This window comes from Gossypium arboreum, chromosome 13 (assembly GCF_025698485.1).
Source record: "Gossypium arboreum isolate Shixiya-1 chromosome 13, ASM2569848v2, whole genome shotgun sequence".
NCBI lineage: Eukaryota > Viridiplantae > Streptophyta > Magnoliopsida > Malvales > Malvaceae > Gossypium > Gossypium arboreum.
The window spans coordinates 8,645,244-8,757,619 of record NC_069082.1 but is presented as its reverse complement, the minus strand read 5'-3'; the positions used below and the strand labels follow the sequence as shown (position 1 = coordinate 8,757,619).

At 31.5% G+C, this 112,376-nt stretch overlaps 9 protein-coding genes, 1 non-coding gene and 1 pseudogene across 14 annotated transcripts; 7 read left to right on the top strand and 4 right to left on the bottom strand.

Moving 5' to 3' along the window:
* The first annotated feature begins 10,744 nt into the window (after positions 1-10,744).
* On the top strand, positions 10,745-16,783 carry LOC108464049 (transmembrane 9 superfamily member 1). The gene is made up of 12 exons (XM_017764129.2): positions 10,745-11,075; positions 12,385-12,577; positions 12,698-12,802; positions 13,540-13,557; positions 13,647-13,744; positions 13,827-13,979; positions 14,124-14,258; positions 14,357-14,523; positions 14,821-14,915; positions 15,011-15,384; positions 15,527-15,800; positions 16,226-16,783. Exons 1-12 carry the CDS (start codon positions 10,974-10,976, stop codon positions 16,291-16,293), a joined length of 1,782 nt encoding a protein of 593 aa, XP_017619618.1. The 5' UTR covers positions 10,745-10,973; the 3' UTR covers positions 16,294-16,783.
* Positions 16,784-18,662: 1,879 nt separating this feature from the next.
* On the top strand, positions 18,663-19,340 carry LOC108461957 (ferredoxin-A-like). Its single transcript, XM_017761954.2, has one exon. The coding sequence runs from the start codon at positions 18,744-18,746 to the stop codon at positions 19,179-19,181; it is 438 nt and encodes a 145-aa protein (XP_017617443.1). The 5' UTR covers positions 18,663-18,743; the 3' UTR covers positions 19,182-19,340.
* A 4,421-nt stretch (positions 19,341-23,761) lies between these two features.
* On the top strand, positions 23,762-23,835 carry TRNAR-UCG (transfer RNA arginine (anticodon UCG)). The gene has a single exon. It is a non-coding gene; the product is annotated as a tRNA-Arg (tRNA).
* Positions 23,836-25,394: 1,559 nt separating this feature from the next.
* Positions 25,395-28,792, top strand: LOC108464316 (cleavage and polyadenylation specificity factor subunit 3-I). The gene is made up of 5 exons (XM_017764557.2): positions 25,395-25,817; positions 25,917-26,014; positions 26,117-26,162; positions 26,581-26,730; positions 26,858-28,792. Exons 1-5 carry the CDS (start codon positions 25,668-25,670, stop codon positions 28,496-28,498), a joined length of 2,085 nt encoding a protein of 694 aa, XP_017620046.1. The 5' UTR covers positions 25,395-25,667; the 3' UTR covers positions 28,499-28,792.
* Positions 28,793-29,477: 685 nt separating this feature from the next.
* Positions 29,478-31,127, top strand: LOC108462237 (magnesium transporter MRS2-4-like; annotated as a pseudogene).
* Positions 31,128-33,473: 2,346 nt separating this feature from the next.
* LOC108464173 (uncharacterized protein At4g06598-like) lies at positions 33,474-38,984 on the top strand. Of its 2 annotated transcripts, XM_053024112.1 has the most exons (6): positions 33,474-33,829; positions 34,326-34,383; positions 35,188-35,932; positions 36,588-36,663; positions 36,789-36,915; positions 37,660-38,984. In XM_053024112.1, the coding sequence occupies exons 3-6, from the start codon at positions 35,208-35,210 to the stop codon at positions 37,875-37,877; spliced, it is 1,146 nt and encodes a 381-aa protein (XP_052880072.1). In that variant the 5' UTR covers positions 33,474-33,829; positions 34,326-34,383; positions 35,188-35,207; the 3' UTR covers positions 37,878-38,984. The 2 variants fall into 2 exon arrangements, with proteins under 2 accessions (XP_052880072.1, XP_017619807.1); XM_017764318.2 differs by lacking the exon at positions 34,326-34,383 and having other exon boundaries at positions 33,482-33,829.
* Positions 38,985-39,261: 277 nt separating this feature from the next.
* On the bottom strand, positions 39,262-43,151 carry LOC108464172 (COBRA-like protein 6). Its single transcript, XM_017764317.2, has 6 exons — positions 42,888-43,151; positions 42,707-42,786; positions 40,916-41,366; positions 40,594-40,747; positions 40,058-40,335; positions 39,262-39,638 (listed from the first exon to the last, which is right to left on the bottom strand). The coding sequence occupies exons 1-6, from the start codon at positions 42,991-42,993 to the stop codon at positions 39,352-39,354; spliced, it is 1,356 nt and encodes a 451-aa protein (XP_017619806.1). The 5' UTR covers positions 42,994-43,151; the 3' UTR covers positions 39,262-39,351.
* A 17,338-nt stretch (positions 43,152-60,489) lies between these two features.
* On the bottom strand, positions 60,490-63,455 carry LOC108461581 (B3 domain-containing transcription factor VRN1-like). 2 transcript variants are annotated; one of them, XM_017761459.2, is made up of 5 exons: positions 63,177-63,455; positions 61,695-62,304; positions 61,409-61,617; positions 61,015-61,321; positions 60,490-60,731 (listed from the first exon to the last, which is right to left on the bottom strand). In XM_017761459.2, exons 1-4 carry the CDS (start codon positions 63,267-63,269, stop codon positions 61,058-61,060), a joined length of 1,176 nt encoding a protein of 391 aa, XP_017616948.1. In that variant the 5' UTR covers positions 63,270-63,455; the 3' UTR covers positions 60,490-60,731; positions 61,015-61,057. The 2 variants fall into 2 exon arrangements, with proteins under 2 accessions (XP_017616948.1, XP_017616949.1); XM_017761460.2 differs by having other exon boundaries at positions 61,409-61,611.
* A 1,176-nt stretch (positions 63,456-64,631) lies between these two features.
* LOC108464189 (B3 domain-containing protein REM19-like) lies at positions 64,632-71,752 on the bottom strand. Its single transcript, XM_017764338.2, has 6 exons — positions 71,041-71,752; positions 65,971-66,083; positions 65,725-65,879; positions 65,596-65,655; positions 65,311-65,510; positions 64,632-65,215 (listed from the first exon to the last, which is right to left on the bottom strand). Exons 2-6 carry the CDS (start codon positions 65,991-65,993, stop codon positions 64,943-64,945), a joined length of 711 nt encoding a protein of 236 aa, XP_017619827.1. The 5' UTR covers positions 65,994-66,083; positions 71,041-71,752; the 3' UTR covers positions 64,632-64,942.
* Positions 71,753-83,602: 11,850 nt separating this feature from the next.
* Positions 83,603-87,565, bottom strand: LOC108464308 (B3 domain-containing transcription factor VRN1-like). Of its 2 annotated transcripts, none has more exons than XM_017764538.2 (5): positions 87,004-87,565; positions 84,790-85,234; positions 84,659-84,736; positions 84,365-84,564; positions 83,603-84,275 (listed from the first exon to the last, which is right to left on the bottom strand). In XM_017764538.2, exons 1-5 carry the CDS (start codon positions 87,061-87,063, stop codon positions 84,003-84,005), a joined length of 1,056 nt encoding a protein of 351 aa, XP_017620027.1. In that variant the 5' UTR covers positions 87,064-87,565; the 3' UTR covers positions 83,603-84,002. The 2 variants fall into 2 exon arrangements, with proteins under 2 accessions (XP_017620027.1, XP_017620028.1); XM_017764539.2 differs by having other exon boundaries at positions 84,659-84,718.
* Positions 87,566-109,888: 22,323 nt separating this feature from the next.
* On the top strand, positions 109,889-112,051 carry LOC108463393 (uncharacterized). 2 transcript variants are annotated; one of them, XM_017763339.2, is made up of 4 exons: positions 109,889-110,038; positions 110,223-110,560; positions 110,958-111,065; positions 111,627-112,051. In XM_017763339.2, exons 2-4 carry the CDS (start codon positions 110,273-110,275, stop codon positions 111,900-111,902), a joined length of 672 nt encoding a protein of 223 aa, XP_017618828.1. In that variant the 5' UTR covers positions 109,889-110,038; positions 110,223-110,272; the 3' UTR covers positions 111,903-112,051. The 2 variants fall into 2 exon arrangements, with proteins under 2 accessions (XP_017618828.1, XP_017618827.1); XM_017763338.2 differs by having other exon boundaries at positions 109,889-110,560.
* The last annotated feature ends 325 nt before the right edge of the window (positions 112,052-112,376 follow it).

Here is a 112,376-nt window from a genome sequence, read left to right as displayed (position 1 = left end):
TAAACCTTCTCATACTTGTTGGGTCAACCTATAAATAAAAGGATAATACGTTTTAGTATATTCAAACTCATATCATCTTTCATTGATAACAATACTCATACCAATAAACTATCTGCTACTTAATTCTAAAATTAATACAATAAATTGGTGTGATTCACAAGTTGACACTTAAGGAAAATTTTTATTGTATGGTATCTTGGCTAATTTTAGTAACCGTACTCACTTCCAAAATTATAATAATAAAAATAAAATTAATTCGGTGCTTGTCTTGAAAAATATTATAAAAAACACTATTGTTAATAGAATTTCTTTTTATAAACAATAGAAATTTATTTAATATATTAGTGACAGTTTTTTTAAATTAAGATATCTTAAATATTTTTTTATAGTTAAAATTAATCTATTATATTATAAGTCGATAATGGTAGTAAGATGAATGCAAAGTAATAAGAAATAAAAATAAGAACACGTAAATTTTACGTGGAAAACCTTTATTGAAAAAACTACGAGAAGATGGAGAGAAATTTACAAATGTTGAAAAATAATAATACAATAAGTTTTTAAAAACGTTTAATATACAGATTCAACTTCTGCAAAGAAAGTTCAATTATCGACCTTCGCCTCCGCATATTCTCAATTTTGTCTATTACTTAACTCAAAATTTAGTTTTGTAAAAAATTATTAAGAAAATGGAAAAAATTATTAAGAAAAAACTTTAAAGTTGATAAAATATTAATATTTTGTTTAATTGATTGAGTAATATTACTACATTTATCATGCAAAACTAGAATCAAATTAAAAGGCTGTAGGACCAAACACAATAAAAGTCAAATTAAATAAACTGTGAAAGAAGGATCATATTCTTGTTTAGAAAAAGAAAGAAAGAATGATCATATTCTTAAATATTTATTATATGGGCCAAAATGAAATTTAAAATAATTTAGAGTGGGTCCTGCCTGCCCCTAACTTTATTCGTGCTTTCCAAGAATAATATAGTGTATCATGTATAATTGATAAATAATTAAAATAGTTATTTTTGTTTATATCAAGTTACATGTTAGTTATTTATGTTTGAAATATTAAGTTTTAGTAACTTAAGTTATTACATTGTAATATTTTAGTTATTAAGCTGTTAATTGCCGTTAATGGTGTAATGGTAAACTAACGTAGCACGTTAAATCATCATTTCAAACAAAAATTTTAGGTTAATTTTTATAATCGGTCCCTGTATTTTTTTTGTTTTGAGCATTTTTTTCTTTATGTTTTTTAAATTTATTTCTTTTTATTTATTTTTCCATTCTCTTTTGATTTTCTCTTTGTTTTCTTCCCTTCTCTATTTCTTTTAACGTAATTCTTCTATATTTTTCATTTGTTTAAACCAGTCCCTATATTTTTATTTTCTTTGAATAATTTAACTTTTTCGAGTGAGGCAAACTTTTGGACTAATTTTAACAAATGAAAATATAAAAAATTATGTTAAAAAAGCGAAAAAAAAATAGAGGAAAAAACAAAAAAAGAACAGAAAACAAAAATTTATTAACATCCAAATAATCTGCTTGCTTTAGTGTATATATATGGGAAGAGAGATTTTTAAGTTTTGAAATGATAATACTAAAATTCTTTTGACATGTAGCAATAGAAAAAGGAAAACATTTGTGGAGGAACTTTTTTGTATAATTTTAACAATCATAATAAGTATTTCTAATTTACTTATATTTAATAAATTAACTTACAATTTTATATGCATTTTAAATTTTAAAATTGTTTAAATTTTTTTAAGTTTATTACTATTTTTACAGATTAAATATACTATTAAAATTGAAATAGATATTTTAAATATATAAATAATGTTATAATAAATTATTTAGTGGTGAAAAATTTTAATTAAAATCTACATCCACTAATTAATAATTAAAATTAAGTTAGAAACTATATATAAAAATATAATTTGACACAATTTATTAATATAATATTTAAATTTTAAAATGCTATTTATTTAAATTAAATTTAATGTAAATTATCATATTTTAATGAAATATTACAAAATTTATGACAAAATTTAAGAAAAATTAAATTAAATTAAATTAATTTAATTAATAATGCAATCAACGTGTACTTAGCACGGGTAAAGAAAACTAGTTAATATATATTAGATTAGTGTAAAACTAAAGTACCTTTATAATTTTATAATTAATGTTTTAATATTATAATTGTCATATTTAATGTTTTATCTAGGTAAATTACGCATGTCCAGGGGCGAAGCTAGAACAAATTTTTAGGGAAAGTCGAATAAAATTTAAATTTTTTATAGTCTATCTCTTTATAATTTTTTAAGGATTAAAATACATTTTTATAATTTTAGGGAGGGCTAAAGTGTAATTTTACCTTTAATAATTTAAAATTTTTTTAAAAAAATTAAGGGCTTAAATTGAAATTTTTCATTTTAAGAGGGGCCAAGGCCCATGCCAACCCCCTGTATCCGCCTCAGCTCATGCCAAATTTAGGTACAAATCACAAAATTACACATGAATTTTGATCAATGCATAATTTCGTACATGAGCTTTGATTTTATGCAGCTATATATATGAAACTTTGGAATAAATTTTCTATTTTGAATGTGTATAATTTATATTTTAATAATGATTATATTTATAAAATAAAATAAAATTAAATTCCTCCAAAACAATTATAAAATTTTACATGCAAATTTGTTATAAGAAATGTTGATTGGAATAAATTTAAGTGCTAATTTGTTTGGTATTTCATGGATTGTGAAAAGAAAATTTCAATTCTCATACGTTTCTTTTTTTGTCCTTTTTACCTGATTTGATCAACTTCGCCATCATATGAAAATATATGTAAATCACTCAAAGGTCCGCACCATTACTATGGGCCCAGAGCCTACTTGATTATGACTTCCTCTAGAGAGTGATACCAACGTCCAAATCTGCGCGTGGGTCACCTGCACTTTGCGTCCTTAAGCCATTGTTCCCTATTTTCGCTAATAAAACCATTTTAGGAATGGAACTTGAGCTCATGACTTGACCTTTGGCTTCTAACTTGTAACTTTTAAACTCTCTTCCGTTTCTTTCAGTAACGTTTTTGCAATAAATATATATCTTATTCATAAATATTTTTATCAATATTTATTAAATTATTATTTTATATATTTCATAAGTGATGAATGAGGTGTTCATGGGTCGGGCTGGGTCGAGTTTGAGTTGGATTTAAACATGACATTAACATATTATATGTTTGTCCAAACTTGATATTGCCCAAAATATGAACTTAAAATTTTGCTTAAACTCATTTATATCTGCAAAAAATTAATTCAAGCTTATTTTAGGTTCATATTATTTTTTTTAAAATATTTATATTATATTATATTAATATTTAATAATTTTATACTTTTTTATTAATTTTTTTATATAATCATCTTAATATTATTTTAATATTTACATTAGAGTAGTATTATATATTTAGTATATATTTATTTTTTAATGTGTTCTAAATTACATAATATAAAGTATTATAAACTTAAAATGAGTCAAATTGAACCTTTAATATTTAAAACAAAATTCGCCCACATTTTAAAAGAGTCTAATTTATTGTCTAAGCCCATTTTTAGGCTTAATATTTTACTCAAACTCTTCTAAGTCTTGGATGGCCGTTTGAGCTTGAGTAGATAACCCTACCTATAGACAGTCTAATAATGAGTGAGCTTTAAAAGACATATTACACTTCCAACAAAAGTACAAAATTCAAAATTTAAAAATAACATTGTTAATAGGGACAATCATAAATTTTAAAATAATTTTTTTCAATGTTCCATTTTATTTTTAAAATATCAATAAGTATGCATGTCCATTTTTTAACTCCATCTAAATATTCAGGTTAATATAATATCAAATACTTGATTTTGATTTGAATGTTCAATGTTACTTAAGTTCTTTAATCCTAAATAAATATTTGAGTTTAATTTTAATGTTCAATTTAGCACCTAATTTTAGCTCTAGAATTGAGGGTTGTTACTAATTGATTCTTTTAATGCAAACTCGAGACTGATGGACTGTCACCTCAGTTCCCAATTGGTGTTGGTTCTCTTGCACCTGCTCAACCAGCTAATGTCACTACCAATGTTGAATAAGCAAGTTACCTATCGGTTATATTGTTGGTCAGCTAACTGCATCTCACGATGATGAAGATAGGAGTATATATGTGCTTGCTGCAATGGTGTCTTACAGAATTACAGCACCAGTCTATACACATGGTATGGTCGCAATAAGAAAAGCAAGTGCGTGCAAACCAAAAGCATATTGTGTAGAAGTCGATGAAGTTCCACCTGACAGACATCTAGCACTATAGTCTAAGAAGTGGAAGGAAACGATGATAGCTGAATATAAAGCACTGGTGAACAATGAGACACGGTCCTCGATGAAGATTCCACCAATAGATTTCCCATTGAGTGCAAATGGTTGTAAAAAAGTAAAGAAACATGCAGATGGAACAGTTGAACATTACAAGAAAATACCTGTAGGCAAAGGATTCTCTCAAGTCCTTGGACAAGTTTTCAAGGAGATTTATAGCCTAGTTGTGAAGTCACCCACTGTGCACATGCTACTCTCTATTCTTTAGCCAATCAAATGTCAACCAGGCAAGTTGATGTCAACAAGGCCGTTGCGAATTACGATCTTTTAGAGGAGGTGTACATGGTACAGCCTCCAGGTTTTGAACAATATGCACCAAATGCCATTGTATTGCGACAAGCCCTAAGTCGGTTCTCTAAGCTCAAAGAGTACGTGAAAGACATCCCAATACGACATTGCAAGGTTTATTATTCCTTGTTTGTTTGCAAAGACAATGATGTCATTGTGTACCTCATAGTGTATATAAATGATATCTTAATCACTGGTAGTTCGAATGAAGTGATTGTTGATCTGGTTGACAAACTTCATACTAAGTTCTCACTTAAGGACCTTGGAATATTTCGTGGGGATAAAGGTGAAAAAAGGCTGGGAATGGATTTGTGCTACGCCAATAACCATCTCATGCAAATTGTTGAAGGATGCGGTAGAGTTGTTTGCAGATCCATAGCTCTATCGTAGCATTATTAGACTTCTTTTCTACGTGTGTCACACAAGGCCAAACATCTCATCTAGTGTCAACAAAGTAGCAAAGTAATTGCAGTCTCCTGGAGATGAGCACGAGGTTGTTGTTAAAAGAATCTCGTGTTATATATGAGAAGAACACTTGATTATGGGTTGGTCTTTTCGCCGGGATGCATAGAAATGACTATTGTGGCCTTCTTTGATGTAGATCCGGGAAGTACTTTTTTGTATAATTTTAACAATCATAATAAGTATTTCTAATTTACTTATATTTAATAAATTAACTTACAATTTTATATGCATTTTAAATTTTAAAATTGTTTAAATTTTTTTAAGTTTATTACTATTTTTACAGATTAAATATACTATTAAAATTGAAATAGATATTTTAAATATATAAATAATGTTATAATAAATTATTTAGTGGTGAAAAATTTTAATTAAAATCTACATCCACTAATTAATAATTAAAATTAAGTTAGAAACTATATATAAAAATATAATTTGACACAATTTATTAATATAATATTTAAATTTTAAAATGCTATTTATTTAAATTAAATTTAATGTAAATTATCATATTTTAATGAAATATTACAAAATTTATGACAAAATTTAAGAAAAATTAAATTAAATTAAATTAATTTAATTAATAATGCAATCAACGTGTACTTAGCACGGGTAAAGAAAACTAGTTAATATATATTAGATTAGTGTAAAACTAAAGTACCTTTATAATTTTATAATTAATGTTTTAATATTATAATTGTCATATTTAATGTTTTATCTAGGTAAATTACGCATGTCCAGGGTGAAGCTAGAACAAATTTTAGGAAAGTCGAATAAAATTTAAATTTTTATAGTCTATCTCTTTATAATTTTTAAGGATTAAAATACATTTTTATAATTTTAGGGAGGGCTAAAGTGTAATTTTACCTTTAATAATTTAAAATTTTTTAAAAAATTAAGGGCTTAAATTGAAATTTTTCATTTTAAGAGGGCCAAGGCCCATGCCAACCCCATATCCGCCTCAGCTCATGCCAAATTTAGGTACAAATCACAAAATTACACATGAATTTTGATCAATGCATAATTTAAATACATGAGCTTTGATTTTATGCACTATATATATGAAACTTTGGAATAAATTTTCTATTTTGAATGTGTATAATTTATATTTTAATAATGATTATATTTATAAAATAAAATAAAATTAAATTCCTCCAAAACAATTATAAAATTTTACATGCAAATTTGTTATAAGAAATGTTGATTGGAATAAATTTAAGTGCTAATTTGTTTGGTATTTCATGGATTGTGAAAAGAAAATTTCAATTCTCATACGTTTCTTTTTTGTCCTTTTACCTGATTTGATCAACTTCGCCATCATATGAAAATATATGTAAATCACTCAAAGGTCCGCACCATTACTATGGGCCCAGAGCCTACTTGATTATGACTTCCTCTAGAGAGTGATACCAACGTCCAAATCTGCGCGTGGGTCACCTGCACTTTGCGTCCTTAAGCCATTGTTCCCTATTTTCGCTAATAAAACCATTTTAGGAATGGAACTTGAGCTCATGACTTGACCTTTGGCTTCTAACTTGTAACTTTTAAACTCTCTTCCGTTTCTTTCAGTAACGTTTTTGCAATAAATATATATCTTATTCATAAATATTTTTATCAATATTTATTAAATTATTATTTTATATATTTCATAAGTGATGAATGAGGTGTTCATGGGTCGAAATTTGAATCGAGTTTGAGTTGGATTTAAACATAGCATTAACATATTATATGTTTGTCCAAACTTGATATTGCCCAAAATATGAACTTAAAATTTTGCTTAAACTCATTTATATCTGCAAAAAATTAATTCAAGCTTATTTTAGGTTCATATTATTTTTTTAAAATATTTATATTATATTATATTAATATTTAATAATTTTATACTTTTTTATTAATTTTTTTATATAATCATCTTAATATTATTTTAATATTTACATTAGAGTAGTATTATATATTTAGTATATATTTATTTTTTAATGTGTTCTAAATTACATAATATAAAGTATTATAAACTTAAAATGAGTCAAATTGAACCTTTAATATTTAAAACAAAATTCGCCCACATTTTAAAAGAGTCTAATTTATTGTCTAAGCCCATTTTTAGGCTTAATATTTTACTCAAACTCTTCTAAGTCTTGGATGGCCGTTTGAGCTTGAGTAGATAACCCTACCTATAGACAGGTCTAATAATGAGTGAGCTTTAAAAGACATATTACACTTCCAACAAAAGTACAAAAATTCAAAATTTAAAAATAACATTGTTAATAGGGACAATCATAAATTTTAAAATAATTTTTTTCAATGTTCCATTTTATTTTTTAAAATATCAATAAGTATGCATGTCCATTTTTTTAACTCCATCTAAATATTCAGGTTAATATAATATCAAATACTTGATTTTGATTTGAATGTTCAATGTTACTTAAGTTCTTTAATCCTAAATAAATATTTGAGTTTAATTTTAATGTTCAATTTAGCACCTAATTTTAGCTCTAGAATTGAGGGTTGTTACTAATTGATTCTTTTAATGCAAACTCGAGACTGATGGACTGTCACCTCAGTTCCCAATTGGTGTTGGTTCTCTTGCACCTGCTCAACCAGCTAATGTCACTACCAATGTTGAATAAGCAAGTTACCTATCGGTTATATTGTTGGTCAGCTAACTGCATCTCACGATGATGAAGATAGGAGTATATATGTGCTTGCTGCAATGGTGTCTTACAGAATTACAGCACCAGTCTATACACATGGTATGGTCGCAATAAGAAAAGCAAGTGCGTGCAAACCAAAAGCATATTGTGTAGAAGTCGATGAAGTTCCACCTGACAGACATCTAGCACTATAGTCTAAGAAGTGGAAGGAAACGATGATAGCTGAATATAAAGCACTGGTGAACAATGAGACACGGTCCTCGATGAAGATTCCACCAATAGATTTCCCATTGAGTGCAAATGGTTGTAAAAAAGTAAAGAAACATGCAGATGGAACAGTTGAACATTACAAGAAAATACCTGTAGGCAAAGGATTCTCTCAAGTCCTTGGACAAGTTTTCAAGGAGATTTATAGCCTAGTTGTGAAGTCACCCACTGTGCACATGCTACTCTCTATTCTTTAGCCAATCAAATGTCAACCAGGCAAGTTGATGTCAACAAGGCCGTTGCGAATTACGATCTTTTAGAGGAGGTGTACATGGTACAGCCTCCAGGTTTTGAACAATATGCACCAAATGCCATTGTATTGCGACAAGCCCTAAGTCGGTTCTCTAAGCTCAAAGAGTACGTGAAAGACATCCCAATACGACATTGCAAGGTTTATTATTCCTTGTTTGTTTGCAAAGACAATGATGTCATTGTGTACCTCATAGTGTATATAAATGATATCTTAATCACTGGTAGTTCGAATGAAGTGATTGTTGATCTGGTTGACAAACTTCATACTAAGTTCTCACTTAAGGACCTTGGAATATTTCGTGGGGATAAAGGTGAAAAAAGGCTGGGAATGGATTTGTGCTACGCCAATAACCATCTCATGCAAATTGTTGAAGGATGCGGTAGAGTTGTTTGCAGATCCATAGCTCTATCGTAGCATTATTAGACTTCTTTTTCTACGTGTGTCACACAAGGCCAAACATCTCATCTAGTGTCAACAAAGTAGCAAAGTAATTGCAGTCTCCTGGAGATGAGCACGAGGTTGTTGTTAAAAGAATCTCGTGTTATATATGAGAAGAACACTTGATTATGGGTTGGTCTTTTCGCCGGGATGCATAGAAATGACTATTGTGGCCTTCTTTGATGTAGATCCGGGAAGTGACAAGGATGGCAACTGATCTATTTCAGGGATATTGCACAGATTTAAATGACAACTTGGTGGCTTCGAGCTCTAAAACAACAGAGATCTGTTTCAAGGTCCACAGCATGAGTAGAATATAACAACGTTGAAAAGGATGCTTATGAGTTACAGTGGCTACAGTAAGTCCTTGCTGATTTTGGTGTGGAGTTGAAAGGTGTCAAAACTATGGTGTGACAATACTAGCGCCCTCGCAATGGCTGTTAACCCTGTTTTGCCACACTAATACCAAGCATGTGGACTTAGACTTGCACTTTGTTCACGAGGAGGTAGTTGATAATCAGCTTAAGTCAATTATAAAAAAGTCACTTATAAGAAGTGTTGATGGTTCGGGTTGGATCTAAACATAATATTAACATATTTTATATTTGCCCAAATTTGGCCCAACTCGAAATATCGGTCTAAAATTTGCACAAGCCAGTTCTTATTTGTAAATGACTAACCCAAGCTTATTTTAGGCGTACCTATATTATTTTTTTAATTTTTAAAAATTATTATATATTTTTCAATTTATTGATTTTTTTATATAACTATCTTTACATTGTTTTAATATTTATATTAGAGTAATATTATACATTTAGTATAGGTTTTATTTTATTAATGTGTTATAAATTACATAATATAAAATATTATAAACTTAAAAATAATTTAGGTTAAATTAAGCTTTAAGGCTCGAGCCCAACCCAACCCAACCCATATTTTAAACGGGTCTATATTTTTTGCTCAAACCTATTTTTCGGATATAATATTTTTACTCAAATTCTCTAAATTTTGAACGAGCCTTGAGACCTGAACAGGTAACTCGATCCACGAACAGGTCTACAAACAAAATAGGTATGAGCATTTAATAAAGTAAAAAGACTTGAGTTAATTAAATTGATGACACTTATTTCATTAATCAAACTTAATTTGAAATTTTAATGAATCAAACTGAAATTACATTATAATTAATTGTTAAATTGTTTGAATTATTTAAATTATTCAAATTATATGATTCAACATTTAGATAAATTATTTAATTCGAATTATTTATTTAAATTAACTTAAAATCTTGAATTACTTAAAACATTTAATTGATATCTTCAAATCGAGACGAATTTAGTTCATCTTAGCGTATGCTTGGGTTGACAATAGGGCCAACTAACGTAAAAACAAAGCAAGATGGGCCGTGTAGAAGTTTAGAATTAGCGAGGAAATCTATGGGCCGAATACCAGATCCTTTAAACCTGCATATCACAAGGAGATCTTCACCTTTAATTCTCAGACAAGTCAACGTTAATAAAAAATAGGTTTATTAGATAAACTAGTATCTGAATTTGGTTTCAATATTCAATTTTGTACTTAAGATTTCTTTATCGTAATTTAGTACTTGATTTTGGCTTCAATGTTCACTTTAGTACCTGAAATTTTTCAATTTGATACTTAAACTTTTTGTCTTAATTAAGTACCCAAGTTTAATTTTAATATTGAATTTGGCACTTGAACAATTTTTTTATCTCAATTAAGTACATATGTCTTTTTTACTAGAGCACATATGTCAAACATTCATTAGGAAACATGATGCTATTTGGTATGGGTTCTAAATTGAACAGTGAAATCAAATTTAGGTATCAAATTAGAACAAAAATTTTCAGTTACCAAAATGAATATTGAAGTCAAGTTTAGGTTCCAAATTGTATATTAACCCTTAATAACAAGGGATCAAAATCATTATTATCTTAGAACGACACTTAAATTTCATCCAAAAAAAAAAAATCATTAGAAAAGAGCGCGTTACCCGAAGGTCACAAATCTTAGAAAGAAGACGAGAAAACAAGAGAGCTAAAAAAAAAAGGAAACAGAAAATTCTCTCCCAAATTTATAGTTCGAATTATAAAAGGGGAAGAGAACTCAGCAGCAGTGTAGTGTTTTGAATCGACCTCCGGTTTAGCTTCAGATCCGAGCACCGTCATGTCATCTTCCGTAGTCTCCACTGTTCGTTCAACCTTATCTCTTTTCGTTGTCGTTTTCATATTCTTTTCTCCGGTTTTCGCTTCTGAGTCAGATCACAAGGTAATCATTCTATTCTCCTCTTACCCTCTACTTTTAACCCTAACAGTGACATTTTAATTCTTTTTTTCTTAATTTTTCGTGTAATTTTATTATTTTAATTTGATTCAGATCTGGGCAGTTTTTTGTTGTTAGGTTAGGGATTGCCATTGACTTGTAGAAATTTATGACTTACGTTTATTTGTGGCATTTGTTATACAAAAATTGTTGTTACTGTGTTGCTATTATGAGGTGTAAGATGTGGATCTCTGATGTATGGTTTCGTAATGTAAATTTACGTATGAAATGTTGGAAACATGTTCGGTAAAGATTGTTTATGCACGCTTGAATTGTATCATTTTCACGTTGAGGTTAGGCAGTAAGCTACGGTTGAGGTAAATCAGATTGTAGTGAAGTTGGCATGGATTCCTTCATGTTTAAATATATAGTTCTAAGCGTTTTCTAGCTTCTTGTTTGTTGGATTTATTATTAATTTTTTTAATTGGTTTTCATTTGGATCCAGTTTGTTTGATTGGATCTGCTTGAAAGTGTTAGATGGGTTCATTGCAGAATACTCGTGGGAACTCTTCGATGTCTTTGCATTTGCATGGTTACTATCCTATTATATTGAGCTGTCTTAGTTACCTTTTATAATAGCCAGAGAAATGTCTCAGCTGGAATAGTGAGGAAGAATATTATCAATGTTTTAAGCCTTTTGTCCTTTACTAGGTATAAGCTCATGCTTTCCTTGAATACACTGGGAGAGTAGGTTGGAAATTTGTTTATGCGACTTCTTATGAATGATATTGAATCAATAAACATTCAGGACTTTGACCAAGGAATTTGATCAGTTGTCTTTTCCTGAATTATCAGTCTAAGCATTTTTGGCTTGGTTCAGATGCTCTTTGCAGACAAAGTTTGTTAGTTATCCCATGTTGAATTGAATTATCGGATGGAAATCACTTACCAGGCAAATAGCTCCCCAACTCTTTTTCATTCATATATTTTACAGTTGGTGACTGGTGAGCTGAGTATTTTAATTCATGGATTTGAGTTCTTGGGGTGCAGGCTTCACAGAATTTCACAAAGTATCATGCTGAATGCCAATCCTTGAGATCAATTTTGCATCATCCTGTCCTGTTCATTTCCTTGTGTTCAAATAACAGTTCTGTATAAAACCTTGCGATTATTATCTTTAACCCGAAGTGTGGTTGATATTTAGATATGCTTGTTGTTGTATGCTGTTAGATTTCTGTAATATCTTTATGTTGCGTTTTTCTACTTCAAAAGTTCTGTGTAAATTTACCAATTCTCCTCTTGGTATTCCTTGCAGTATCAACCTGATGATCCTGTTACTCTATGGGTAAATAAAGTTGGTCCATACAACAATCCACAAGAAACGTATAACTATTACAGCCTTCCTTTTTGTCATCTGGGCACCAATCCGGCTCACAAATGGGGTGGTCTTGGTGAGGTCCTTGGTGGAAATGAACTGATTGATAGCCAAATTGATATAAAGTTCCAAAGTACGCTTCTTTTTCTTTGTTCAACACTTAATTTGGTTGCCGTAATTTCTTTCATAACTTTTCTGCATGTGTTTGACTTTTTATTTTTCCTTCTGCTCCTTTTGTTTTGTTCTTCATCAGAGAATGTGGAAAAAAGTACCATTTGCCAACTTGAACTTGATGAAGCAAAGGTCAGGGAGTTCAAGGATGCAATTGAGAACAGTTATTGGTTTGAATTCTTCATGGGTATGTTTAGCTTTTCATTATTTTATACAAAAGTTGTAACTGTGCATGAATAGAGTTAGAAAGATATTGATACTTGACAGCTTAGATGAGTACTGAAAATCCGTGGATTTTAATGCTTTGGGAGGGTGTTGTTCTGTTTGGGGGTGTGAGTTTTGGTGGGCAGTGAAAAATCTGATGCCATGTATCCCTTCCCTAGAACACACCATTATGAAAATAAAATGTTCCAGGCGTGTTGGGAATTTCAAGGAAATTTATGGAGACGTGGATGTTGGGTGTGGATAAGTTACAGCCATATTACATGCATTGACACCTGTAATAGATGAAAATGATTTTTATGCAGACTTGTTTTTGGTAAAATTGTATACAAGGTTTTTCCTCCTCCTGATCTATTTTAAATAAATATTTCTATTGCCATCAGTCATCAAACTCTTATGTTTTCTTTTTTGCTTAATGCAAAGAAACAAAAGGTTTCTTATCTGCACAACAAAAATCTTATGGACCTTTATCGGTTGCATGGTGATGGATTGTTTCATAATGCAAGCTAGATCTACATTTGAAATCATTTAAGTGGGTCTGAAAAGTGAGGATGCACGGGTGCTTTCTCTTGGTATGACATGTCTACTTGCCGAGTTTAAGGGATATTGTCGATATGGGTTATTTTGTTCGAGCACTTACTCTATCTTCCTGGCCTTTTTTTTCATGCCATGTTTCTGCGCTTCGCAATGCTGAATGTTTAGATGACCTGCCTTTATGGGGTAAGCACTAATCCACTTTCTGTTTCTTTTCTTTAGTTTACTAATCCTTTTATAGCCTGTTACTGAAGAGTTTAATGTTAACTTTTTAGGCTTTGTTGGTGAGCTGCATCCTGATAGGAACAGTGATAATGGCAAGCATGTCCTCTACACACATAAGAATATTATTATTAAATACAATAAGGATCAGGTTTGTGATTCTAGACATAAGTATAATTCAGTTCCATGTTTTGGTATCTGCTGCTGATGTTGATCATAGTTCAATCTTGCAGATTATTCATGTCAATCTCACTCAGGAGAGTCCAAAACCACTGGAAGCAGGGAGAATATTTGATCTGACTTACTCTATCAAATGGATTCCAACTAATGTCACTTTTGCTCGTCGCTTTGATGTCTATTTAGACTATCCTTTCTTTGAGCACCAAGTAAGCACTGTTATTGGTGATCGTTCTCTTCATTTGACTTTTTTTTCTTTTTTGCAACAAAATTGTGTTCACACGTCTTGCATTGGGTTATTCTGTTTTCTTGTAAATTTTATGAGAGTTTTAAAAACATACATCAATATGCAGATCCACTGGTTCTCTGTCTTCAATTCATTCATGATGGTTATCTTCCTCACTGGTCTGGTGTCCATGATTTTGATGCGAACTCTGAGAAATGACTATGCGAAGTATGCTCGGGAAGATGATGATCTGGAAACTTTGGTGATAATACCTGGACCCTTTCTTTTTTCCTCTTATACAATCAAAGTTCTGTTATCTGATTATTCACGTTCTTCTTTCTATTTTACCTATGTTTTCAGGAAAGGGATGTGAGTGAGGAGTCTGGTTGGAAACTTGTCCATGGTGATGTTTTCCGGCCACCTTACAATTTGGTTCTGCTTTCTGCTGTTGTTGGCACAGGAGCTCAGCTAGCATTGCTTGTTCTCCTTGTCATCTTATTGGCAATTGTGGGAACGTTGTATGTCGGGTATGTGGCTAGTATGAACTGACAATTTGTGACAGTTGTTAACAGTTGAATGTACATATTTATTCCTCTGCCTCTCTTGGATACCACTTTTATGCATATATAAAGTCAAGCATAAATACATGGAGCTCTTGATGGGATCACCTTTATTTATGAGCCTTCTTTTTGTAGCATAGACCATGGTGTTTTATCTTGCCATTTTTAATTCAGAGTATGAATCTCTTTGCTGTTTGGTTTTCCCATTTCATCGTTCAGCCTTTTGACTATTAGTAATCCTGTAAACTGATTATGTTTGTTCAGGAGAGGAGCAATTGTCACTACTTTTATACTGTGTTATGCTTTTACATCATTCATTTCTGGTTATGTGAGTGGTGGCATGTACTCACGGAATGGGGGTATGTGCTTTATCCCTTAATGATTTTCACCTGCATACGTTCTCTCTACTTGCGGTTCTTTCAATTTAAAAGGTTGCGTTTGTTTCTATTTTCAGGTAAAAGTTGGATAAAGTCAATGATCCTTACAGCGTGTCTGTTCCCATTTATGTGCTTTGGCATTGGTTTCATCTTGAATACAGTCGCTATTTTCTATGGATCTCTAGCAGCTATTCCTTTTGGAACAATGGTGGTTGTTTTTGTAATTTGGGCTTTCATTTCATTCCCCCTGGCCCTTCTTGGTACAGTTGTTGGAAGAAACTGGAGTGGTGCTCCAAATAATCCTTGCCGTGTGAAGACCATTCCTCGCCCAATTCCAGAGAAGAAATGGTATTTGACACCCTCTGTGGTGTCTTTGATGGGAGGACTTCTGCCATTTGGCAGCATATTCATTGAAATGTATTTTATCTTCACATCCTTCTGGAATTACAAGGTGAGGTTCTTTTTCCTAGGTTTTAATCATTTGACGAGGGACAAAAATCACATTTGCAGTTCTTTTTACCTAATGTTTTTGGTTGATAATTTGCCTCATTTTGCGAGTCATAAGTTATTTGGATATATTATGTGTTTTGCAGGTTTATTATGTGTATGGCTTTATGCTGCTGGTCTTCCTGATTCTCATCATTGTAACTGTTTGTGTGACAATTGTGGGGACATATTTCTTGCTAAATGCTGAGAATTATCACTGGCAGTGGACATCGTTCTTCTCTGCTGCCTCCACAGCTGTCTATGTGTATTTGTACTCCGTATACTATTACCACGTTAAAACCAAGATGTCAGGCTTCTTTCAAACCAGCTTCTACTTTGGATACACTTTGATGTTTTGTCTTGGCTTGGGAATTCTTTGCGGTGAGTTTTGAAAAATATATAAAATAATCCATCATATTTATAAATAAGGCTGTCCACCCTTTTCACGCATGACATATTCAGTGGAAATGAGTTTATTCTTAATCTTCTATGTTTCTGTTGGCTTGAAAGCTTGAAATCTTGCCCAAAAATTTCTGGATTGTTTTCCTTGTTTGAAATTTTGGACAATTTTTGCGATCGATGTATTAAAATGTCTGTAGATCATACATGATTTTGCAAGACATTGAGCATTTCTCTCTCTCTCTCTCTCTTTTTTTATTAGTTCGAGCAGTGGTTTTGTCTTTTTTATTTTCTGTGTTGCTGTTTAGCACTCTTCATATTTTGCCAGAGAGTGTTAAGAGTTCATGGTATCCTCTGATTCCCTACTTCATGTCCAGTATTCTAATTATTTCCATTTCTATATTCAGGAGCTGTAGGTTATCTTGGTTCCAATTTATTCGTACGGAGGATCTATAGAAACATTAAGTGTGACTAGAACATCGCTGTCGGAAAGTAGAACCATCAGCACTTCTGCGAGAATTCTAGTTATCGACGCAATAAGTGCTGAGAGGAACCTCCTGATCAGGTACAGGGGAACCTAATGAAGCCTATAAGATTAAATCACGGCATTTGACGGTAACATGTATTCTTGGTACTATGGAACAGGGAAAGCCCTGAGATTTTGTTTTGCTTCTTTTATAATTATTATTATTATTATTTTATTCCTCTGGCTGTAACTTGAAGCCCTGGTTTGTTAGATTTCAGATATTGTTTTATAATTCAGAAACTAGCTAAAGTATAAGACTTGTGTCATTTTTACTTGTTATAGATGTGTCCTTGACCCCTCTGCTTATAGATGTTGTCGTGTCTGTAGGAACTGATACTTAAATTCCATTTGGACTTGGACTATTACTTTTTTTCCCTCTGATATATAGGAACCTTTTAAAGTAATTCAGTAAATGAGTGGTGTTTTTTTTCTTGGAAAATGTTTCTTATGTTTTTCCAGGACTAATATAGAGGAATTAGAAGGGTTCTGTATACTGGGTAGACTGAATGAAAACGGCATTAAATAGCGAAAATAATTATATGGTGTGATGGCAATCTAGCCTGTACTGTAATAGCAAAGGAGTTAGTAAAATCTTTTCCGATGCAATGTTAACGAAATATGGATGTTATGATATGAAAGCTGTGGTTGGCATAATTTAACCTTTTTTTTTTTTGTTTCCATATCTGTAATATTTGCTTCGTTATTTTTCCTTGCTCAAAAAGAAATTGTCTTTTTTATTGTATGGTTTTAGTTTTTTAGACTAATTTCTTTTCTAACTCTAATCTGAATTTTGTATCGCTATTTTATTTAGTTAATTAGATTCATCATATTTAACCGTCTGGCATACTTTTTCAACAGAAAAGGAATTGTTCTTAAAGTGGGTTTTTTAAAAGTATTTGATGTATATACCTGGAGGTGTGATGATTTAAGATGGTTGACTTAGAAGCTAAAGAGTTGTAGAAAAGCTAGAGAAGCTAGAGTAATCAGAATATGAGCGTTGGAATCAATGTTTTTTAAATATTTTTTAAATTGAGTCGGTGATTGAATTGATTAAATTATTGGTTTGATTAAAAATATTAAAATTAAAAAATAAAAAACTTATCATTCGGTTCAATCAGTTTTTTAATTGATTGAACTAGTTCTTTTAGTTTTTTGGGTAATTAGTTTAAAGTCATTTTTTGAATCAATATTTTAATTCAATTGATTCAACCGATTGATTTAAATAACATTGGTTAGAAGAAGATTGGGGAATAAAAAAGAGAAGAGAGTTGAGGCTTTTTGGAGAGGATTAATGTCTTTGTCTTTTTTCTTGGTTCCCATGAGCCTTTGAAAGGAGGTCCTCTTTGACAGTTTTTGAGGTGCCATGTGTTGTCCACGTATTGGTCTCGGACTTCATACAAGCTAGTCGGCCTATAGGTATTTTGCTATAGTAGGTTGTCCTAGATAGGCTTTCAATATGAACTGTCGATGTTTAGGAATAGGAATTGAATATATGTGACGGTAAACACTCTATCTATGTCAAGTGGCTTCGATGGTTCGGATTAGTAGGTTTCTTAGCTCACAAGGTTATCTTGGCAAAAAAATGTTGACCAATGAGGCATGAGCTCGCAAGATATAGGCATAATTATTGTCTTTATTGTCTTTCCACCAATTGAGGGGAGATTATAAAATGACCATCTTTAAGACATTGGGTTTCTACGACTTACCATTCGGGATAGTAAGGATTTCTAGAGTGTAGGTATCTAGATTTAAAAAGTATTTTGAGTATATTTAAGAAGTTTGAAAATATTTGAAACTTGAAATAAATGGCGATACGATGGGAGTGTAGTTTTAGGCAAAACGTTTGTTATAGTTGACTTAACTGACGTGAGAAGTGGCCGTTATTGAATGAGGTCACATGTCGCTCTTTTATTGGTTTAAGGGTTGACTTACTTAATAATGTGTTACCATACATTAGGACAATATTGCGTGTTTGTAAAACTTCCAAATCACTTTTTCTCTATAAGAGGGAATGTTGGTGTTGGGTTTCATACTTCAACAGTTTTACTATTACTTTCTTTAAAATCTTTTAATACTCTAAATTAAAATAACTCATGTGAATTATCAATACAGTTGGACTAAACCCATAATTATACCTTATCGTTTTCCTTCTCTTTCTTTTGAATAAAATGCCATAGGGTTAAGGATTGTGTTCAATTGGCAATTACACTCCACCAATTAAATTGATGGGAATAATGAAAGGATAATGAAAGCCACAAAATGTTACGCCACGTGGAAGATAAATCTCCATACAAACTACATCCTCCCGTTGCCTTGTTTTTATAAACACAGCTCCACTCCCATACTGACTATGGCCTGCCACAACAATACACAGGCATTCTTATTTCTAAAAACTGAAAATGGCTTCCACCGCCGCCCTCTCCACTTCCACGGTCAGCAGCACCTCATTCGTCCGCCGCCAGCCAGTGAGGAGTCTATCCTCCCTCCCAAACTTTAAGCAGGCTCTTTTCAGGCTAAAACCCCAAAGAGGTGGGCGTCTTACAATGACAGTATACAAAGTAACGCTGCTCACTCCGGAAGGACCTCAAGAGTTTGAGTGCCCAGATGATTTGAAGATCCTGGACGCGGCGGAGGAGAATGGGATTGATCTTCCGTACTCGTGCAGGGCTGGTGCTTGCTCTTCATGTGCTGGGAGAGTCAAAGAAGGCAGTGTGGACCAGTCTGAAAATAGCTTCCTTAGTGATGAACAAATAGAAGAAGGCTTTGTTCTCACTTGCGTTGCTCTCCCAACAAGTGATGTCGTCATTGAAACACACCGGGAGGAAGATCTCGTTTAAAGCAATTGGGTTTTCAGGGTTTTTTTTCTTTGGGGGGACTTTTAGTGTTGTTTAAGGGATGTGTTTATTGTTAATGTTCTTGAATGAATTCCATGTTCTTTTAAGGTTTTGTTGTTCATTTTTGTAATCACAAAAATGGAATCATTGTAGCCCTAATAATCTTTGCAATGGTTAAGAATCTCTTTGTTTTCTCCCTCTCCTATTCTTGAAGTTGTTCCACCGTGAATGTTATTGTGGAGTTGCAGGGAATTAGTTCTGGTTCACGACGAAAAGAGTCATTAATCCAACACCCCAAAGAAATGCAGGTGAAAGTAAAACTCACCCAACCCATTATATCCACGAAACAGTCGCGCAATTCATCTACTTTTCAATAACTTGATATCACATAAATATTTTTATTTTAAATTTAAATAAAAATTCTAAAATTCAAAATAAAAATATTAATATAATATTAAACTATTAAAAATAATAATATCTTTTTTTCCTACAAATTTTGCTGCCATATTAAACAGAATCCAAAATGATAAAAAGATGGTGATTTTACTCCTCTCATAATAATAGTATGCATTTTATATCTAAGTGGATCCGCGTTAGAGGTGTGCATGGCCTGGCAGCCCGGCCCGGCTTGAAGGCTTGCTCGAAAAATAGGAGGGTTTAGGTAAAAATATAGGCTCGAAAAATAGGTTTGGACAAAAAAGAGGCCTCGGGTAAGATTTTTTGGCCCGGGCCCGGCCCTGTCCGATTTTAATATTAAATTATTTTTAAAATTTTTTTATTTTTAATTTTAAGTAACTTTAGTATTTTGACTTTACTCTTTTGTTGTTTTTAATATTATTTTGGTGTTGTAAACTTTTGTTATTTATATAATTTGGTTCTTAATTTAGTTCTAATTTGTTTCAATTTTTCAATTTTAATATAATTACTTTTTATTATATTTTTATTTATGTATTATTTTAAGAATTATTTTAGTCTCATTTTTATTTGTTTTTTGTTTTAATATTTGTTTTAATATTTTTAGATGTATTTGATTTATTATATTTTAAATTTTTATTTAATAAAAAAGCAAAAAAAAGGTTTGGCAGGCTGACTCGGGCCTACTATTTTTCTCGGGCCGGGCTCTTGAAAACGAGCAAAAATTTTTATAGACCCAGCCCGGCCGGTCCATGCACACCTCTAATCCACATTCACTAATATTATAATGTTGTTATAATATCTAATATCATTATTATCGTTGTTTCTACACTAATTATAGATAAATATACCACCTATCTAAATAACATAAGTTGAGTATGATGGTTATGTATCATACCATTATTCACGCTTAATTCTTACTCACAACCAACCAAATATTTGGTTGAAGTGTGTAACCCATTAGTTTAAGTCCCTTCTATGGTTGAGGTCTTGAATACAATTCATTAATTCCTATCTGAATTGCTATTGAGTGTAATAAGGAATAAATAAATAAATATTTCATAACCAACCCAGCTGATTCAATTTCAGTGAACTAAAAGTTCTCTTTTTCAAAAAGCAAAGCAGCAATGGTGTCTCACCCTCTTTTTTTTTTTTTTTTCTATTTAGATTACACTCTTTGATTTGGTATTTTATTATTTTTGTAAGTTTTATTCTATTCTATTTTTATAGAAGAATATTTTATTACAACTCTATTTTATTACCGTGAATTAAATAAATTATTAGTATGTTCTAAATCGAATTAGATTGATTGGATCGAAAATTAATTAAGGTATTAGTCCAATGAAAGGTATAAAATTGATTAATTTGTAAATCAATACGTACAAAGTGATTGAATTGAGCTAAATCGATTCAATAAGTTAGATTTTTAATTTTTTAATAATTTTTTTTAAATTTTAATTTTATTTTAACCCTCAACACCAATCAACTCGAAAACATTGGCTAATCTTAGAGTGTTGATGACCATCAAGTTGTAAGCTTTTAGCTTACAAAAGGGTAAAATGTAGCAAGCCATCAGATGATTTTTCACTCCAAACTTTACACTAATATGTTATCAAATGCACTTTTCATCATGTTTGAGAATAGATTAAAGTAGCTAACGACTGAGTATGTTTGAGTATAGATGGATCTATTCAGAAAAACGTTGGGTTCGTGGCGGCAGGGAAAATTGTTTGTGATCGAGATGGAGCGTGGATTCTTGGTTATAATAGATTTGTGGGTAGTTGTCCTATTTTTGATGTAGAGTCGTGGGGTATTTTAGATAGATTGAGTCTTCTTATTGAGCAAAGATATGACAAGGTGATTATTCAATCTAATTGTCTCCAGGCGGTCATAGCTATCCAAGCGAATTTTCCAAAAGGGTCCAATTTTGCCTTGATCAAGAGGATCCATCAAATGCATTTGGTCAATTTTTAGAGAGGATAATAAAGAAGCTGATCGTTTGGTCAATTTGGTCCAATATAGAACATATAATTTACTTTTGTTTGAGACCTCCTTGTTGGAGTGGATCATTATGGTTTCTAATCTTTATTTTATTGATACAATGCCTAAAACTACTCATAACCCATCAACCCTTAAATAAGAGGAAAATGCACTTCAGCGCACTTAAATCCACGTCCTTTTGCACTGGCAACAATGTCAATGCCAATTGAACTAAAATTTAATCGATTAAATATTAAATTATTTAAAAAACAAAATTATGTAACAAATATATCTATAAAAAAATAATATAAACTAGAAATCCTATCACACATAGCATATTTAGAACATAAATGTATGTTTAAAAATAACGGCGAGAGGGTAATGTGACAATTAAAAAATCGGTATAATAACAAATTTACCATATCAACTTTCACATATTATATTGCTTTAGTCATAATTTTAAAAATTAACCCTCAAAACTTATAAATAATCTCAATTTGATACATCTTCAGCTAAAGAGTTTTGAACTTTGTGTTGTTAAAATAAATAAATAAATAAATAAAAAACCTATGACTTCTTCCACCTATGAACTTAAATGAACAATCACCCTAACCCCATATATAGCATATTTTCAACTCAAAAAGATTCATTATTTTACAATTTAATACACCCTGACTAACTCACAATTCCTCCATTGTCAAAATTAAGCTTTTTCTTTTACAGGAAAATTGATCTTTTGATGAAATGTCAAGCTGTTTGAACTAACAGTGCATAGAAAAGTGGTTCCAATTCCAGCTCACCAATTCATAGTGACACCTTTGAACATTATTGATGGAGTTGCGTGTATATCATGGTATAGATTACAGAAAATATAAAGAAATGAAATCCAAAATACTTTGTAGCCAACAAATACTGCTGAATGCTTCATACCAGTAATCAGGGGAAGCAAAGAGGATGCTATCAGCCACAAAAACCTCTGCCTGAAAGCCTCAACAACAGGCGGGTACTTCCCATCAACTTCGAGATCGGTGTTGAGCATAGGAATCGGTGAAATGCCTATGTAATCAATCTGAATCCCATCAATTTCTTCCTTAGTTAGCTCCATTGCTGAAACAAAAAACCCAAATCAATATTTTTCCCAGAAACTAAAAAAGAGCATTCCTTTAGACGTCAATAGTGTGAAGGGGTACAAAAAAAAAACCCAAAAGAGTATTTCCTAGAAACAAAAACAAAAACCCAAACAAGGTAAGCCTTTATCGTAAAAGCCATCCCTTAAAGACCCACAAAGAGCAGCCACTTTGATCACCGGTTTCGCTGCTGCTATGGCTTCCATTGCTCTCTAATTTTGAGCATCAAATTTAGTAAAATTTGAGAGTTAAATTTTAAAAATTATGACTAAATAGATATAAAATATAAAAATTGAAGGTTAAATTTGTTATTAGAATGTTGTCATCAATTGTGAGTTAGTGAATGCTTTATTGATGTTAATGGAATAGATGGTAAATGAGGCTTTGATAGATGGAAAAATACAAATGTTAAAAAATTATAGGGGTTTTAGTTCAAACCCTATTGTATTTGTGTGCGTGTCTCTTTCTCTATATATATTGGTCGATAATAGAGTTTCCAACATCGGTAACAGTGATTAATTTCTTTGTCGTGGATGCTTTCTAAAGAGGTAAATAATTGGCTATACATATATTTTCACAGATAAATTGCCCAAGACTAATTATTGTGTACGTTTTCTCACAATAATTATAATGATAATGATGATGGAAAAATACTAATTCAATTTGATTGCAATAAAAAAGATGTTACGGTATGAATTGAAATTATAAATTATTCCATTTTCAACAATTAAATAATAGTTACTTGAAAAGCCTGTTGCTCCATTCCTTAGAACATAGTCAAACTCCTAACCTTATAAGTAAAATTACTCTCAAAATAATATAATTTATTAAGCAAAATAAAGATGTTTTTATTATCCAATTATAAATTAATTTCCGATTAATTTATGTCACCAATTGAATGTAGTGTTTAATATATAGTGTAGATATATGTATGTTTAGACATAAAATAGAAATAGCATAACATCTTTTACGCATTTACAGATGTAGATGTTGTTGCAGGAGTGATAAATAATAGAACTTAAAAGTATAAAACTTTTTGTTCTTGCCTATCCTTTCAACCAAGACCGCATAGCGCAGTGGATTAGCGCGTCTGACTTCGGATCAGAAGGTCGTGGGTTCGACTCCCACTGTGGTCGTTTGATTGATTTTTTGTTTATTCTTATTTTACTGCCTCTATGATGCTAAAATTTGAGTTTCGAAGAAAAACAAGTTAAATTATGTGTAAAAAATTTAAGGCTCCATTTTAGAAAATATTTTCTATTTTTATTTTGGAATATAGTTTTCGTTTTTTTAAATTAAAAGAGACATTTGTTAAATGAAAATGAAAATTTAATTTTGAAATTAAAATATAAAAAATGTTTGATACGTTTTTTTCAAAACAAAAACTTAAGAAATAATTACTAAATAATAACTAAAATAAATTTTAAGATGAATAACAATATAACTTATATAATAAAATTAAATTAAATAAACATAAATAAATAAATAAATAAAATTTCATTACAATAAAAAGAGTAGGCTAAAAAAGTTTTTGTAGGTCTATATAGGCTCAAATTGTAATGAGCAATTTGACATTTAAAGGCAAATTGAAAAGAAAAAGGTTCGTGTATTAATCTCTTACAAGAAAGGTTCTTACGTTGACATGGATATGAACCAATAAAAGACCTTTGTTTTTAATTAAGATTGTTTAAATCGAATTAAATCGGTATAGTGTTCGATTTAGAAAAAAATATTGAATCGGTTGATTTGAAAATTAGTATATTGGACTAGGTTGGTTGGGCCAACGCAAAATATTAGACTGTTTTCTAAGTTCGAGTCCAATCTTGTTTGTCCGTATTAATTTTTTTATATTATTATTTTTATATAGAAATTAAATTTAAAAAATATAATACATCAATACACGGAAAACATTAAAATAAATGTTTTCTCACAAATTGCAAATATATTTAAAAAAGTCTTTATATTTAAATAACACTAATAGAATTGCAACTTGGCAAACAAATGTCTCTAAAATAATAGTACATTTAATAATAAAACAAGAGTTATACAATATACAAATAATAACGAAAAAATAATAGCAGTATAGTAGCAAAATTGCAACAAGACGACATCAAAATGGCAACAAACAACAGTAAACAACAATGGAAATGATTTAGACAAATTTAGGTCAAGCCGGGTCGAAAATATTACATGAGGCCCCACTTGTTTAGAAAAAAGGCTTTATTTTTTTGTCCAAGCTTATTTTTCGGGCTTATATTTTTACCAAAACCTTCTCACTTTTCAGGCGAGCTTTTAGGTCTCGGCAGGTGGTCTAGTCCATGTTCATGTCTATTACAGACTAGTTGAATTGGAAAAAAGAGATTAAATCAAAATTTTTGAATAATTTTTATTTTTAATGATTTATTCAATCGAATCAAATGAATCAATTAGGTTAACTAATCAATGACTTCATTTTTTTAGTGAAAATAATAAAAACAATTTTATTTTGTGTTAATTTTTTTAACATACCTTCATTTTTTAAAGCAACTTTTAAATTCTCAACTAAACATTTCATTATAAAAACACACGAAAATTCACATTTAAAATTTAAAACTAAACGCATCAAGAATCTCGAATATCATAAAAGTATAGGGACTAAAAAATAATTAGACCTATTGTTTTCTCTCGGTTTTAATCCAATGGCCCAAATCTAGTGCTTGAGCTTGGGCTTTAATTTCCAGTATTGTATGCAAACGTTATCTGGTTTTCACTTCCAGGGAATCGGATTTTAGGGTTTTAGAGATCTGAGAATTTGCAAGCTCTGCCATTTTTTTTTCCCTTTCGAGCTTTGTAATTAAACAAAGTGGTTCCCTTTGGTGTCGAATTATAGAAATTTTGCTTCTCCAATCTATCTAGGGTTTAGTTTTCAGCTAAAATTTCATACCGAAACCCTCTATTCGAGAGCAATTTCCATTTTATTGAGGAAAAAATGGCTTCAACAGGGCAGCCACCGTCACTTAAAAGAAGAGATGCGCCGTTAACAAAAGAAGGAGATCAGCTTACTATTACCCCTTTAGGCGCTGGCAATGAAGTTGGTCGTTCTTGCGTTTACATGACTTACAAAAGCAAAACTGTGCTGGTATGCTTACTAAATATTCCTTGTATTTATTGTTTTCTTTTACTACTGGATTTGTTTAGTTTCTAATTTGAGTTTTTTTTTTTCAATTTTAAATGATAGTTTGATTGTGGAATTCATCCTGCTTACACGGGTATGGCTGCCTTGCCGTATTTCGATGAGATTGATCCTTCAACTATTGATGTCCTTCTTATTACCCAGTATGGCCTTCTTTCCCTTTATTTTGTCTTCTTTAATCCTTCAAATTTGTTGCCGGGTAGTTTTAACTGTTATATTTCAAATTGCTTTTGGCAATTGTGCAGCTTTCACTTGGATCATGCTGCCTCCCTACCTTATTTTCTGGAAAAGGTTTGTTTCTTTCAGAGTGAATTATCGTCTAAGTACGGTAGTTGTTTAGGAGGATAGTTTGAAATCCGATAATTCTAATTATTATCCACAGCGACTTCGGAGTGAATGTGTGTATTAAGCCTTGGATATCCATTATTCGAATCTGTAGTTTTGCATATATACGAACCCTGTATCTGACGTTACTTTTCAAAATTTTTATTTGAACAAAAAAAAAAAATACTAAATCCAGATATTTAGCGGGTTTGAATATCCTCTGAATAATTAAATTAAATAGGTTTCAAATTCGATAGTTATGCTTAGGTTTAATATGGATGGATGATAAAGCATGTTCGAATTTGTAGAAATTATAGATATTTGTCCTACTGCCATCCTTAATTTGGTCTTGTTTAAGAACTAATGCGTTCATATTTTTTACCAGACCACATTCAGAGGTCGAGTTTTTATGACTCATGCAACAAAAGCTATCTATAAGCTCCTTTTGACTGATTATGTAAAAGTGAGCAAAGTTTCGGTTGAAGACATGTTATTTGATGAACAAGACATTGGTCGCTCCATGGATAAAATTGAGGTATATATATATTCTTGGTTTTCCGTTTCTTGTAATGTTTATTGTCCACCCGTTCTGGTGTAGTCAGATTTGCTTCTTCGAATTAACTGATTGGGAACAATGTGTTGTGTTTTGTGCTTGACTGCAGGTTATTGATTTCCACCAAACCGTGGAAGTAAATGGCATTAAGTTCTGGTGCTATACTGCTGGGCATGTTCTTGGTGCTGCTATGTTCATGGTTGACATTGCCGGTGTTCGAGTCCTCTACACTGGAGACTATTCTCGTGAAGAAGATCGTCATCTCCGTGCTGCTGAGCTGCCACAGTTCTCTCCTGATATATGTGTGATTGAATCCACTTATGGTGTCCAGCTTCATCAACCACGACACATTCGGGAGAAGCGGTTCACTGATGTTATCCATTCTACTGTTTCTCAAGGTGGTCGTGTTCTAATTCCAGCGTTTGCCCTTGGTCGTGCCCAGGAACTTCTGTTGATCCTTGATGAGTATTGGTCTAGCCACCCTGAGCTTCATAACGTTCCAATATATTATGCTTCCCCACTTGCAAAAAAGTGTATGGCTGTTTATCAAACGTACATACTTTCCATGAATGAGAGAATCCGTACCCAGTTTGCGAACTCAAACCCCTTCAAGTTCAAGCACATTTCTCCATTAAATAGCATTGAGGAATTTAGTGATGTAGGTCCATCTGTTGTAATGGCAAGTCCAGGTGGTCTTCAGAGCGGGCTGTCACGCCAACTCTTTGACAAGTGGTGTTCTGATAAGAAAAATTCTTGTGTTATTCCTGGTTATGTCGTTGAAGGGACGCCTGCAAAAACGATTATTAATGAACCGAAGGAAGTGACTCTCATGAATGGTCTCATGGCTCCTCTGAACATGCAGGTTCATTACATTTCATTCTCGGCCCATGCAGACTATGCACAAACGAGTACATTCTTGAAAGAGCTCATGCCTCCCAACATAATTCTTGTTCACGGAGAAGCAAACGAGATGGGAAGGCTTAAACAGAAGCTTATCACTGAGTTCACTGATGGCAACACCAAAATCATTACCCCTAAGAATTGTCAGTCTGTTGAGATGTATTTTAGCTCTGAGAAAATGGCTAAAACAATCGGAAGATTGGCTGAAAAGACCCCAGACGTAGGTGAAACTGTTAGTGGTGTTCTGGTAAAGAAAGGTTTCACCTATCAGATAATGGCTCCCGATGATCTCCACATCTTCTCACAGCTTTCAACCGCAAACATCACTCAGAGGATCACTATCCCATTCACCGGCGCCTTTGGTGTGATAAAGCATCGACTCGAGCAGATATACGAGAGTGTGGAATCATCAACAGATGAAGAGTCTGGGGTTCCAACATTGCAAGTGCATGATAGTGTGACTGTGAAGCAGGATTCAGATAGGCACATCTCATTGCATTGGACATCGGATCCCATAAGTGACATGGTGTCGGATTCCATCGTGGCATTGGTTCTGAACATCAGCCGGGAGATCCCTAAGGTAGTAGTGGAATCTGAGGCCATAAAAACAGAAGAAGAAAACGGGAAGAAGGCGGAAAAGGTTATTCATGCACTCCTGGTTTCACTGTTTGGGGATGTGAAATTAGGAGAAAATGGAAAGCTTATGGTAAGTGTTGATGGGAATGTGGCTCTTCTTGATAAACAGAGTGGGGATGTTGAGAGTGAAAATGAAGGTCTAAAGGAGAGAGTAAAAACAGCTTTTCGACGAATTCAAAGTGCAGTAAAACCAATCCCTCTCTCATCATCATAGTTCCTTTTCCCCCTGATTTACTTATTCATCTTTTAAATGTGCTCGACTTTGAGGATGAATTTTGGATTTGCCAATTGCATGATGAAGTTATGTTGGTTGCTTATTACCAAGCAGTAATTCCTTGTTTGTACAGCTTAGCAGTTAGCACTGAAGCATGTCGTCATCATCTTTTACTCTAATGTTTTGATATTGGTAAGATTCATTGATTTCTGCCATTAATGTGAAACAAAGGGTAAATTTTACAAGTGTAAAGCAACATTTTAATATTTAGTCTTTTAATTTCGACTCTTAAAATGTTTTTGTTTACGATGATCTCATATTTTGTGTTTTTTTTTTTAAATTTGGATTTCTTGAAAATTTAAAATTCTTATATAAAATCCTAAAATAAAAAATATTAAAATTTTATAAAGAAACTATATTTAAAATGGAATTTTTTAAGTAATGACTTAAACACAATTACAACTTGTTACGAAATCTAAATTAGTAAATTATCCGAATTTAAAGATTAAAATGAAAAAAAAAAACACTACAAAGTTTCTGATAAATGTTGAAAAATTCAAAGATCAAATTTGAGATTAAATGTTACTTTTATCTTTTATTGTTATACTTTTTATTTTTTCAGTTTTAAGCTGTTATAGGTCATAGCTTAGAATCTGTCTACATTTTGCTAGAGGTTAATTATTTGTTTGTATTAAATTATAAAATAAAATTTTAAAATTTAAAATATGCTCTATATTCTTATATGTTTTGTTTATTTGAAATTTAGTCCCTACTTTAATTTTTAATAATATAGTTTTTATTTTTAAATTTAAAAATAATTCAGGTGCAATTGTTACCAACATTATTTTTACATCTCATAGTTCCTACTTAAACTAATATAACACCTAAGCATATAAGATTTTCATAGTTTCCAATCTGTTTTTTTTTTTTTTTTTTACCTTGATCTATTTCATGATTTTGATATATGTATCAAACGATTATGAGTACCGGATGCTTTATTTAATCAGCATTATCTTGAAACAGTTAAGAAATTTTGTGAGATTCTTTTGCGTTTTTTCCAGCCAGGGAGAAAGCCATGGTTTTCAATTTAGAGTTCGTAAAGACTATAGTTACAGCTGAACAAGTACTTGTACTGGATCCTCTCCAACAGGAAGTTCTTCAATTTGTGGATTAACTAAGACTACAACTTCCTCGTTAAAGTGATTCTAAGATGCAAGGAGTGAGCACAGTGGATGTTAGTGATAGTGAACTGCATGTTTTAGCTAGTGAACAGTTGTTACCTATTCCCGAAGTGCTTCTATTTGAGTTTCAGGTTCTGGAGATAGCGTTAGAGGTTGTCTGCTGATTTCTGGACAAAAATGTCGCCGATCTTGAGAGGGATGCTTACCCTGCGTTGGATGAACTGGCAAGAAATGTCAGCACCAAGAATCTTGAGCATGTACGGAGTTTGAAAAGCAGTCTCACTCACCTGCTTGCACGTGTATAAAAGGTATTTCTTATGCCCATTGTTATTTTTTTCAAAATTCAACACCATAGTTGTTGCTCATAAGGACTAAGAAAAGTACTCCTTATCTCAACTCAGAGCATTTGTTTGTGTGTGTGTGTGAAGAGGGAAGGAATGATGAATATAACTTCTCAAGGCATCTGATGGAATCTCCAGCATTTGCTATATACAATTTCACAACGCAAACATATATATGATTCTTCAAAGATGTAACTTATTTATGCACATCATTCACACACGTGCCAGATTATTTTTTGCGAACAATTGATGAGGACCTGTTTAATGTCAGGTGAGGGATGAAATCGAACATCTTCTGAATGACAATGAAGATATGGCACATTTGTATTTGACAAGAAAGAGGATCCAAAATCAGCAATCAGAGGCTGTGTTGAGTGATGCATTTTCAAATAGCATCGCTATTAATCCGCCCCATCTACGTCAGCTTGGTTCAAATAGGAGCAGAAGTTTCAGCAGCCACTTTTTTGACGACCACAATGTCGAGGATTTGGATATGTACTGCTCGAGGCTTATTTCATGCAATTGGATGGAATTCGTAACAAGATATTATCGGTGAGTAATTCATCTTTACCATGTACGTTTCACCTCCTTTGACTTGGTTCCGAGTACCATTTCCTTCTTTCGATTTGCAGGTTCGCGAATATATTGACGATGCAGAAGACTATGTCAATATCCAACTCGACAGCCATCAGAATGGAACTCATTCAACTTCAATTGACATTGACCATAGCATCGTTTGCTATAAGTACTGAAACTTTGGTAGCAGGGTGGGTGGGTATGAACATCCCTTGTGCATTGTACCAAAAGAATGGGATATTTGAAATCTTTACTGGAGGTCATACACTGGGATGTTTGTTGATTTTCCTACTTGTCCTAGAATATGCCAGATGGACGAAGCTGATTGACGCTTGAAGTTATCCTCATCATCAAACTATCCAGGTCTATTAGCTTATACAAAATTTTATTTTATATTTTTGGTTCCTTTACTTCCTTTTAGATATGTAATTGTAAGATATCAATTTTGCTTCTTGACAGCTACCTTACATCAATTCTGATTTCCCACTGAAAGAGAAACCATGTTTTATGCATAAACAAAATAGTTTCCAACTGCTAAGCTTTCTTTTCCATTGTAGCTGTGATTTTGGGTTACCTGTTTTTTCCTCATAGCTAATGATGTTTGAAATGGATTGATTGGATCATGAACCGGACGGATTTTCAGTCTAAAGAATGACATTGAATTAGTTAGATTAAAAATCGATATGAATTAGTTGAATTGTTTTTTAAAAATAATTTTTAAATCGAAACGGTCAAACCGGTGAATCGAAAGCTTAATTTATTTATAGCATAGAGCTTAAGTTCTAATGTACGAAACTCAATATTGTTTTTTGGAATTTTATCCCAAAATAAAATCAGTATTCAACAATTTGATTGTAATGAGATATTTTAAGGTTAAAGTACTGTGTGCTTTTAAAGTTCATCAATAAACTTTGTAGGGTAAGCATATACCTATATGTTTTTTTAGTTTTTTTTTTTCTGTATTAGAAAATCATTGCATATGATTGCTCCCAACATTCTTGCTTTTATAGTTGTTTGATAGCTGTGGTCACTAATCACCCTCTCCCTGTTTGTTTGACAATTTATGTGAATTTTAATTGCTATAAAATTAATGTGAATCTCAGGGTTGTTGAACCAAAATTGTTTATTATTATTATTATTATTATTATAAACTTGATTTGAGGTTGTGTTAGATGCCTATAACGTGATCTCGTGAATTAAATAAAAATTTTAATTTTTTATTTGAAATTCTAATAACATTTTTAGTATTTTTTTTTGTAAAAAATTGCCATAAATATATTCATGTAATTATATTAAATTAATAAGAAAATTATTATAATCATGACTTGCGATATGGTGATTGCTCACTTCATCCTTTTATCATATGGTTAGGGGTTTGGTCCCGTTCATAGGAATGAAACACATTTTATAAACAATCGTTTATCTTTTCAAAAAACACTCGTGACAAGAAAATTAATCGTTGATGATGTCAATAATAAAACTATAAAAAAAAAATTTGTCGACAATTGAACTATAATTTAATTGTGTATGAATTAAATATCATTAGGCTTTATTAATTAAAATTATTATGTTTAGAGATACCCCATTTTGCATCAAGTTTTAAATCTACATAGCTTAGGTAGCTTTTCCAATTACATTAAAATATATAATGCATCTAGAAGAAGCTTGTTCAGATGTGATTATAAAGTATGGTAATCAATGACATCAATAAACATTTAGTCTTTAAATATTTTTAAATTATAAAAGAAATTGGTAACAAACATCTTAAAAGCATAATTAAGATTAATAAAATAAAAAAATTATGTTACAAATAACATGTGGGTGGAGGATATTGGTCACCAATATTTATATTTGTGTAATGTTGGATAATAAATAGAAAAGAAAAGTAACACCAAATTTTTGGAGAAGTCAGATCCCTTCTTATCTTCCTATATGAATAACATGCTGGCCTTGCAACTTGCAATTTGCAACTTGTTGTAATAAAATGGTCTTTATTTTGTACTTTTTATATATATATAATATTACATATGTTTGTGGAAATATCAATGAAAGGAACAAAAGAGAAAAACAAACTTTCATTGTCCAAATTAATTTTTTATGTATAATTTTAATTTGTTTATTGAATAATTTCATTATAAATTCGATTATATTTGTTCTTTTATGACACAATGTTTAGAACTACTCATAGTTTCTCTTCAACTTATAAATACGAGAATAAGCACAAGCAAACTCATATTCTCCTATATTGATTAAACTAAGAGTCAATAGATAATTTTATTTAAATTTTAGATTTAATTATTTTTATTGAAATAATTATACTTCCATGTATTACCTGTTATATGAATTATGGCTATAGTTGTAACTATAAACTTCTTCAAAACACAGAACATTGTACAATGCAATGAAATTGGACTAGTAATGGTAGGTAGGACCACATTAAAAGATAGTCCAAAATCTTTATGTTTTCACCCCTTTATTTTGCAATCAATGTTCAAAAACTTATAATTTTATAATTCAGGTGTTTATGGGTAGAGTTAGATTGGATTTAAGTTGAATCTATATAGAATGTAAATCGGGTCAAGCTCGGATCTTGAACGTCAAAATTCAAGCTCGGCTTATAATTTAAACAGTTTTAATTCTTTTATTCAAGCTCATTCTTTAAACTTTATATTTTTGTCTAAGTCCTAATCCCTCCCTGACCTTTATATGAAAAGATAATATACGTCAACACACTCGTTCTCCTACACTGACAATAATGCTAATGACAATCGATCTACATTCAATCGGTGAACTGAAATGAGCAAAATAATAGTTTCAATGCATAAAGAGCAATTACCATATCATCCTAATACTAAGTCTTAGAAACGGGGAGCAAGAGCAAAAAATCAGAAATAGCATGGGTAGATTACGATATTTGAAAATTAGAGGGTTGAAAGGCGAAATATATATTTCTAACTTCGCTCCTCCATATTTATTAAAATTGCTCAATCCAGTCCCTGATTCGTGATTCCCACTTCCAGCTTTCAACGCAGAGAGAGAGAGAGAGAAAGAGAAATATAAATACAATAGAAAGAGCAATAGAAAGAAAGAGGAAGGCAGAGGGTTCATAATAAGGGGAACCGAAAACGGGAAAAAGAAAACGAAAAAAGGCAAACCCTAGGAAATTCTTAGCTTCCGATTTTGATTCATTGAAGATTTACATTTCGAGATCTTAATTCTTCAGTAATCCAGAGGTAAGCTTTAATTTTTTTCTTTATAAACTTTAACAAAAAAAAAAAAAAAGGTTTGTTTTTGTTTTCAATCTGTTTTTAAATCTTTTGAATATATATGTATATATATCAAGTCAATTTGAATGCATTTTCATTTCTCACATTGTGTAACATTTCCTTTTTCATTTTTTTTTACACTGAATAAAGAATACCTAATCTTCAATGCTTAGTTTTTTATTTTTAAAATTTCCTGAGCTGCATTTTAGTTTCTATCTATTTTAGATTTTTTAGGCTCCTTTTTGTTGCTAAGGAAATGTGGAAAATAATAAGAACTCATGGTTTTAAGTATTCTATACTTTGTTTAGCTTAGGTGCTGTTTTATTTGTTAATTAATTCATTTATTATTATCCAGAACAAAATTTCAATAGGATTTTGAACCTTTTTTCCAGTTTGTGAAGAAATACTATAAATAATGCTAGAATCACTGTTATAAGTTAATTGAATCTGTTAATTTTGACAGATTTTGCTTTGCATTTTTTCTCTTTTTCGTTGGATGAAATTGAAGAGTGTCATTTAAGGTAATGAATTAGGTTATTTAGATGTCGTTGTGAGGATAGTCATAAACTGTTGATCTATTTCCTGTATGCATGATATGTGCTGCTATTTCATTCGGACTGACCACTTGCTTTACTAGTTGACATATGTCAAGTGAATGCTTTTCGAGCATGATATGAGCACGGTTACATTGGATAGGTTTTCTTGCTTGACAGAGATTGGGAAGCACTCTTTCGAGTCATTGTGTTTTGTATAGTATTTTATTTTTAGACATTCTTTTATTCACAGTTACGATTAAAATGATCGAAATACAGATCTTCATAAGAGATGTCGTGTAATGTCTTAATCTTCTAACTTCTACCTACAAAACCAAAGCAGAGTTCTTGTAACTGTAGGTTTTTTTTTTTCTTAATTCTTTGGTTTAACCTGTACCTGAAGATTTAGCAATTGGAACTAGGGATAAAATTGATGTTGATATAATGTGTGAAGTCATGTTCAAATACATGATTCCTGAGCTTTATTTTATCTTTTCTGTGATCTTTCCATTTGGATATGTATAATTCCCAGAATGTCTACTTGTTCTGTAATACTGTGTACCAGACAAACATTTTTATTATTAGATGACTGTCTGCTATGTGACAATAGGTTTGATGCATGATACAGTCTATTGTTTTTCTGATTTCCTTTGTTGAACGGAGGGCTTATTGTCTCTTGGTTTGTGAGCTGAAATCGACACCACAACTCTTTTTTCTAGCACTTTTGCTTTTACCTTTGTTCTTATCCTAATGTATCTATTTCATGATCTGTCTCTCCCATGCTTTATACAGGAACTGGTTGTTCTTGGCCAATGTCGAATTCCAAGGGGTCAACTAACATAAGAAATTTGATGTTTTCTGGCAAGCATGCCTTACTTCCTCCTAAAAGTCCATTTCCTACAGTGGCCTCAACATATAATGATAGTGCCCCCAACAGTGTAATTGGATCAAAAGCAATTCAAAAACCTAGAGAAGGAAGTACATACCACCAGCGCACTTCCTCTGAAAGCCTTCTGATAGAGGAACAACCTTCTTGGCTTGATGATCTCCTTAATGAGCCAGAGACTCCTGTGCGCAGAGGAGGTCATCGACGCTCATCAAGTGACTCTTTTGCATATATTGATGTATCTAATGGTCCTAACCTAGATTATGCAGCACAGGATGAGTATGGATATAAAAATATGATTTCTGGACTTTCTTGGGCGTCTCAGGACTTTGATCACCACAATTGCAAAGATGGTCGGCTTAACTCTTTCCGTGCTGATGTGAACTTAGTAAAGCAAAAGCATAGGGCATGGGATTCATCTTTGAATGTTGTGACTCATCCAAGTGGGCTTCCTTCTTTAAGAGAAAACACATTTGTTCAGAGTTTAGGATCATGTGCACCACAAGAACTAGAGCGAGCACAATCAACAGCAAATGGAAAACAAGATTCAGCTAAATCTGTCCCTATTGATGCAAAAGCTTCTTCTGAGAAAAAAGATAATTCTCATGCTAAGTCTTCTGCCTCTGACAGTGACACGAAAAGAGCCAAGCAGTGAGTAGCCCGTTTCTGTTGTTTCACAAAGGAGTGTAGTAATACTGTAGTAATATATTGTGCTCTCCTGGTTGTGAGGCCTGCTATGTTTTTAAAAAAAAAAAAAAATCCTTTTTGTTGCTTGTGCTTGCATAAAAATTTCACACTGTTGTCAATATCTTTTAAAAGTTACAGTTTATGACTTATGAGCTCAAGGAATACTGATAGTTACTTGTAATGCTGCTAATGTTGTTTGTGATTACTTTTGCCTATAATGATGAAATTAATAAGGAGCTAGTAAGTTAATTTCCAATGGGAGTTATAAATGATTCTAGGATATGGATCTGCAGGTTCCCTAGGAATGATTGTATGATTGGATGTTTTTTGCAGTTGCATTCACTTTGTAGTTGTTTTGCATTTTTGGCCTTGTACCTTGGGTTCTTTGGCTAGAATATGTTTTCTTTTTTTCTCAGTGGAATCATCTATCACATTCGTTCTATTCTTTTCTTTTTGTGCCTGGTGTTCAAGTTGATATATCTTTTATTAATAACTAGTGACTTTGATTTACTTTTGCTGTATGATTCTTGAAGCTTTTATCAAAATATTTGGTTAATATACTGATGCCTATGTTGGTAGAAATTGTTTAATTATGGTACTTTGTTATTGTCTATTGCAGGCAGTTTGCTCAACGCTCAAGAGTGCGTAAACTTCAGTACATAGCTGAGCTGGAAAGAAATGTACAAGCTTTGCAGGCAAGAGTTAGTCAAAACTGAAGTTATTACTATTATCATATACTTACATTTGAAATTGACTTGAAGTTATGAATCAGTATACGCCATATAATAATGAAGTGTTAATTGTGTTTCTTACTTTATAGGCTGAAGGATCTGAAGTTTCAGCTGAGCTTGAATTTCTTAACCAACAGAATCTTATTCTTAGCATGGAGAACAAAGCTCTTACTCAACGTTTAGAAAGTTTAGCTCAAGAGCAGGCTATCAAATACCGTAAGTGCCTAAAGCATGACCTCTAAGGCTCTGATTAAATGTTATTTTCCTGCAGTACATATTGCATTTCACCTTTTTTTTTTCTTTCCCCAACCTTCTAATTATTTGTATGAGCTGTACTAATTGGTATCTTGAGGGATGATAAACCAGATAGGTTTTTGTAGTCCACAAGCTGCTAATGAATATGCTTCAAAAGGAAACAACAATACAGGCAGTAGAAACTTTGACCGAAAGAATTACCGAATAGTTGGTCTGAGATAGTTTGGGCATGAGTGGCTTGATAAACTAAGATTTGCTACTAAATTCTAGAACGATTTGGGAGGAGGAGGAAGATATATGAAGAAATTTGTATTAGAGATCACAGGTTTCTTTGGTCGTGATTTAGTTTATTACACTATTAAGGGATATAAATGTCTTCTTGTGCTTTGAATGGGAGGAGTAAGATATGTCTTGACTCATGAGTGATTGACTTTCACTTGTTTTACCTATCATGTTAGGGGGGAAAATATAGGGGTCCGTGGTCCATGTCTTATTCTTTTTGTTTGGAAAAGTGATTTCCCCCTTTCTTGCGAGGCACAGGCTCCCTTGACAATGCATTGGATCTTCCAGAAGCATGAATTATTATGAGGGCCAATGTGTCTAAGAGGCCATCATTGATTTGTTTGTGATGAACATTAGTTATTTTATTTGTTTAAAACAATGTTTTATAGAAGGAAAACTAAACCGTGCAATCATTGTGCTCAGTTGAGCAGGAAGTATTGGAGAGGGAGATTGGTAGGCTACGAGTCTTGTACCAGCAGCAACAAAATCAACAGCAACAGCAACCGCAACAAAAGCAGCCATCATCTAGCCATCGACGCTCTAGCAGTAGAGATCTTGATTCCCAATTCGCAAACCTCTCTGTGAAGGAGAAAGATACTAGTTCAGGCCATGACACCGTCACCGGTCCACTCCGCATTTAAACATCTAATTTAGCCAGAGCTTTTTGTGCTAATACTTCAACCGTCGCTGCCATGCTGACCAAATTTGTTGTTTCCATTTGTGCTGGATAAAGCCAAGTTCATCTGGTCTTGGTGCCCTCCCTCTGCCTGATCTCCTCTTTATTTTCCGTCATATCTTACCCTTATTATTTTCCTTTCAGCCAATTAAATCTTCTTGTGCACCTGGTAGTCATTGCCGAAAATTCAATTTCTGGCCCATGATTCACCTGAGGTGGTAAACATGAAGAACAGGTTCCCCTTCCTATCTGTTCATCAGTGGTTATTGTGGTTCTGGAATTTTATCTGCTCCATTTTCCCTCCATTTTGAGTATCCACCCGGTGGATCCCACCTTATAGTGCAGAGATCTTTAGGCTGTTTAGTTGTGCATTATATATAAAATGCATAGTGGCAGGAAATTATTTCTTGTAAAATGTTTTAAATCAAATCTCTGTCATATTTCTGGGTTCTGTTGGTTATAATTATTTGCCTGGTATTGCCCCTCAGCTTGAAGATATTTGCTGTTTACAGGTTTGCAATCATGGAGCTGCCCTGGTAACATAACCCTAAGAGTAGTTTCAACTACTCTATTTGTTTTTTACTAACTTGAGCTTACTTTTAATATGATTGTCATTACCAACCTTACTAGAACGCAAATTCCTAGACAGACAGCTCATTTACGTTTCAGCTGACTCAATGTGACTAAGGCAGTTAATTCCGGACAGGGAGGACAGAATTGGATTGTTTAAGAAAAAGAGGAACAGCCAATGTTATTTGCTCAGTTACTTTTGGATGGTAGGGTGAATCATGTGAGTTGAAAGCGAAGCTTATGTGAAAGAAAGATGTTATTGCATTCCAGGCTGGTCAGTGGTCACCCTTGCCCTACAACCATTATTGAGCTGTAAGGATGTTAACCCACGATCAAGCCCTTCTGCAAATTGCATGCTAGTTGTCATTTATATACAAGAATCCGAGAAAGATGTTAGTTGTCTGTATGTTGCTCAGATTCTTCCTTTTCCTTGAACAGTCGTATCTGATGCACGGATATGGAGATATTTTCTTTAAGTACATGATTTTTTTAAAAAAAACAAGCTAATTTTACCCGTGTCGAATATATACTTATATTGGACACACTTGAATCCAATGCAAGCCAGGTTGGTTTTGCGTTCAAGTGTGTTTTTTTTTTTTGGATTAAGGTAATTTAGCCCGGTTTAAGGCTCGGGTTCCTTCAAGTCATTTGAATTCGATCTCGGGTTAGGTTTGTGTTAGCCTAGCCAAAATTTCAGATTCTGAATAAAATTTACAAGCCTGTACCACAATCTTTCTAGCATTCACAATCAAGAGACAGTTCCAAACCGGGTAGGAACGTTTTCAAGTTCTTTCACCTTTACTTTATAGCAATTCTCAATGGAACAAAGAAGAGTGGTTTTTGTACAATTAGAAACTTGAAAACTCTCACTACTCAGCACATAATATTAGCAGCCACAAAAGGAAAAGGATGGTAGAAAAGCTCAATTGGGCACCAAGTTGTGCAGTACTAGGCAGCCTGGGGTACTGATCAGGAGGGGGCATAACGCATTCATCGCCATTAAAAAGAATCCTTCTAGGGAAACCCCATCCTTCTCTGAAAGTGAACATATCTGGATCTTTGAGTAGCAACATTTCTGTTTGAACATTTCCACTTTCACCTTCCTGCAGCAGCATGTCATTGTAATACTCAATCCCCCAAAACATCCCTGTATCATCTGCAATTTAGATGCATCAAATGTTATGTATCCTCAAGCTATTAACATTTTGTCACGCTGGGACCAAAAAGCAAAAAAGTTAGTATTTAGTCAAGTTCATCTCAAGTTTTAGTTGTTCTGTTTGGATTATATGGATTTGAGGCTCAAGGTTTGGGAAATTTCAAGTTTGGGCTATCTTGGGTTAATTTTGGATTCAAATGGTTGACCATTTATAGTTAAAACAAATTTGGTCGAGCTTGGGTTCAAATTGGTCGAGCTAGATTTTTGAATTCGGGCCACAGATTACCAGTCTAAATACTAGCAATATAGGGCTAATTTATGCATTAACCCTACATTATTGTATTACTAAAATTTTCCAGCCCACAAATAAGTGGCATGGCATCAGCTGGATGACTGAATGGACCTTCTATATAACTTACTGATCTGGCCATATTGGTTAAGTGGTTCATAGTTGAAGCTGAAAACTTGTATCAAGCTTTTCAAGTTGGGGTGCAATGCCACCAAGTTCCACTGGCTGTAATTCTTCAAGATATTCAGATTATTCACAGTTATCTTCACCCTCCAATAGTGTGTGTAACTTTGTTTCACATGCCAATGAACTCGAATTGGGCACATATGCTGCGAGCACCTCACAAAAGATGGTGACTCCCGGTTCAAATCTTTTATTTGTCGCAACAACGACGGTGTTTCACCAAATCTGTTTAAAAGTAGTCAGAACCAATGCAATTGTAAGTATTCTTATGCAGCTTTAAGAAGAAATGTCCTCAAAGTTCAACAAAAATGCCAAGCCAAGTATCCGTGCATGTTTTGTATGTATGATTAAAGGAGGATTTACTTTAAACATTTTGCTCCAGCGAATCTTATGCAGCCAATGTACTCAAAGTTCAAATATCATGCAATGCCAAGCATGCATGTGTGTATGTACATATCCATGCATGATGAAAGGAGGATTTACTTTACACATTTTGCTCCAGGTAATCCTTGGCAGCTGCAGCTGCACTTCGGACAAGGAACAATGGTGCTATTGTAGAATGCAGATAAGGACACACAGCACTTTGGAGAAGTAGATGCCAAAAATTGTGAGTACATACATGTCACATTCCATGTCCCTGCAATATATATACACATACATATTTATAGCAAGTTCAGTTCAGTCCAAGGAAAAAAAAATAGAGCTAAAACAACCATATAAACGGTAATGATTAGTGTTAATGGTGAAAATATCAACATTGATTAAGCAATGCAAAAGGGTTACGTATAATCTGGGAAGAACATACCAAGAGCTTGTGTCCACCGACGACCTCCATCCGAACTATACTTACTCGGTGCAACCTGAACCGGTTTTGCACAGGTATATCCCGGAACTCCAATAGTGAAATTTTCGGGCATATGGAAGCCGGATTCATTGGTAGCGGCACTGGTACTCATCTGAAAGACGGCACCGAACTTAGATGGGTCTTGGATCATGGATGATAAGATGCCTCCTTTGCAACAATTAGTAGTTTGCATGTTATATGGGGCTCCAGGTAAAAGGTCAACAATGAAAGGCCTTTTTTCACAACAATGAGGCAATTGGCCACCTTTGAACCTTGAGCAGTTGCCTTGCTCAGTAGCTTCAGCTCCTTGCATGGCCCAAATCACCTCATCACGGGTCCAATCCCATCCCATTTTCCACCCAGGCTGCTCTATGTGGCGATATAGTTGGAAATTAAGTATTGATACCTTCACCTGCAAATTTAACACCAATTAATGGATGGTGATAACGTTAATCCTTTATCTCTAGTTCAATGTCTATGCTTGGAGATATATATATATATATATATATACACTTTGCAAAGTGCACTTTTTTATGTGATGTTTTAAGTTCAAATTAGTTGAAATGTATTGGTGAGTGAAGAAATCTTAGGAACCCAAAGAAAACAATTCTGGTTTGTGTTTCATGATCTAAATATATGCAAACACGCTTCTACCCTTTTTCCTTTTTTTTTTTTTTAATATTATTTTAAGTGAATAAAATTAATTAATATATTTTATATGATTTTTGAGAAAAAAGATAATTTTATGTGCTTTTTTTTAAATTCAATATTTTAAATACAAAATATTTGTTTGTTATTATAAAAAATAATTATATAAAAATTAGAATTCAATTATTTCAATAATTGCGATAGTAAAAACTTCTCCAGTCACTTTCAATTTCAATTTTGAAATTGATTAAATTGGTCCTCTAAAAATGTTAGAGCAATATAATCTCCATCAATTTCAAAAGTGAAAAACTAAGGACAATTAATCATGACATTAATGCTTTTCGTTAATTGTACATAATTTTGATTAGTATAATAATAGATTTAGCCTTCAATTTTAACATATTTTGCTATTTTAGCTTTAATTCTAAAAATTTCAATAACTTCATCCTCAAAATTTACATAAATGTTGTAATATAATTTTTAAAATTAGGACCAAAATGGCAAAATATGTAAACATCAAAACCAAATTTGTTACTATAGCAATTAAAATTATGTACAATTGATAGAACACATTAATGGTATGATTAATTGTCTTTAGTTACTCACTTTCGAAATTGACAGGGATTAAATTGCTCCAAAATGTTTTTTTAAGGACGGATTTGCTCAATTTTGAAATGGAGAGGGATTGGAGAGGTTTTTTACCTTCTTTTTTATAAAATGACAATATTACACCCTTTGAGTGATGACGTATAGGGCAACAATTGGACAAACAAGCCTTCAGTTTGTGGACCCAATTGTCCCCCGAAACTCAAGCCCTGACAAACAAATGTACATTCATCTTACAACTAAAAAAAAAAAAAAAAAGGGGAAAAAAGGACAGAGCGCAGTGAACACAAAACATGCATTGGACTGTAACATAACAGCTCTTCGAACTTCAAAGTTCAAACTTTAGAAGATATATATCATATTTTTTTCACTGTTAGATTCAAAACCCAAAAAAATAAAAAAATAAAAAACTGAAAATTCTTAATGGGAATTAAAAATGAAATCTGACATATATAGGAATATTGCAAAGAATTAATTGCTTAAGAATGAGAAACTTACATCATTAGAGCCAGGATTTGATTGCAACAGATCCCATTTGATTGTTATGTTTCCATGAGGATCCAAAGGATCATATCCATCTGCATTTTTAATCAAAAATATATAAAAAAAATTAAACCCAGAAAATAAAAAAAAGGGGCAAAAGAAAATCAATTATATAAGAATATATATAGAGACTTACATGAGGGTGAAACTGAGCTGAACAGAAAGAAGATGATGAAAGATGAGATAACATCAAATGATATTTGAACAACAAAGTAAAAAGGGTTGATTTTCATAACTCCCATTCTTCAACAAAATCAATTGTTTTTTTTTTGGGGGGTTTAAATTGTCACTAAAAAAATCACTAAAAAAATGGGTTTTTTCTTCTTCTTGTTTTGGTGTTTAAATGTGAGTGGCAAAAAAACAAACAGGAAAAAGAGAGAAGATTAGAGAAGTGTTTTTCATTTGGTTTGACTGTTTAACCCTATTTGAGTGACTCTCAGCAAAAAAGGTTAGAAATAAATTGTAATTAATGCAGTGATAAAGGTTCTTCTTGGATTTGCCAAATTTGGGTGCAAAGAATGCGTCTATTTCTACTTTTATGATTTGTTCAACATTCAGATTTGATGCTTCACGTGTATTCTACATACTCAAACCTCACATTTTCTATTTTTTTTTTTTTACATAATATTTAAAATTATTAATAATTTCTTTTTTAATTTATAAATAGAAATATAATACAATATACCACGTATTATTATAAGTTTGATCAAAATTCAGTTGTGTATATATGTATGTATATGACATTTTATTTAGGGCCAATTGAGCTTATTCTACTTTTTTGAGTCACCTTCAATGTTGGGCCATTGTTGTATCTTCTTTGGGTTTTTATTTTTAAAAGCAAGTAGGTCCAACCCTAAATTCTACTTTCATGAATATATGAAATTACTACTACAAATTGGGAATGGTCAATGGATTTGATTATAATTGATTGGAATTTTATATATATATATATATGGTATGATTGAGTAATTTATTTCATTTCTTATAGGAGTTGAAAATTGAAGAAATTAGGAGGAAAGTTACCATTATAACTATTAATTTTTTAAATGTAATTATATTCTATCAACCCATGTTAAAATATTACATTTTTTAAATTATGTGAGGATGTAATTATTATTTTTTAATCAAAACATATTCTTAATCTATGATACGATAATTTTATGCATAAAAAAATAAAATTTTAATTCTAAAATTCTCACAAAATGACTCATTCGTCACGCTCATGATATTGTGTATAAAAAATCTTTGAAAGCTTAGACTATGACAGTTACTGGTGAGAATTTGAACGAATCAAATGAAAAGATTTTGAGTTAATCGTATTGATGAGTTATATTTTATCATCTTAATTCGATTTGAATTTTTTCGAATCGAGTTGAGTGAAATGAAATTCAAGTCAAGTCGAATAGACTGGAATTGTTTGAGTTAAATTAAAAAATTAAACATTTCAAATTAAAATCTTATTACAGTATAACTAATTCCACGTTTGAGCACATAAATTTGAAATCATATGTATTTGAAAATTTTTTCAAAGCAAAATATGAAAAAAAAAACTTCAAAGTGATAAAATTGAATCATTAATTAATTTATTTAGGTTCCAAAATTATTATTTTATAAAAGTTTAACTTTCTTTAGAAATTTATTAAATTTATATATATTTTAAAATATAAATTTTGGAATTTTTATAAATATTTTGAATTTTTGAAAATTATTTTGAATTTTTTATAATTTTTGTTGAGAGGCTAATTTGCTCATTTTCAAAATTAATTAAAATTAAAGGGATATTTACACTAATCTGTTATTCAAATTATTTGAGTTATTCGAATTTTAAAATTCACCTCGAATTGAACTCGAAACTTGAATTACCTATTCGAGTTGACTCAAAAATTTGAATAACTCAATTCAAATAACTTAAAATTTATTTTTTTTAAATTACTAATTTAGACACTATCATTACATACTTTTATCAATTTAGTCACTTACCGTTAATTTGTCATTAAATGTACTTAAATTTAGTATTTTTTTATTTTGATCACTCATTTTATCATTTTAATTTTTTTCTTTTTTAAGATTTAATTTTTAGTTTTCTTAGCGAAGAAAAAATCTGAGATTTTACTAGAGAAATTAGGGTTAGAAAAACCATTTTATCTTTCTAATTTCTTTTATTTTTATTTTAGAATTAATTTCAATTTTTCTTAATAAAAGGAAAGGAAAACCATTAGTTTTACAGAAATTTACTTGGGCTTTTATAGACTTTAGTTTTTATTAGGAAAATCAATTTATCTTTTTCATTACTTTTCTCAGAATTAATTTTAGTTTTTTAATAAGAGAAAACCTAAAGGTTTATATAAAATTACCCAATTTTATAGAAAAACGTTGATTCTTACAGGAAAAATTATTTTATTTTTAATTTCCTTTAATTTTTATAATTAATTTTAGTTTATTTATAGTTAATACGAAAAACATTTTTACAAAACATTTGACATAATGTCAGTGTTTTATAAAATTAAATCAATTATATTTATAAAGTTTTAAAATTGTAATAAAAATATTTATAAAATTAAATATATTTATAAAATCTTATAAAGTTGAGAAATTATAGTTTAAATATAAAAAATATATAATTAAAAAATGAAAATTTAATAAACATATGGAAACAAAGTGATTTGGTTAAAATAAAATCTTAAACTTCAATTTCATAGTTAGTAAGGAAAACCTCAAAAATTAAATCAAATTATTACCGATGATTTAAATGATTTAAAAAAGTTAAATCAAATTATTACCGATAATTTAAATGATTTTAAAAAATGATTGTCTTGGTTCTAACTCATTTCCACTCTAATATATTTTAAGTTCAAGAGTTGACAAACGTCTTATAAAAGTTTAATAAAATATTTTAAAAATGTTTATTTATTTTTAATTAAAAAATATAAAAACTCTCGAAAAAAAAAAGTCAAAGAAAAGATTAAGAAAAAAAAACATATTAGCCCTTAACTATTTTTTAAGATCGATCGAAGGTGAACCGGGGTAGTGGTTTGCGTATGGACCCCGATGACCTTCGGTTTCCCTTTTTGGTGATTAAACATCGTTGTCAATCGCGCATTAAGGTGATTCTATTAGCCATTTATAAAAGCCGAAATGAGTTGCTTACGCCATCCTGTTATGTCATCATCATTAAATTTAAGGGTAAACTAGTTAGTAGTCCTCAAATTATTAGAGTATTTATAAATTGGTCACCCAATTACGGAAGTTTTTAATTTCATCATAATTTTTTTGAAATTTGATTTTTTATCATTCTTTTAAATCGTTAATGGAATGCTGACGCGCTCGTTCTCTTGTTCGCATAATAACAAATTTTTATCTCCTACAATTTATACTATCAATTTGATCCCATTTGTAAAAAAAAATCAACAAATTAAAATTCTAATTTTTTAAAAATAATAAAAAATTAAAATTCAAGAAAAATATATAAATTGTTAAAATTATTTTAATTATATGTAAGTGAAATCAATTTTTTTAAGATTTTCATGGATTCATTTTCTTCCATAAAACTTAATTCTAAGGAGTTAAAATGCTTAGATCTTAAAACCCACGTCGTGTTTTTCAACTTCTTTTAACAACTTCAAGTTATTGAAGATGACCAAAGCACCGAAAAACAATACCCATGAACTTTGAATAAAGAGAGAAGTTTAAATATATTTAAATGGTATTTTATTTGATAGAATATGTTAGAGACTATATAAGATGATTGATGATAAAATCTATAAAAAAGGAAAAATAAATAATTTCATTTTGCATATAATTAAAATAATTTTTAAAATTGAAATCAAATTGTTTAAATAGGTAAATGTTTGGAACTAAATTTTTTATTATACCAATATCAAAAAGTCATATCAACATTCTGTGGAGGAGCGATCAAACCATCAATTTTAAAAAAATGTTAGTGATGAAATTGAAAATTTTTACTAATTGAATGATTAAAATAGAAAAAATCTAATAGGTGGATGACCACCGACGAAATTTACCCAAAATTTAATTACCTCATCTTCCTTTATCTAGAGGATTGCCGTACGCTTTTCCCTTTCAAAACTTGTCGTTGTCGACCGACGGGTCGATTTGCCATGAAGGTGCGGCTACGGCTAATATCCACTGATGGCTGAAACCCATAAATATCCGACTATCTATCTTCTCGCCATGCTGTCGCTTTTATAATAAAGTTATGATAGAGCAAAAAAAGTCCAGCAAAATATTGAAATTTGTGATGATTTTAAAACTTTGTATTAAGTTTCTATTTATTTATTTAGGTTGTATTGGGTAATTGATTGATAGTTGATAGCTGACTGTTGATTGCAGTAGTTGATTTGATTAATTGATTCTATTAGTTTATTTGATGAACTAATTCTATTAATTGTTTATTTAAAATTATTTGGTAAAACTTAGTGATATATATTAAATGTCACATAAAGGCATGACATATTTTATTGTTTAGTCTTTATTGGGTTAAATTATTGAAATAAAATATTATTACCAATGAATTAAAATATTCATTATGAAAATTAATTAGTGAATATTTTTGAAATTTTAAATAAATAAATTTCTTAAGTTCTTTATTTGCAAATATTAACCTTGTGGAAATTGATAAATATTAATAGTGAATCAATATAATTATAAATTATATTGTTAGTAATAATTATGTCACGCTCTGAATAAATTTGTCAAATAGCATATTTTAATTAATATAAAGTTGTATGAGAAATCATTTTATAGAAATAAATTAAAAATAAATTAAAAGTACATAAATATTTAAGAAATAGATACATATCCAACCAAGTAAAAATAAATATTTAAGAAACATGACGTTGTCTTCTAGCTTTTATCAAACTAGTAGTGATGCCATTACTGATTTTTTTCATTTCATTAGTACTCATACGCTTAACTTCTTGAGTGGAAATGCATGTAAAAAATCGACTAATAGGAAGGAAAACAATCAATTTTCAGGGGAAAAAATTTCAACAAATAAAGGTTAAAAAAAAGTACAACAATTTAAAATCATAGAAAGAACTAACCCTAATGAGATTATTTTAAATGATGCAATAAATTGAGGTTGATTCTCGAGCCTTTTTATCAATAAAAAAGAGTGTTAAATGTTAGCTTGTATTTAATATAGATTATATTTAAAATGCGTGAATCAAAATTTTAATTTATTTATAATTTTAAATCGCTCTCTTAAATGTTAATGACATTTTATTTTTCAACACATCATATCTAAATTGTTTGTATCGTAGGTATACAAGTAATTAAATTTTGATGCATATTTTTGGAACATGCTTTATGTTAGATATAAGTTGACATTTAAACCCCTAAGCTAATTAACATTAAGTTTATAGAATAACATGATTAATGTGATACCGATCTTTTAGAACTTAATTAAAACATTTTAAAGTTTATGAATCAATTTAAAATATGAATCATTGTTTGAAGATGTCTAGTACAATTAATCTCATTTTTCATCGTAAAGACTAGCCCACGATCATTCATAGATTGATTATTAATGTCTTTGCTATTATTATAAAAACCAACATCCAATGATTAATCTCTCTTAAGTAATTAACTCAAAACTTGAACATCTCCAAATAGTATAAGTTGGATTTTATTTTTTTAATAAAATATTTTAATGCATTTTAATTCACCTCATTTTACATTCATAAAGATACCAATATAAATCAAGCTAACGAATAACAACAGCTCCTTAATGAGACTCTGTTTAAACTCTGTTATTATCATTATCTGCATCCACCAACTTGTGATTTGTACAAATATTATATACCACAAGAATAAAGTTCCACAGTTCTATATAATCTGTTTCCAAGTCATGGACATGAAAAGTGCCTTTTTATTTTCATATTGCTGGTTAATCCATGATGTGATATTTGGCGCTTGCCACTTGTCGTTCTTATATCTGAAACATGTTTACTAGTCTCACAAGCAACTTATTTTGTCAAACATATTGGATAGGACTTTCAATGTCACTAATGCACACTCGCGGTAGTACTTGGCCTAGCCTTCCCAAATTTTATGATTGGATCTCGAGTGATCCCCCCTTGCCTATTTAAGAACTGCAAATTTCTCTACTTCCCATAGTTGTTAAAAAGAAAAACCCTAAAACCGTAGGTACGTAGTAGCCATGGGAGTGCCACCACTGTACTCTGAAACAAATGAAATTTTCTCGAAAGACCTATCAAAGACCGACGTTGGTGTGAGGCTATCATTTCCCATGAAGGCTCTAAAAGATTTTCAATTCCTTGAAGGTGAAAACAAGACGGAATTCGAAGCTGCCGATGGAATTGGAAATCGTTGGAGATTTGGGCTCTCCAAAAGGAAAGCTCGCCACTCCAAATTCCACCCCAAACCTGTGTTGTCTTCAGGTTGGCTTGCGTATGTTAAAGCAAAGGGTCTGCAAATAAATGACAGGTTCTTTCTTTACGGCGACCTAGACAAATTATCGACCAAAAAGAGATTCAGAGTTCAAGCACAGAGAAAAGTTCGCAGACCCATCAAGTTATTTGGCAAAGAAATACTCGTTGAAGAGGTTTGGGTTGATATTGAGGAGTTGGAAGGCCTAAAGCAAGAGACTTCTCGTTCAATTTCATGAACCAACCAGAGCCTTCGACACTAGTAAAAGTGGTTTAAAGCTTCAACTTTTGTTTTTTCTTTCTCTGATAAAGCGCCACTATTTCTTAAAATCTTGATAATGTATGAAATGATTATTCTATGATAATGGAACACTGTTGTTGTACGTATGATGCATGTTGTTAGATAAATTATTCTATAGAAAGGGTTATATCATAAGCACTTCTTTCCTTTTTAACTCTCTCCCCCTTTTAACGAAAAAGTTAAATTTTCATCCATGGAAGGTGTATATATTATTTGTAGATCAGATTGTCATATGTCTTCTAAAATAAAATGTATTTAATTTTAAAATATTTTAATAATGTAAGGTACATTTTATTTTCAGAGAAAAAATACAAGTTTAAACCATAGAAATGATTTCATTAGGAGGATCATTATAATTCCTATAAAGATTAATTTTATTTATCGTAAAAGGAATATGAAAAAACATTCATCATACCAAAAAAAAGATGTCCTCATATAGTTTATTCACATTACATAAAATAGAATTTAATTTTTATAGATTATAAAACGGATTAAAAAGATGATATAGCATTAAATATTAATCCAAGCAAAAATATGAATAGAAAAACAGTCATGCTAAATGATTGTTTTATGAAAATATGATAGCTGACATTGTTCACCTTTTTCTTGAAAAAAAGACACGTGCCAACATCACAATAAATAAATTGTAATTTTTTCTCTAAAATATTTTGAAAACTTATCCTATCTTCCTAAATAATCTAAAGACAAATTTAATTTTATAAATATCTTTTCTATTTAGTGAATTCCTAAAAGAATAAATATTAGCTTGTGGTTTATTTAAAAAAAAATGGTGCACTTTTAGATAGCTTTATCCAGAGCGCGCGTAATGGTAAGCTTCTCCGTTTCGAAACGTCTCGACGGGTTACTTACTATGTCGCGCGTCAAACCATGCAACATCGCAAAATAGGAAGACATGAAGAGCATAGCGCGATTACAAATAAAAATGGTGACCCCATAAAATCATGCATCGCTTTTCATTGCACATTTGCAACAATAAAGCAAGTACGTAGATCTTCTCATAGAGAAAAGAAAAAGGTAAACTAAAATAATCATATCAGTACGCTATATATTGATATTGAAATTTACCCTTTAATTAATTCACCGAAAAACTGAAATACTTTCTTTGACCTTTATAATGGGTGGCGCGATAAAAGGCCTTACAAAATCCATTGGTGATCCTATAATAAAATAAAATCTAAGACTGCCACAAACCACGTCAAGGGTTTATTTCTATCCCCAAGCAATAGTCCGGCTTTGTTTTAATTTTTCTTTTTTGTCAGATGGATGAAATATGTGTAATTTATATTACATTTATATTTTAATCACTCAATTTAAAAACAGTTATAAAATAATCATTAAATTATCTTAAAGTTTTTTTATTTAAGTTATTAAATTGTTAAAATCGTTATTTTATGGTCTTTTTTATTCTCATTATTACTTGTATCAATCGAAAGCACTCCTCTTTCTGTTCTATAGTTCAGATTTTTTTTCATGAAACAATTTTGAATGTCACAAATATATATGCAAACTAAAATCCAAACAGGTTTCTTCTCCTATCTTTGACACTTACCATCAGATCAACTTAGATATAAGATATGTTCTACTACTTATCGATGGGTAGTGATCCATCGGATCGACCGTCGAACCATTTCTTGAAGCTCGCTAGTCAAACTTTAAAAAAAAACAAACTTAATAATCCAGGAACTTAAATAAAAATCTTTTGGATAGTTCAATAACTTAAATGAAAATTTTCGAATAATTTAGTGACCATTTTGTAACTTTTCGAAGTCACGTGACTAAAACGTAAACTTGCTAATAGTTTAGTAACATTGGGTGTAGTTTACCCTTGAAATATTACCTCTGAAATATTTCAAAATGTTGATATTTAGTACAACAAGGGGGAAAACAAGGAGGAAGTTGTGTTAGTATGTAGGAGGCTGATTCACCTAAACAGACAGAGAGTCGGAAAGGACAAGCAGATGGTTGTGAGAGTTGAGGAGGCTGATTTGCAAAGAATAAGGACTCAATGATTTCTAAAAGGGAAAAATTTCAATTTTGTCATTGTTTGGGAGGGTATTTATAGTTAGTTAAAAAAAGGAGATTATTTATAGGAGATGCCTTATTGTCTACTTGCATGATGTGGCAAGGCGGTTATCATCATGGGTTACGTAAGGGACATACATAGCGGGACCCACTCTATTACTCCTTCAAGCAGTATGAGGTTGTTACGCCTAGGTGGGTCCCAGTGATCCTTAGAAGGAGTGTTGAAACATATAGGAGTGTTCACACTAAAAGGTGGGTGGCCTGAGTGTTATATCTTCATTTGTAAACTTGTAATTTTTTCGAACATATTAGTTAATAGAACAAATTCATTGGTTACATTAATATACTTCGTATGATTCTCCTCATATGGTTTTTGCACGCAAAGCAAAAATGGAAGTAAATGTTGTGCATTGGTTGTCCAATATTTAAACTAATACTAAATGGTATTATGTGATTAGATTGTAATACGAAAAGACAACTATATTAGTAAACGAAACTAAACATGTCATTATTCTAATCGAAAATGAGCAAACTGAATGAAAAACTAATATGTTGTCTATCAAAGCCCAATTAGAGAGATGTTTTGTCTTGGGCATCGGAACAGATGACTCCTAGAAGATAGAGACATAGATGTGATTGACTGGACTGATAGTAAATCAGACTGGACCCAAGAATAATAGATCCTGAATCTGTTTATGAGTTTATTCACTTATGATATTTATAGTATGGGATACCTAAATCTTGAGTGGATGACAACCTATGTATGCGTGACTCATACACTTTGATGTAAGTAAAAGCTTGAGTTCGAATAGATAAGGAAGCGAAAGATGGTGCATTGAGTGTACAACTTCTACAATATGTAGTGTCATTCATAATAATGGAATTCATAGCCCAATACATGGGTAAATAATATCCTTTCATTAGCATTATATGGTTTATGAAAAGTAAACGTGACCACAAGTCATTTGTCTTTTTAATGAATAACTTGATTACTGTTTGATAATCATTGACTTTTCATAAAAGAAGATGTAATGATTACCATGAGATAAAATAGGATCATATTGAAAGAATATATATTATTCCAAAGAGATTAAGGATATCCTATGAGGTTAACATACTTATGACAAGATCATTGGACGAGCACTGATAAAGTTGCTTTCATAATTATATCCTCTTGGGGAGAGCTCAGTCACGATACTATAGTGGAATGATTTCGTGTCTGAATGAGTTTATAATTAATAGGCAAAAAGTTGAAATTTAATTATAAATCATTTGAGCCTCAATTGCACATGTCCAATTGGTTATTCCGCTAGCTTGTTGAAACCAGAAATGAATTGCAGGATGAAATAAATGAACAAAAATGGATAGAAATGATATGGTTAGAAAAATGGGTTACATTCAAAAATGAATGTGGTTTTCTCACTAAGTATGGAAATGAACTGATAATTAATTTATGGTTTTCAAATTATTATTTAATTATTTAAATAATTGAAGTTTGAAAATGGAGTTAAATTAATTGATCATTGTGAATCCAATTAGATGTAAAAAAATTAAATATATTTTCTCATAAATTCTTTTACAGTAAAGTCTTCATGATTTTAACGAATTAAAATTATGTAGAGAAAATTATTTAATTGAGAAATTAATTAATTTAAATTAATTAAGCAAATAATATTTAATTTGAGAAATAGAAAAAAAACATATATTGGGTTGGAATAAATTATAAAGTGTTGGGTTAAAGTCTAGGAAACACATATAATTGGACCCGATATACGAGAGGCTCAATTCCCCTTATATGGAATACATGGGACGACAAACCCTAGTATTCCTATCTAAGGTTGTCGCCCCTCTCCCTAAATAATAGGGAATTGAGATTTTTTCTATCAAAATAATATTATTTGTATTCTACCACTTCAACTAAGATTCTACCAACTCTTCCTATATATAGATGGCACTACTAGGTTTCAGATCACACCAACGAAAAGAGAAAAACACAAATTTCTCTCAAGCTTTCAATATTGCTATTCTAGCAAAAAGTAGTGGAAATTTATTTTAACAATAAATTATATTTTTTGGGAATTGAGAATCTACCAAATTCTATTTAAGAGAGATTTACTTTCCCAATGAAAGTAAAAAAAATATTTCTAGTTCTGTATTTGATTCGATTTGTTCGAGCCCACACTCGAAGTAGTTCATGTTACGAGAATAGCAGAGAAGATTGTTTGGTTAAAAGCCGAGAATGAAAAGAATTCGTCTATCTGAAAACACAAGTACGAATTCGGTTTAAAGTTTATTGTTATAAATATCACAAACCGAGTTAGTTTCAAAATTTTTATTTTTCGTTGTGCAAGAAAACTATTTCTAAACAAGATTTTTTCCAACATGTTACACCTAGGTCGATCCCAGTGATCCCTGGAAAGAGTGTCCAAATGTGTAAGAATGTTCACATTAAAAAGTGGGTAGTTAGATGGAGGAAGGAAATCTCTTCTATTAGCGGCAATTAGTGTCGAGAAGTCAATCTTGAGGGCTGAATCAGTTGAAGATGGCACAACGGATGGGGGTGAGGAACTGCCCTTAGATATCCACCAATAGCTCTTTTGAATGTGCCATGTGTCTGGGTTTAGATGGTGCATAGTGGTATAACACAAAGCAATGCGTGTAACCACATTACAATTTGTACCTATATTTGTATAAAATTGTGCACATATAAAAACAATTAAAATTTAGAATAGTAATATTACTTTAAAAAATTGGATACTAATATAATATATTAAATATATATATTTAATTATGCTCTAGTTTATAGATATTCTTTTGCACTTTTAGTTTTTATACTTTAAATTCCAAAAGTTTAGTCTCTCAATTCTTTTGAAATTGATAAGACAATCTAAAGAGGTTCATTAAATTAGATTATATCACAATTTTAAAATAAAAAAAATTGACACTTAAACCAATTTAAAACAGCATGAAAATTGTGAAGGAACCCTTCGACGACCTCACAAGTAGAAGTCAAGTTTGATGCCTTATACAAGAAAGAGACCCATGATTCAATATCTGGCATTGTTATTATAGACCATGATGGTCATGTCCTTGGAGCTTGTACTAAAAAAAATTCATGCATATCTAGCCCAAGTGCAGTTGAGGCTCTTGCATGTTTCCATGGCCTTGAATTTGCTCTCGGTTTGAGATTTATGGATGTCATTGTTGAAAGGGGTTGTGCTTTCATTGTCAATAAACTTAGGTCAAAGGGGACAAATCATTCCAACATCAGTGGGTTTATCCAAGATGCAAAAAGTTTAATAAAGGGATTTCATAGTTGTAATTTTGGTTAGCAAATGAAGGTGGGAATTTTATTGAACATCGATATTGGATTGAAGAACTACTTGTGTAACACCCCAAAATTTCTTAGCTTTTGATTATGCAAGTTTGTTAAATAATTTAATTAGGTGTGTTGGTTAAGTGCCTGAAAGTCTATTTTAGGTCTTGAGTTCAAATCTCGCTAATTACAAAGTAGAAAAAATAATAATAAATTTTTGCTTCCATGCTTGCAAACCCAAGTGATAGAAATTGTATTGATTTCCAATTTTGGGTAAGTTGAGGGGAGTAGATTTAGTGGGTATTTAGTTTGTTATTATCCCCTAAAAGCCTCTCAAGTATCTTTTCTTTCTCTTTATCCCGTTTTATTGTTATTTTTCTTTCTTTCTTTATTTTCTTTTCCTCTTGTCGACCGTTTGTTTTTTTCTATTCTGCCATTTGCCTTCCTTCTTTTCTATGCTGCAAAAAAATCTTTTTTTTGCACAAAAAGCTCTGTTATTACTTGTTGTGATTCCGTTGTTTCGCTTATATCTTTCCTTTCATCGTGGTGGATTCGAACGAGGTTGGTAAGTTGTTTGAAAGGTTAATTTTTTTGAGGTCAGGGTTTCATTATTCGAAGTGAAAATTCATTGATAAATTATTTTATGAGTAATGTTGTCTTGTGGGTTTGTTCTTGTGGTCAAGAGAAAAGCGTGTGGTGGTAGACGAACCTCCCACAAATTAAGTTTTTGGAACGGTTAGAGTTGTTGTAATTTTGTGGAAAGTGCTCGTTTGTGGAAGTTGGGACTGTTTTCTTTAATAAAAAGGTAATTTTAAATTTTTGTGTTAAATCAAAGTTGTAATTGTTAGGTTTTGGAGCCGTTTGTAGGGTTCAAAGAGTATGATTGTGTGGTGGATCATTCTCCCTGTCAGGTGTATGAAACTAACTCGAAATATCACTTGAAACTCGAGAAAATTGCAAAACAGTGGATATTTTTGAAACTGCTTAGCGCCACATAGCTGTGTGCCAAGTCGTCTGGTAGACTATGTGCGCCACACGGTCATGTTTGATTACATGACTTGGATTGGTAGCCCGTGTGGACCACATGGGCTAGTTTGTTAGGCCGTGTGAGCCTTTTTAGCCAATTTTAAGTTCTAATTAGGGGTCGAATAAGGGACTCAAAAATTAGGTTCGTGGGCATCATATAGGTCCGGAAAAGCATAAGTTTTAGTTTGTATATACATAAGGGTAAGCTTAGGAAGTATGCTAAGTATGTTGTGTTATGTATAATCTATATGCTATGCTATGTTCCTTAAAAAAATATATATGAATATGCATGTCATAAGACTTATGGTATATGTATGTATGATTATGACTAATTTTATCTATATTTTGGGGTAGGTTGTGACATGATGGAGGGAATACTATATGACAGTTCTTACTGCAACCATGACGACTAGACTGCAAAATTTCTGTTTGGCAACTCAGTTGCATATTTATGAATGGCATACCAACACATATTGGTGTGATTGGATGGATGAACTCTTTTAGTCCTAATTGGTGGGATTGGTTGAACAGAGATGGTGCGTAGCGGATGGGGGTAAGATATGATATGATATGATATGAAATGTGCTACAAGATAATATGAAATCTGATATGATAAGATATGATAAAAGATATGCTCCATTATGAAATCTGATATGCTATGATACAATCTGATTCATATATATATTTACCACGATACATGGGCCAAATTACACACTGAGCGTAAAGCTCACACGTTTGTCTATTTCTTTTCAAGTGATCCTCAAACATAAGATTAGACGGGGACTCTGGAGCTCGGATTTCACACTTTCGACTTAAGTATGCATTGGACTTTCTTTTGTTTATATGGACATTTTGGACATTTTGGACATTTTAAATTGTGTTTGGGACTTTATTGTCGGCTTGGTATTTATTCTATTAAACACATTTTCCATAACCGAAACTTTAAACAAATGGTCAATTTATGAATATATAATGCGTTTTCCTTTTAAAGGCAAAATTTTCAAGTAAATTTTTTGCTACCAAGCTTTTGCTAGAAATTCAGTATTAATTTTTTGGTTACGTAAGAAAAATTAGGATAAATTGGAACTGTTTTGATGTTATTAATAAAACGCGATTTTCATTAAAGTATACTCGTGTTTTTTGTAAAAAATAAAAAATAAAAGCTTCGTTCTCAACATGATATACAAATCTATTTCTTTAACAGAGAAATGAGTTTTTCACGAAAATTAAGCAACATTATTAACATTGTTTTCTAGGGCATATGAGTGAAAATGACATGACAGAATTGAACAAAGAGGACTTTTTGATGGGCAAGGCATTAGCAAATTAAAGTTGTATAAGCACTACATTTTTGGGAAGCAAAAAAGAGTTTGATTCACTAGAGGAATCCATAACACGAAGGGAACGTTAGATTATATTCATTCTGATCTTTAGGACAATCCAAAGTGCCTTCGAGAGGTGGAGTTAATTATATGCTAACTCTTATTGATGATTTTTCCAAAAAAGTTTGGGTATTCTTCTTGAAGCAGAAAAATGATGTGTTTTCCGCATTTAAGTTTTGAAAAACTATGGTTGAGAAACAGCAGGAAAACAGATAAAACATCTCCAGACAGATAATGACTTAGAATTCTGTTATGTTGAATTTAACGAATCGTGCAAATCAGATAGGATCGTGAAACACTTAACAGTTTGTCATACTCCATAGCAAAACGACGTTACAGAATGAATGAACAGAACGATCATGGAAAATGTTCGATGTATGTTGTCAAATGCTAATTTACCGAAGTCTTTTTGGGCTGAAGTAGCCTCTACTGCATTGTTTTGATCAGCCGATCTCCACCTGTTTCCATTGAGAAAAAGACTCTACAAGATATATGATTTGGTAAGCCTGCTAATTATTCTAATTTAAAGATTTTTGGATGTCTTACGTATGCTTATGTTGATAATGAAAAATTAGAACCAAGATCTATTAAATGTGTTGTTCTTGGTTATAAGGCTGGTGTAAAAGGGTATAAGTTATGGTGTATTGAAAATAGAAAAGTTTTAATTAGCAGAGATGTTGTTTTTGATAAAAATGCTATGTTACATAACTTATCTCTTAAAGACTCTTCAAATAAAGAACAACAAAAACAGGTGCAGCTTTAAATTGATTTAGTCTCTACAACAGATTCGACTCCTCAAGTTAGTACAGAAAATTAGAACAGAGTCACTTCTTCACCACAATATTCTATTGTCAAAAACAGAACTAGAAGAGAAATTAAACCTCTAAAAAAGTATGCCAAGGCTGATCTAGTTGCTTATACTTTAAATGTGGCTAAAGATATAGATGGTAATATTTACTATGCAAAAAGAGATGGAGTTACTCTACAAGAACAGAACATGGGATATTGTGAAGCTTCCTAAATGTAAGAAGGTTGTTTGTTGTAAATGAGTGTTCAAGAGGAAAGAAGAGACTCCAATAGTTGAAGAACTCAAATATAAAACAAGGCTTGTTGTAAAGGGTTAAAGTCAGATTTCAAGTGTGGACTTCATAGATGTGTTTTCTCCAGTTATGAAACACAGTTCGATTTGAGTCTTGCTTGGTATTGTGGTCATGTATGATTTGGAGTTCAAACAGTTAGATGTAAAAATAACGTTCTTGCATAGAGAACTTGAGGATGACATTTACATGCAATAACTAGAGGGCTTTACAGTCTCAAAAAAAGAGGACTATTTTTGCTTGTTGAAAAAGTCCCTTGTATGGATTGAAACAGTCACCAAGGCAGCGATATAAGAGGTCTGATTCTTTTATGACTTCTCATGATTTTAAAAGAAGTAGCTTTGATAGTTGTGTTTATTTTAAGAAGAACAGTGATGATGACATGTTGAGAGCAACGAAAGATAAAGGAGAGATAATAAAGGCTAAAACTCAGCTTAGTGAAGAATTTGAGATGAAGGATTTGAGAGTAGCAAAGAAGATACTTGGTATGAAGATTCTCAAAGATAGAAAAACAAGTAAATTGTACCTAAGTCAGAAAGGGTACATTGAGAAAGTTCTTTGCAGGTTCAATATGCAGAGTACTAAGCCTGTTAGTACTCCTTTAGCGGCCCATTTCAGACTTTTATCAGCTTTGTCTCCACAATCAGATGTTGAGATTAATTACATGTCAAATGTTTCATATTCTAGTGCAGTGGGATCTCTTATGTATGCTATGGTTTGTTCACGTCCAAATTTATTATATGCAGTCAGTGCAATTAGTAGATACATGGCGAATCCCGATAAAGAATACTGTAAAACAGTTCAGTGGATTTTGAGATACTTACGAGGCACTACTAATGCTTGCTTACAGTTTGGAAGAAATAGAGATAGATTCATTGGGTATGTTGATGCTAATTTTGTTGGAAACCTTGATAAAAAAAGATATCTCACAAGTTCTGTCTTTACAATTGAGGGTTGTGCAATCAATTGGAAAGTCACCTTGCAAACTATTGTCGCTTTGTCTACCACTGAAGTTGAGTACATGACGATTATTAAGGTTTGTAAAGAAACTATTTGGTTAAAAGGGCTCTTTAGTAAAATCGATATAGGCCTTCAAATCAGTACAGTATATTGTGACAATCAAAGTGCTATCCTCTTTACGAAAGATCAAATGTTTCATGAAAGAACAAAGTACATTGTTGTTCGGTATCATTTTGTTCATAATATTATTACTTGTGGTGATATTGTTATGAGCAAAATCAACACTCATGATAATTCTGCAAATATGATGACTAAATCACTTCCTATAACCAAGTTTGACCATTGCTTAGACTTGGTTGGTGTTCATTGTTGAAGATAAACCCTTAAGGGGTTTTATGAAAGAGATAGAAATTATTAAGGTGAAAATTGTTAGAGTTGTGACACAAATTCTTATTAATATAAAATACAAGTGGCAAGATAAGGGGATCCATGAGGGTGAAGGCTGAAGGTCAAAGGCCCAAACGGTATAGGCTGCACAAGAAGAATTTGTATAGAAGTTTACTTCCTTCGTTTGATATTGATTTGAATAAAGTGTTTCAACTTTACTGCATTACTTCTATTAGATGTTGATTAAAATAATGTTTTCTAAACCTATAAATAGACGCAGTCTATACTCCTTATAATTACTTGAATTCGACATAGTGAATTTTTTTCTTCTCTGCAGGTAGTTTTTTTCCCAAAAGTGTTTTCACGTAAAATCTATGTATTCTATTTTTTTTTATAGATCTTGTAGTTCAAATATGAGATTTAATCTTGACCCATAAATCTTGAACGAGATACATTGTATACAAGTGAAATTATAATATTATTAAAATAGTTATTTTCACTAATTTGTCATTAACTTAATCTCATTTTTTTAAATCCACATGAACCATATATGTTTTAACTGTGTTAATAATTTGGACTAAAACATAACATTGTTAATACAAGGATGAAAATCATAATTTTACCCTTTTATTCCTAAAATTTCTTTAAAAGTTAAGTTTAGAATATAAATAACTTAAACAAATCTTTTAATATTTAAAAAAATAATGTTATCATTTTTATATGATAGAAATTACAAAAATAATATAATTTATATTATGAAATTAAAAAAAGTTCAATTCAATTGGTTTATAATTCAACATTGTTTAATTCACTTCATTTTAATTCTTTATGCATAAAATTTCATATCGTTAATTCATCAAATATTAAGGGCAAAACATAGAATATTTACATAATAAAATTCCAACAATTAGTAATCTAGTTTTCTACACATTAGGCTACAAAGATATGGACACTTTTCTTCACACTGAAACATCAAAAAGGCTTTTCACATTGAAGCATGAAGCAACCTAACGCTACAAATACAAGCATTGATATGCAGAGACAAGTATGATCAACTCCTGCAAACACCATAAACGCTATTCAATCATTTTCGTACTTCGGAATTTCGTATATACAACATAGCAGCCAAAACATATAATATGAGAAGTATAACCATTAGCCTCATTCTGTCTATCTTTGATATCTTTTAGCCAAGTTATTACTTCAACCTCTAGGTAAATCTACGACAAATTTATACCGTCTTAATCGAGTTTGATATTGTTGTTATTGTTATTTAAAGTTATGAAATTGCATTTCGGGACGATCTCCTCAATGTTGTGTAGCAGGAAAGGAAAGATGTACCTGACAGTATTAGCTGGTGAACAAACAAATTACGGGATTATAGTTAGTTCACTGCTACACCATCTTCAAGAACACGGAATATGGTAACTTTCAGCACAATCTCCTTTGTGCTAATCAGCTCGAATACACAAACATCCCCTTCATCTAAATTATTGTCCAAGACAAATTCAGCCCATCCTTTGCTAAACTTCCAACTGCTCTGCCCATAAATACATCGGACCGGCCACTTTTTCCCTTCGGACACCTGAAGTGTAACAATCCCATCAACTCCGTTCAGGTATCTCAGAGCAAAGCAGCGAGGGATATGCTGCAGAAGCAAAAAGGAGTGACAACCTTTGTCAAAAAATATTTCAAAGCTCAACAAATTATATCAAATCATATTTCAAGGGCTTACTAAAAATATTCCCTTGTATACATAGGATGGTCGTAGGATAACCCTGCAGAAAGGATTATCGGGTTTGAACATTGCAGCTGCACGTAAAGCAATCTGTTTTCCTTCTGCAGTTGCATCTCGCCGTTTCTTATGATCGCTTCTTGGGGAGTTCATGGCTGGAAGCTCTTCTTTCACAATGAATTTGCCTAATGACTTGTATTCATCTATATCTTTCAATGAATTAGAGATGAGAAACAGTCAATAACGAACACCCTATACAGAAAGCATTTAAGTTCAAGGAGCTTACCGGGTTCGATTTCTTGTTTTATTTCTTTGGTGTTCTTTTGTGTTCCATTCAAGAAATTCAGTCCACCTTCATCTGCGGCACTTGTAAGCTCAACCCCATTAAACTGAATGCCTTTGTCTCGAGTGGATTGAACCGTTACTCGTAAATCATCCACATCGTTTTTCTGATCAAGAAATGTAGAGTTCTTACGTTTCTTCCTATCATGATCTACACATTCATCAAAATCATCATCAATCAAAAAGCATGAACTAGATGATGTAGGTTGAGAACGCATAATCTGAGCAAAGGCACCATCTTCTACATCTTTTAAATGTTTATCGTGACCAGGTTCTCGAGAATCATTTAGACCATTAGACTGATAGTTTATCTCCGAAGCATTAAGATTATATATATGAACATTAAAATGCGAATTCCCGTCATATCTAAAAACCAAGAAATAACCACTGCAGATAGAATAGTATTCAACAAACACAGTCCAACCACAATCAAGCCACACTCTTTTGTTTTCTTTCCTCAATTCCACTAGCCAGAGACGACCACTGGGAACGTTAAGTGTAGCGATCGAAGAGAGCTCATGACCAAATTTCTTGACAAACTTATTTGGGATCTTCTGTAAGTACAGAAACCAAGTTAGAATCCGTTTCAAAATCTAATGAACTAGAAGAGACAATGCACTAACAATGATGCAGAATCAATGAATGATCATAATTTCGATACATCATTCAGTTTTATCACAACAAAGCATGTTTTTAATTGCTTTGAACATTGCAGCTGAAAAACAAAGATTTACCAATTAAAAAAACAAAAAAAATGTCAATATCTGGGAAAAATATAATATAAGCCATATAGTGGTTGTAACAGTCATTGATGATAATTAAATCAAAAGGGCGTTACAATAACCACAACTTGCAATTACTTTAATGCAATTTTTTCATGGACAGTACCCAAAGAACAGATTTTCAAGGTCAAAACATGAAATAAATTGGAAAAAGAAAACACCCATTATGGATATTTGAAAAGATTAGTGGGAATCCAACTAATTGAACAGATCAAAAACAATATAATAAGATAATGAAGCAAGCAAAAAGTGTTCGATGATCCAAAAGGTAAAGTAGAAATGTTAACAGTTGAATCTTTTTGATTCAGCTTTTTACAGCAACCAAATAAAGCTTGAAACTTTCAAGTATTTTTTTTTCTTTTCCTCTTTAATTACTGTAGGGGAAAGACTGGTTTGTATGATCCAAGTATGTTCTTGAAACTTGGAAAATAGGTTCAATTTTGATGCAAAACCCTTAAATTTGTTTTCTTTGAACTTCCATACCAACTAAACAAGTCAAAAAGAAAGTACCCTTCATGCAAGTTTACAACTTTTCCCAAAGAGAGCGAGAGAACAAGGGAAAATAAAGATGGAAGGAAATAAATTTTGCAACAAGTTTACAACTTTCCCAGAGACCAAACAAAGAGAGAGAAAGAGAACTTAACAAGCTTCTTGTCATGAAGAATGGAGGCCACCATTAACTTGTAGAAGATGCAGGATTTCTTGTGAGGCAAAGATGGACCCGTTGGCTGTGACATTGTTTTCTTTTGGAGTAGCTGGCTTTATGTTGTTCGACCATCAGACACTCAGAGGCTGTGATGATCAACTTCTTACATTCCTTTGACACTTTCTATGCTATATAATAAGATTTTTCTTGTTTTTCTATTTTATTTTCTTGCACCATCCATCAAACTTACACTTTTGTGGGGTCCAACTACAAATGAAGCCAGAATCAGTTACATTACAATAAATTCTAGTAGAACTTTCTTGCTTAACATTAATCTTGATTGACTAAATTTTGGATTAATTGAAATAAATTATTTTATTTTTTAATTAATTCGAATAAATAATTAAATTTTTTAAGGTGAGTTAGATGTTTACAACTTAAGTAAATTAAATAATAAATTACAAAAAATTCAAATAATCTTCAAATTTTAAAAATATATATATTTTTAAGATTTTTTATAAAGAATATATTTTAAAAAATATATCTTTTTATAATATATATATATATATGAAAGTCTAAAACTTGTATAAAATGTTAAATTATACAATTTTAATTTCTTTTCCTTGGACATAAAGTTTAAACAAGTAAATAAACAACTCAAATTTATATTGTTTTCTCATTTTCCTTTAAAAGAAATTTTAAATATATATAGTATCATATCTATGTTCTCTAACTAGAAATTTAATTATATTTTCAGCAAAATTTTAATTTAACTTAATTAAAACTTTTTAAAAAAAGTTTAACTCAAACAATTTTATTTCATTCGAAAAAATTTCAATAATAAAATAATAACCACCAACTCAACTGTGATAAAATTTGATCCAACGCCTATCTCCACCTTTTCCATAAGTAGAAGTTTGGCTTTAAAATTTATTTCATGTCAAAGGATATGGTAAGTATAGTTTATAGAACAAACTCTTTACTCTAGACTAAGATCTGGACATGAAGGGTTTTTGTTTTGCACTCCACCTGCTGTTGGGTTCATAAAAAGCTGCATATTTGAATCAAGGAGTTTCAAAACCTGGTTATCTCTCTGATGTTATGATTGTGTAGAAACTAGAATGTTGCAAGCTGTCGCTCTCAACAAGTTTAAGATTAGGTGTTGATGAAAAGTGTAGACAACATAAGTTTCCTTGCAATTCAACTAAGACTCTCATAACGCCACGACTAATAACAAACAAAGTGAGACCTTGCTCCCAATGTGTAGTTTAGCTTATTGATAAATGGTAAACATCTTTTCAAAATACAAATGCAAATCAATGACAAGTATAACTATTATGAGAAAAACTTATCAACATTCATGAAATATAGGATCTATAATCTCTGTTGCTATCTGAAAGCAGTGCCACAAATTTTCAGCAGTAAAAAAGCTTAAGCAATATAAGACAGCAGCTTGAAAGCAACAAGAGGAATGAAAATTTCAATTTCAAACCAACCAAGCAGACCATAACATCAAGTCTAAAACACATTTTCCCAATCGGGTTCAACATCAACTACATTGGAGAAATCTACTAACAAACCTAGTCAAGCCAGAGAATTTTAGTATCCATTATCTTAAGCAGCTAAACATGCACAGCAGCTAATTTCTTATGGAACCAGATTGGTTACACCGTCACCTGAGAAGAACGAGTTACTTAACATAGTTTTTGACATTCCTGAAATTTCCAGCTCTATAATCTAAGATGGCTTAACTTAGCAGGCATTTCATTGAGACCGGTGCATTAGTCCACCGCTTTCCATTACACGAAATACAGTAACTTTGAGCACGATTTCCCTTGATCTGAGCAGTTCAAAGACACAGACATCCCCTTCTCCCAAATTATTCTCCAATGTAAATTCATACCATCCCCGACTGAACTTAGCCTTTCCTCCTTTATAACGACATCGTACAGACCACTGTCTCCCATCAGGAAGCTGAAGTTTAATGGAATCCGAAACCCCACTTAGATGTTTCTCAGCAAAGCACGATGGTAAGTACTGTAAGAGAAAAAAAAAAAATTTGAAATGCACAGAGGCATGCTATAAGATGAAACTGAAAAATACATGTATGGCACATCATATTCAATGCTCACCATAATACATCCCCTGTATAGATATGATGGTCGCAAGACGACCCTGCAGAAAGGGTTAATAGGCTCAAATGCTTTGGCCGCATTAATTGCTCTCTCTCTTTCTTCAGCTGTCACGGTTCTCTTTCGGGCAGAAGCACTTTCATAACATCTAAGGCGCATGTCAGCATCATCTTCACGTCCAGCAGATGAATCCTGAACATCTACAGTTCATTTGACAAATGATCAGAAATTCCAACCTCGCAAACTGCAAGACAAGAAGAAAAAATTTTAGTTAAAAAGACTTACTAGGATCAAACTTTCGCTTCCTCCCACGCTTTTTTGGTTCTGGTTTCATAGCACCTGAACCTGAAGTACGCAATTTCACCACATTAGCGGAATTTTTTAAGTTCAAATGCATTAAATGGAAAGCCATACCTCGAATAGGTTGATTATTCACAGCCTTTGGATTTTGACGATTGACATCACCACCCCAGTTTATGCAGTTGCTAAGTTTAGAGCCACCAAACATATTCTGCAGTGCTGGAGATATGCATTCATTATCTTGAAGTTGTTCAAATGGATATTGTTTTCTGCGATTGTATTCAGTACCAATGAGAGCATTAGGTTGATAGTTTATTAATGATAATTTATTTCCGAGTTGTACAAATTAAATATACGAACACTGAACGTGGAATTTCCTTCATATCTGAAAGCCAAAACGTAGCCAACACAAATATAATAACGCCCTAGAAATTCCTGCCAAACTTTCTGAAACCAAACGGCTTTCTTTATTCCTGCACGACAAACATGACCATCAGGAACAGTGAGCGGCAGCAACGGAAAGTTCACATCAAAGATAAATGTAATCCATATACGGTAAGTATAATCATAATTAAAAATGAAATCCAAATATGCTTTTTCAAATGACCAAACCTTAATAAAAGGGAAAAAGATTTAATCTAAATCCAATTAATCTTAAATTGGAAGTGCAACAGGAACAGTGAGAGCGGCAGCAACAGGAAGTTAAAATCAAAGAAAAATGAAATCCATATATGCTGAGTATAATCATAATTAAAACTGAAATCCGTATACACTTTTTTGAATGACCAAACCTCACTAAAAGGGAAAAAAGTTAATCTTAAATTAAGATGTAGCCATATCATTTGATGCATATTTGAAGAAATTTGCCAGCAGTAGAATCCAAAGAGAGATGTCAAACAAACAGATGATAAAGTATGGATGACAGTCAAAAGATTCCTCATCTATGTATTATTCACCAAGAATGAAGGTTGAAATAAATAACATAGATTGAATTACCTTGCAATTGTCAAAATTTGTAGAGATTACCTTTTATAAAATTTGGTTCTTTATCTGAAAGTTAAACAAGTAATAAAGCCACATCATATGAGATCCTTCCTGGAATATGCACTACTCTATATAGATCCTGTTGCACTTCCAATTTTCAGGTTTCGATAGATTTTGAATCATATTACAAACATCCATCCTTTTACCCGAGCAAACAAACAAGACGGAACTGGACTCAGATACCCTATTTATGGCAACAGATCAGAGATTTGTTTTACTGTTATATAGACTTGATATGTCTCCCCACTCCTCCTTTACACTAAACAATGCATACAGGAAGATCAAACCATATGCATAAAAGATAAGTACACCTTGAAGAAGTATAGAGGATCTTGACCAATCTCTGCCTGATATTCTAGTCTCCCAGACTGTTATTAGACCAGGAAAAATAACCCCACTACCCATTTGAATAAGGCACAAGTTATTGAGAAAGGAATTGAAAAGTTCAATTTGTCTATGGTCCCCTAGTATGCCTCCATCTTTCTTATACGAGGAGCAAACTGCACCAAGTCACAAATGCAACATCATTTACTTTCACCCTAAACCGAATGCAGCTGATCATCTCCCACACCTCTCTACTGCCTTCTGTATGGATGACCCAAGACAAAAGTGCAATGCTAGAGCCCACTAGAAGAGCCATCATCAATCTGTGTGTCAATAAAAAGGGAACTCTCCACTAATACGATATCCACCAAAATGCACACCCACTTGCCCTGCCATATGGGTCAACATAGAAGCTACGAGCATACCCCAATTGATTCTGTAGGCACTCTAGTTTTGCTCTAGATTTGTTTTGTTACCATCAAGAAGACCATTGTAGGGTGATGTTTTTGAACGAGCTCATATCTTTGAAGTTTACTCGAGCCCTTGACAATTCCAAACCAAAATACCAATATGTGGAAATAGTTGTTGCTAACTATTAGTGTTAGTTAAATGTTACTTGAGTTTGTTAGTTAAGTTGTTACAATTTGACTATTGACAGTTTGTAGTTTTATAATTGCTACATGTACATATATACTACATTCATCTAAGGGAAATGCATGTTAACAGCTGTGTAAAAAATTCCTTTCTTCTATGTTCTAGAATAATACCAAAATTACTCGGATGTAGTTCTTCATCTTAGTTTCCTTGAGTAAATCTTTATCTTTGATTAAACCACGCACCAAATTAGTATTACAGTCTCCTTTTTGGCACTTGTGATGGCGGATAACAATCATTCACACGGTATTAGAAGGTATTACTCTGAATTGTTGTTCTTCATCTCAACTTCCTTGAGTAATTTCTTTATCTTTAATTAAACCGCACACCAAATTGGCATCAAAGCCTCCTTTCCAGCACCTATGATGGCAGATAACAATCCTTCACATGACCTTAGAAGGTTGGAAGAGTTCATGAAAGAACCTTTTGGAGAGATGCTTGCCAAAATGTAGGGTCGAGTAGAATCTAGAACATATCATTGTTGCTTTGAGAAATGATATTACAATCACGAATCTCCAGCAAACGCAGGTTATGAGTCAATTATAAAGAGAGCATGAAGTTCATTCTCAAGCTTCTCATGCCACGCATAAGAGACCACCATTTTTGCTACGAGGCAGACTAAGGTGGGGTTTCCTAAATTCAATGGTGATGATTTGAATGGATGGTTGTTTCAATGCAAGCATTTCCTTAGTGTGGATCAGACTCTTGATTTGAAGGTAAAACTTGCAGTTATTCATCTTGATGGTTGTTTCAATGCAAGCATGCCCAGCAATGGCACCAAAATTGGATCAAGTTACAAGGTGGACCGGATGAGATTTCTTGGGAGGATTATGTGTAGGTATTGGAGGGCAGATTTGGGGACAAGTATTTTGGCGACCCCATGGTTGAGCTTCTGAGTCTCAAACAAACCGATACAATTTTTGAGTACCATGATCAATTTGGAACGTTGTTAGGCAAGGTTAATATTACTAAAGAATATGAAATTTCTTTCTTCCTTAATGGCCTAAGAAATTGTATACAACCACCCGCCAAGATGTTTATGCCAAAAAGTTTGACACATGCTCTTAATTTGGCTAGACTCTGAGATACCACTATAACCGGTTTACAACAAGAATTATACCCATTTCACAAGAAACCTACTTTTATGTCTTTGCACCTTACCCAACTCACCAAAACCATTAATAAGCCACAACCACTCTTACCAAATCCGAATACCAATATTCACCTTATAACTTTCAACCCACAAAACAAAAATGCCAAGATTCAATTAGTGTTGATTCTGATGAAAAAAAAGACCAAGGGATTGTGTTTTTGGTGCAATGAAAAGTATGAGATTGGTCATAGGTGCAAAAGCAAGCAACTCTTCTTGATTGAGTTGGATACTGTTGGTACAAGGAGAATTGGATACAAAGATGATGGGAATGATAAAAATCCTCATATTTCAAAAAGGGTTATTGGTCGAGCTAAAAAGAGGCCTTTGCACATATTGATCAACTCAAGGAGTGCCCACAACTTCCTAGACCTAGAAACTGCTAAGAAGCTAGGATGCAAAATTACTACCGTGAAGCCTATGAAAGTTATGTGGTAGAAGGCAACAACCTCACATGTACTTCCATGTGCAAAGACTTGCAAGGGATGCTGCAAGGTACTACTTATGACTGATGTTATGTTACTACCATTGAGAATCGTGACATGGTTTTTGATATTCAATAGCTCGAGACATTCAGAGTAATTCACTGGGATTTTAAAATTTTGCACATGGAATTTTCATTGGATGGGAAGAGACATATTTAGAGGGTCTCAACCTAATAAGATGGAGTCTATAACCAATAAGGGAATGGGAAAGCTGCTGTTAGAATGTACTGTGATCCAACTTCGTTGTTTAAGTATGCAAGGGGTTGATGACTCCTCCATCAATACTATGTCTATAAGTGTTGATGAAAGTGAGTTGCCTACAGCAATTGCCTCAAAGAAAGGTTACCTCAAACATTCGACAAGTTAGTTATTCTTGTCATTGTGGATAGACTGACTAAGTACTCTCAATTTATTAGTTCGTCTCATCCATACACTACATGGACAGTTGCTCGGGTCTACATGGATAATGTGTTCAAATTGCATGGGCTACCTAATACAATAATTAGTGATCGAGACACCATTTTTCTTAGCAATTTTTGGCAGGATCTGTTTCGACTTCAAGGGGTGGAATGGAGCCATTCAACAGCCTGTTATCTGAAAACGAATGGTCAAACTGAAGTAGTAAATCGCTGCTAGGAGACATACTTGAGGTGTATGACCAGTAAGCATCCTAAGGCATGGGGTAGACGGCTTCCTTTGGCAGAGTGGTGACACAACACCTGACCACCCTGCTCTCAACACAACACCTTTTGAAGCTTTGTATGGGTACCCACCACCCTTGCATGTTCCCTATTTTCCATGCAACCCCCAAGTACATTATGTTGATGAGAGTTTGACAGCTACAAAGGAGATGTTAAAGGTTTTAAGGCATCATTTGAGCAGAGAACAAAACGGGATGAAACAACAGGATGATCAGCATTGTTCTGACAAGAGCTTTAATGTTGGAGATTGGAGTGATTTGAAATTACAACCCTATAGACAGAACTATCTACATGAAAGGCAATTTCAAAAGCTTGCTCTTAGGTATTTTGGGCCATACGCAGTGATTGATAAGGTGGGGGCTGTGGCCTATACATTGGCTTTGCCTAGCCATTCCAAGTTGCATCCAGTTTTCCATGTATCCTAATTGAAGAGGAAGGTGGGCAATCAACAATTGAAGGGAGTATCTTTGTAGAGAAATCTACCTTACAGTAAAAGAAATTTCCATCTTTTCAGCCTTGTGGACAAGGCTTATCTCAAGGGGAAGGGTATGATACGTGGAAATAGCTGTTGCTAACTGTTAGTGCCAGTTAAATGTTAGTTGAGTCTGTTAGTTAAGTTGTTACAATTTGGTTATTGACAGTTTGTAGTTTTACAATCGCTGCATGTACATATATACTACATTCATCTAAAAGAAATGTATGTTAATACCAGAATTACTCCCGATTGCTGTTCTTCATCTCAGCCTCCCTGAGTAAGTTTTTTATCTTTGATCTTTGATTAAACCACACACCAAATACAAATTGAAAAGACAAACTCAGCACACGAAAGTCCTAGACGCGCAGCTTAAACTCGACAAGCCACAGCAATCAAACAAACACGACCAGACTAAGAAGAGGAAAAAAATCAAAAAGCGCAGCGGCAAATACTCAGAGATTCGAAGGTCAACAACCACGAAACCAATTAACCGAATGTCAACAAGTCAAAGAGACAAAGCGAAAAAGAAGTCAAAGCTCTATCAATCTAAAGCAGATAAGTCAATACAACCAACAACACCGAGAACAAAGCACAAACCTGACTCCGGCTTGCTGTACAAACAAACTCAGTCGAGCCCTCGAAAACCAAAGGCCAAAACAGAGTCCGCACAAAGCTCCGAGTGCACGAGCGAGATCGAGTCGGAAAAACGCGCTACCCACGAGGCCACGACACAAATATCGGCGCCCTCAGACCAACCAACAAAAAACGAGACCCATTGAACCTCCTGAATTGGAGCAGAAAATGGAACCGATGAGAAGCCCGGAACAAGCCTCCAGAAACCAACACTGAACCAGAATTCCAAAAGCCCAAGACAAGCCAAACACCACAGGCTACAAAACGGTAACAAAAACCCGACCCGAGCAAGAGAGGAAGAGCAGAATTTGTAGAAAGCCTGAGCAAAGGAGAGAACCCAAACTAGCAGAAAACCCAAGCAAGAGATCCCAGACAAAAGGCGTGAGAAACTAAATCCACTCCATGAGATGGAGAGAACAGCACACAGTGATGAAAAGCCCCAAATCAATTTATTAAAAAGAGAAGAAATCAAGGGGGAAAAAGGAGCCCGAAACCAGCTCAATGAGCCCTACGATCGACGGGAGAAGTTAGAAATGCAAGCAAGGGATCATTGTAGCTCGATCCTTTAATACTAAACCCGACCTTGGTCTTTTAAACATGTTCTTAAAGATCAGTTCCAAGTAGAAATCGAGAGTGCTTTCTAACATAAGCTTTCGACCCAATTTAACTCCACCAAATATTATTTAATTATATAAATTATAATAAATTCTTTTTGTAGTTTTTATAATTATATACAAAGCATTACTCAATTACCTAACTTATTACAATAAATCTCATCGGTTAGATCGGTTTGATTAAAAATTACCGATTCTTAATCTAATCAGTTAAAAGTTATTTTTCGGATTGATCTCTTAATCAGTTTAATTTAATTTAAATTGGTAAGATTAAAAATTCAAATACTCATCCGTTTTAAAAATTCAAGTCTAACTGTTAATGGTAAGGTTAGAATTATTTTATTAAATTTATGGGTGTTGTATTTTGAAATAAATAAATACTTATTTAATAATTGTATAACATAAAAATAATATTGTAATAGATCTAAATTTAACATAAAATTTTCAATAATATTAATAATTAGATTTATATTTATAAAAAGTATAAAGAGATTAAACACCTTTTTTTTTAACTTAAAAACTCTAAAATTTAATTTTATAAGCATATAAATAAAATAAGATAATATTTAATATTATTATAAGATTAAGGATAGCTCCTAAACCTATTTCAAATTATAAAAGCAAGCATGGAAGTAAGATAAAATGAAATAAAAAGAGCTAAAAATTATATACTAAAGTTTTAACCCAGTTGTTGTAATATAAGTTAAGTGCTTGAAATGAATGGGAATATTTTTAGTACCAAACTATAAACAGTAAACAAACAGAATGTAAAGGAGTTGTTTATATAGTTCGATTTATCTACATTTATGAAACTTAGTTCAGCGAACAATATTATGTAATAACCCGATTTTTGTCGATGTCAAAGAGTTCAGCTTAGGATCGAATTTTATTTAATCGAGATAGCTTGAGTATTAAATCGTGTGTAGTAATTAGTTAATTATGAAAATTAGTACCGACATTTATAAGGTGATTTATTTAATTGCTTAAAGAAAATAATACTTGGACTAAATTGTGTAGTGGTTAAAATTAGTTGAAATTGATTTGAATTCATATAAGGGCTTAAAAGAAAATAAACCAAGGACTTGAATGAAATTGAACCATAATTTAATATTAGGCAGTGGAAAGAAATTAACCTTGCCCATCAAATTCCACTACCATTATTAACCATGAATCATGGCTATTAAATATTAAAGATTTAAGAAATAAACTTTACTATTATATTACTAACATTATTAGTCATGTGCTTGCTAAGGAACTTGGGTAAACTTTTCAAATGATTTTTGATAAATTATCAACTTTAGATGTTAGATTAAATTAATAAATTGATTATAATTTTTAATTGTTATTTTATAACTTTGGTTACCATTGTTGGGAAGAAGAAAGAGAGTTTGAAATTATAAAAATAAAAATTAATTGAGTAACTTGATTCATGTTGGAGAAATTTTAGATTTAAATTGAGTAGTGTTGAGTAATTAGGTGATATTAAAGAAAAATATTATTAAATTCTAAAGGATTTATTTGTAAGAATTGAAAGCCATTAGAAATTATTATTAAGTAATGATAGTTTGAGGTCCTTAAGAGTATAGATCCAAGTCGATTTAGATTTGACTAGGTAGATTGTAAAATACATGAAATTTGAATATTAAACTTTAAAATGGGCTAAAACGAAAGGTTTAAATAATATGTTTAATGATGAGAAATTAATAGTGTTTTCATATTCGCATAAAAAAGTGTTAACATCATACAGAGATGCAAGAAAAAAAGTCACATGATTTAAGATAAAACATCGTTAACTATTGTACTTAGTGTGAATTTCTTTTTTAAAGGTAAATTTATTAATTTATTTGATGAATAGAACCATACAATTCAGAGAGAAAATAATACCAAACACTCGTCGTAGATGGTGAATGACAAGCTTCATCAACACAACAAAGGCTTTAACATCAATATCAATAGAAAATTATGACACGTTGACAATTAGCTTTGTTACAACTCAAGCATGACATATCTGGGGTGATTACAAACACTTAATACGACAAGAAAATCAGTCTCGAATGGTCCAAAACGGCGAGCAAAAATCGACAAAAGAATCAAGCATTCACCAAACTAGAGAAGACGACAATAAAAACATCCCTAAAATCACTTGTAAAACTAAGATTACATGCATAAACAAGACTAAAAAACATGCTACAAAAGCAAACAAAAACTTCTAAAACTGAAGACTTATTAAACAATGAAAAGACAAATAAAAATAAATAAAATTTAAGACAACACGAGTCTAAATCGACACGTGAAATCATTTATTATTCTGAAATACTCTCAAAACAGAAATAAATTAAGAAGTTGACGAAGAGCCGCCCACTTTACAAAAAAAAACTACTGGTGGCCAGTAGAGTTTTAGTGAAGGACAAGCACCGTTATTTGTCCATCACAACTTGTGAAGACAACAAAGATACTCACAAAATAGATCTACAAACTGAAAAGAAAAAAGTTATATATAGTGAATGAGAAGAAGAGAGGAAAAAAAAATATTGATGGGAGAGGAAAAAGGCAGACAATAGTCAACCCAGAAATTCAACATAACTTTTTTTAATTAACTAGTTTGCATACTTATGTGATGAATGGATCAATTGTATATATTAATTATATAATATTTTACGATAAAATAATCATATATCAATTAATTAAATATATATTAGTGTATCACATTTGTTAATGTGTTAACTATTATTATATATTTAAATTGTATTACATTAGCAGTCTGATATTTAAATTAAGGTTACTTGCCTATAGATTGTAATCTCCAACAACATAAATCATTTACTTATAAATACATAGATTTAGTTGAATTATGATTGATATTATAAATAAATTTAAATTATTTTCTATTTTATTGTAATTATTTAAATTATATATATTGTACTTATATTTTACCGAATATAACTTAAATAATACATAGAACTCGGATATAATATTTTGTAACATTGCTCGTGCTCTATGTATGAAAAGTTGGTTGTATATAATATTTTATAATATTAATTTTTGTTTTAAATTTTAATGAATTTCTTCAAAAAATTTGATACATAAAGCATGAGTAATTATCTTTAAATTTTAATATACATAAGTTTAAATGTAACGTGCAATATATATCATAGGTTTATTAATATACACAGGTTGATATATGTCGATTTTAAAAATAGTTAGGGAAATTAATTATTTTAGATATTATTATATTTTTACTTACATTGAGGGTATGCATGGGAAAATAAAAATTTCACATAAAAAATTGCATTGAAATAATTAAGTGTCTTAATAAAATTGGAATTTACCATACTTAAAATGTAAGTGAAAAATAAATATTTGACATATAAAAATTATGAACTAAGAAAATATATTAAAAGAAATTAGTTGTATTATGAATATTTTATTATTAAGGATGTCTATCAAGATCAAAATAAATTTGATGTATTTTAGGACTCTAATATTTTATTTCATTTATACTTTTATGTCTATAAATATAGGCTCGGAGAAGTATTGTAAATAACTCTATTGATCAATAAAATTCATATTACTCCTTTTGCTCTCCTATTTTTATTATTTTTATTATTTATTTCATAACACGTTATCATCACGATAATTCTCTTTTTTTTTCTTCAAAATCTTTTAATCTTCAAAATTTTATCTTTTGATAATCACAATCCACTATTTTTCTCATATCTTCCTCTTCAAAATTTTGATAGCAAAGAAGAAAAAAAAATCCTTAAATAAGAATTGAACCTTTTTTTAAAGGTTTTGAATCACCTTCTTTTAACTACCTAACTACTCAAGTATTTTTGATAATTTGTGTCAATAAATATATAAAGTCAATAGTGGATGGAGAACAAAAAAACAACTAAGAGCGGGATCTAAACTCACTCCCTCTAGTAAGTTTAACATTCATTTACCACTCAAGACATCAGGTCGGGCAAGGGTAGGGGTGAAGCCAGAGGGGCTGGCATGGGCCCCAGCCCCCTTAAAATGTAAATTTACTCTTTTGGCCCTTAAAATTTTTAAAAAATTTTAAATTAGTAAAAGGTAAAATTGCACTTTAGCCCCCTAAAATTATAAAAATTCGATTTAATCCTTTATAAATTATAAATATATAAACTATAAAAAATTAAAATTTTATCCGCCCCCTAAATATTTATTCTGGCTTCGCCCCTGGGCAAGGGGTGCTACAATTTTATGTCATTTAGGGCTTTTGTCAATGCACTTTTCTTGATGCACTTTTTAAAATTTGGGATCAAAAGCATGAGGGTAATTTGGCAAAGCACTGAGGGCATATTTCTATCAGAAACCTATATGGAGGGCTTTGACCCATTACAAATTGTTGGTATCTTGACCAAATGAGAGTGTATGTGTAACACCCACGCCTGACCCAATCACCGGATTCAGGTGTGGTATGTCACAACTTAAAACCATTTGAGTTTAATAAAAACACTTGAAATTTTTATAGTTTCAAGGTCTTAACGTATACACCCGAATTGGCGATAACCCTACTATAACAATGACAAAATAATCAAATTAGTACTACGCTAAGTAAAATAAAAAATAGTTTAAACAAACATCTGGCGGAAGCCTTATAAAAGTTAATATGATTACATAAAACGCAAGGTGAATTATTTACCATACAAAAGTTTCAAGTGCGTCATTGGAAATTAAATATCATTTAAATCAGTATGACGTATATGACTAAAAAATGATTTCATAAACCATAATTCACTAATGTTTAACATATACTTCAAGAGTATGTAAACATTCTCTTAAAACAGTGATTTGGCGGAAGACGTAAATTATTTCAAGAGTTGGTTACAAAACAGATCTACACGCCACTCGCCCAATCGGTTATGCATGATATAGAATTAGTCAAGTGGCTCACTATCAACAGCAATTCTATCATAATCCCCTTCTACAAAATCTCTTTCTACTATCTACATGTCTGAGAAGGAAAAGATAACAAAGTAAGTTCAAATGAACTTAGTGAGTTCTATACAAAAAGAAATTCACGAACAATATACAGGGATACTATTGGTAAACAAGCATTAACACTTAAAAAAGGTATTAGACTTTTCGATGAAACCATGCGATTCTTACACGGTATGCCAAATGGCGTACACATTACTTAGACGGACCCATTTCACCAACATAAACACAACACGTGGGTGGTTACTATCCGCCAACTTAACCATGACTTTCCACAATCATGTACGTTTGCAAATGACCCATCCTTGTGCTAGCCACAGGCCCAGAACTTCAGAATCATATCATTCAGCCATATTCATATACATAAACCACTCTGACTCGTTATGTTATTTCTGTTAAGCTGAATACATGTTCTTATGATTTGTTAGTCTAATTTTCAATGTAGCTGTTCTACCGGAGGCATCATAAACAAATTTCCTTCTCATATATTACATATTACATATCACATATAATCAGTATTGGGCTCGTGCAACAAGGAGAGTATTTACATCAAAACTAACCATACTCACGAAGAACAACACTAGTTGATACACATGTATATCCAGACACCACACCTTAACTTATCAGGGGCAGGAATACTTACCTTACACAATTTATATTACTTGAAAGTTTATATTACAAAATGAGTAAGAAAGAACTCACCAGAAACTCCAAAACATGCATCTACTCTACAGGCCCTTTGCAATTATTGCTCGGACCTTCGCTAGCTTCTTAGGCTAGATAAGAAACAAATATAAATATCATATCATTAAACTACTAAAATTTAACATGCATGTATGAATCAGTAGCATGCAACCCAAAATCAGAAAGTTTCCCTCCTTACAAGCAGTTCTAAAAATCCATGCATGCATAGTTTTAAATACATAAATTCCTTCGATAATAACCTAAGGGTTTACTAGAAATTACTAGTAAGCTGATACTAACAATGGTTGTAATGGCCCAAACTCTAGTGGTGTCGGAACAGTGGTTCAAGATCACTAAATCTACAAAATGAGTAGAAAATATTATTAATTTAATGAAAATAAGTTAGATGTGAAGTTAGGAAAATGATTGAAATAGTGAATAGTATTTTATAATGAATACTAAATAATTTAGAGGTGAAAACGAGGTATTGAGACCTCAGAATATTAAACCGAGCCATAAATATTTTTATAAATATTTATGGAGTGTTAGTAAGCTAGAATTAAGGTTTCATCAAGAAATTTTAAGGTTTCGATAGTCAATTGGGTAAAAATGACTAAATCAAATTAAGTACAAAATTGTGAAATGTGATTAAATAGCTTTAGTAATAATTAAAGAATGACTAAATAGGCAATTAAACACCTATTATTGGGCTGGACGGCATGTGGGTGCAGGAAATATTGAAATTAGGTGTGAACAAGGGGTAAAATTGGAAAATAAGTAAAAATTGAATAGTTAAAAATGGGATGTAATTGGAAATCTAGAGATTTCTTCAATTTTCTTCATCCTCTTCAGCTAAAAACAGCTATTGAAGAAACCTTAGAGCTTATTTTTCATATTTTTACTGCAAGTAAGTTCAAATCTTAATTATTTCTTGAAATTTTTGTGTTTTTGGGACTTTTACAACGAGGTCCCATCATTTAATTCATTAGTTTTTGATTTCATGGTTGATTTTGAAAGTTTCCATGAATAAGTGTTGGAGGTTTATGATGATTTACCATGGAATTAAAGCTTTAATTTGTTTATATGTTGATTTTATTGAAAGAATTATAAAGAAAGTGAATATTTGGGGACCTAATTATAAAAGAGCTTGAAATTAGGGTTTTATGTGGAAATTTTAAATTTCAGTGGTTGTGAAGTAACTTATAATTTCTTGATAAAGTGTTATTTGAGAGGAATTAGCTCAATTGATGAATAAATTGACCAAGGACTAAATTGTAACAATTAAAAAGTTTGGGGTCATAGTGTAATTTTGAAAATTTAAGGGCATAAATAGTGAATTAGAATATAATTTAAATATATGCTAATGAAGGAATGATTTTATAATTATAGATCAAGAAAACGAAGTGAATCGTGAAAATGAGAAATTGCAAGAATAGTCCCTGGATTTCTACGACTTTTGCAAATTAGCCCAGGTAAGTTCATGTGGATAAATTTTAGTGATCATTGTTATTCTTATAAATTTTATAATAAGTTATACTATATGATTATGATAAAACCATGAACAATGTAAAAATATGAAATTGAAGAAATGATCATATTGAGTGAAACATCGAATTGAGTACTTTTGTCCAGTGTTAAACGATGAATTGATGGAAAAAGACCATGGTTAGACCTAGAGCTGATCATGGGCTTGGCGGCCTGGTCCGGCCCGAAGGCCCGCCCGAAAAATAGGAGGGTTTGGGTAAAAATATAGGCTCGAAAAATAGACTTGGGCAAAAAAACGAGGCCCGTTTATAAAACAGGCCGGGCCTCGGGTAAGAGTTTTTTGGCCGGGCCTCGGGTAAGAGTTTTTTGGCCCGAACTCGGCCCGAATTATATATTAATATATTATTTTATTTTATTTTTAATCATTTTAAATTTTTAATATAACCATTTTTATTATATTGTCAATTTGTGTATTGTTTTAAGAATTGTTTTAGTATCATTTTATTTGTTTTAATATTTATTTTATGTTTTTAAATTTATTTGATTTATTATATTTTTAAATTTTTTATTTAATGAAATAAGAAAAAAAATTAATATAATGGACCTGCCTCGGGCTTAGTATTTTATTTGGTAGGGCTTGACAAAATTTTAGGCCCATATTTCGTAGGGCGGGCCGGCCCGGACCTAGTAGATAGGCCTAAAATTTTGTCCAAGCCCGGCCCGAACCCGGCCCGACCCATGATCACCTCTAATTGGACCATGGCAACAAGTGATAAGTGATATCCGTATATGACCATAGCTAGACTATGGCATCGAAAAACAAGTGATAAGCGATATCAGTATAAGACCATAGCTGGGCTATGGCTTCGGATTAAAGTGATACAAGTGATCTGTATAAGACCATAGTTGGGCTATGGAATCGGAGAAAAGTGATAAGTGCTCCCGTGTAAGACCATATCGGGATATGGAATCGATATGATATATAACTCGTGTAAGACCATGGCTGGGCCATGGCTTCGGAAAGTGAAACGTGATCATGTGTAAGACCATAGTTTACTATGGCAAAGTAAAGATGAAGTACTCAATTCCGTATAGTTTTTTAATTAGAAAAGAGATGGTAAGCGATAAATGGGCCCAAAAGAATGAAGTTTAAGTGTGAGTAATATTGAATAATACTAAATGAAACTGATTTGGTTTGTGAATGTCAGGAGAAATTAATGAATTATATATGACATGAATGCTTTACCATAATTGGTAAGTTTACTTTCTAAGTTTATGAACTTACTAAGCTTTCAAAAGCTTACTTGATTGTGTTTGATATGTCTTGTAAATTAACGTGAAAACGGAGGATCGAATCATCACCGAAAATCACACTATCCAGACATTCTCTGGTAGTTTTCGGGTTATTATCTTTTGATTTATATAGCATGTAAAAGTATTTGGTTGGATAAAGTTAATAATGGTTAAAGTATGTAAAGGGATGGAATATGTGTATGAAACTTAGTTTAATGGTTAAGTAGTAGTTTATTAATATAAAATGCACATTATGGGCATAAATTTGTTGATTGGTTGGTTGTAATTTATGTATAATTGTGTTTAAGTGCAGATAATGGATGAAAGGGTGAGAAAAGTGGCTTAAAACTGCCTATTTCCGTCCACACGGTTAGACACACGGTAAGCCCACGGGCGTGTGATATGATAGTGTGTCCCATTCATCCTTAATTGTAAAGTCAGGATAGTACACGGGCACAAAACACGGCCGTGTGTCTTGGTCGTGTGAAGGACACGGGTTTCAAGCATGGTGGTTTGTCAAAATCGTGTGAAAATGGCTTAAAAATGGTGAAAAATCAGTTTACCATACGGCCTAGCCACATGGGCATGTGCCCTGGCCGTGTGCCTCTTTGATACTTAAGAAATTACAAGTCAGAATTCCACAAGGGCTGGCCACAAGCCATGGGATCCCCACGGGCTGGCCACACTGCTATGTCCCAGGCCACACGGGCGTGTACCCTTATCTTCAAGGAAAAATTTCTAAAGTTGTCAGTTTAGTTTCGAACCACTTCCAAAGCATGTATTAGGCCCCGTAGGCCCATATTAGGGACTTTATGATGAAATTTGAAAAGAATTGATTTGGTATGCAAATTTTATGACTCAGTTTTGTATAAATGATAGTGTATAAGTCTGGTAATGCCTTGTAACCCTATTCCGGTGACGGATACGGGTTAGGGGTGTTACAATGGTGTCAACTAACTACTGAAAACCTTCTTCATTTGAAGATTTCTACCTTAAGGTCTTTCAAAAACTTAAAGGATAATTCAGGGAAGAAGAAGATCTAAAAGTAATACATAAAGACAATCGATATCTTTATATACTTAGGCAACAGAGACAAGGTTTAGTGGAAGGATAAAAAAATCTCACTATCGCCCTTGATTCCCGTGAATAAACTTACTAAGCCATTGTATTCACGTTAAAACGTGAAAATGAAACTATCAAGTTGCGAACTAATGAGTTTGCCTAAAACGTCTAGGGTTGGCGGATTGCTTAATAGAAGAGTCCGCCAATTCTCAGAATCCGCCAAATCCTAGAGTCCGTCAAATGACAAATCCACAGAATATGCCACCTAGTCAAAAACGAATATTTCACAAAAAACGAATATTTCACTAACTTGCTTATTTTCTACGTTTAGCGTATACGACCTAAACACCAAACAGTAACTCGATATAGTCTTCGTCAGGTGGGCTGTTACAATATGCACGTTTGTTTTGAACTCTCACTATATGAATCTTTCTTTTTTACTTTTTTTCAATTATAAAATATTGAAATTTTAACTTGTTGTATGCCAGTTCAATTGGCATCCGACGTATCACATCTGTTGTTATCATGTTCAGAAGAATGTGTGGATTATTTTGGACGTTCAAGAAGGTTGGGTTCTAGAACAGTGTGCTTTATATATTTTTTATTTTGAGTTGACTTTGTATGTCTAAATTTCTTTCTTTAATATTTAATTTTGTAATTAAATTTAAGGTATACTCTACTCATAGTCACTTTAAAATGGAGTCTGTCCTATTGATCACTCTAATTTTTTTCTCAATTTAGTCACTCTAAATAAGATAATTGTGTGAATTAGTCACTGCGATTAAAAGAAACTAGAAATTTTAAAGGAAGTGACTAATTCTCACAATTATCTTATTTAGAGCGACTAAATTGAGAAAAAAAAATTTGGAGTAACCAAAATAGACAAACCCTATTTTAGAATTACTATAGGTGTAATTTACCCTTAAATTTATGTCATGCTTTAATGATTTATGAAGAGAGTTTTTATCGGGAGGAAAGACAACTTCAACTTGATCAGGAATGGCAACTTCTACTCCAGCATGTAGAGGAAAGGCCACTTCAATTTCAATCTGCACAGGGGGACGATGAGGTATAAAAACCAAAACCAAAATATTTGAAAATTTCAAGTTATCGAGCTATACTGATTTTATTTATTTATTTATGCAACAAGTGGATTGTCATTTCTAACCAAGCCGAGGAGAGGAGGACAATGCGTCCGGAGTTAGATGAACGTGGTCAAGGTAGCATACATGTTGATTTATGATTTTTATGCGCGTATATTGTTGTTTTATCTCAGGGGTCCGACGCCATATATTTGGAATTTATTCCATCCTTTGTCGTTGTAGTGTTGTTATTGTTTTTTGAATTTTCTCATAAGAGACTGTTCTTTGTATTTTTAATTTTTTGAATAAGAAGGATAAGATATCCTAATTTTATGTCACTATAGGTGTGTTTGTTTGATCGTCAATTTTGATTATTTATCAATATTGAGGGAATCTTCAGATGATATGCTGATATCATAGTTGTTGATGTACTTGCATAACTTAGAGTCTCGTAATCACTATCAAGAATATCTTCTATCTCTACTAATAACTCATTTGCCACATCGCTATGTTTTTTTTTTTTGGTAGAAAGAAACATAGACCAAGCCTAGATATAAGAAAATGTGCTAATTACTAATTGGCCCCTCAAGAATACTAGAACAAGTATCCTCTTCTAATAAGGTTTTGATTTCATGCGGTGGCTCCTTAAGAACCACAAAATGCTCAATATCACTACTAGTCATCTTGGCTAAATGATCAGCCACTTTATAATTTGTTCTTTGGATACTTCTGAATTTTACTCTCCAATCTTTGAGACAGAAGTCATGAATCAGTTGGATTTCAACAACACTACTCATTGATGCAAGACCCATTTGAAGAATTTCAGTAAGCAAAGCATTATCGCTCTCTAATTCCAGTTGCCTAAACCTTTTATTCCAAGCTAGTTTCAAGCCTTCGAAAACAGCTTTGACTTCAATCTAGAAAATATCTTTGATACTTACTGACATCTTGAAACCAAACAATCAATCACCGCTTGCTCCTCGAGCCACTCTGCCAATTGCTGCTCTTTTGATAATGTCCAAACATTGTTTCAACATTTTCATCGTTGTTGAGACCCATGACACAATATTTGCATCCTATCTAGTAAATCTCAAAAATCTACAATATTTCCAACCAAATTTTTTTTCAAAATACTCTTTTTCATACTCTCTAAAGTAGCATCATTCTTAAGCCATAAATTAATCCGTCATCTTTTCCATTGAGGCTACCATATATTAAATTTCGAACAATATAAAATTGCTAACTTAGGCGAGGGTTAATCAGTGACCGCTACAACTATTATGACAAACTGATCTACATCCATGAAAGATAGGATATATGACCTCTAAAAAGCAGTGCCACAAATTTTCAGCAGTAAACTCAAAAAGAAGTTAAAGCACTATACAAGTCTGCAGCATGAAAGCAACATGAGGAATTCAATCCAAGTAGTAAATGAAAAGGAAAAACCAAACCAATCAAGCAGATCATAAAATCAAACCATTTTTCTGAATCCGGTTCGACGTCAACTACATGGAGAAGTCTATTTACAAATCTAGTCAAGCCAGAAAATTTTTGCATCCATTATCTTAAGCAGCTAAACATCCCAAAAAAGCTTATGGACATCAAAATGGCACACAGAAGCTAATTCCTTATGGAACCAGATCGGTTACACCTTCACCTGAGAAGAAAGAGTCACTTGACAGAGTTGACATTTCTGAAATTTCCAGCACTCTATAATCTATGCAGGTTTAACTCAGCTGGTGTTTTATTGAGACCGATGCATTAGTCCACCACTTTCCATTACACGAAATACAGTAACTTTGAGCACAAATTCCCTCGATCTGAGCAGCTCAAAAACACAAACATCCCCTTCTCCCAAATTATTCTCCAATGTAAATTCGTACCATCCCTGACTGAATTTAGCCTTGCCTCCTTTATAAAGACATCTTACAGACCACTGTCTCCCATCAGGAAGCTGAAGTTTAATGGATCCAGAAACCCCACTTAAATGCTTCTCAGCAAAGCACGATGGCAAGTACTGCAAGAGAAAAAATAGAAATGCAATATGAGGCAAACTATAGGGTGAAACTGAAAGACACGTAGAGCACATCATATTCAATGCCTCACCATAATACATCCCCTGTACAGATATGATGGTCGCAAGACGACCCTGCAGAAAGGGTTAGTTGGCTCAAATGCTTTGGCTGCATTGATTGCTCTCTCTCTTTCTTCAGCTGTCACAGTTCTCTTTCGGGCTGAAGCACTTTCATAACATCTAAAGCGCATATCAACATCATCTTCACGTCCAGTAGATGAATCCTGCACATCTACATTTCATTTGAAAACTGATCAGAAATTCCGATTCCTTACAAACTGCAAGAAAAGAGAATAGAAAAGAATATTTGGTTTAAGAGGATTTACTAGGATCAAACTTCCGCTTCCTACCACGCTTTTTTGGTTCTGGTTTCATTGCACCCGAACCTGAAGTATGCAATTTGACTTCATTAGCAGAATTTTTTTAAGTTCGATCGCATAAAAATGAAAAGCCATACCTCGAATAGGTTGATTATTCACACCCTTTGAAGTTTGAAGATTGGCATCACCACCCCAGTTTATGCAGTTGTTAAGTTTAGACCCACCAAACAAATTCTGAAGTGCTGGAGAGATGCATTCATCATCTTCAAGTTGTTCAAACGGATATTGTTTTCCGTGATTGTATTGAGTACCAACGAGGGCATTAGTCTGATAGTTTATTTCCGAGTTATACAAATTAAATATACTAACACTGAAAGCAGAATTTCCTTCGTATCTGAAAACCAGTACGTAGCCAACACGAATATAGTAACGCTCTAGAAACTCCTGCCAACCTTCCTGAAACCAAACCTTGTTGTCAACTTTCTTTATTCCTACACGCCAAACATGACCATCAGGAACAGTGAGAGCGGCAGCAACAGAAAGTTCATCCCTGAATTTCTTAACGAAGTTATCAGGGATCCTCTGCAGACACCCCAAATCAAGTTAGGCTTATTTATCCGATGAAGAATAAAATCGGGATTCAGATGGTTTTAGAGAAATTTACAGATTAACTTTCATAACATTGTGAGATTAAACCTCATGCTGGATGAAGAAAACTACTAACCCATCCTTGTACCTAAAGTAATGCTAGCATCAAAATGAGAAGTTTAAATCATTTCAACGAAAATGAATATACATCATCACACATATGCATGTTATGTACAATCAAAATCAAAAACCAAATCCGTACATACTTTTTCAAATGAACAGACATTCATAAAAGGAAAAAAAAAGTTAAAATCCAGATTAAGATGTAGACGAACACAACTTTCTTCTCTTGCTGATAAAATACCTTACGAAATAGCTATGTCATTTGATGCCAATTTAGTGAAACTCACTAGCAGTATAACTCAAAGAGAGATGCCAAACAAACTGATGACAGTCAATAGATTCCTTATCTAAGTATACACCAGGAATGAAGATTGAAATAAATAACAAAGCTCGAATTATCTTGCAATTTTGAAATTAGTACAGATTTTCTTTTCTAAAATTTGTTTCTTTATCTGAAAGTTATCAAAGTAATAAAGCCATGTCGTACGAGATTCTTCCTAGAATACTATTCTATATAGATCCTGTTGCACTTCCAATTTTCTAGTTCAGATAGATTTCAATAGTATTACGAACATAATCTTTTATCCGGAAAAACAAGCAAAGAGGGAATTGGCCTCAGGAACTCTACTCACTGCAACAAAATCCAGGAAACAAATTCATTTTACTGTTATATAAACTTGCCATGTCTTCTCCACTCCCCCTTTACACTAAATAATGCATACAGGAACAAAAAAGCAAATGCATATAAGAGTACCAACATTAAAACCCAGCAGATCAGTTCAAGTGTAAAAATTGATAAGCCTTCATTCATATGCAGGCGAGATCATGGGAGGTAAACTGAAAAGATATACAGAAAATTAATGAAGATTAAGTAGTTCGACTTTTTCTTCATTTACAACCCAACTAAATCCATAAGGACGAATTATCACACTGTTTTAAATGAGTGGAAATTAGGGGAAAATGAATTCAGCAACAAGCATTACACTTCATTTCATAACAATTTTTTAAAGACAGATTATTTCCTGCAAAATTGAACCTGGAAAAATAGATTTCTTCAAGTACTATACTAACACACTCATATATATCATGCATCTATAGTTGATCTCAAAAGCATCTCCACAGCTTCAATACTATAACACCTGCCTGATAAAAAGGACTTTAAGAGAAAATTGAGATCTTGGGTTTCTTCTACTTTATTATATTTTTACCTAGTTCGTCCGGTAGGAAAACAAACTTCAAATATTAGTTAACCAAAATCATATCACACCAGCTATCAAAAAACTTGAACTAGTTTCTTCACTTTTTCTTAGTCTTTCTATAATTCCACCAACCAAACACTCTCCACCATGTCTTAACATTCAAATCTCATCTCCATGTCTACAAAACACACTTCAAAGTTCAAACCACTAGAAACACACAAACCAAATATACACTTCACTAAGTTTTCCAAGGCTAAACTTTGTCCCACAGAGAAACTTCTTCCTGAAATACTAAATCACCAAAAAAAAAAAAACACTTTTCTGCCTAATTTTGGTCAATAACAATACATAAGTAACCAGAACAAAAAAACAAAGATTGAAGGACAATAAGAAGAATAAAGCAGGAGAAAGAGAGAAAGATATGGGTATTTAGTATTTTACCAGTTTCTTTTCTTGGAGGGTGGTAGAGAGAATAAGCTTATGAAAAAAAGGGCGTGGCATTTTGGATAAAAGGTCAGATCATATAATGATGTTGAGTTTCAGCTTGAGTGAGACTTGGGTTTTCTTTTTTGAAATTTCAAAGTTTATGTATATATATATATGAAAATAATTCGAAGTGATTAGACAGAGGAAACAAACAACTTGAAAAAGAAAAAACACTCAACACAGAGAAGAAGAAAAAAAGAGCTTTCAGATCTGGGTCTCCCCTTTCATCTTCTGCTTCCCCACTGTTTTTTTTTTTCTTTTTTGTTCTAGTCAAATACTGCTTTTAAGGCTTTAATTTTTTTTTTTTTAAAAAACACCCCTCAAGTTCACCTAAAAGTTAACCCAGTTTTCATCACATTTTGTCTAACTCACTCACCGAGTTCTAAACTCGCCTGCTTAAAACTCAGGCACCTTCTGTGTGTCCAACCAATTCCCTCTTTGTTTTTTAGTAGTAAAAGTTTATTTCTTTTTTCTATTTTCGCTAACTCACCTACCGTTAGAAAGATAGACACTCTCTTAACCATGCAGTAGTTTAGTGTTTTTTTTTTTTAGTTTAATCATGCAGTAATTTATAAGAAAATTTTCATCTTTAAATTTTAATATATTTTAATTATATCTCAAATTATTATGTTATATAAATTTGATATTTTCATTATTGAAATTATTAATTTAATAGTTAAATTATAATTTAAAATTTTAAAGAAAAATAAAATGTTGTCGCTTTTAAAATTAAAACTAAAAATAAAATAAATCTGAAAAAAAGGAAGAGCAATTGATAATTTTTGTAAAACTTCAAAACTTCAAAATCAATATTTTTACAATATTAATTTTATTTAATTTTTCATTTAAAATTAAGTTATATAAGATCTAATATCTTATTTAACAGCTTAAATTAACAATTTTAAAAACTAAAAGGCTTTATTAATATAACACGATAACGTGAGGATGTAATTAAAATATTTTAGAGTTTAATGACCAATTTAAAATGAGGGTCATAATTTAAGATGTTTGGTGTAATTAACTTTAAAAATCATATTTTTACAAAATAAATTATATTGTTATAAAGTTTTGTTTTATTTTTATATAACATTAATAAAAACTCAAGCATATCATTTATAATATTTATACATTTAATTTTACCATTTCAACCAGAACTTCTCTATATTTAAAATATGTCTCTAGTTCAAACTTGAATCCAATTTGATTTTATCTTTAAAAATCAACAATTTGAGTTTACTCAACCTAAACTCGAAATGACTGAAATTCAAAATAACTCGAGCGTAGAATAATCCGAACAAACAACTTAAAATGAATTGAATCTAAAATCATCTAACTCTGAAAGATAAAAAAGATAAATCTAAATGATCCAAACCCGAAAAATCAACCCACTTACCAAATTGGTAGGTTCAGGATTTAACAAAATTTTAAGGATATATTTTAAAAAATACAAATTTACTTTTAAACCTACAACACCTTTTAAATTTAGAAAATCATCACTCAATATATAAGAATCCAACTAAAAATAATAAACTAAAATATTTTATATAATTATTTTCAATTTCTAGCATATAATACATATAAAATTAAATAAGGATTAGACAGCTTACCTTAACCTAATAAATCAATAATACTAATATTAGCACCTTTCGACTTCAATGATATCCTAAGTTTGTACTCTAATTAGAAAACATATTTTTTTTTTTTAGTAATAAAATGTTTATAATATAACCGGTGAAACACAAAATGTTTATAATATTTTTAGGAGGATAGATCATTTTTGGAGAGAATGTGTAAAAACACGTTTAGTTGGGCAAAATTTTTGTTGACATGTAGAGAAAGCATACTCAGCTGAAAGCGTTTTCTGAACATTTCATAGAAAATGCGTCTAGTTGGACGCACTTTCCCTGACATGTCAGTAGAAAACTCGCCTAACTGGAAAAGCTTTCCTACCAACTGTATAGAAAGCGGGCACAGCTGAATGTGTTTTCAGACACTCTCTCTAAAAACGATTTATTTCTCTAAATTTTCAAAAGACTGACCTTTTTTGTTAATTAATTTTTTTTCAACATATATAGCTAATTTAGCCCAAATCTTTAGTTAAATTTCAGATTCAAATTTAATCCCTAAAAAATCTTACTTTGTATCCTTATTTGTCAAAAATGTATATACATATTAACAAAACAAATTCAATAATTTTTTTTAAAAAAAAAGTGCAAAATCCATTCATTATCCAAAACTTTACCAATATTAGAAGGAGAAAACATTATGATATAAATTTAAAACACTAGCTGAAAAAAAAAAGTAGAACAAATAAGAAAAAGTGCTAAAAAGAAGAAACAAAACAGCAAGAATAGTGAGTTTGGTTGAACTCGGTAGGGTGACTGAGTTGAGTCGGGAGCACTGAGTCAAAAAGTCGATTCAGTGGTGACCCCATCAAATCTGTCAGCAAGAAGATCCTTTTATTTATTCCATTCGTCAAAGACAAGGTTTTGGTGGACATGTGTCAAACCAGGGTGGAAAGGGACCACACCCAGAATCACATGCACAGGGCAAATTTTAATAAATGGAGGAACCCACTTTTATTAGGTCAAATTTTATAAATGAGCCTCATACTATGTCAAAATTTAATCCCTCTATTATCATTTTTAATTTTTATACTTTTCAATTTTATGTCAAATTATTTTTGTTAATATTATCAAATAACTTGGCATAGTTTTTTCTAATTATACGGTGATGTGATATATACACATGTGTATAATTAGATAAATATTATATATTTACGTGATAAAATTAACGAATATTAGAATATAGTACAACTTTATTGTTCGCCTTCCAAATTAAACCATTTAAAAATAATATATAGATAATGATTTCTTTTTTTGTATTTTTAATGTAAAATTTTTAACTTCAAAAATTAAATTATGATATTAAATTTTTTTAATTATGATGTTTAGACTCAAATCACAATATTTTTTGGTTTAATGATAAAATTGGCCACTAACGTTTACATGTTTTGTCAAAATGGTCCTAATTGTATTTTTGAACATTTTGTTGGCTATCAACCTCTATTTTTTTTCAAACTGATTTGATGAAAGTGCGCTTAAAAAATTAATGTGGATGATGTGAAATATTTTTAATTAGATATAATTTATTACTTAGATATAATGTATGATTTATTTATTTCATTATTTTTCATATGTATTTATCTTATTGGGTTATCTAAGTAATAAATTATATCTAATTAAAATATTCCACATATGAAATTTATATCATCCTCGTTAACTTTTTTAATGGTACTTTCATCAAATATGTTAAAAAAAGCAATTAAAAAATAAATAAAGGTTGATGGCAAAAAAAAAAAGGCTTAAAAATACAATTAGGGCCATTTTGACAAAATATGTAAATGTTAATGGCCAAATTTGTCATTAAGCCTAATTTTTTTATATATTTTCTATTGGCATAAAAAAAAGTAATAAGCAATCAAATTGCATCAATAAATGTATTTATTGGTAAATTTATTAGAAGGAATCAATGATAAAATGTAGTTTGGTAAAGGCTTTAATAATATGGCAAAGAAAAGGAAAGACTTGCTTTTATTCATTCATCTATTGTGTGTATAAAAGGGTAATGATTTATTTATAGTATAAATGTTGCCTATGGAGGGAGAAAAATCAATTTTTCAAATTGACATTATATACATATAGATATGTTCATCTATTCAAAACATTAATGCACATCAAAGTGGGAATATATTTCTAAACTTCACAATCACTTTATTATTATTTAATATAATGATAAAAAAACTTCACAATCAAATTTTAAAAATTTCAATCAATTTTATTTATTTAATTTTTTAAGAAAATACTAATCAAGGACACATGATAATTACTTATAAAATTTAAATAAATTCACTATCAATATATTAAATAATTATAAAAAATTTATAAAAACGTTTAAATATCTCCGCATGTCGTTAGGGCTTAGTCCTCCTCTTGTATAAATTTTATATTTTGAGAATTAAATATATTTAATAAAATAGTGGGTAAGTTTTTATTTATGATAGGTAATTTAATTAAGAATTTGTTTTAGCAAAAATACATAAATAAGATAATTACAAAAAGTAAAAAGTAATGAAAAGGTTAAGTAACTTAGATACAATTTTATTAAAGAAGAAAAGGAGAAGAAATTGATATGATTTTATTTAAATGAAAAGTAACTTATAAATATATATTATTTATTTTTTATGAAAATATTTTAGTTTTTTAATATATTTTTGTTTGAGTTGGTGCCACTGAGTTAAATGATACCAAATTCAACCAAGAATATTATATTAATATAAATAATAAAATATATTCATAATTTTATTTAATAATTTAATAATTTAATAATATTATTTTATATTGTTTTTTTTCATTTTGATGAAATTATTTTATTAAGGATTCATACGAGAAAATGGTTAAATCGATTTCTATTAACTAAGAAATAGTGTGTGTAGTGATAAAATATATTACACTCTTAAAAAATTTTGAGTTTAAATTTTAAAGACGATATTCTTAACAAGTACAATCACGAATCTTGAAAAGATTTAAAAAAAAATTCTAAAAAGAATCAATCTCCATTTAAGGACACTCTAATGGGCCATTTTTTTTCATAGCCAAGTGAGTGGGTTCTGTTGATAGACCAAAAAACAAACAACACAACTAAAGGAAGCAAGCGAATTTTTAATTAGTAAAAAAACCAAAAACAGGGCTACTTAAGGCATTCTACATTGAGAGACAATAGGAAACTGTTAGCCCATTTTTGTTAAAACTTATACAACTAAACGCTAAAAGTACTATGAATGTTCTTATATTAAAAATCAGATTACATTTTACCATTTTACAAAAAAATGGATAAATTAGTCATTATACATTAAATCAAAAAGTAAATTGATTCTTCTGTTAAAATTTTTTATCCATTTCTGCTGTTAAAAATTGGTCCCTGTATATCAGCATGAGGTACACATGGCATGTCACAGGTTATTGTATTATTATTCTGTCAACCATGCCAATTTTTAACTATACAAATGGATGAAATTTTTAACAGAAATAACCAATTTGCTCTTTAATCTAATGTACAGGGACTAATTTGCCCATTTTTTGAGTAGAGAGGGCAAAATGCTATCCGACTCCTAGTACAAGAGCTTCCATAATACTTTTACCCCAAATGTATTCATCTTTGGTTCTCCATTTACTTTAATTTAATTGATTGAATGATTGAAAGATATGGATGGAAAATCAGATTGATTCTTGTTGAATTAAAAACTCGTTTTACTAAAAGTTCATATAGATGGACAATCTTATTGATTCTTGTTAACTAAAGAGATTTGAAAGAAAAATGTTTATCTTTCTCTATTATTTACAATAATACATATACAAAGTAGTATAAGTTCAAATAAGGAAATAATAAAATTTAATCCCTAATTACTAGTATGTACAGACTGTTAACACTCCCTCTCAAGCTGGAGTATATATATAAAAATCATGTTGAACTTGTTACATAGATATTCGGCCTGATTCCCATTAAGTGCCTTTGTAAAAATAGATCAACAAGTTGTTCTCCTGTCTTCACATAACCCCTGGAGATTGGCTTATCCAAAATTTTCTCCCAAAAAAAAGAGACAATCAACCTTGATGTGTTTGGTTCTTTTATGATAAACTGAATTTGAGGCAATATGAAGAGTTGCTTGATTATTACACAAGAGCTTTGTTGGTGATGAATACTCTAACCCAATTTCAGTTAACAAATGTTGTATCCACATGATTTCACATGTGGGTTATGCCATAGTATATTCCAATTCTGCATTAAATCAAGACACTAAATCCTTTTTCTTACTCCTCTATGATATTAAGTTTCCATCAATAAAAACACAGTACCCAATAGTAGTGTAGCGACTTGAAAATCAGTGATGTTGAAAAATACGATTTCAAAACCTCATTTCCGTAAGTATTAAATTAAATATTTACGGAGTTGGTATAAAAGAATATTAAAGTTTGGTCCTTCAATTTTGTTTATTAATTGTTTAATTAAGGCAAGAAGACTAAATTGTAAAAAATTATCGTTATAAGTTTTTAATTAGTCAAAAGCTTAGAGACTTAAATTGCAAATAGCCAAAGAGTTAAAATGGTTAATAAAACATTATAAAACCAATGATAGTGGATTATGAAGCCATGTTACACTTTATTTAAATAAATATTACATTAGGATAATTAAATTTAATTAAGCTAAATTCGAAAGTCAATGGTGACGTGAAATGCAATTCTGGGATCTCGTTTTTGTAAATTGAGTTCGTAAATATTAAATATTAATATTTTTGAGGTTAATATATAAATATATTGAATTTTGGTGTAGTGATTTTGCTGAATTGATAGTTAATTATGGTACAAAGACTAAGTTGTAAAAGTCCAATCGCTATATATTTTAAATAGACAAAGGACCTAATGAACAATTAGACCATTATTATATAATTAAATGGTGGTGGATGATAATTGGGATCCACGAACCTTGTTAATTATGATTAATGTTAATTAATTATAGTTAATTAAGTTAAATAAGATTCGTTAATTATTAAACAATGTATATAAGACAAAAATAAAGTAAACTTATCATCTTTAATTCATTTTCTTCTCCATGGCCGAATGTTAAAGGAAGAAAACCACCTTTTTCAAGTTTTTCAATCCGTCCTTAATTGGTATGTGTATTTAGGTATTTTTTTTTTGTAATTTTATATTTTTGAGATTATGCGAGTTTGATTTAGTTAGTTCATGTATTAATTTGGAAAACTTTTAAAGTTTCTAAAAGTTTCGTTGATGAATTCTAGAATAAATTAGTATTAAATTGTTAGATTTTAAGGTTAGAATTGAAAAAAGGACTAGTTTGTAAAAGTAAAAAATGTTAATTTTGAACATAAGGACTGAAGTGTAAAGTTTCAAAATTAGTGTGAAATTTATGTAATTATAGATATTTTAGGGACTAAATTGAATAAAATATAAAATTTTAGGGCATTCAAAAGTGAAAGTGAAATTTAATTGATCCATGTTTATAATATGATATTATAAACTGTTTGGAATTAATAAATTTAATTGAATTATCGTTTAGATTAGGAATAGAACCAAACCGAGGATATTCGGGAAAAAGGTAGAATTATTGATTAGTCCTTGCAATTCAACTTGTTTGCTGCTCGAACCAGATAAGTTCATATGATATGATTGTATTTAATTTATTATATATTTGAATTATGAATTTGTGTATGTTTGATAGTGATTTGAATAGTTTGCAATTTGGTACAAAAGGTGAGGTATGGACTAAACCGTAAAGAAATGATAAATTGAATCTGATGAATTGAAATTTGAGATGGATTAGTTTAATTGAATTGGTATGTAAATGTTTGATTTTTAAGATGGAGGACCAAATTGAACAATTTACAAAATATGTATGACTTTGTAATTGAATGTGGTTAAGATAGAATGTGATATTGGACTATTGCTGAAATATTATTGGGCGAGAGCATCGCGAGTGAAATGAGCTTTTAGTTTGTATCTCTATGACCTAAGACCAATTTAGTTACTGTATATTTATGCCATTTTGCATTATATAAAATGAGGTGAGTTATTAATGGTTATTGAGTTGAAATGCTAAGTTTGAAATTGAATATTGGGACATAGACTAAATTGAATAGAATAGAAAATTGTATGACTTAACTAATATAGGAATTTTGTATGAAATTGAGTTGAATTATGTTATATTATATGATGAATTGATGAATTGATGTTGAATTGAGAATGATGGAATGTGAATTAAAGTGTGTGATGAAATTGGAAATTGGTTTCTCTATTAACTGTACATATCTATATTTCAGTATATCTGATGATGCATTTACATCCCAACATGATTGCTTCGGTTTATCTAGTAATACACTACATTGCCAATTTGAAGTGTTGATTGATTAATCTGAGTATTCGTCTTGAAAATTCAAATAAGATTATTAGGAATATATAAATGTGATTTGGCTATAAGGTAGATTTGATATGAATTGTGATATATATTTGTAATGGTCGCTAAACTAACTAAAAATTCGACTAAGGCAATCGCACCTATCGAACAGTAGTATAGTTGAGGTGAGACCGGAAATATCGTATCCACGAGGACTAAAAGTACTAGTAATTACCATCTTTTTATTATCTAGCCTAAGAATTAAAGGGATGTTTTCTAAACTAAACTTAATTATCTAACTAACTAAGAACGCAACAGAGATAAAAGTTGGAAAATATTCTTTGGAAAACCGATGGAGAAGACAATACTCAAGGAAGAATCCACTTAGACTTCACTTATCACTTCTGAATTAGACAATTTATTCACTAGACTTAATCTGTAGAAATCCATGATTTATGTTAATATCTCTCCTGAGACTAAGAACAACTGGCTCTAGGTTGATTAATCGAAATCTCTATTTAATTAAACCCCTATTGTCGCATTAACTCGATCTATGGATTCCCTTATTAGATTTGACTCTAATCCGGCAGATTTATGTCGTCCTATCTCTAGGATTGCATGCAACTCTACTTAGTTATGAATGATCTACTCTTAAACAGGGACTTTTGCTCCACTGAATAAGCACATCAAAAACCTGAATTAATATCCTGAAATATTAAAGCAAAGGTTAAAACTCACAATTAAGAATAAGAACAAGTATTTATCATAAAATTCAAATAGTAATAAGATTTGTCTTAGGTTTCATCTCCCTTAGGTATTTAGGGAGTTTAGTTCATAATAGTGGAAAACATCTCAAAATTGGGAAAACAACAAAACATAAAGAAACCAAAGGATTTCTAAGGAAATTGAATGGAGATCTTCAGTCTTGAAGTAGATCATGCTTCCAAGTTGATTCCGATGGCTGTCCTTGAGTATTTTCTGCCTTCTACTCTGAGTGAGATACGACCCGCCTCGGGGTGAGTCGAGTCGTATGTGAGTTTGCCCGATCGTCTACGAAGAAGTAGCATTCGATTTGTTCAAAAGGATGTTTTAACGTAAAAAATGGCAGAAGCTATGTAAAAGGATTCAAAGATGGGTTTATGGATATGAAGTTTATGTAGTTGGGTTTATGGATATAAAGTTTTTGTAGGTTTGGTTATAATGAAACGAAAAGATGAAATGGAATGGAAATGAAAATGATCTAAAAAACAAACACGAACCAATATTAGAAAATATTGACCCAAATGTTTATAAGTTTTCAAGGTGGTCGAATGGAGAATATGAGAACCTCGACCCCCTACTTAGCAAAGTAGGAACCTTGGTATGTTTGAACGCCACACTACGAGTAGTGATAAGTTCAGTTTTCAACAAAGAAAATGGATGACACAACTAGAACACTAGGTAGCCAACAAATCTTTGAACGAAAACAGAGAAAAGTTTGCCTCACAAATTTGGCAGAATATCATTCAAAAATGTCCAAAAAGTAGTGTCCCTTCAAAAGGCTGGTTACATGAATTTATAGTGTCAAAAGGAAAGCTAGCTGAAAGGTCACTTTTAATGAAGCTAATAATGAGGCCTAATGAAAAGTCACAACTATAGAAATTCTATTCCAAGTAACTCCAGCCTTCAATTTGATTTACTTCTTCAATTAAGTTGCTTTCAAAGTCTTTTGAAGTCTCCATGAGCAACCGAAAAGACACCAACTTCTTTGATGGAGAATTGAATGCATGTAGTGATTACTCATGAAGCAAACGGTTATGGAAGATGAAACAAAGTTGCTGCCTAATTTAAAGAAGAATAATGCTCTCCTTTAATTGATAGAAACAACTTCTTAATGATATTTAAAGCCTCTTTGTAACAACCTCTCTTTGTAACTGAAATCTTTTGAAAAGTCACCTTATTGAATGCATAACACCTTTAATAATAATAGATGGGAGCTAAAAAGTCACCTGCAATTAACACATGTAACCGTCACATTTATTCATTTATTAAGCTTAAAACAAATTAACAACTAACTTAAATAAATGAACTAATACTTATGCATCATTTATTCCAAAGAACAAGTTTAATTAAGAGAAGCATTATTAAATGAACTTAAATTCATGCATCAATAAATTATCCTAGGAACTAGATTATTTAAAGAAGCAACTATTAAATAAAGTTCAACAAAAACACTTATTAATTAAACTAAGATGAGTTGAATAAATGTCCAAGAACTCATTTATTAAACTAAGATACTTAAATGCATGGTTTAAAATGCAAACTAAATGAACAAATGAGTTACTTAATGCAAGACTTAATTTAATGAAGTGACTTAAACTAACATCGAGTCACATAATGTATGACTTTATTAAATGTAGAACACATAATGCATGTCATAATTAAAATATGTATTTAATAAATAAGACATAATTAAAGACTAAAGTAACTAAGATAAATCAAGTCTTTATTCCAACAACATAAATGAATTTAAAGGTCTCATTTTGCATTTGGGCCCTCGAGTTTAGGCCAATCTCTATGTCGTCGAGATGTACCAAACATGATGTGACCGGATCGCATCATACCCCTTCTTGAAGATGATTTGTCCTCAAATCGGGCCATTTTTCAAAAAAATTTTCTCAGATCACAAATCAGCCCTCCTCTTTAAGAGGGTACCACCTCACATTGTCACTTTCAAAAGAATAAAACAAGTTAGTGATACAATGAAGGTTAAACCAGGAGGAACTTTCTGAAATTTTATTCACAGCTTGACACAAGAAAATATTATCATCATCATAAAGACAAGGAGTAATAAAATGATGAATCAAGAATGAACAATTCCTTTTCGAAGTCTTGGTGCATACTTGAGCACTTGATCGATTGCCGAATTCAAAATAATTGACAAGTTTTACCTTTGCAAGTTGGATATCCAAATTTGGTAATAGAGCATGCATATAAATAAAGCACTCATACATCACAAGTTTTATGTGCACAGCCTTGTTTAAACATGTGGTTTTTCTATAGATCAAAGAATGCACATCAACGACACAACCATTGTTAGTAATGTTCTCATCATTTTCAAACCATCTATTACTAATAAAAAAAAAAAACAATAAACCTCATCAAGGTACGAATGCGTTTCAGAAACCAAAACATCAACAATGTTTCCATCAACATTCAAAGGGGGTGGTTGAATCTTAAAAGATTCAGAAAACTCACCTTGTTTTCCCATATGAATGATGATACGATCCGCCTCGGGGTGAGTCGAGTCGTATGTGAATTTGCCCGATTGATTTCTAAAGATTCCTTATCTTTGAATACTTGCTGTTGGATTTTATCTTCAACCTTTCCTTTTCTGATCATACAAAAGCATCTCTCATCAGGAAAGTATTGAAGTTGAAGTTCGTCACACGGATTGTTAGGAACCTGAAAAGAAGAGGTAAGACGAGAAGAATTCACAGATTGGTTAGTGGAAACAACACTCTCTTTTTCTTGCCCTCTATCAACTTTTTCTTTCATTTCTTTTTCTTCAAGAACAATTGTTTCTTCCACGCTTTCTTTTTGCTCACTCTCTTTTTCAACTTTACTTTCTTGCACACACTCTTTTTCTTTTTCGCTTCTCTCGATTTCTTTTAGAATCTACTCGTTTTCTCTCATGATCATCTTTTGCCTCTCTTTTCTTTCACTCTCTTTTTGTTCTTTTTCTTTTTCAACGGCTTTTTCAATGACTTTCTCAATCTCTTTTAAGAATCTCTCATTTTTTCTCTTACTCACCTCTTGCCTCTCTTTCATTTCTTTTTCTCACATTTTTTCTTTACAACTTGAAGATAATACAAGTGAATCAGTGTGATAAGTATTTTGTTTGAAAGATGTGAAATCATTTAGATAGAGTTCACGATCAATTCTTCGAGAATGAGTCTTCGTGGATGCATACGAAGAGTTACTTGGGCTCCTCGTCGTTATCTCGAAAGACCTTAGACTCAAGCTTTCTTTGTTTCTACTCGAATTTCTTGTCGAATAGGTATCACGATAGAAATCTCTTCTCGAGTAGTCATCAGATGTGTGTCTCCGTGATGTTCTTGACTCCTTTTTCTGACTTGGAACAATTTGCTTTCGTTGAACTCTTGCTCGATGGTCTAGCTTTTCTTGGACAGGCTTGATTTTTCGATCGAGCATGCACTCTATCTCTTTCAACAAATATTGAAATTCAAAGGCTGAAAACTCTTCTCGAGACATGATTAATAGATGAAAAGAAAAATGAATAAAACAAAACAGAAAATGAATACCTTACCACAAACCTCACTAGTCACTCACAATAAAATTTGAATGGCACTCACACTCGTGTTTGCACTCAAGATCGACTTTTTCAACACTCTAATGCTCTCACAACACTCGTGCCTTTTACCTCTCTTTACCTTTCTCATGATTTCGTAAGCAGATTCGCCAAGGCTTAACCTTAGTCTAGGTGGTCGGTTTCAAATGGGTAACAAGGGATGATGTGATTTACAACTGGGTAGGCTTACAAGAAAGAGAATAATTCGGGTATAGTGTGGCGAAAAGGTCAAGGATGGAAGTGGATGAGAGGGTAAAGGTTTCAGGATTGAAAAATAGAGAAGAAGTAAAACTATGTTCAAATTTTCAGATTTTTTTTCAGAATTTTTTATTGAATTTTTTTTTCGTTTTTTTTTGTTTTTTGGTATCAGAGTATCCCCTTTAAGAGTGTCCCCTTTAATCCTCTTCTAGGGTGTTTATATAGACTTTGGAATGCTTCAAAACCCTCAAAATTAGCCTTTTCAGAGTAGAATTAGACTTGGGCTCGACAAGGACACGATAGTGTGGCACGCCTATGTGATAGTGTTCAGGCCGTGTGTAATTCTGAGTTGGTTTTTAGTCGACATGGCCATGATACACGGGCGTGTGGCCTACCCGTGTGTATCATACGGGCGTGTAGTTTACCTGTGTGAAAATGCATAGGTCGTATGAAATACTGAGATAAGCCTATTTTGTCTGTTTTTGGCCCGTTTCTTACTCTTTTCACCTTCCTATGCTCACCTGAGTATAAAAAATGAAATTAAAGGATTAGGAGCATCAAATTCACTAAATTTTATGATAAATTATCCAAAAATATGCCAAGCATGGGATAAAAATATGTATATATTATGACGTATCAATTTGGATACGTGCAAGTATACAAATATGGCACAAAATAATAATGTTGAAATGATAAACAAATTGTTTTACCTAATAGGACATGCATACTTACCTATATAAATAAATATATATATATATATGAACTTATATAAATTACTAATTGAGTTCATATACTTATTGTTATGTTTTTATATTAAATTATTACCTCTTGAATTATAGAAATGCTACAGAGTTTATTATTCAATGTACGATTTTGTTTTCCATGTGCAAGTTAAGTTAAATACAAAATCCTAAGCACCGACTTCAGCATCCAAATAGAATTCCGGACTCAACGAAGTTGGTGATTTCTTTTTGTTGGTTAAATGGCATGCACCTAGGAGAGTCATTTTGAGTATTTTGCCATGTTTAGTAAAGAGGAATTGGAAGTTTGGTTTGGCATGTGGATTTAGTCATAAGAAGGTTAGTGTTTGTATGTAAACTATTTTATGGCATGTGATTAATGAAATGATACCTTTGCAAATGATGTATGTTGTTTAACATATGTTTTTATAAGTGATTGAATGAGTTGTGCTTGATAGATAGAAAATGGTTGATATAAATGCAACTTAAACATGTTATAAATCTCATTAGGGCACAAAGTATGTATTTATGGAATAGTGAAAAGTGATATATGGATATAGGTAGGCATTTCTCATGTTGTGAAGTATTGCTTATTGTTAATGATTGAAAGGAGAATGTTGATAAGGTTGAAATGTTATATGTTGGACGGTGTTTCATATTATAGTTGAATATGTTATAAATGTATATATGCAATGCTAATATATGGTTGAGTTTGGTATTGGTTAGTTTGTTGAAAAATTTACAGGTTTGTATATTGAAATTGCATAAATGTTTGTGACGTCGCAACGTCATTCGAACGTTGTCACAACGACAAGGTCACGTTGCGACGTCGAAGGTATGTCATCGGGACAAGCTTGAACTCTAGGCTACGATGCGACAAGGAAATTCATCGCTGCGATAAAAAGGCCATTTGGCCAAGTCAGCATGTTACATAGCGACGAGGAACCCCCTCACATTGCGACATCGACTCGAAGTTCTGAAAATGTGACAAAATAATCATTCTTCAATCTCGGGTTAATTTAAGGGCACTCATATACTTGTATAAGATCCATAAAATGGTTGATTATGATATGTAATATTTGTAATGTTTCTATTTCCCTGAATGATGCAATTTGAAATAATTAATTTTCTGTGTATTTGACAGAAGTTGCTCCAATAATGAATGTGACATCTTGTAACTCGGACCCGACGACCAGGACAGATAATAGAGTGTTACAAGTAGATCTTCTATCTATATTGAATTTGACCTAATCAACATTCGTAAAACACTCCATATGGGTACGTTCATGATTCTTGTATAGTATACCTTTTTTAGGAGCTTTTTTTAAGTAACACAAGATCTGTTCTAGAGTTGTCTAATGATGAATGACCAGAGCTGACATAAATTGGCTAACAACATTGACTGTATACATGATATTTGGATGAGTTACTATGAGATAGTTCAACAGGACCCTCAAATAGACCACCATCATCTTTTGTGAGATGCAAATTAGGAACCATAGGGGTGTTGCATGGTTTGACTCCTATATTTCTTTTCGTTGTTGACAAGTTAAGCACATACTTTCTTTGAGATAAGAAAATCCCTTTCTTACTCCTTGTCACCTCCACTCCGAAAAGATATTTCAGCCCCCCTAAGACTTTTGTGTGAAATTTACTATGTTTCAGAGCCAAAATTCTTACACTATTATTCTGTGTAATGATGATGTCATCAATATATACAATTAGAAGAATGATGCCAATCTAATAATTTTTTTAGAATACTTAACGAATGCTTTTACTTTTCTTCAAACCATAATTTGGATTATTGGAAAAACAGGTTTGAAAAATGCAGCAGAAAATAAGTTTAAGGAAAAAACCAGAGTTTTAAAATTTTTTCCAAAATAAGAATTTGATTGTGATATCTAAAGTAATGAACACTTAATCACAATTGTACTTTTTACGATTCGTCTAGAATGAATGCGTCGGCTGAGTAGTCTTCTATGCTATCCTCAAGCTCACGTTTGCCTAGTGTGTGCTCACTTCGAATTAGAAAAATTTTCACAAAAATTATCAGTGCAGTAATTTCGCAATTTCTTTAAACTTTTAAGTCAAGTTGTAAATAAAAAAAAAATATCTTTAAAAATCTTATAAAATAATTTCTTCAGAGAATTTTCTCCCAACAACTTTTTCTTGAATTTAAGTGTGTAAAAAATAATGACCCAATGCTCTCTTTGTATAGGAGAATTTAGATAGTTTAACTATAATTAAACTTAATCACTCTAATATTAAATTAATATAATACTTATAAAAGATAAATATTAGATTAAATTTAATATTAAATCTATTAAATTGGTGTAATATTTATATATAAGATAAATATTAAACTAAATTTAATATTAACATAATCACTTTAACATTAAATTAATAAAATACTATCCAGATAACCATTAAATTAAATTTAATACTAAAATATTATTTTTAGAATAGTTAATCTGGAATCAAATTATCCGGTAGTGTCCCAGTAAGAGTATAATTCTTCCACTGCTTAACCACCGAAGAACCACTGCCGTCGACAATGTGTCGACCACCCAAATGCCATCGTCTCAGCCACCAATAAGAGTAAGATTCAATTTTGGAAATTAACATATCAATGTGCCTTTCGGCATTAAATCTCGACCTTAAATTTTAAGTAATTTGATAAGTTTCATGACGTTATTCGTATTTCATTTGCATTCTTTCGTGATATAAATTACTCTCTAACTCATCTAGAACTTAATTAGCATCATAGTAGTTTCTATCATAACTTTACATAATTTATTCAACCAATATAGTATTGGTTACCCATATCAATTCTAACGTAACATATAATAAAGTTATTTACCTTGATATCTTATCATACTTTGAATTGTCATTAGCTTTCATGATTCTACAACGTCACCAACAAACATATGATGAGCTAAAACATACTTTCATTAACAATAACTTTGAGTCAAAAACTAAACAACAAGTTAAACATAGGACAAAAACATATTACTCAGCACATATTGAATTAGAGATTACTTGATTACGATCTTTATATTCCTTTTAACTCTCGACATCCTGACGTCATCTTTAATCACATACGATAAATTTGGTAATAAAAATAATATTAGTTTCACACAAACGCATGAAAACACAACGATTTAACATAGTTTGTATTTTATGTGTTTTAGTCCCTTTATTCGAATTGCTCGTATCTTTCAATATTTATAGTATCAAATTTCACATTTATTCACTAGGGATCTCTTAATTTCAATCAATAAAATAATTTCTTAATAATTTTCATTTTGTTTAATTTAATCTCTAATGCCATAAAATTAACTATAGGGCTTAGTTGAATTTCTAATTAAATCTAACACCTTTCACTACATTTTAATATAGTCCTAACCAAGGGCGAAGCCAGGGGGGCAGCATGGGACCCGGCCCCCCTTAAAATGTAAAATTGCATTTTAGGCCCTTAAAATTTTTTAAAAATTTTAAATTAGTAAAGGTAAAATTTTACTTTGCCCCCCCTAAAATTATAAAATTCAATTTAATCTTTTACAAATTATAAAAATATAAATTATAAAAAATTAAAATTTCATCTGACCCTCCTAAAAAATTTTCTTGGCTTTGCCCCTAGTCCTAACATAATCTATACATATCCTTTATAATTCATCATCATCAAGCTCCAATTTCACTAAAATTCAACAATGGTAACTTGATATAACTTTAACAATTTAAAAATTATCACTTGGCTAACTTCATTAAGCTTAATAATCTAGAATCTATAAAAATTTCAAAGGAAAAGATTTAATTACCTTATTAAATTTGGACCGAATAGCTAATAGGATAAAGATAATTTTTCTTCTTTCTTTTAAGCCTTGACGACAAAACTAAAGAAAAAAAAGGTGACTTTTTCTCTTTCCCACTCACTTAAATATATATACTTTAGATTAATGAATTAATTAACTTAATTAATCATCATCATATAGTTAATAATAGAAGGTTTAACCATAATAAGATAATAAGACAAATTAGTGATAATGGAGGAATATAATCATTCCATCCCACTAAACTTATATTTAATAATGGTTAAATAGCCATTATGTCACTTGCATAATTATTTGTTATGTCCTCAATCATTTCTTAAATTAAAACTTAATAGCAATTGCATTTCAATTTAGTCCTTATACCGATTTAATTACTTGATCGTCCACTAATATATTTCAAATTAAACATGTAAATTCTTCTATTCATAATTTTACTTACTCGCTTTATGAAATTCAATTTCAAAACCACATTTTTAAATATTGACTAAAACTGGGTCGTTGCAATATGGACTAGGTTGGAAGCTTATTAATTAAGCAATACATGGACCAAATAGTAAAGTGACTAAATCGAGATGATTAAGTAAGAACTAAGTATGTCCTCAAAAAGAGGGTAGGTTAAGGATTTGTTAGAGTTTGTTTGACCCGAATCCCGTCACTTGTTGAAGAAATAAATACAATGACAAAATAAGAGGATCTTTGGGGGCCATACTACATAAGTTGAGCATGTATAAAACTATACTTCTACTATTTGACTTTGATTAGAACAATGTTTTTCAACCATTAAATAGATGTAGTCGAAACTCCTCTTAAATTATTCGTTTTTTTAATATGTAGTGAATTTTTTCTTCCCTCCTTGTAATTTTTTTTTAAAAAAAAATTCACGTAAAATCTGTATATTTTTATTTTTTACCGTCGTTATTAATATACAATTTGACTATCGATAAATCATAGATAGTGAATGAGCTAAATATAAGTCAATTGTGTAACACCTCGAAATGGCCAGTGTTATAACTCACGTCTCCTCAACGACTGATGGAATTAAATTTTCGAATTTGAGCATTGCATCAAGTTACAGTAAATTATTATTTAGCTGTAACACAGAGAAGACATCAAAAGTGGATTGTATTTCAAATTATTAAGTGATATAAGACTTAATCATAATGATTAAAGAATTAATTGGTAGATGGTTTTCAAGGGCGAGGGACTTGGATAACAATTCCACCAAAGGTCTAAATGTAACTAGACCATGATATATTGGAGTAGTGGCACCGCTCCATCATAGCCACCAATTTCCTTTTTATTAAGTCTAATGAGATAATAGCCATTGATTATAATATAATTATTTTTCCTTATAATAATTATGTGTGTTAAAAGTGGTATTCTTCTTCTCCCTTAGAACCGAAATTGGAAGAAAGGAGAAAGCTTGGTTTTATCTCCCATGACCGGCCATTGAATTTAAGGTATACATGCTTGTTCTTTAATAATTTTGATGGATTCTTCATTTATCGAGCTTAGTTTATTCAACCCACTTATTAAATTTTAGTATTGAAGAGAATTGCTGAAGTTATCATTATTGAATTTATAGAGTAATGAGACTTAAAAGCAAGGAATTGTTGAGAATTAAGCTTAGTTATGATAAGTTTATGTTAGAAATGTGGTGGAAGTGGTTGATTCAAGTTTTAATTAAGGTTACATGATTAAGTAAGTGTTATTAAGGACTTAATTGTAAGGAATGAAAACTTTGAGGTTTGTTAATAAATAATGATAGATTGAGGTCCATGTAGTATATTTATGAAGTCGAATTTTGATTCGATCGAGTCAATAATGAGATACGAGTATTTTATATATTAAAATTATAAAGGGACTTAATTGTAAAGAATTTAATTATGTTTGGTGGTTGGTTGTGCCTATTTTAAATATGTACTAGTATTATTTTTGTAAACGAATTATCAAACGTAATTAAAGACGAGGTCAAAACACGACGAATAACGAAATTGATTTGGGCTAATATAATTTTTTCATCACATAAAATAACTAAATATTTGACTTGTGGAATTATTAATTTTAGTTGTTGTTTTGATTATAATTAATAATTTTGACTACATTTTTAAAAAGAAATCATTGGATTATGATAAATAAATGAGTAATTCTTATTGATACGAGAACTAAAATAAATTGATAGTTAGACATATGTGAATTAAACGTACAGATACATTATCACTTGGAAGATAATATATATAGAATTAATTTAAGTACAAGGAGTAAATAGAAAATATTAATCTTATGTATTATAAGCGGTAAGCTGTAATTGAGATTTGACATCTTGTTGAATTTATGTATATATTCAAAGTTTGTGCTCCCATGTTTGATTCTCAATATATATATATATATATATATATATATATATATATATATGTGTGGTTTTTTACTTAAGATCAATAAGTAATTGGAATTAGAAAGATATCAAAAGTGAACATGTTTAAAAGGTTTTTATATCCTTAATTCCTTGATACGTGCGAGGTACGCTAAATAAGCAAGTGTTTAACAGATTATTCGGTATGTTTAACGAACGTGTATATTCAGTTTAGACACGTTGAACATGTCTCGAGACATATATTGCTAGGATTTGAGACAAAAATCTCTTAGTCTTGAGACATATTGTACGTATGTGATAGTATGAGCCTAGATTCAAATTCTTACTCCTATCTTGATCCCGTGTAAATTAGGGATTTAATCATTAAAGATATTTGAAATTTATAATGCATGTACATGGATAGTAGTGATGATTGATTTGAAATTGTCTGAATTAAAGTTGCGGAAATTTATTGTCTAAGTTGCTTTGGCAAAGTTATGTGACGTCAGGTATTCAGATTCGACGATCGAGTCGAGCGTGGGATGTTATATGACTAGGTGCAGTGGCAACATTAGGACTTAGAGTTCTAGGAATGTGATTCTGTAGCTTTCTACAATCCCATTTAGTGTGACCCAACTCATGGCGATAATAACACTCAATGTTCCCTGAAACACTATTGCGGTCATAGACTGTTTCCTCTTAATTTCCCCTTCCTCTACGAGTCCGCTCTCGGACAAAATCGTGGTTGCCTCCTTTAGTGACAAGTATCATATTTTTCGGTATAGAGAAGGCATCTTGAAGAGGCGTAATTTCCCCACAAGAAAGAATCTGAGATTTTGCAGCCTCGAACTCAGAAGGAAGACCAGCTAAAAAATTCATCACCGCCATTTGCTCTCATTGAGCTTGCTGCACTTTGATGTCTAAACTGAATGGTAACAACATATTCAGTTCTTCATTAGTTTTCTTGAAGTCCACAAAATAAGCAGTGATGGACGTGGCCTCTTTTTCAGCAAGATAAAAGGGCTTTGCACACCTCAAACATGCGCGAGATGTTCCCCTTGCCAGAATACAAAAATTCCAAATAATCCATTAGACTGTTAACAATTCTGATAAAATTTTAAAAGAATGATACTAATAAACCTAAATTAAGAAACTAAATTCTTTTCCATTCTCACTTAAATTAAATGCTTTTATTTTCACCCCACTATTTAATTTGCTCATCCAAAGTAATATCCATAAATTCCCCCCCCCCTTTTTTTTTTCATGTTTTTGAGCAATTTGCTTATAGGTATCTAAACTTTTCAATAACATATAAACCCATCTTCTTTTATGCTATAATATACACTATTATTTGAATATTTGATCGAGTTGGATCATCTATTAATAAAGGATTCAGTTGAAAAATTATAAAAAATTTATGTAAAAATATTGGGTTTTTGAAAGATTGATGGTTGGGTGTTTCATGATTTTTCTCCAAAAAAAAAATTATTTGAATTTATGGCCCTACTTATTTTTTTTTTGTCCATTTCTTTCTTTCTAGTTTAAGGTTTTCGTGGAGGAAATGCGTTTTCTCTCACTTGATAATATTTAAAAGGAAAAATAATTTTATTATTTTATTGATAAATTAATGTAGTTTAAAAATATCTAATTAAATTTAAAATATTAAAAAATGTAAATTTATAAAATATATTATAATTAAATATAAATAAAAATATTTTAAAATTATCTAATTTGAGCTTGACCTTAGTCGGGTCAACTTAAGATAAAAAAATCATCATTCAAGTTTAAACCAAGACAAGCTAAGTTTATCGAGTCATGTGGGCCACTCGATCTTTTGACAAGTATTACTCTGAATATAAAATTTGGGTATAAGTACTATATTTATACTAATAATCAAATTTATTAAATTGATGTAATGACTTAAATGAATATAAACATCAACTCAATTGAAAAATTTCAAAAATAAACAAACAAATATTTTGATAATTGTATATCTAAATGCAATTAGGGTAAAAAAACATCAATAATATTAGTTTCTTTTGTGGGAACAAAAAGCAAATTAGAAATCAATTAATCATAGCATATCCTCCCTTTAGTCACTAGAATAACATCATCACGAAGCAAATTAAGCGCTTCATCCGATGGATTCCTGTAAGTTTGAGTCTCCAACGGTGAGCTCAATGCCATCCTAGTTAAAGAATGAACAACATTGCATTCCCTATAAGTGTGTTCAATTATAACATCCCAATCCCTCTTCAGCAAAAAATTGATTTGTTGTAGGATTGCAAGCGATCCTGAAATATTCATTAAGTAGAGATAAGAAAAGATGAGCCCGAGATCAACGTTAGTAATCATGTATGATCCTTTGTAAACCTCTAGCCAGTAAAACGGTATGATATGGATTCCATGGCCGACTGAACATTGATCCAAATTTAAAATCATGTCGTTTTCTCAAGCTCAATCATGAATTGTGTTCTGATGCGTTGATAATGTTTAGATATAATCACATAACAGGATGAAACACCATAGAGTGTCATGAACAATAAGCTCTAAAAAGAAGGTATAGTCCCTCTGGATGCACAACCTACAGTGTGGTTTCACTTTCAAGTGTTGGCACATCTCTTTCCACATCTTTAAGACAATCTGTGCACTCGATGGAGAGTTATCAGTTTTGACCAGGTGATCTTTATAAGCAACAAAACTACGATAATTTATCCTTACTCAAGCAAATATAAAGCAAACCATAGATTGAAGCCTCCTAATTGATTAAGGGATAAAAGTGTCAAACAGATGCCTTAGCCATCTCCAATTCATCCTCCCTGGGAGGTTGTCTACAAGCACCGAAGCACACCTATGGCGTTCCCTTGTTCCTCTCATTCTTGGTATATATTGCTCTTTCCTTGGTGTTTTATGTGACATGATATCCTTGGTATATATTGTTGATACTTCATAAGGGTATTTTGGATTATAATTGGTTGTTGATGTCTTATAACGGTGCTTGAGAGTCTTAGAATGTAGGACAAGGAGTCGCAAGGATAAAAGAAATTTCATCAGCTCCTAATAATGATGTGTCGTTTTATTATAATTTAATGATGCAAAAAATCTATGTAATGATACATTAAATAATTTTTTTTAATCACTATTCTTTAACCATCAAATAGTTTTTATCTTTCTTACATATTTTTAATGATTTTATATTAATTTTCTCCCATTTATATATCCAATTTAAAGTATTTAAAGAGAGTTTGAAATACGTATACAAAATATGATATTTTGGCTTTCTTTTTAATTTTCAAAACCTAATCCCAAGTTCCATGTGAATCCTTTTTGAGACAAAGATCCACGTGGCCTGCCGATAAAACCGTTTTGGCGCGTCCTACGTTTCTTCCCCATGAATCACGAACCTCAACATAACAACAACATTAACAGCCCCATCAATATTACATAAAAAATTATTACAATCCATTAAAATCTTATTTTACAACTTAGTTTTAAGACCATCTTTAGTTTCCTTAAAACAATATTTAGCTTTATTACACACATTCTGGTATGTTTTTCTTTAGGTCTTCAGTTCTAATGTAACTTTTAGTAATCATCGTTAGTGAAAGAGTTTTTGTTTTTTGTTTTTTTTTTCTTGTTTGGATTTTAGCATTAGGAAGTCTTTTTTGTTGTTGTTATTCTTCTTTGTTATTATCATCACCAAACAAAGCATTAATGTAATTCTTCTTTAGATTCATAAATTTGCAGAGAGGCTTATCATAAGAATTGGAGAGAACCCGTCATGGAGATGATGATGGTGATAATGATGATGTTGATGATGATGATGATTGGTTCAATGGCAGATGATACCAATGATGTTTACAGTCCATGTGATGATGCCAAAGTGCAGAAACTAGATGGGTTTACATTTGGTGTTGCATTTTCAAAGAAGGAATTTTTCTCCTTCGAAAATGTGCAGCTTTCTCCATGTGATAGTCGCCTTGGTTTAGCCACCAAAAGTGCACAACTTGCTGTTTTTAGGCCAAAGCTAGACGAAATTTCTCTCCTTACCATCAATGGCAGCGATCTCGTAAGTATTTTTTTTTTACCTTGATTTCTTTTTATATATTTTACCATAGACATATTGATTTGTTATCAATCAAAGAGACAGAGATTGTTTAGGGCATACAGTTTTTTTGTATTTCATGTCTTGTCCATAGTTTGATATTAATTGCAATAATTTCGGTGTTTCTTTCTTGGTTCTGCATGTATGTCGTGTTGGACTGTGACAATTACGTTTAAACACCTTTATTTTTATTATTTTTAAACAAATCAATCTCTTCTACATAAATCAATTAGGTTTTGTTTTGTAGAACTAGAAAAATCGTATTATGTTATGAGAAGTAGGTAAATGCAAATGTTAATCAATACTTCTAAAAATTTTGAAACTTTTTTCTTTCTTTCTCTCTTTTTTCCTGGATTTTAAGCTTAAAGCTGGTGGATACATGGTAGCATTTGCAGGGAGGAAATATGCAGCCAGATCATTACCGATAATGGTTGCCGATGACAAAAACACCATAACTAGCTTCACTTTGGTAAGAACCTCAATAATGGGTTATTTAGTTATATTTCCGGCCTAATCATACTTGAGGGCATTACGCATATATTGTCATCTTTAAGAGTCTTGAACTTGCAACCTCTTAGAGTTCTCAAACAATTTCGATATCAATTGAACTAGTCTCCTCTACTATTTTGGAATTTGAGATTAATCTTTCAAATTTTTTTTTTTTAAAATAGTATTAATATGTCTAAATTGATAACATTATTAATTGTTACCTAAAATGTAAACTAAATTAACTATTAATTAATTAACATATTCAAGGAACTCCATGTCACCACTTTAACAACAATAATTTACGGTGTTATCAATTTAACCATTAGTGCAATGACAAAAAGACTTTCATTAATTTTAAGTTTATTAAAAGTTTGAACCCCGAACTTATACCTCTTCCATCTCAGCAATTCCCCCTAAAAAAAGGAGATTAGATCTTAAATTTTAATATAATAGAGGGATTAAAACTAAAATTAGATCTTATTTTTACCTTTATTTTTATTTTTTGCTTAGATAACATATTTAGTTTGTTTTAAATCCATAGGTTCTTGAATTCAAACAAGGCACTCTACAAAATTTATTTTGGAAAAGTTCTGGTTGTGATTCATGCTCTGGAGAATCAGCTACTTGTCTCAACAACCAAGACTGTGCAAGACCAACCTCAAAATGTGGGCAAAATGGGTGCAATTTGGGCATACAGTTAGCATTTTCTGGGACAGACAAGAACCTTGAAGCACTCAATTCATGGTACGAAGTTAGCAAATTCCGACAAAATTCACTCTATGGACTGTACGCAGATTTACGTGACAAGCTTTTCTAAGTTTGCAAATTCCCATGAATTGCCGATGGCCTTCGATTTGTTATTATTGATGGTCTATTTCTTCTACTCATTCGAAATTTAGACATTCTAACTCTAATAAACATATTTTGGTTACAACCTTATATTCAAGATTTTTGTTTTAAAATAAAGGGATTAAATTTTAAATATGGAAAGAATATATAGGGACCGAGAGCATAATTAAAAATAGTATAATTTGCGCGGGAAATCGATGTAGATTTACTTGTAAAAAACCTAAGTAAACCCCAAAACTAAAACCTATAAATAGGTGATTGTGCAAGATAGTTTTTCACCGGAAAGGAAAACTAGAATTGTGCTACATTCTTCCCTTAACACTGCATTTTCCTAACCTGCAAAATACAGTATCTAATTGTATAGTAAATGAAAAAATTGAGTTATACAAAAATATATATATATATATGTTAATGTTACGGATTTAATTCAAGAAACTCAACA

What these genes read in the sequence shown, in the direction of transcription:
- LOC108464049 (XM_017764129.2), top strand. Translation starts at nt 10,974, where the DNA reads ATGTCATCTTCCGTAGTCTCCACTGTTCGTTCAACCTTATCTCTTTTC. An exon ending in TTAAATACAATAAGGATCAG is followed by an intron (nt 13,745 to 13,826) that starts GTTTGTGATTCT and finishes TCAATCTTGCAG; the next exon opens with ATTATTCATGTCAATCTCAC. An exon ending in ATCCTTTCTTTGAGCACCAA is followed by an intron (nt 13,980 to 14,123) that starts GTAAGCACTGTT and finishes ATCAATATGCAG; the next exon opens with ATCCACTGGTTCTCTGTCTT.
- LOC108461957 (XM_017761954.2), top strand. Translation starts at nt 18,744, where the DNA reads ATGGCTTCCACCGCCGCCCTCTCCACTTCCACGGTCAGCAGCACCTCA.
- LOC108464316 (XM_017764557.2), top strand. Translation starts at nt 25,668, where the DNA reads ATGGCTTCAACAGGGCAGCCACCGTCACTTAAAAGAAGAGATGCGCCG. An exon ending in GATGTCCTTCTTATTACCCA is followed by an intron (nt 26,015 to 26,116) that starts GTATGGCCTTCT and finishes GCAATTGTGCAG; the next exon opens with CTTTCACTTGGATCATGCTG. An exon ending in GCTCCATGGATAAAATTGAG is followed by an intron (nt 26,731 to 26,857) that starts GTATATATATAT and finishes GCTTGACTGCAG; the next exon opens with GTTATTGATTTCCACCAAAC.
- LOC108464173 (XM_053024112.1), top strand. Translation starts at nt 35,208, where the DNA reads ATGTCGAATTCCAAGGGGTCAACTAACATAAGAAATTTGATGTTTTCT. An exon ending in GAAATGTACAAGCTTTGCAG is followed by an intron (nt 36,664 to 36,788) that starts GCAAGAGTTAGT and finishes CTTACTTTATAG; the next exon opens with GCTGAAGGATCTGAAGTTTC. An exon ending in AGAGCAGGCTATCAAATACC is followed by an intron (nt 36,916 to 37,659) that starts GTAAGTGCCTAA and finishes CATTGTGCTCAG; the next exon opens with TTGAGCAGGAAGTATTGGAG.
- LOC108464172 (XM_017764317.2), bottom strand. Translation starts at nt 42,993, where the DNA reads ATGGGAGTTATGAAAATCAACCCTTTTTACTTTGTTGTTCAAATATCA. An exon ending in TCGGTGGACACAAGCTCTTG is followed by an intron (nt 40,748 to 40,915) that starts GTATGTTCTTCC and finishes TATATATTGCAG; the next exon opens with GGACATGGAATGTGACATGT. An exon ending in CCTGGAGCAAAATGTGTAAA is followed by an intron (nt 40,336 to 40,593) that starts GTAAATCCTCCT and finishes ACTTTTAAACAG; the next exon opens with ATTTGGTGAAACACCGTCGT.
- LOC108461581 (XM_017761459.2), bottom strand. Translation starts at nt 63,269, where the DNA reads ATGTCACAGCCAACGGGTCCATCTTTGCCTCACAAGAAATCCTGCATC. An exon ending in TTCTTCATGACAAGAAGCTT is followed by an intron (nt 62,305 to 63,176) that starts GTTAAGTTCTCT and finishes CTGTACTTACAG; the next exon opens with AAGATCCCAAATAAGTTTGT. An exon ending in TATACAAGGGAATATTTTTA is followed by an intron (nt 61,322 to 61,408) that starts GTAAGCCCTTGA and finishes TTGCTTCTGCAG; the next exon opens with CATATCCCTCGCTGCTTTGC.
- LOC108464189 (XM_017764338.2), bottom strand. Translation starts at nt 65,993, where the DNA reads ATGAAGGAAATTCCACGTTCAGT. An exon ending in GAAGCGAAAGTTTGATCCTA is followed by an intron (nt 65,511 to 65,595) that starts GTAAGTCTTTTT and finishes AATGAACTGTAG; the next exon opens with ATGTTCAGGATTCATCTGCT. An exon ending in TATACAGGGGATGTATTATG is followed by an intron (nt 65,216 to 65,310) that starts GTGAGCATTGAA and finishes TTTCTCTTACAG; the next exon opens with TACTTACCATCGTGCTTTGC.
- LOC108464308 (XM_017764538.2), bottom strand. Translation starts at nt 87,063, where the DNA reads ATGCCACGCCCTTTTTTTCATAAGCTTATTCTCTCTACCACCCTCCAA. An exon ending in GAATAATCAACCTATTCGAG is followed by an intron (nt 84,737 to 84,789) that starts GTATGGCTTTTC and finishes CTGCTAATGAAG; the next exon opens with TCAAATTGCATACTTCAGGT. An exon ending in GAAGCGGAAGTTTGATCCTA is followed by an intron (nt 84,565 to 84,658) that starts GTAAATCCTCTT and finishes AATGAAATGTAG; the next exon opens with ATGTGCAGGATTCATCTACT.
- LOC108463393 (XM_017763339.2), top strand. Translation starts at nt 110,273, where the DNA reads ATGGAGATGATGATGGTGATAATGATGATGTTGATGATGATGATGATT. An exon ending in CCATCAATGGCAGCGATCTC is followed by an intron (nt 110,561 to 110,957) that starts GTAAGTATTTTT and finishes CTGGATTTTAAG; the next exon opens with CTTAAAGCTGGTGGATACAT. An exon ending in CCATAACTAGCTTCACTTTG is followed by an intron (nt 111,066 to 111,626) that starts GTAAGAACCTCA and finishes TTAAATCCATAG; the next exon opens with GTTCTTGAATTCAAACAAGG.